We start from the raw sequence: 144,179 nt of genomic DNA, 5'->3' as shown, positions 1-144,179 counted from the left end.
AAACACTCAGAACCAGATTGAAATGAAACTGAGAAATGTTTAACAAAATAATAAAAATACAACAGAACATAGATAATGTTAATATGTGGTTTTCTAAGCGAATACGCATCAACAGGGATCCTTGTGCAAAGTTTAGTGGCTGTCCTTTCTATTTGAGTTGGACAACAGTGGGGTAGGGAGTAAAAGGTGGACCTCAGAGTCAGGGAGTCCTGGGTTCTAATTTTACTTTTGACATCTACTAACTGAGAGACCCTGGACAAGGCCCTTAACCTCACAGTATCCTCAGATAACTCTCTAAGACTATAAAGTGTGCATAGGTATATACTTTTGGAAATCTCCTATTTGAATATTAATTCCATGGGGACACAGAATCTTTTTTGTAGAACATTCTTTATATCCCTAGCACTTAACCTAGTGCTTTGACACATAGTAGGCAACACTTAATAAATGTTTGTTGACTGATAAGGATTGACTAATATTCATTGGTAAAAAGAAGTTGCATCACTAGAAGCTCTCTATGCCAATTAAATCACAAGTCCACTCTAAACAGTAGTAGTAGTAGTAGTAGTAGTAGTAGTAGTAGTAGTAGTAGTAGTAGTAGTAGTAGTAGTAGTAGTAGTGGTGGTGGTGGTGGTGGTGGTGGTGGTAATAGTAGTACCCATACTCTGTGGTAACCATAGAGGTGGTCATGAATCTTGGATGGACATCAAGTTGGGCCTAGCATTAGAACAAGAAGAGAAGAGCAAGTTAGAATAGATTTGGGTAATTTCTGAGTGCTTTTAGGGGGGCCCTTCTCTCTCAAATAAAATCACACCTTTTTTTTCAATCCAATTCAATGAATATTTATTGAGCATCTACTATGTACCAGCATTGAGCTAAGCCCTGGGAATACAAATAAGAAAAAGAAAGAAAGACAGTCCCAGCCCTCAAGTTTACAATCTAATTAGGAAAGACAACACACAGAAGGAAGCTGAAAAGTGAGGGGTCACGAAGGGGTATCCAATGTGGGGGCATTATGTTCTGTGAAATTTAAATCAAGGATTGCTGCTATTTGAAAATGGAGAGTTCCTTGGAAAGTTCAAGTGCCAGACCTTTATCAAGGAAGGCTTTGAGAGGAGTTGAGTGTTCTACCCTCCAGATCTCCAATCAGAGGGGAGAGGTGACAGAGGGAGTTGAGAAGGTATTGAATATTGGCAGGTAGGTAGATAGTGTGGGCATGGAGTACTGGACCTAGAGTCAGAAAGACATCATCCTGAGCTCAAATCTGGCCTCAGACACTAGGCTGTGTGACCTCAGGCAAGTCACTTAACACTATTTGCCTCAGCTTCTTCATCTATAAAATAACTTGGAGAAGGAAATGGCAAACCACTGCCGTTTCTTTGCCAAGAAAGCCTCAAAATGAAGCCCTTAATAGTCAGACTGAAAGGATTGAAAGGTTGAACAAGAAGAGTATAAAAAACTGAGTTAATCAGCATGATGAGGAGGGTTCACGTGATCAGATAATCCTGGATGGAACATGATGTTTTATGGAGAGATCATTTTTAATGCATTCTTCTAGTGATGCTAGATGGCTCTGAATGATGGAATGAAGTAGTTCATAGAGTGCCAAGGATTTATAGACTACCCATCACAGAATGCCACAATTCATTGAGTACCAAGCAGAGAATACTATGGAGTCATAAAATCCCACAGATTCGAAGGGCGCTGATCGCAGACTAATTCAATACAGCTTTAACTCTCCAAAGAGTTAAAATCATGAGTCACCCCAATGTGGGTGAGCTGTAACATCATCACTGAAGAAATGCATAGGAGATGTAGGAAAAGGAGGGATGAGGGACCGAAAAAAGAAAAGCTGGCCTGGCCCTGGGACAAGTGTGAGGGATTACTGATGGACAGTCCACATGCTCCCCAGATTTCCTCAAAATGGCAAGAGACGTAGAGGAAGGTCCCCAGCCTGTTGGTTAAGGGTGGATGGCAGGCTCAACCTCTCTAGTCCCCTGGTCCTGACCCAACCCCTGGAAATTTTACAGAAGATATCCAAAAAACAAGATTTTAACTTAGGAAGTTGAGTCTTCCTGGTTCCAAGCCTAGTGTTCTATCCACTCTGCCACCTAGCTGCTACTAAAGGGTGCTTAATAAACATTTATTGACTATTGATTTGATTACTGGGTCAAGAGTCAAAGCTAAGTGGTAGGTGGGGGTGGATGGAGAGGGAGGCTGCAGGGCATGTGGCAAAATGGCCAAGGTGGATGGATGAGTGAACAGTCAGATGGGACATTGAGTGAAGCATAAGCTGGATGACAGCTAGGTATAAAAAGCTAAGTGAGTCTGTATTCACTAGAACACCCTGATCTTTACAACATATACCCTGAGGAGTCCAAGATCCTGGTACAAAGCATTTTCCCTTGGTTACCACTAAGGGAATGAGCTGCTTGGAACATCATTACTTTATAAAATGGCTGGCCTCACCTTTGGCCATAAAGAAAACTTCTACAAAGTGTTTTCCCACAGACCAGCATAAATTCAGAACCAGCTTGTATTTACTAAGAACAAGAACCTTTCTAGGTCATAGACCCCTTTGACTATCTGGTGAAAACTTTGGGCCCTTTTTCAGCATGTTTTTAACTGTATAACATAAAATGGGGACTGCTAGGTGACACAGTGGTTAGAGCACCAGTTCTGGAATCAGGAAGACCTGAGTTCAAATCTAGCCTCAGACACTTCCTAGCTGTGTGACCCTGGTGAAGTCACTTAGCCCTGTTTACCTTGGTTTCCTCATCTGTAAAATAAGCAATAATAAAATGAATGTCAAAGCACTCCACTATCTCTGTCAAGGAAATCCCAAATGAAATCATGAAGAGTCAGACATGATTGAAACAATTGAACAACACAAAATACACAAGATTAACAAGAAAGCTTTTAAAACTATGGCTATCAAATAGATGGTGTGGTTTTGTTTTTTTTTTAATTTCACAGATTCCAAGCTAAGAGCCCCTACTCTAAAAGGACTCAAGCAAGGGGCAGCATCATTTATAGGAAAGAATTGTGGATTTGGAGTCAGGGGACCTGGGTTCAAATCCTGACGTATTTCCTTCAACTGAATTCTACAAATAAGGGGAAAGAATGTAAATGGGGATGAGACAAGAAGAAGAGATTGGGTCCAAAGAAGGGGAGACTTTGAGTGCCAAGCTAAAGATAACATAGCCTGTGAAAGAACATTCATTTTCCTCATTTTTAGACCAATATTTGAAATGTGTTGACTTGTCTAAAAGAGACATTCATGCCTTGCCCTCCATCTTTATGATTCATATTCCCTAAAATTAGGAATCCTATAAACCAACAGGCACTAATTAAGTGCCTACTATGTTCCAGACACTGTGTTGACTACTAGAGATACAAGTCCAAAGAATAAAACAATCCCAACTCTCCAGGAGTTCCTATTCTAGAGAGGGAGATGGCGAATTTGTTCCTTAGATACCAAGCAGGAATTCAGAGAAAGTTTAGGTTCTTTTAAAAGAATTATTTAAAATCCTACAATAAATGAGAGATTGGTTTCTCTTAAAATGTCTAGATTACACAGGATAGTTGCCTGTTTTAGCTAACGTTCAATAACAATGGTACAAATGAACTTGGGTGTTAATTACCTTTCTTATTCAATGGAATAGAAATGCTCTATTACTTTGTTTTGCTTGAACCATTAAAATGTTGATAGCCATCAACAAGCAGAAGGGGAGAGAGATTCAATATGATAAAGCTTCAGTTTGATGAGAGAGAGGGAAGGAGAGACAGAAAGACAGACAAAAGACTAATAGTCTTACCAACTTATTAGCAATTAATGTGTCTCTGAGAAAGAATATTATATAAGGGAGGGGGACTGGGAATCAGTATGATTAAGTTTAAATTGATGTTCTGCTACCTAGGACCAACATGGCCTTGAATAAGTCACTTCTTTGGGTCTCAGTTTCCACATCGATAAAATGAGATAGCTGGTACTGGGTGCCCTTCAAGATTCCTTCTAGATCTGTGAGCCTGTGACACTGGAGAATGTAGATCCTAGACTGATAGGAAGTGGATTTTTGCCTTTATGTTCTTTATTTTTCTCTTTTGTTTCCCTCCCTCCCTCCTTTCTTCCTTCTTCCCTTTCTTCTTTCCTTATTTCCCTTTCTTCCTTAGATACCTCTTTCCTTCCTTTCCTCCTTCCTTCCTCCCTCCCTTCCTTCCTATTTTCATCCTTTCCTTCCCTCCTTTGCTTCCTCATTCCTTTCTTCCTACCTTCTTTCCCTCCTTTCCTTCTTCCCTCCCTCCTTTCCTTCATTCCTTCCTTTCCCCCTTCCTTCTTTCCTTCCTTCCCTCTCTCCTTCTTTCTGTCCTTCCTCCTTCCTTCTTTCTGTCCTTCCCTCTTTCCTTCCTCCCTCCCTCCCTTCCCTCCTTCCTTCTTTACTATCTCCTTTCCTTCCTTCCTTTATTCTAAAAAATGGACTGGCCAATGAAGCCCTAGTCCTTATAAACAGTCATAGTGGACTCTGTAATGAAATCCTACACATGGACTTTGGAGTTTTCAACAATATTCAATGATAACTTTTTCCTGTTCTCTTTACTGCAAAGTAAAGAAAAAGCCTTTTGGTTGGCTGCTGAGCCAAAACTGAGTGCCCATTAAAGAGTTTTCTTTCTTTTGCCAGTCATGAACAAAGAGGGACTGCTGAAGGCCTCTTGGATGTGGAAGATGCCTTAAGTCCTCTTTCGCCCAATGGTGACAGGAAACCAGGATAGTATGGCCCTGTTGTTGTGTCTGTCTCTGATGTGTATTTCCTATTCTTAGGTGGAGTATTAGCAATCACTTTTTGGGTCAGAAGAGAGACCCACTGTGGTACAGGACCTGAGGCCATACCAGAGATCGTTGGCAGCCTAGTGTAACGATTGGAATAACGCCACCTGCTGGAGACTTACTGTAGAAGAGTTCTGCCCATGAAGTGAAGGTCTTTGAGGGCAAGACCAGGAGTCTTTTCTTTGGCATCAGGAAGTGACGCGGGCTAGTGGGAGGAGGAAGGAAGAGACTGGCGCTCGCTCTCACTCTCTTCCCTTTGGACTCTGGTGGAGAGCGGAGCTAGAAATGTGCTCTCCCTTTAATAGATAGGAATTTAGGCCTTTTTCTCTCTCTTTACCAAATTCTTATTCTCCTTAATAAATGCTTAAAAGTCTAACTCTTGCTAAAGCTTATAATTTATTGGCGACCACTCATTAGATATTTTAGACAGTTTAGCTAGAATTTTAGCTCTTAACACTAGCCTAGCAAGATGTGAGATCCCAAACAATCCCTGTGAGCCAATGTTACAGATTAGAGGCATCCGAGATAGTACATCTTACAGTACATCTCGTAACTATGCTACATTTGGGAGTGAACTTGGTGTATCAAATGCTTTGTAACCTAAGTGTGAACCCACTTTCCCCCAGTACTGCAGTGGTATGAAGTAGAGTGTCCCTAGTTTAAGGGAGATATGTTTGCTATGTCTCCTCAGTTAGCATACCTTTGTAAAAGCTCATTGATGTTAATTGGTTAAGTGATATTGGGGCACCAATCATTGGGTTAAACAGTGATATAAGGGAGGTATTCCCTATAACTTGTGATATTGGGGAGAACACACCAGAATGGGGACTCAAGCCAGTGGCATAGAAAGACAATCTAATCCTTCAGAGACATCCCAAGAATTCTGAAGGGGAGACATAACTAACCAGACTTCCGGGGACCTGATTTGACAGTAAAAGTGGGAGTTATTACAGAAAGCTCCAGAGTCTGTACCCAACTGCCCCCTGCGGAGCCAGCTTGCCAAGGAACATGGAGTTTGGGCTAAGGATGCCCAGCGCTTATATGGGCTACATGTTCTTCCTTTTCTTGCATCCTGCCTTTTCTCTTTCCTTGTTTTCCTTTCCTTTCCTTCTTCCTATGCACGTACTTTTCTCATTTGCTGACCATTTCCATCCAGATTCTCAGCTGGAACTTTGTGAGTTATATTCACAATTCCAAAGGTATCTGGTTTCAGGTGTAGCTCTGTCCCAATTCCTGAAATCAGACGAGGGCCCAGAGAGACCCTACATCTCTGCTCCTAGTGAATGATTGCTAAGGGGTAAACATCTGGAATTTATAGGAAAGAAGAAGGCTTCTTTAAATGATTCCTGCTACATCAAGGCCCCATTGCATTCTTCTAGGACTATAAAACACAGGAGCATGGTTATATCACATCTTACGCCTGGTTTGTATAATAGGTGATTTTTGTCCCATGTGATTGCTTTAGGTAATAAAAGTAGGTAATTGGCCCTTTTCTGAGGGGTGTTCCCGAGCACAATGCACCGGGGGCAGACCACCCTTGGCTTCTGCTGCCCGTTTGCTTGAACTGTTTTCCTGCTGAACTATGTAAATCCTTCCGTCATACAACAGCTTTACACTTTTCAGGAAGAATAAAATACTCCACATGCTTCTTTCTGAGTGCTTGTGGGTGCTCAGAGGTCAGCCTGAGCGGACAAGGCAATGCAAGTATCTCCCACTTCCAAAATGACTTTTCACGTGGAAGAGAATTTCAGTGTGGGACTTTCAGAGTGGAGTAGCTCCAAACCTGGCTTTGGCATGTTGGGGCACAGAAACAGCTAGCTTTGAAATCTGTCAGAAGGTAGAAATGGGGGATTTTGTTGTGTGTATATGTGTATATAAATGTATGTATATGTAGATATATATATATTTTTTGTTTTGTTTTGTTTTGTTTTTTAGTGAGGCAATTGGGGTTAAGTGACTTGCCCAGGGTCACACAGCTAGTAAGTGTTAAGTGTCTGAGGCTGGATTTGAACTCAGGTACTCCCAACTCCAAGGCCAGTGCTCTATCCACTGTGCCACCTAGCTGCCCCGAGATATATATATTTTTAAACTACTAAAATTCTACCAAAGTCATCAGTACCAGGCTTAAAACTGTAGAGGTTGGGGACAGCTAGGTGGTACAGTGACTAAAGCACCAGCCCTGGATTCAGGAGGACCTGAGTTCAAATCCAACCTCAGATACTTGACACTTAACTAGCTGTGTGACCCTGGGCAAGTCACTTAACCCTCATTGCCCAGCCAAAAAAAGAAGAAAGAAAACCATAGAGGATGGCCACTGGAAATATCCCACCAGATATTCAATCAGTTCCCTATGCCCTTCAATAATCTATTTCTCTCATCCGCTAAGAATAGTCCCTGTGTTTAGGGCAAGAGTTCTAGAATCGAGTCCTGGTTATATGTTACCTATGTGACCTTGGACAACTCACTTAACTTTTTTGCATCTCAGTTTCTTAATTTGGAAAAGAAAAAGTGGTGAAGGAAGGAGAGGATTATGTCAGCTGATCCCAAGTCTGATGATTATGGCATCTCCTTTAGGAGAGAAACAGTTCTCACCTTTTATACCCCTAGCACTTAGCACAATGTGCCTGGCACATTGACACTTGTTGACTGACAAATTTAACCTCCTTGAGCCTCAGTTTCCCCATTTGTAAATGTGAGAACTAAATACTAGAGTTACCAATTTTTTTTTCATTATGATATTACATGTAAAAGAAACTGCCTCCTCCCTTCAAATGATAAGACAGCACAGAAACTAAAAGTTTTCAGGTGATGAGGCAGAAGAATTTAAGAAATCTGTTGTATTTTCTAGGGGGGAAAAGATGCCAGGACTCAGTTACCTTTGAGGCTTCTTCTAACTCTAGATGTATGATCCCATGATCCTCTCTGAGCCTCAGTTTCCTCATAGGAGGTTCTTCCTAACTCAAAAGATTGTGACTCTGAGCCCTCACTCCCTGTGACCTTTGGAAGTTGATTTGTTAGGGCCTAATATTGAGTTGAAGCTTCCTTTGCCTTATTTGAGTCTCTCTTTTGGAACAGCACCTGGCCGAGCGTCTGTGTTTTGTAAACATTTTATCAAGTCAAATTCCAAGGAGTGAAGAGCTTAGGAAAAGCCCAGATGTTAGATGAGTTGACCCAGATAGCCTCTCAGGAGAAAGCAGTCTTCCCCAGTCCCTGGCCCCTAGGTTATTTCATATAGGATAATACGACTGCCTCCCAAGGCTCTTCCCCCTCAAGAGCCATGGAATATGTTTAACAAGCCTGGCGCCTTGATGCAGAGGTTGCCAATCCAGGATGTGGTCTTTCTACCTGGATGGGAACCCAAGCTAGGGAGAAGCATGCCAGGGGGGTTGGCAGCTATCTACCATGAATGAGGTCCAAATCTGAAGTCACCATTTTCCTTGCAAAGAATACAGGGAGAAGCCAGGGAACAATTGATGAAAGGACCTAGGAAGCCAGTTCAGCTAATCATCACTAGCCAAGAAAAGAAAGGGGAATAAAAAAAATCAAGGAGCAGCCAACAGAATGAGGCCAAAGAAATAGCCAGCAAGGGGAGAACTTGGTCATACTACCTTGAAACTAATCCATCAAGTATCTATTAAGCACCTACTATATACAAAGCACCTTGCTGAGTGTTGGAAATAGAAAGACAAGAGTGAAACAGCAACTGCTGTCCAAAAAAGACTTACACACCTTGAGCTCATTGGAAGGTCAGTGAAAACCAAGGTGTATGTCACAAGTTCTCCGTCCTAGTCCATTAACAATTAAAAGACTATAAGTGGGGCAGCTAGGTAGCACAGTGGATAGAGCACTGGCCCTGGATTCAGGAGGACCTGAGTTCAAATCCAGTCTCAGACACTTAACATTTACTAGCTGTGTGACCCTGGGCAAGTCACTTAACCCCAATTGCCTCACCAAAAAACAAAACAAAACAAAACAAAACAAAAGACTATAAGTGATTATTGAAGCATCCAAAGCAATAGTATCCCAGAACTCCAAGGTTTGCCTTGAAGTCAGGAAAACCTGGGTTTGAGACATACCAAACTATGTTATCTTGGAGAAGGCATCTTAAGTCTCACTGCCCAAGGCAATTTTCTAAGGCAGAAAGCCACCTTATTCACAACAGAACTGGAAACAAAGGCATGCCCATCAAACTGAGAAGAGATAAACACATCATTGTGCATTAATGGAAAATTATTTCACTGTAAGAAATGACAAATATGAGGAATTCAGAGAAACCCGAGAATTCCTTGAACTGATGCACAATGAAGTAAGCAAAAGCAGTGAAACAATATACATGGTTACAACAATGTAAATGAAGAAAAAAAAACCAGTAAAATCAAGCTGATTGATCTGTAAATATAATAATCCACCTTGACCCTGTAGAAGAGATGATGAAAGGTACCCTCTTTCATTAGAGAAGTAGGTGTGGAATGTTGCAGATACCATCAGATTTGGTCAATGATCTCATCTGTATTGCTTAACTGATTGGGAGGGCTAGGGGGAGTTGGTTTGTTTCTTCTGAAGACTCATTGAGGGTAGAGTGGTGGACACCAAATTATATAAAAATGAAACGTGTGATTTTTTGTGCTAGAACTTGAATCAAAGTTGATGCTGACCAAGTGGGGAATGGCTAAACATATTGGAGTACCTAAAGGTAATAGAATAATATTATCATACTGTATGAAATGCCAAATCTGAGAAAATACAAAGAAGCCTGGAAAAACCGATATGCCCTAATGCAAAGTAAGGTAAAGACAGGAAAATAATATCTATAATAAGTGCAATAATGGAAATAGAAAGAATAGTGACCACAAAACAATCTAAAAATGAATGTTGCAAAATTCTAAAGATTTGGGGCTAGTCTTGGCCTCAAAAATGAAATTTAAGAAAATACTTCTCCCCACTCCTTTCCAGACATCAGATATTGCAAATGACATCAGATTTTTCAATCTATTATTGATTTTGCAGAATTATATTTTACTGCCTTCCTCCTCCCTTTCTTGCCTTCTTTTCTTTAAAAAAAAAAGTTTTTTGTTATAAGGGCTGGTTCTCTGGGACAGGAAATGCTACAAGAGAAACTTAGGTGACACCAAAAAAATATTAATTAAAATAATTCTAGAAACCAGAGAAAGGCATGAATACATTTTTGTTGTTGTTGTTTTGTTTTGTTTTTGCAGGGCAATGGGGGTTAAGTGACTTGCCCAGGGTCACACAGCTAGTAAGTATCAAGTGTCTGAGCCCAGATTTGAACCCAGGTACTCCTGACACCACCTAGCCGCCCCTGGCATGAATACATTTTAAAAATGTATTATCTCCTTATCCCTTAGTGCTCTGTCCTTAATGAAATGAAATCTCCTCAGGGGCAGCTAGGTGGCACAGTGGATAAAGCAGCAGCCCTGGATTCAGGAGGACCTGAGTTCAAATCCAGCCTCAGACACTTGACACTTACTAGCTGTGTGACCCTGGGCAAGTCACTTAACCCTCATTGCCCCACACAAAAAAAAAAAAGGAGGAAAAAAAAAGAAATGAGATCTCTTGTCTTTTGTATTTCCTTATCTATATACAGATTGTATCTGCCTAAAGAATTTTTTTCCTCTTTGTCATGGATTTGTGAACAGAGTCAAGAAGGAAACTAAAAGAAAGAGAAACAATTCAGACTGTGAACAGTTTCCAGTGACTGGTGGGCAATCCTTTGAAAACCTGAAGGCCCTAGGGAAAAGGTAGCTCTTATTACTAACCATATAGTAATGCTCTCCCCATTTATGGGCAAATTCCTTGCAGAGAGATAACAAGCAGCACTTCTGAACAGGCCTCAAGGTCAGGGAGACCTGGAGTCTGAAGTCCTGCCTCTGATACACATTAGCTGTGTTTATCCAAATCCCTTAAGTGCTCAGGTTCTTCCACACCCCCATTCCCCAACTCTTTAAACCGAGAGGTTTGCAAAGACATATCAATCTGCACTGGTTGATTGAGTTTCTCCATTAGGAGCTCTCTACCTTCCAAGAAAACTTAGGTCCAAGTGAGTCTCTGAACCCTAAGTTACAGAGCCATTATAGAATCATTGAAGTAGAGCTGTAAGAATACTTAGAGGTCATCCAGTCCAGTAACCTCATTTACAGAAAGGAAACTGAGGCACAGAGAAGTTAACCAGATGCCCTAGGATCACAGAGGTAGTTAGCAGGTATGTTGGTGCCAGTGAGTATACTTTTATTGTTGGTTTTCTAGAACCCAGAGTGGTCACTGAATTTAACCTATGAAATCTGCTAAGGAGGTTAAATGACATCATGGATATGGAAAGTTCTTTGAAAAGCATAAAGCCACTAGAGAGGCAGCCAGTAAATGTAATGGAGGAGAAGGCAAGGAGAGTTCACGGAGCAGGGAGGGGAGGCATGGGCAGTACGGTGAGTCAGCTCCAAGGCAGGTCCAGGCAGATGTCAGGGGCACCAGCCACCTGGACAGGGACACTGGATGACAGAATTCACTAATAGGCATACCTCAAATACCCCTTCTCTTCAGCTTTCAAAGTTGCCACTTGTCAAAGGGATTTTCCTTAGGATCAAATCAGATTACATTTTGCTTTCCTCTACTCAATTCACTACAGTAGCTTCCTATCACCTCTGGACTAAAATATAAACACTTCTGCTTAGTTTTTAAAGCGTTCAACTAATATACATTTGTATATGTGTATATACATGTATGGATTCGTACACACATACATACCTACATGTATATGCACATGCATATATATACACACATATACAGGACTGTACATATACCCACATATACATATACACAGCGATGTACACAGATAGACATATACAGACATTTATACATATACACATGTACACAGAAATAAATTTATACATATACACATGACCACATGTGTATGCATATATACATGTACACATATGCAGGTATAAGACTGTGTATACATATATCCACATGTGTGTGTGTGTGTGTGTGTGTGTGTGTGAGAGAGAGAGAGAGAGATTCAGCATATAAATACAGTAGGATTATGGCATAGCATGGCTGAATTCAGTTAGGAAGACTTAAGTTCCAATCCTGCCCTTAGACACTTATTAGCTGTGTGACTCTGGGCAAGTCACTTACCTCTGTCTACCTCAGTTTCCTCACTTATAAAATGAGGGCAATAATAGTACCTTCCTCCCAAGGTGGCTGGGAGGATCAAGTGAAACAACATATATAAAGCGATTTGCAAACTTTCAGATCTGTATAAAGGACAGTTCAGAATTAGGGTTTTATGATTAGAAGCCATTGACCTATCAATCAGTAAATGTTTCTCTCTATTTCTATTATCTGATTCTGTGATTTCACATGTAGAGAGAGCTCCTGGTGAGAAAACACCATCTGTCCAATACAAATTTGTACCTTAGCACCTTAGAAAGTCACATAGGTAACTGAGAGGGTAAGGGATTTACCCAGGGAAACAGCCAATATGTGTTCAATCAGTACATCAGTAAACATTTATCAAGCATCTACTATGTTTAAGGCACTGTTTAAGCTCTGCAGATAGAAACACAAATAAAAACAAAGACAGTCCCTGCCCTTAAAAAGCTTACAGTCTAATGGGGGAAGACAAGCACTCCCCAACATGATACTAAAATGAGATATGGGGCAGAATAAAGGGAAGGAAATGGCAGGATTTGAACCCAAGTATCACTGAGGCCATACAGCCTCTTGCTTACTAGTATCGTCATAAATATTCATTTATACATTATGATTAGTTACTATATTTTTTTCTAGTTACATGTCTGATTTCCTCTAAAAGAGTCTAAAGGGCAGCTAGGAGGTACAGTGAATAGAGCACTGGCTCTGAAGTTGAGAGGACCTGAGTTCAAATCTCACCTCAGACACTTACTAGCTGTGTGACCCTGGGCAAGTCACTTAGCCCCAATTGCCTTAAATATCCAAGGCCATCTGCAGTCATCCTAATGCATATCTTGTCACTAGACCCAGATGGCTCTGGAGAAAAGAGTGAAGTTGGTGACTTTGCACAGCCCTGCCTCACTTAAATCCAACTCAGTGTAAGTCATGATATCACCTTCTGATATCATGGTCCTCTTTGAGAAGGAAGGACAAAAACAACACAATACCACCTAATCAGACTTCATTTTTAAAAGGGGGAAACTGAGGTTCAGGGAGGAGATAATGACTTGTCAAGGTCAAAGAGGCAATAAGTGGCAGAGGATTTGAACCCCCTATACACACACACACACACACACACACACACACACACACACACACACACACACACACATGTACCCCTGGGAATTTTATACAGACAACTCTAATACTTTGGAGTAAGAATAAATGAGCCTTAAAGGAAATACATTTGTCTATACTTTATTTCAATCATCCAAAGATCCAGGGAGTTTCTTCTCTATTAAGCTTTTCTTGATCTCTTCTTCCCCCAACTCTCCGGTTAGCATTTACTCCTACCCCAAATTACTTCACATTGTGTATACTGAACCAGAAAAAGCACTAGTCCTGGGGTCAGAAGAGGTGAGTTCAAATCCCACCTATGACAGTACTTGTGTGACCTGGGACAACTCAATTATCCTCCCTGAGCTTTCATTTCCTCACTCGTAAAATTAGATTATGGAATCATAAACTTTAGAGCTGAAAGGGACCTTACAGACTGTCTAGTTGAACCCCTTCGTTTTACAGATGAGGAAACTGAAGGAGGTTAAATAATTTGCCCAGGATCCCAACAAGTGCCTAAAGCAGTCTTCAAACTCAGACTTTGCTAACTCTGGGCCCATCACTTGATCCCCTAAACTACCCAATTGCCTGGTGGTTAGATTAGATGGCCCCAGAGGTCCCTTCAAACTCCTGACTTACAATCCTATTAAAGATTCATATGATCAAGCACTCAATTAGCATTTATTCAGGGCCCACTATGTGCCTGGAACAACTGTTATTGTTCAGTCATTTTTCACTCATATCTGACTCGTTGTGACCCCATTTGGGGTTTTCTGGGCAAAGATACTGGAGTGGTTTGTCATTTCCTTCTCCAGCTCATTTTAGAAATGAGGAAACTAAGGCAAACAGGATTAAGTGACTTGGGCAAGGTCACACAACTAGTAAGTGTCTGAGGTCAACTCAGGTCTTCCTGATTCCACACCTAACATTGTCCAATTCGCCACCTAGCTGTCCTGCCAAGAACTACAAAGAAAGGAGAAGAAAAAAAAGTTCCCGCTCCAAAGAACCTCACAGTCTTATATTGTTTTCCTCAATACAATGTAAGCGTTCTGAGGGTAGGGATGATTCCATTTATATTTTTGTATCCTCATCACCTAGGAAGTACCTTTTCTACGGTATGTTCCCAGTAGATGCTTGTTGACTGAATGATTTCTTCAGTGTGAGAAACTTCTCCACTGATACAGGTTGCTACCCCTCTGTGATTTACATGAACTTTGAGAGTTGCTGTGATTGGACATTTCATTTACACAACCTAGTGCCACGTCTCCCCCAAACGAGCAAAAGAGTCTTTGGACAATAGACTTAACCATTCATTTCTAGGTCTATTCTCAAAGCCTTTTCAGCTCAAATGAATCTTCCAGAGCTAAAATTCCCCTGTCCCCTTTGAGATCCCTGGGCAATCTTCACAGAACAATGAGACATTAGAGGAAAATTTCATGTGCGAAATTTTTCCATGGTTTAAAAAGAGGAATAGATCCATACAATGGCATTTCTTACATGCAATATCTCAAGCCGATACTTTCCTTTGCTCTTAGAAAGGAACCATATGGGGGCAGCTAGGTGGCGGAGAGGAGGGGAGGAAGCTAGCTAGTGGGGAGGGGGGGGGAGGAAGCTAGGTGGTACAGTGGGTAAAGCACCAGCCCTGGATTCAGGAGGACCTGAGTTCAAATCCAGCCTCAGACACTTGACATTTACTAGCTGTGTGACCCTGGGCAAGTCACTTAACCCCCATTGCCTGGCAAAAAAAAAAAAAGAAAGAAAGAAAGAAAAGAAAGAAGGAAGGAAGGAAGGAAGGAAGGAAGGAAGGAAGGAAGGAAGGAAGGAAGGAAGGAAGGAAGGAAGGAAGGAAGGAAGGAAGGAAGGAAGGAAAGAAAGAAGGAAAGAAAGAAAGAAAGAAAGGAGGAAAGAAAGAAGGAAGGAAAGAAAGAAAGAAAAGAAAAGAAAGGATCCATATGATATTAGAAAGGACTCTCCAGGTCCAAAGGAGGAGATTTGAATTTTAAAGCTTCTAATTAGGTGAGCAAATCTTTTCTTTTTCAAGTTGGGGTAAGGAATCTCTAAGGTCTTTCCCAACTCCAAGATTCCACAAACTTCTCATTCAAGATTTTTGTTGTCATCCAGTTGTATCCGTCTCTTTGTGACCCCGTGGACCATAGCGTGCCAATACTGTCCATGGGTTTTCCTGGCAAAGATACTGAAGTGGTTTGCCATTGCCTTCTCCAAGTAGATTAAAGAAACAGGGTGCTGATTTCCCCAGGGTCACACAGATAGTAAGTATCTGAGGCTGGATTTGAACTCAGGTCTTCCTTACTCCAGTGCCAGCACTCTATCCACTGAGCCACCTAAGCTGCCCTAAAGTTTACTTAATAAGCATGTTCATTTTCACTCCTTTGGCATAATAGAATAGAATCCATAGATGGGGCAATTAAACTCTTTGAACCTCAGATGTCTGATCTATACAATGAGGGGGATGGACTGACTAGATGACTCCTGACAGCACTTCTAGCCAGTTATCTAAGCCATTCCTACTCCTTGCTGGAAAAATATGATTAGAAAGAGCAAAAGGAAAAACATAACATAGATTTGCACGGTGAACTCCTGAAAATAATGGTTTAATCTGAATAGGGGAATGACATTTAGCAAATACACAAATTATATGTCTGTCTATATATTTATTTTATATATTACACACACAATATAGATATATAGGGGCAGCTAGGTGGCGCAGTGGATAGAGCACCGGCCCTGGATTCAGGAGGACTTGAGTTCAAATCCAGCCTCAGACACTTAACACTTACTAGCTGTCACTTAACCTCAATTGCCTCACCAAAAAAATATAGAAAGAGAGATATAATACATTATAAATATACATAATATATTTATTCATTGATTTTGTTGCACATACAATAATATATATAATATACAATATACTATACAGATATTTATTTATATTTATATTTATATTTATTTTTATTTTATGTATATATGATACACAATAGATTATGCAAATATTTTACTTTTTCTATTTACAAATTCATTATTTATTATGTAATAAATTATACATATATTATTTCTATATTTCTGTTGTGCCACATATACTATATTATACATATAATATATAATATGTTATTTTTATTTATACATTTATTTTATCTATTATACAATATAACATGTTATACATATTACACATACATATATTTTAATTTATATTTCTATTTATACATTTATCTCCAAAGTTAAATTTGAGGTTAGGAACTTTCTATCTCCTCCCCTGGAGTCTTAAATTCCCATTCATACAAGAGCCCTGGACTTTGAATCCAGGAATTAGAATCCTGCTTTGTTGTCAGCTGGCCAGATTGGCAATGGGAAGATTAACTGGCCTCTCTGTGCCTCAGTCTCTTCATCTGCAAACTGGGAATCATGGAAAGAAAGTGGAAGTGGGGATGGAGAATTGGACTTGGAGTCAGAAAGACCTCATCTCAAATCCCACTTCGCCTATTTGCTAGCTTTATGATCCAGGACAAGTCATTTATTCCTCTTTATGGAGTTTTCCTCATTTGTAAAATAACAATAACGGTAATAAGGGGGTTAGACTCGATGGCCTCTGTGCTTTGTCTCTTCCACTTCTAAGTTTATGATCCTATAATTTTAAAGCAGGGATGCTTAACCTTTTTTATGCTAAAAAAAAATCGGGCTGTCAGCTTGATGGTGCCTATGAATCCCTTCTCAGAATAACATTTTTAATGGATACAATAAAATGCATAGGACTACAAAGGAAACCAATTACACAGAAATAAGTGTGTATATTTCCCCATCGAAGTTAACAGACCCTTTGAAATCTATTCACAGGGCAATATATCAGTGTAAGGCAGTATTGTTGTTACCACTTTTTTCACAATGGCCAGTGATTAACATTACTAAGTTAAACTCAGATCCTGTTTTATTTTGTTTTTTTTTTTTTTAATGACACCCTATTATCAGAGACTATGTATAATCCCTTGGAAAGCTAGGGGAATGGAGAGGTATTTTTAGAGCCACACACTAGAGGGCGCCCATAAATAGGAACAGCTGTGAATTTCAGAGGTGCCTTCATTCCATCTTGTCCATTCAAATTGGGCCAGTGGAAAGGAACCATTAGATCCTGCCATTGGCTTCTTTCCTTTGCCCAACCAGCAGCCCCTTCCTTCCCCACAGCTTCTCCTGCCTTCTTCTATCAACATTCCTTCTGCTCTCAGCACAGCATACTGGGTCACAAACTCAGGAAGGCTTTCATCTCTACATGCATTTAGAAAGCATCTTTTTTTTTTCCTTTTGGCATTTCAGGAGCCATCAATATCCAAGTTGAAGGATGGAAGAAAAACTCTGATTGCTTTAAGTGAAGGAACTTGTCATCTCTATTCCTGTCTTTTCTAGCTGTGGGGAGAAATAACTTTTTGACTTCGATCAACAATCCTATTACCCCAGCCTCCTTATTAGTTTCTTCATCACCCTCCTGTGCTTCTTCATCCCAGTTCATCCTCAGTGCTACCAGATTCAACTTGGTAATTGGAGGCCTGGTTGTGTCACTCCCTTGTTCAAATAATTTCTGTAGTTGCCTCTGTCCTGTCGAAAGAAACTCCAAACGACTCCTCAGATTGGAAAGTATTCAAAGCCCTCTATAATCTGATGCCAACCTCCCCAACTTCTCCACCTAGGGAAGGGCATTGAATTCATGAAGCATAAAAATCAGTTGGAGACCAGGATGTTAAGCCTGAAGAAAAGAAATGATGAGGGAGACAGAGAGAGAGAGAGAGAGAGACAGAGAGAGAGAGAGAGAGAGAGAGAGACAGAGAGAGAGAGACAGAGAGAGAGACAGAGAGAGAGAGAGAGAGAGACAGAGAGAGAGAGACAGAGAGAGAGAGAGAGAGAGAGAGAGAGAGAGAGAGAGACAGAGAGAGAGAGAGAGAGACAGAGAGAGAGAGAGAGAGACAGAGAGAGAGAGAGAGAGAGAGAGACAGAGAGAGAGAGAGAGAGAGAGAGAGAGAGAGAGAGAGAGAGAGAGAGAGAGAGAGAGAGAGAGAGAGGAAAGGGAGAGGGGTCAGTGCAAATGTCAGCTTTGTCCAAATACTCTAAGGGTTGCCATGTGGAAGAGAGTAATTAGTCTTGTTTCTCTTGGACCCAGAAAACAGAACTGGGACCAATGAGTAGAAGGTATAGAAAGACAGACCCTCTTATATGAGGGTGGGGGTGGAAGGAATCTTTCAAACAATTAGGGCTACCTGAAAGCAGAAGAGGCTTCCTTAGGTGGCAATGTTTAGAGTTTGTAGTAGAAGGGGTTACTCTTCAGGTATGGGTTGGACTTAATGATCCCAGACATCTTTTCCAAATCTAAGATTATGAGATTTGGAGATCTTTCTAATCCTAGCAACTGAATATAATCTGCCTCTCTACTAAGCTCTGATTGCATTTCCTTATTGAGATTAATTTTTGGCTACTGACACACTTAGTTATTTTTGTAGCTGTCTTATCCCCCTTCCCCAATAGACAGTAAGCTCTCTGAGGGCAGAGACCATCCCTTATTCATCAATGTATTCCATTTGATCTCTAGCACAGTGCTTGGCACATCTGATGGTCAAGGCTAAAGCTTGGCACAGTGGAAACGACAGAATTAGAGTCAGAGGATCTTGGTTTAAATCACAGACCATAGAATTAGAACAGGAGGGGACTTTAAAGATCATCTGGTCTAGCCCCATTTTACAGATTAGGGAATTGAGGCCTGAATTTGGCTGAGATTGCATGCAAAAGTAGCAGAGTCAGAATTCGAAGCCGGGTCAAACTCAGATGCAAAATCTAATGTTTTCCCCACCCTGCACCATGCTGCTTTGACTCCTACTCACTTCCTATATGATCATGACTTCCCTTTCTTGCTCTGTGCCTCAATTTCTCCATCTGGAAAATGAAACTACGGCTGTGGTTGTTTGCAACAATATTTCTCGTTAAGGTCTCGAGCCTACAAATATCTCCAGAAGTGTAGAATTAGTGTTAGAAGAGACCATCAGGGGCATCTGGTACAGCTCATTTGTTTCACAGATGAGTAAAGGGGGCCCTTCAAAAGGTTAAATGACTTGCCCAAGGCTCCTCGTGCTGAGAAGATCCTAGGATTATAGATTGGGAGCTGCAGGGGACCATAAAGGTTATTGAACCCAACCTCCTTATTTTATAGGTGAGGAAGCTGAGGTCAGAAAAGTGAAGTGAGTTACCTGAAGTCCTATATACTGAGAAGATGCTTTGGAACTTACCATATTGGCCCCTTCTTCCTCTTTGCATCAATCTGTATCTGCCTGCATTTTTTTTTTGGTTTTTGTTTGTTTGTTTGTTTTTGGCAGGGGCAATGGGGGTTAAGTGACTTGCCCAGGGTCACACAGCTAGTAAGTGTCAAGTGTCTGAGGCCAGATTTGAACTCAGGTCCTCCTGAATCCAGGGCCGGTGCTTTATCCACTGTGCCACCTAGCTGCCCTCGAATCAGCCTGCATTTTAAGGAGCAAACAAGCCTCTTCTTTTTAGAATGGTGTCAGAAGTCTTCTGAGGTTGCAGCCTTATGCCAATATACCAGGCAAGAAAAAAGTCTTTGGGGAAGAGTTATTTATATCCCACAGGCATTACAAATTCAAAAGGTGAAAACAGGAGTTGGATGATCTCACCATGAGCGCATCCTTACAGCTATCTATTTTGGTGGTGCACAATTCCCCAATCTTACTGGGGGACTTTGCCAGGCACCAAGCCTTGTAATCATTTGGAAATCTGAGAATGACCTCTTAGGTTTGGATTAAATGGGACTTGGTGACCTGAAGTGAGAGTTGTATCCACCTTGGAATCTCCAGTTTCTAAAGGTGGTGGTGGTGGTGCTGTTGTTGTTGTTGTTGGCAGTGCTGGTGGTGGTGGTGGCAGTGGTGGTGGGGTTGGAGTCAGGGTTGGGGTTGAACAGGAGTGTTATTTTCCATGGGGGCACATCCCTGTGTAAGTATCCAAATGTTGCTTAGTAATCATATGACACATTTATTGCTTATGGTTTTTTTTTTTCATTTTTGTTCTTAGAATTCGCCAGGAAAAAAAATGGACCTTTTTTCCAGTAGTTATTACACTGTGACATATTCATATCTCCCTGTGCAGAAATGTGGACCATTTTCCAAATTGAAATATACAATAATCACTACAGGAAATTGCTTTCCCTATTGGAAACTGATCTCCAGCATCCGAATGTTTCCACCGGCAAAGCTGATGACAATTAGGGCTTGCTGTAATTTGGGTTTTATTTGATTTGAGGGGGCATAAATTAAAAGCCAATTATCCCTTGAGGTAATTGGGTCTATGGAATGGAGGCGGGCCTTGCGTTGTTGTGTCAGGACCCAAGGAGGCCAGGACTTTGATCAAGTAAGTGGGGCCTTCTGTCTTCCCGAGCAACATTTCTTATTAAATCGGTGGGGTAAGGTGATATGCGCGCTGTGAATTCTAAGAGATCACAGCAGACTTGGTTACAGGCCTTCAAATAAGCTTGTGAGCTCTTTCAAACATCTTGGAAAGATTAAAATATGTGGAAATCACAATAGGGAACAGAGAGCAGGCTGTGTACTCTGCATGTAAGGGAGCTGAGCTCACCAATACCAAGGATGGAAACTCCAGTTTGCCCCTGACAGAGACATGGAACATGAGATCCTGCTTTTAGCAATGGAAGGGCCTTCCCTCGGGTATCATCTGATCCAAGGTGCCCATTTTGCAGATCAGGAAACTGAGGCCCTGGTTGATTAAGAAATTTGTCTGAGAGTGCCATATAGCAGAGCCAAGATTAGAACCCATCCTATTTTTAATAGTTGAGTGACTTTCCCAAGGTCATACAGCTAGTGTCTGAGGGCAGATTTGAACCCACAAAGATGACTCTTTCTGACTCCAGTTGAAGTGCACTATGGAGCCACCTAGCTGTCCCAAATTTAAGATTAGGCATGTCCAAAAAATCATGGGTCTAGAGCTGGAAGGGACCTCAGAGACCATTAGACTAGTCTTCTCATTTTACCATTGAAGAAACTGAGGCAGAGAGAGATGAACTGACTTCCTCAAGGTGACTCAGGGGCAATGGGTAACAGAGATGGCATTTGAACCCAAGTCCCCTCTATGATGTTAGTGATACTTGTTTCATACATACAACAAGATAGATACATTTACTCTCTGACTTTGAAAACTCCCCTCTCTTTTCTAGGCTTTCATGTACTTTAGTATCAACTAGACCTAGAGTTAAGACAAACTTGGGGTTTGAATCCTACCTCTGACTCTTACAAGCAACTTACTTAACCTTTCTGAGCTTCAATCTCACCATCTCTATTGTTGTTGTTGTTGTTGTTGTTGCTGCTGTCATTCAGTCCTGTTCAAGTCTATGTGACCCCATGGTTTGTTATTTCCTTCTCTAGTGTGTTCCCATTTTACAGATGAGGAACTAAGGCAAGAAGGGGTTAAGTGACTTGTCCATGGTCACAAGCCAGTATGTGTCAGAGCAGGAATTGAACTCAGATCTTCTTGGCTCCAAGGTCAGCCTTCTATCCAGTAAACAACACTGCTAATGTCTTATAAAATGGAGAACACAAGCCTGCATGGACCACAAGAAAGGCCTCCTCTTTCTACAGTCTTAAAGCTTGTGAAGAAGGAAATGGAATAATCCACATCCCCATTGGACAGATGCTTAAGCTGAGGCTCAGAGATATAAAATGGTTTGCCCTTAGTCACATAGCCAGGGTATGTCAGAGGTGACACCTCTTAACTCCAGTCCAGTGTGTTCCTCTACAATGCACACAGGTAAAGTCCCCTAATGTTAAACCCTCAACTTTTGTAACAGTAAACTTTATGGAAATTTGCACACAGAATTGTTTTTCTAAATAAAAATTGCATACTAAATGCATTATTGGGGAACCTAGATGGCACAGTAGATAGAGTGCCAGGTGTGGGGTTGGAAGACTTGAGGTCTAATCTGGCCTCAGATACTAGCCATGTGACCCTGGGCAAGTCATTTCACCCTGTTTGTCTCAGTTTCCTCATTTATAAAATGAGCTGGAGCAGAGATACTGGAGTTGTCATTTTCTTCTCCAGCTCCTTTTTACAGATGAAGAAACTGAGGCAGACAGGGTTACGTGACTTGCCCAAGGCCACACAGCTGGTAAGTGTCTGAGGTCATATTTGAACTCAGGGAGATGAGGCTTTCAGGTTCAAAGCTCAATGCACTATGGCGCCACCTGGCTGTCCTTGACATCACAAAGCTCTGTATTGAAATACCAATTTAGACACTTAGTTGAGTGGCCCAGGAGTTTCTCATGTTTTTTGTGTCATAGATCCCTTTGGAAGGTCAGTGAAGCCTGTGGATCCCTTCTCTGAATAATGTCTTTAAAAGCAAAAAAGAAAAGAAAATACAGAGGATTATGAAGGAAGCCAATTCTATTGAATAGTTATCTTTTATTTTTTTTAATTCACAGACCTCAGGTCTGTGAATAATCCCTATTCCATCACCATAGTTCACAAACCAAATGCCAATCTGTGTCCACTGAGGGAGTTTTCATAGCAGGAGTTCCCCCTCATCAATGACATCACAGTTCATGGGATCTTAGATTTAGAGCTAAGCAAGGATCTTTATTAAAGGCCACCACCACCCCTCCATGAACCTCCCCGCCAATTACAACTGAGAAAGCTGAATCCCAAGGACTTAAGTGATTTTCCTCAGGTGTGTCAGGTAGCAAGTGACAAAGGTAGGATTTGAACCCAGGTCCTCTGACTCCAGATGGGGCAGTGGATAAATTGTTGAGTCTGGAGTCAAGAAGATTCATCTTCCTGAATTCAAATCTGGCCTCAGAGACTTCCTAGCTGTGTGACCCTGGACAAGTCACAACCCTCTTTGCCTTGGTTTCCTCAACTGTAAAATGAGCCAGAAAAGGAAATGGCAAACCACTTCAGTATCTTTGCCAAGAAAACCCCAAAATGGGTTCACAAACAGTCAGACACATCTGAAACAACTCAACAACAACAACATCTGACTCCAGAGCCAGGGTGCTTTCCACTAGACCACACTGTCTCCTGTTAGGAAAATCTGTTATGACATGATTGCCTTATTCAGTAGGAGCCAGTCCTTTCCCCAAAACCCAACATAAGAGAGTTGTCACTCCTCTTCATCCATCCAGAGTCAGGTTGTCACATAAGATTACAGATTTCAATCTGCAAAGAACCTTAAAAGCTATCTACACGTAGTTTTCACACACACTCACACACACACACACACACACACACTTTACAGAACAGGAAACTGAGGCCCACAACTGCAAAAAGACTTCACCAACCTCACACACATAACAAATAGCAGAGCTGGGATTTGAACTCAGATTCCCTGGCTCCCCAGCCAGGGCTCTTTTACTATACTAGATGTGAACCCATCACTAAATTTGGAGAGGTCCAGTTTTTAGGGCTGCTGGAAGAATAATCCACAGCTTTAAAAGCCTTAGATTTCAAAAGGTGATAATTGCTATGGGGTCCATAACCACTCAGAAAGCATGAATCAACTCATTTTTCAAAACCTGCTGAGCTGCCCTTGGATGAAAGGTCTATAAGCCAAAAATAAAGCCCACCTCTGGAACGGAAGACCATTTCATAAGAGAGCCCCAAAGGCCAAACTAGCCCCCCAAGTCAGTGCAAGGTTATAACTTCAAAGGGCAGGCCATTCAAGGGTCCCTAGAAATTAATCAGACCCTACTCCGACCAATTCCTAAGGAAGGGTTCAAGTTCTTCTCTCGGTTTTTCCCACCTTGTTCCATAATCCCCTTCCTTTTATCTCCCCTGTCTCTAAGGAGCAGGACAAATCGGGTCTATAAAATATCACAACCCGATTCTCAGTGGCCAAGAGCTGAGATGCAAAGTATATATTATAAATAGAAAAACAGCTGGCTTTAGAGCACACCGCAAAAACCACTAGCACACTGGAGGGATTTGCATGACATCATAACCCTGGAGTGGGTATTACTGGCCAGCTGGTGTTATTTCAGAATATACACAAATTGGAGGGGGCAAAAATAAAAAAATTAAAATCCCTAAAGAGGGTCAAGGTAGGCAAGGGGGAAGAAGGAGGGGAAAATAATGAGCTCTCAGGTGCCCTCTCTGGGAGTTGTCAGGCAGTCTACTAATTAGAGGAAGGAAGGAAAGAAAGGGAAATTTTCTCCTTTTTTTTTTCTTTCTTTCATTTTTCTTTGTGGCTGGTTGTCCAGCCCAGCACCAGGATACCGGGCAGGCAAAGAGCATGAGACTGACCTAAAGTAGGCCGATTGCATCGCTGCATTCCCCTTATGTAGGTTCTAGGAAATGAGATCATTCCCCCTCACGTGGCTGCTAGGAGCTCACCGTGGTATTTGCTCCCGTGTGTTACAAGTGAGGGTTCACCGGGGGGCAGCAGCTGCTGGGGAGCCAGCTTCTTCTCCCCCTCTCTGGTCATTTCATGGTTAAACCTGGAAGGCTGGCTGTCTAAAGAGAGTCTTTTCTCCGCTCCAGGAGACAAAGCCCCCCCCCCCCCCCCTTGAGAAGCTACTAAGGTGTACGGGCAAATATGCTCCTTAGCCCAGGGAAGGGTTAATTATCATACAACTCCTTGTTTTCTGTGGCGATCCGAGGATTTTAATGTCTGCTAACCCTACCACTAACACACATTCTTTTCGGGGGGGGGGGGGGGAGGCGGAGCGGGGGTGAAGAAATGCTTCTGTGCTCTAGTTTAAAATGCAAAGGTATGATGTTATTTGTCACCATGCCCAAAAAAGTCCTTACTTGATAACTTTGCCAGAAGAGGGAGAGAGAGAGAAGGCAAATGTTCTCCCAGCTGTTTCCTGTCTACAGTGTCTGTGTTTTGTAGATAAATGTGAGGATTTTCTCTAAATCCCTCTTCTGTTTGCTAAATCTCACTGTCACTGCTAAATTCAGAGCAGCTAGAGCCTGCGCAATGGAATAAAGTCCTCAAAATTGAAATGTGACATAGCTCTCGACATATTCCCCCATCTCTCTGGATTCCTCTTCTCCCATTATTACTGCTCACCAATTCATTTTCAGACTTTGCACTTCAGGAGCAATGGACAAATTCAACAGTCTTTCAACACAATTCTCTAAGTGCTGCCTTTGTGATTTCTTGAAGGTAAATCTTTCTTACTCTTTGCAAGCATGTGGGCATTTTATTTCATTTGATTATATTTTTCAAAATTTTTTTTTTGATGTGTTGCTTGCTCTCTGCCAGGGAGTGGTATTCACTTGTAAATGACATTGTTTCCGAGGGGGGGGGGGAGATGGTGATTTGCAAACTGCTGACTGTGCAATTTTGTTGGGGTGGGGGGTCTAGAAAATAGCTCTGGGGAATAAGTTGCATTTGCACGAAAGGCAATCGGGGATGGGGAAAACTGCTGCAGGTACTTGGACTGACTACCACTTTTGCAAGCTTTCATGTATATCATTGTTGGAGATGCCTTTGCATCTTATCTATAGTCAGAGGCTGTGGAACACCCCCCCCCCCAAGGGGGGAATAGAAACTCCCAGATGTTTTCTGCAGGTGCAGATGTTATCCTATAAACCCTAGGGGCTTGTCTCGGTAACTTTGTCAGGACTGGGACTGTGATCCAAGGCATATGTGCCCCGAGTTATAACTTTTGCTTATTATCTTGGTGTTGGCTGTGTATGCACTTACCTCCGACTTCAGCCATTCAAAGTTAGAAGGAAATTGAGTTGGCTCTTTGGGAAAGCAACCTTTGCGACTCTTGCTGACCTTGCATATTCCTATAGCCGAGAGCAAATGTATACTGTATAAGGAAAGCGGAAATTACTCCAGCAGCTGCCTGTCCAACTTCTCCCTTCTGGGGAGGGCTTCTGGAGGCAAAAGTTTAGATGTGGGGCTTCATGTCAGAGCTCTCTCTCCTTTGGGCTCGCTAGTGGCAGGTCTCTCAGTAGGTAAACCTGGCTTGCTGGGGATGCACTGACCTCTCTTTCGGCTTCTCTCCCCTGGCCCCAGTTCAAGTTTCCATTCCTGACACAAGCATAGCCTTGGAGACGGGTGTTTTTTCAATTTGCTAACACTTTTGTGCCGGGGACAGACACCACCACCGCCAGGACAGTAATTGCCTCGCAGCTCAATTCATAAATGGTAACTGCTGCTTAAAGGCAACCTTCATTCACTGTTCTTTCAATCATCCAATGGATGGGGGGGGGGGCGGAGAGGAAGGGGGGACTTCGTTAGACAAGTCAGGGACTTAGGAATTTCTGGGACCCACATGTCAGGAGGCACCCGGTCCTGATTCTCCTGAGGGGACACATCGATTTTGATCCTGAGAATAGCAGTGTTATAAAAGGCATGAAAAGCAACCAATTGTCTTTGTCTGGGTTCCTGTCCAACACACAGGCATGTGGCATGTGGCATGTGGCAGAGTCCACGTCATTACATCGTACCTACATGTTGGCACAACTTTTGTCCTTTTGCAACCAACTTGTCGAGTCCTTCTGTCCCGTGTGCCGGCACTTTTCAGAGCTGGAAAAACCCATGGGGAGTGACTTTCTCTCCCCCGCCCCCCCCATACCTTAATTGGGTAAATGATTTGGTTCTAACTTTAAAATGCACTTGAGTGAGCCACCAGGGTCCTGCTCACGGGCTGAGTTCTCCCCTCCCCCCCCCCTCGTTGCCCACCCCCCCGCCCCTCACCTCCCACTCCACATGACTCCAAACTGTTCCAAGTAGTGGAGTCAGGAGGAAAGAGGTGAAAAAGGTAAGCCAGGCGCTCAGGTCATTTGACTGACCTGCCCCAATCCTGTGCTGCTGTAATCGGAATGCAGTGGGAATTGGTCCTTTACTGGGGGGGGGGGGGCGGGAAGGACCCACTGGGATTCCAGCTGTGTAGTGAGCCCAGTGTTTGAATGGACAAAAGGCCGTTTACCCAGTCCCCTGGTATACCTGCCCTGGGTGTCCAAATGTAACTAGATGCTTTCATAAACCCCACCCACAGAGCAGCACATGTTTCTTAAAGTCTTCAGCTTTCAATTCACATCAGCCACATAATACCCACCCTGACCTGCTGTAAAAGACCTGCAACCCAATTGTCACACCTCCGTGAGTATTTTCTTATGAATATTACCCTGCAATTTCCTTGGCCCCCTTGACTGGAGCCCAGACATCTTGAATCAATTGAGGAGCCATTTAATTAAAATTCAGATCAAAGAAGTTTTCTCTGTAGATTGGGTTCCTGAAGGACTTTTGAGGGAACAGTGTTTTTAGTTTAGATTTCTTTTTCTTCCTTCTCCCTTTCTTTTTTTCCCCTGAGTTTCTTTCTCTTTTCCTTTCTTATTTCTTTCATTTTTCTTTCTTCCTTTTGGTAAAATAAAGGAGCCACAGTAAATGATGAACATATGGGTCGACTTCTTTCAAACTTTTCACTCACAGGCAAGCTCTTTATTGTTTTCTTTTTTGGAACACTGTGTGGATAAATTTTCGGGTTCTCTCTGTGGGTGTACTGGACTGTTCCCTTGGCCTTCATTAAGGGAAAAACCACTAGAGGATCTATCTTGTCCTAGGACTAAAGTGCTGATGTTTATCTTACAATGTAACCCAGCTGAAAACTCTGAAAAGCCCAAGTTGTTCAGTACTGGAGATTTATGCTTATAACTGGCCTTAATGTTTTCTATCTGAATGAGCTGTTAAAGACATAAAGTTCAGACATATATACATATATGTACATATATATGCATGTGTATGTATGTGGTATAGATGTATATGGGGTGTATATGGATGTGTGTATATGTGTAATACATTGTACGTGATATATGTAATATACACACCTATCCAAGTGTTTAGTCCACTAAGGCTCTATGGTGAACAATTTTTCTAATGCATTTTTTCCTAAGAAGTGAGGAATTAAAAGCCACTTGTGATTACAGGTGCCTGACCTACCAACTCAAGATCTGGGGAGAATAGAGTTGCATAAAGTAAAGGAGGAGAGAGGATGAAAAAAGAGGGAAGTGGGGAGAAGAGATGAGTTAGAAATGGTACATTCTAGAAATGGCCATACCTAGAGAGTGGTATGTCTTTTAAGATTTTTCAAGGGTGCATGCTCCTTTTTAAAGAAAGTGTTGAAGTCATATTAGGGGACATTGGGGTGCATTTGGTGGGGTTTTCTATTGGCAATGTGGAAGAAGAAGAAGAAGAAAAAACATTTCCAAGTAAGCAAATGGAAATTGGATGCTTGCTTATTTCTTATAGCCTCATTGGATTTGGATATGTGGGTGGTTTCCATTCAGAGGTGTCATTGAGAAAATGGAAGAAATGTTCAACCTTCTCTTCACCGCCTCTTCCATTTCATGTTGGTTATTTATAATGCTTTGCTGTCTATTTTACAAGCATTTGCTAAATATTTATGCTGTGTTAACGAGAGTCAAGGGTTTGGGTTCTTTGCCAAGTGCAGGAATAAAAAGTCTGGCCACAAATATGGAAATCTTAATTAAAATGACCCAGCAAACTTTGCAACTGATGTAAAGCTATTAATTTGAGGGTTCACAGAGTGCAAAGGCAGTGGTCAGGAAATAAACGATCGTGTCCAGGTCTTCAAAGGGGAAGAGGTTGGATGGGAATGCCATTGTGATGAGGTTAAGAGAAGCTTACTTCAGAATGATGGCTTCCAATTGCTGTTTCTTATCCTACCTGCCCAGGAGGCATAATTCATTTTACCTACTGTCCCGGCAGTTTCCCTCTGATTTCACTGATGTTGAATTAGACCAAGAGGGAAGTTATGCTTCTTAAATTTTAAGACTTTTTGGACAGAGCCAAAGCTTTGAGACATGGGTTGATACCATGGAAAACCAAATGATCATTTTCAAATTGGTTTTATTCTTTTTGAGAATAGATCTGGGACTCAAGCCTCAGGAATCCATCTCCTGGCTCCATTACTATTTTGTCTCTCTCTCTATGAGTGGCCAAGTCCCATCACTGGGGGGTCCTTCTGTTTATTTAGCTATAAAATGGATATGATGACATAAGGGCCTCTATGAGGTGAAGGGAAAACTGTTGGGGGGGGGAGGAACCACAGAAACAAAAAAGGCTTTGAAATGCTTTGGCAAGTTCCACATATGCTGTAGGCATTCACTAAATATTTGTCCATTCAATTCTGATTGGATGAAATGGACTTTAGAAATCAGAAGTAGAAATCCATGGTGTAGAGAGCTGACTTATGAGTCAGGAAGCCTTGGATTCAAGTCCTTCCTCTGACATGCTAACTGAGTGACTTTGAGCCAGTCACTACACTGCTGAGCTCAGGGCTTCTTATGAGGAGCTCCCCACATCAATAAAACCAGAGGTCCACACCCTAAAGAAGTCTGCATGTAATGATCCAATCTAATTTCTGATTTCTTGTATTTTATAGTTTCTGGCCCCTCTCCTCACCCACCCACCCCCAGTGCCATCTTCCCCCAACTGTAATAACTGCCACTATTTTGCAGAGAAGAAATCTGATTTTTTTAAACAGGAAAAATATGGAGATTTGTAACACCACTGCAAGACCCTTATTGATAGAGTAGACTCTCTTATAATTAAATGGAATTGGGGGCAGCTAGGTGGTGCAGTGGATAAAGCACCAGCCCTGGATTCAGGAGGACCTGAGTTCAATGATGATGATGATGAAGAAGAAATGGAATGAAATGTTTTAGTTAAACACACATTCTGGTAGATAGAGTTGTCATATATAGTAAACATATACAACCAATTTTCAAAGCATTCCAAGATAATTAAATGAATTTAAGACCAAAAAGAACACAATGTGATCTTAGAAGACACATTGAATTGATCATTAAGAACTTCTTCGGGTCCTACTTTTTGTGACCTTTGGCAAGTCATTTAACCTCTATGGTCCTTAGTTTCTTCATCTATCATATGTGGGGGGTTGGTTTAGATGATCTTTCATCTGTTGTCCAGCTCTAAAATGATCAGTTATCATCACATAATCTTAGAGTTGGAAGCTGGGGTGTCTTGGTAAATATTTAATGATTGGCTCTCCAGGGGGGAAAATTGTACACAGAACGCAATTTTAAGTATAATTTACATTATTAATATTTTCTCCATTCCTTTCTTAACTGTAGATGAGTAACAAACAATCAACCAAGCCCTAATTCATAGTGTTTCTGATTTCTGAGGTATAGACACTTGCAATGAAAATTTAACAATCAGCTCTCATAAGTCATTTTGAGCTGGCTCCTGCACACAACTGGTGGGAAGCGTTCTCAGAGACCTGTAGTTCAGCTCATGCTGGAACCTTAATCCCTTTTGAGACATCACTGGCAAGTGGACATCCATCTTCTCCTTGAAGACCTCCCATGAAAAATATTCTTGCTTCCTCCGAAAGAAGTTCATTCCTTATACAGATAGCTCAACTGGTGTAAAAGTGGAAATTAAAAGTAGCACAAGAATGCAAGTTTACTGAGATGACCAAAAACATGAGTAGAGTACAATGGAAAGAATGTTGGCTCTGAAGTCAAAGGCTATACAGTCAAGTCCTACCTGAGGTATTTGCTGGACAAGTCACCCAAGTCATTGGGCACCCCTAGCTGGAGCTGAGTCTCTTAACTACAGGGAGTCTCGATTTTTCCCCAACTACAACATAATAAGGAAGGTAGGGGTGGATGGCTTCTGAAGTCTTTCCTGGCTTTAGGTCTATCCTCTCATGTTCCTACCTTATCAAGTCAACTACCATACTTCTGTGATTGCCCCTCATGGAATGCTAGGGTTTTGATCCCCTCATCCCATGTGGGGAAATATGACATTCCTTCTGCTTATTTGGCAGGTGAAGATGCATACTGTGTCCTCCATCCATCTCTTCTACCTGGCCTTGTGTTTGCTCACCTTGACCAGCTCAGCCACAGCGGGGCCGGAGACTCTCTGCGGAGCTGAGCTGGTGGATGCCCTTCAGTTTGTTTGCGGAGAAAGAGGTTTCTACTTCAGTAAGTTGCCCTCTCCCTGGTCCCTAAATTTTAATTCCTAAAGCCTGAAGTGTTGTTAGCTTCTGTGGATTTCCAACTGCAGAGTGTGCTTGCAATTTATTGAACTATAGGGCTTGCCACTGACTGGCTTGCTCTCCTACGGCTCTGAGATTCCTTACCTTAAAGTAAGCATAATGTTTCAGTGGAGAGTTGGCAAAGGAAGCTATCTGGGGATGGAATTTTCCTTCTTAATATTCTGCCTTTTTACTGCTCCTGGTTCATCCTTCGCTCTACCTTTGAAGTAGCATGGCACAGTAGAGAGAGCACTAGCTTTGGAGTTAGAGGACCTGGGTTCAAATCCTGCCTCCTCTATGACCTTTGGTGAGTCACTTACTTCGGAGTGCCTCAGTTTCCTCATGCATAAAATGAAGGGGTTGGCCCAGATGACCTCTAAGATCCCTTCCAGCTCTCAATCTGTGATCCTTAGAGTCACTTAACTTTCGTGGCTCTCAGTTGACTCCCCTTTAAATTGAGAGAGATAGAAGGTCCCTTCTAGCTTGGAATCTATGATCCCATGAGCTATGAAATGAGGGGGCTGGACAAAGTGGCCCTTAAGGTGTGTGCATGTCTGAATGTGTGAGAAGCATATTTACTTTTTTCAAAGTATGCAGAACTCTGGGTTAAATATAGCTTACTGCTGATTTGGGAGCCTCAAGACTTGGGTTCTAACATTGGCTCCACTACTTATTACCTTCACCTGTGTGATTGTTGGAGAGGTCACTTTCCACCATTCTGGTCCTCAAGTTTCCTCATCTGTAAAATGAGGGCATTAATCTAGATGACCATTTCCAAGGTTTATTCCAGTTCCAAATGGTTTATCCTTTTGGAGGAAGATGGAAAAAGTCCACTGGCAGAAACTTACTACCAGGTTAAGTGGATGATCAATGGTATGGCCAATTGGGATGACAGGTCATGGTGACTAATGCAAGATGGAGGCATAACAAATGCAAACTGAAATCGCAATTTGTTCTCTGAGAAAGCCAATTTGTGATTTTAATAGAGGCTTAGCATTGACTTGGGAATGCTGATGAACTATAGACTCTTATTCTCTGGTTGCTATCTCCACATGAAAGGGAATCTTTGTGAAAAGAACCAGAGCATAGTAGGGCTATTATTTTTAAGTGAGAGCTGGCTAAAAGCATGATATTTTAATGCTTCAGAGATATTCAAGTCTTCCTTGACTTCCAGGGCATTCAAACTAATTAACCCCTTGGATTCACTTTATCCCATACTATAAGGTAGGGAAAGATCTCAGAACCAGGTACTTCTCCTAAGCAGCTCTGTGGAATTTCAGACTTCCACTGGCCATTAACTGGGTCTTGTGATTCAAGCAATGAGAATGTGGCCCACATCACATGTGAGTCATCCTGGAGGGTTTGTATCACCAGAAGGCAGATGAGTTTTCTCAGTTCTCCTTTCAGCTCTAAAGAAAAGATTCTCATCTCTTATTCTCTTCCCAGATTGTCTCTCTCCAGGAATGGAGAAACTAGATGATCTGGCCTCTCTACTGATTTGGGAGAGAGCCTTCTTTAAGGGAAAGGGGAGGAGAAGGAGAGTTCTATGTACTCTTTGGTGCCTTCAACCATCTTGTGGATGAATGGGTGTCTATTTCCAGCCAATGATTGAATCAAGTAGAGATCATTTATTTTCTCAGAATAGATAATTTAACTTTAATTCTTTGAATTTCATATTAATAAATCTATAATGTAAATGAATTTTAAAGAAATTACTGTTTTTAACATTAAAATTAATGTGGAGGGGATGACCTTTTGACATAAACATGATATTGTAAAAATGTCTAATCCTGCTGTGAATCATTGTTCTTCATTAAGTTTTCTGAATTTCGATGTCTCCCACAGCCCCAAATGGATTTTTTTAAAATGTCAGTCATCTGCTCTCACTGTCTCCATTCACTTAAATGTATGAATAATAGGTTTCCGCATTGTTTGGGCCTGTCAAAAAATATGACCAATGATAAAATATACCTCCTTCTTCTAAGCAGACTTTAGGTATGGAATGAGGCATGCTTTGTCAGAGATGTCCGATGTGCTCATTCATCTTGCTTAAATGTTCTTTATTAGAAAGGAGAGTGCTGAGCTGTCAGGGGAGGGGAAAACATTGGCAAATGTCACTGATTTTAGAAAAATGAAAATATCCATAAAGCATTCTTTTAAAAACAAATGCTAGAAAAAAAAAAACAAATGCTAGAATCCTAGATCTTGAAAGCACCTTGGAAGTCATTTAGACCAACCCTCTCACTGTACAGATGAGGGGGGCCCAGAGATGTTAAGTCATATTGTTGGTAAGTAACAGAGCTGGGATTCAAACTCGGGTCCTGTGACTTCAAATTCAACAGGAGATGCACTTCACCATGCTGCCTTGATAACCATGATGATTTCCAAAACATCATCTACTGGTTGGTTATTTGAACTGTAGAATGTTATGGCATTCTCTAAAGTTCCAAAGCATAGACCATGGAAAAAGAGCCTTTTGGTACCCATGACAATACATATGTATGTTTTTTTCAAAAATAAATAGGATGGAAAGCAGAGATCAGGTCTTAAGCCAGTTTATAATTGTGTTACACATGCTCATCACCCCCTCCAGATAATCAACATTCTTTAGCAATGATGATGGAAACAAACGATGGATTTCCACAAGTTTCCTTGGGTTGTGTTTGGAATACAAGGATCTACCCATTCCCTCCTTGGGGGAAAAGGGAGTGGATAAAGGATGTATCTGAAGTTCTAATTCAGTAAATCCAAAGAATAAGAGCTGTGTGTGAAAAATCTTGTCATTTTGCATATGACTTCTTGGGAGGAAAGTATTCTAAGAACTCAAGGGATCCTCTATTCATGTTATCCTTGTTGCTTCATTTATCTGTGAATGGTATGTCTCTGCTGATTTATAAAGTGGATTCATTTCATTTGAATTACTGATATGATACAAGATCCATATGGGAGGACCTTTCTGATCATCACCCTCAGAGTCTGAAAATACTCTGCTTACTCCAAGTAGAACAAACTGTTACAGTCATCTCTCAGCCTCATTCTTTTCCATCAGATTCCTTCTCTACCCAAGTTCCATTAAACTTAGTATAATTTTCTTTTTCCCAGAATCCAAATTCAAATCAGAGTAGGCTCCCATTCAGATGTCTCCTGGTGAATTCCCTCCAAGATAAGCAAGTGAGATAGATGCTCTCATAACCAGAGGAATCCCAATTTAAGAGAGATGTCGATATAAATTTGCAAGACTCCAGCTCTCCTCTTTCTCACTGGGTTTCACTAGTGATATTTAAGGCTGCCAAAATGTTTGGAAGTTAGTGGTGGTTATTGTTTTATGACTAAGATGTCAACTGATTCTAAATTAATTGGTTGCATTAGAAGAAGAGATTGATAATGTGCCTTGCATCTCAGCCAGTTACTCTTATGGGTATTAACTGTCATCAATAAATTTTTATTGAGTTAACTTTTTGCGCCTTTGAAATTTATAGTGAAAGGAGATGTCTGCCCTCAGGGTTTAAAGTCTTCAGAATGGCTTTTGGTATAGAAGATGAGTTAGAGAATGACAGTCCTAGATTTCATTAGAAATCCTGAATTTTAAAGGACCTTGGTAACTTGGTAACAAAATGCTATGAAAATACGAGCCATTATTATTACAAATCAGTTGTGTTCTTCTTTACTTTTCTCCTTCAGGAACATAGAAATTTCCCAACCTCCTATACATGTTAGATCATTAATCTAGTCAATTAATTAAGTATTATCTTGCATCAAAGGATCATAGGTTTAAAGGTGGAAGAGGCCATCTAGATTAAACCTCTCCTTTTAAATATGAGGAAATGGACATCCAGAGAGGCTAATTTAATTTGCCCAAGCTTACACAGATGCTAAGTAGGAGTCAGGATCTGAAGCCAGGTCCCTTGACTTCTGACCCAAAGGTCCTTTGACCTTTGACTTCAGTAGTCTCTCCACTATACTATGCTACCTCTCAAGATTGCCCATGAGATCTCAGAGTTTGGTTCAGTGTCAAGAAAAATCTTCCTAAGCAATAGAGTTGTCCCAAAGTGGAATGGCATACCTGGAGAGTAGTGAGTTCCCCATCTCTAGAAGACTTTCAGCAGAAGCCTGGTGATCACTCACTGGGAATAAGGTTGAGGGGCCTCTTGGTCAGTTACAGGTCAATCCAAATCACCTCTGAGTTCCCATACAACTCAGAGATTCTATGATTTTCTTTTTCACATAAGCCACATTTCCATGACTTCATAGTGTAAGTATTTAATGGACCTCCCTTGCTTTATAAACATATTTTTAGTGAAAGTGGAAGACCTCATTCATAATTAACCTGAGTTTCATGGATGTTTCATGAGATTGAATTCCAAATGAAGAGCTAATAGCCAATTGTTACTTATGTGTCATAGTAATAGTAACTTCAAGAATCAAACACTCTACATGCTATGGGAATATTGGTGGAATAATGGATACCATAGTATTCTTTAACTAGGGAAAAGATGAAATATGAAACATAACCAGACCAGATTGTCAGGGTGCTTCAAGAAGGATGGGTTATCCTACATCATACAAAAATGGAGACAACCAGCTGCTGATTTAGGTGAAGACCAGTCAAGAGACAGAGGGGTTGGATATATCTATCTCTAGAGGTACCTTCCTGACCTAGGTTTTGTCAAGAGTTTATACAACTTAATTCATTTCAGGAAATAATTTTTGAGGAGCTATTATGGCCTAGGCACCATAAACCAATTGCCTTAGTGTATTGTGTTATAGTTGCATATATAGTCTTTTACCTGACTCTTTATAATTATTTTGATAGTTGTGTCTTGAGACCACCAAGCCTGCTAAGTGGTTATTATGAGTAGAACTGGTTCCCAAAACGTTAGCTACGCTATAAATGATCCTCTAATTAGAGGGTACTAATGAGAGCTTACAACCTACCAAAACTTGGCCCCAACAGCACCCTAAACATTCCTGAAATCTACTACCCTATTATTATATAAACAAGTGTGCTGGGCTACTCTCTATACTCAAATATGGTGCTTTCTCCACAATTAAGGTGCTGGGTTTGAACTGATCCATCCAGCCTCCCCTTCCCAGCCCCACAGATTCTCCTCTTGTGACCAGAGACAGGTATTTGGGACACAATCAGTTGAAATTAAGGTGAAGTCAATGACTACAGACTGATGTTTCTTTATGTGAGGCAAATAAGCCTATGTAAGAGTTGACCTTCACAATGTTGATGTTATTAGCATCCTAACCCAATACAGTCTCATCTTCTTATAGAACTTTTAGGATTCCAAGATGCTTTTCTCACAATAGTTAAAGGGAGTAGTATGGTACAATGGGAAGATCACTGGCTCTGGAGGCAAATGACTAGGGTTCAAATCATGCTTTCTGTGTGACCCTGAAAAAATCATTTAACCTCCCTGAGCCTCTTTCCTTATCTGCAAAATGATGGCATTGGACAAGATGATATTTAAATTCCTTGCCAGCTTTAAATCCATGAATTGAAATCACTTCACTCCTCTGGACCTCAGTTTTCTCATCTGTAAAAAAAGATTGGGGGGGGGTAGCTAGGTGGCACAGTGGATAAAGCACTGGCCCTGGATTCAGGAGGACCTGAGTTCAAATCCGGCCTCAGACATTTGACACTTACTTGCTGTGTGATCCTGGGCAAATCATTTAACCCTCATTGCCCCTCAGAAAAAAAGATTGGGTTGGACTAGAAGGCCTCTGAGGTCTCTTCCAACTCTACAACCATGATCCTTCTTCTAGCCCCTTAAGTAGGTTCTTTTTACCATGATAGTTGAACATCACAATTTAATTCACCATCCCTCTGCACACTCATCCCGAAACGATTGGCAAAAGTGTCTGATGACTCCTGTGCATTTCTCATTACTGGTATCATTACTTATAATCAACACACAATCATTATATATAGTCACCCCGTGCTAATAAAGCCTGGTGGACTTAACTTTCCAAAGTACTTTCAGCAAGGCATGGAGGCTAGATCACTACACTTGGGATCCAAACACCTGGGTTCAGTTTCTACCTCAGGCATGAATGAGGAACATGACCTTGGATAAATCACTACCCTTTTCTGAGCTTCATTTCCCTGTCTCTAAAATGGGAATGATAGGAGCCCTACCTCACAAGGTTGTTACGAATGTCAAGTGAGACAATATGTGTAAATCAATCTGGCAGATCTTAAGCACTATATAAATATCAACTATTATTATTATCATCATCATCATCATCATCATCAACTCTAGTACCTAGTGAGGACTTACTGTGACAAATTTATGGAGGGATAAAGGCAAAGAGACACACATGAGCTAGACAGGCTTGGAGGGGTTGCCACCAAAATCATTGGAAAGAATTTCCAATGAAGTGAGATCATTGGAGTAGCAGGGTATTACATTTTATATTCCTTTACATTTGAGACAAACTTGTAAAGAGATCAATAATTAATTAATAATAATAGCCCTAATGATCAGATGAGAAAACTAAAGCATGAAAAGTCCTTGATCCCCCATCCAGCATTCTAAACATTACATTATGCTGCCTTCTATCAAGAGAATTCAATTCCATACAATTCCATTCAGCAAGCATTTATTAAATACTTACTGTATCCATCAATAATCATTTATTAAGCATCTACTATGTCAATCGAAAATAATTTATTAAGAGCCTGCTGTATAAATCAGTCAAAGAGCAGTATTAAGTCCTTACTATGTGCTATTCAGTGTTCTAAACCAGGGATACAAATATAAAAAATGGAAAATACTGTCCACCAGGAACTTTCATGCTCATCGAGGTGGGGGACAAGTGGGCATAGGGAGGAAGGGGACAACATGTATACAGATAGATAAATACCCAAAAAGTGCAAAATAAACAAAGAACAGGGATTGAGCAGATGTTCCAATATGACCAGGTTGAGCCTGAATCATCCCATGCAGAGAAGTAGTGAGGAAGTAATTTGTATGTTTCAAAGACGGCATTAGCCTTCCCTTTCAAAGATTTTTCCTACAATTTACAGTCTGGAAAGACTAATTATAGTTATGTAACAGCAGCAGCAATGCCAACAATAACAACAACAGTAATATCAATTATTAGGAGCAACTCCCTAAAATTGTAAATTACAGAATGGCTGTAGATCTGTATTGGTGGAGGGTGTTTCTTCACTGGGAGTTCTCTATACCAATAAAATCAGAGGTCTAGTTCCACCAAAATTTTATGATTAATGATAACAATAATAACAAGGAGAAGAATGGCATTTTACAGTCTGCAAAGTACTCTATAAAGTTTATCAAATTTGATCCTTACAACATCATGGGGGAGGGGTGTTATTAACCATATTTTACAGATAAGGAAACTGAGGCTCAAGAGCATTAAGTGATGTGCCTGTAGTTGCACAGCTGGTGAATGTCAGAGACTTGAGTATTCCTGAGTCCAGGTATTGTACGCCATCTGCTACACCAGTGGTTTTTATTTCCGCAAACCCTTTCAACACCAACAAAAGGTGTTGTCAATCTCCATAGTGATGTAATAATCTACTCATGATATTCCTTTAGATTTATTCATTAAAAATTTATAAATCACCCACTATGTGCCAGGCACTGTGCTAAGTGCTTTACAAACATCTCATTTGATCCTAACAACCCTTCAACGCAGTTGCTGCTATTAGGTTCATTTTCCAGTTAAGGAAACAGAGGGAAACAGAGGTTAAGTGACTTTCCCAGGATCATACAGCTGGGAAGTGTCTGAAGCTGTATTGAACTCAGGTTGCTCTGACTTCAGACCCAGAACTCTCTATCCACTGAGACATGTAGCTGCCTTGGTGCTTGTAATAACTACAGTGATAACTTTGGCCCACCAACTGCTTCAAATCACTTCAGAAATAAACTTATAACGTTTCAAACATGGACATATCTATTGTCACTGAGGATAGATATAGATATAGATATAAATATAGATATAGATATAGATAGATAGATAAATATTTGTAACATAATTGAGCAATTACTGACAACTAAAGGGACTTTGTTTTTTTTGTTTTGGGGGGGTTTTGTGAGGCAATTGGGGTTAAGTGACTTGCCCAGGGTCACACAGCTAGTAAGTGTTAAGTGTCTGAGGCCAGATTCGAACTCAGGTACTCCTGAATCCAGGGCCGGTGCTCTATCCACTGCGTCATCCAGCTGCCCCCTAAAAGGACTTTGAAAAAATTTTTAGTGCAAACTCCTTGGACCATTGAGTTCAAAAACCCTCAGATAGGAACCACTGTGCTATACAATGTAGAAAGTACTTTGGAAAGCCAGCTTTAAATAAAATATAGCAATGTAAGGCATTATTCCTGTGAATATTGCCACTTCACTGGGTCCCTCCTACATTGTTATATGTGATGTAACAAAAAAGACTGGACATCTCAAGTCAAGTCTTGGCCCTATCTTTTAGTAGCTGACTGTGGAAAAGTGCTTTGACTTCATTGGCTTCAGTTTCTTTATCTATAAGAAATGGATAATAACAGTCACAATACCTCCTTCTGGGAGCTATGATGAAGATCTCTGTGGAATAATGAATGTGAAGTGCTTTGTAAACTCTAACACATTTTAGAAATGTTGGTTATTGCTATTGAAAATAACGAGAATGCTCATAATCTCCAAACTGTGGAATGAAAAGCTTTCAAAATATAGAGACCCAGCAGAAGAAATTGAAACCATGTGGGGAAAGGGTGAGGCTCACACTCTTCCCATCATTCAGTCTGCTACTGAAGTTGTCTTGGAGATGATTTCAATCAGGCTACAGAGGGTGTACTGACATTCCACTATTGAATTACCAAAAAGCAGTTATTTTATCTACTGAAGAAATGTTAACTATAAAAGAATATTACTCATTTCAATATGGGTATATTGACTTGTCCCAGGACTGTCTCTATCTGAATTTCATCAAAAAATAAATTCAAGAATTTGATGATAAAACATCTCCAACAAAATCACAGATCTGGACGAAAAGACTAACGGATGTGTATGTAGGTAGAGCTTTAAGATTTGCCAAACATTTTACATACATGACATCATCTGAGTCTCACAACAATCCCATGAAGTAGATGACATCATCATCCCCATTTTACAGATGAGAAAACAGTCCCACAGCGACCGGGGCAGGATTCAAACCCAGGTCCTCCTGACTCCAAGTCCAGTGCTCAATCTTAGCAGCAGTGGACGTTTCCAAGGCTGCTCTCTAAGGATGTTTATAGAGGAGGTCCTGGTTAGACCAGATGACCTCTACAAATCCCTTCCAGCTCAGTTTCTGGAGATTCTGAAACTCCCAGTATTCCCAGCCTTGCATTTAATTTGGCTCGGATCTTGAGGACTTCTTTGGTGGCATTTGGGTATACACTGGAGCTGCAGTCTGGGGCAAGATGCCATAGCAACACCTCTCCAGGAAAATGCCAGCAGCCTGGGAAATTCAAAGGAACAACTTTTCCGTTCTCTAGAAGTTCAAATCCCCAGGCCTTATTAGCTGTTAGGCTGAGGGGGATGACAACACTGCTTTCTGTTTGTCTTTATCTATAGGCTAGATCATGTTTAAAACCCAGAAGGAAAAAAAAAACTGTGACTTGACATCTGATCCCTTAACTGCAGTTAGCTGTATGCCTATTTAATGCATTGTTTAGTCTCATTGGCTAACGCCACTTAACGAAGCACTCAGCTAAAGCCCGGCATTCATTCTTGGCATGGCTGTCCCCTCTTGCTTTTTTCACTGAACCTTAAATACCCAGAAAAACCCTTGACTTACTTTACTCCTGGCATGTTTCTTTATGCAATTGGCCTGAACCTTTGCACGGGGGCCTCTGCATTTGTCCTGAAATAATTAATGGCTTTGCAATATTTGATCAGCAGCAGCCACAGTTGCAGGGAAGAATGATGCAACTGGCAGAGACCACACAGTCGTCTAATGAAAACCTCTTGCATTAAATGCTCAGAGGCAAGCTGTTTTGGGGCAGGAGAATCACATGGTGACCTCCAGAAGCAATGTCCAAAAGACTGGAGTCTCACTTAATGGCCCATCTTGTGGAAGGTGGTAAAAGTACAAGATTGGACTGGATCAGAGGTTCTTAAGCTGGAGACCTCCAAATCTGATACAACCCAGTTGTTTTACAGGTGAGGTAGCTGAGACCCAAGGATCCTTTCTCAAAGTCATATAATTATGGACAGAAATTGGAAATAGAAATCAAGTAGTTTTCCTGACTTCTTATGCTGTTGGGTCTTATTTACCATGCTTGCTTCAGACTTGGATTGGAAGTGTAAAATTAAAGGAGGAATCTATGTTGTGAGAAGTTCTCATATGAAATAGGAGGTGCTTTTGCTTATCATCATTAATGATGCAGCATCAATATACAGAAGCATTTGCAAAACCAGTTTACACAAATGTACGTTATAGCACCAAGTCTCTCTGTTTCTCTGTCTCTCGTCTCCATCTCTCAGTCATTCTGGCTCTATCTCTGGCTCTGTGTCTCTGACTCTCGCTCTCCCCTCCCCCGCCTGCCCTATGTAAAGACCGTTCCCAATGGGGTCTCTCTTTCCCAGATTCCATTTAAAAATCGAAGTTCAGACTGTTATTGTATATTCTATCACTCCTACTCTTGGATTGCTCTCTCCAATGTCAACTCAGCTTGAGCTGCTTTGGAATGACTTTATAACACCGGGCTATTGGAAAATCTGAAACACGGTGATGAGTTATTGGGCCAGTCATTATTGCTGGAGTTTTCAGTGAACTCAAAAGTCAACACTGCCCCAGACCAAGAGGGATTTTTGACTCCGTTTTCTGCAGAATCCAAAGACAATGGTGCATGAATCTCTACTGAAAGCCCTCCTCCCTGAAGTCTTCATGAAATGGGGTGGATTCTTTGGGTTTGAAGAATTCTCAAGCTCCAGGCAATGTGCCTAAAAGCACAAGACCACAGATTTAGAGCTAGAAAGGACCTCTGAGATGATTTAGTCTAAGCTTTGATATTACAATGTAAAAAAAAATATATCAAGGACCAAAGAGGTAAAATTACTTGTCCAACGTCACACAGCTTCGAAACAGCAGAGCCAGAATCCAAGGTTAGTTCCTCTGACTCTGAATCCAAAGTTTTTTAAGCTACAGCAGGCTGTATTCATTATCTTCTGGATTCCAATATCCCTTCTTTTAACTTTAAAAATATGTCTATCATGTAGCCAATTCTCATAAGCACCAGCACGATGCGCCATTTTCCCTGATGAAATCGACCTTTCATCATTGACGTATGATTGAGAAAGTCTGCACGAAGCCAACCCACATGCAGTCAAGTCCTAATATGTGCAAAACTGGGGGAGGGAGTGCATCTCTTGGGAATCCTGGGCAATTTCTGGATAATCTGGGGGTTTCAATCTCCTCTCCCAGGAACTGCTTTCCCTCCCCTTCAAATGCATTGTTGAAATTTCACTTGATCTCATTTTCCCCACTCACCTACCAGTGGAAAATGAATGGGTTGGGGGGCGGCTAGGTGGCGCAGTGGATAAAGCACAGGCCCTGGATTCAGGAGTACCTGAGTTCAAATCCAGCCTCAGACACTTGACACTTACTAGCTGTGTGACCCTGGGCAAGTCACTTAACCCCCATTGCCCTGCAAAAAAAAAAAAAAAAAAGAAAAGAAAAAAAAAAAGAAAATGAATGGGTTGGGCCAGACCCAAAGACTTCTTCCAGCTCTGACATCATCTGATTGTGGGATGTTAGGGAGTGTTGAGAGTCAGGGACCAATCACAAGCTAGATCATGGTTGGTCCTGGAATGACCCCAAAACTGATTCTGTCGAATCAAAAGATTCATGAGCAAGTAGTCATTTGGTAACCCTTCCTTCAAAAATAAAAACTGTTCATATGGGTTATCTTAAATGATTTTGAGTGGTCTCCCACTTCCTAATTATCAAACTTGAGTATTATTTGTAGGTTAGCCTTTTAAAAAATAGATTTGCCATCAGATGAAATAGTTCAGGGCAGAGTCTTCTGACTAGAAATTTAAACATCTCTATCCAGAGTTATTTTAGTCCTTCATTCATTTAACAATTGGTTATTTTAGTCAATCATTATCATTTATTAAGGGTTATTTTAGTCACTTGATCAACAATATCCACCATTTGTCAGGCACTGCACTAGCTGCTAGGGACACAAATAATGCAAAAACTCTCCATTTTTAAATGTCTATGTCAGACGGTCTTTTTTGTCTCAAAATCACTCAGTTTATTTCTTTGTAAGTAATATCAAAGTGTTGTCAGTATAAAATAGCACAGTGTGAGGGTCATTAGAGTGGGAATGATGAAGACTTGGGTTTGAATCCTACCTCAGATGCTTACTAGCTTGTTCTTCCTCTGTGACTTAAGCTTATGACTTTGGACATTTCATTTCATTTCTCTGGGGCCCCTGCTATAAGGGGGAATAAGGAATTGAGGAAGGAATTTAGAAAGATAGCATGATGTCAGAACTGCCCAATCTTGATTCCGTGACATACTGGTTGTGGGATCCTCAGCAATTTATCCACCCTTCCAGTGTCTCAGTTAACTCTCTAAGGAGGTAAGTTACAAATGAGTTGACATTTGCATCAGTGGAGGAAATTTTCTCACCAGGACTTCCAGAGAATAATGAAGGAATAGACCTAGACCATCTCTTCCCATTGACATTATCAATAGCAATAATTGTGTGAATTATCAGTAGCAGAAATAGAAGTGATAATAATAATGATGAAACTGTCAATTATTTTGTTAATGTTTTTGTCAATCTCTACCTCCCATCTTGAATATCTTAAACTAATGGGGAAAAAAATGATATTTCTGATGATCACTGATACTCCTACAGTGCTTAAAAGTCTGTGAACTGTTTTATATGCTTTATCTCATTTGAACTTCACAGCAATCCCATGAGGTAGGTAGTACAGACATTGTGCCCATTTTGCTTAGGAGAAAACTGAGTTAAATGACTTGCCTGTGGTCACAATATTAGTAAGAGTCAGAGGCAGGATTTGAACCCAGTTTCTCCTGACTCCAAGTCCAGCATGCCTCATTCATCTAACACTTTAATTTCCAAAGTGTCTACCTCATATCAACCTGAGGAGTATGAGTCTTCCATTTTGCAGAGATGAGGAAATTGAAGCTCAGAGGTTGAAATTCCTTGCCCATAGTCACATGGTAAACATGGACACTCACCTTCAACCCAGTTCTTCTGTTTCTGAGTCAAGTCTTGCCCCAACTATACCAGTTCTTTCTCTCGGGAATCAAATATTTACTCAGCAGTCTGAGGTACAGGTCTGTAATCTTACTGCATCTCTCCTATTCCTACACATTATTGGGTCACTCATCAGATAATTCCATTAACAAGAGCATTTTCTCATTTTCTGTGATATTGATGATGCATAAGTGCTATAAGGAGTTAATCAATCCACAAACATTTCTTAAATTCCCACTATGTGCTGGGCAACATGCCTTCCATGATCCCTCTCAGTTGGGTCAGTTAAATGTGTGTTGTCATTATTGTTGTTTTCAAAAAATAAACGAATGCTTTTGGAAAGCTTTGCACAATTTGAAAATACTGTTGACTAGTTTATTCATTCCAATTGGTCGCCAACGTGAAACCACCAAAGATAAAGGCATCATAACGTCTTGCCCCTGTGTCCCCTGCATTCCTGACATACGAGTCAACAGGTCTTCCATGAAGAAGCTTAACTTTTCCTACGTATTTTGAGTTTTATGTTTCTTTCCATTAAACTTTCCAGCCACTCATAGACATATTTAGTTTGGCAATGAGCAGCAGTGACTCATGGAATGAAGAAATTTGAAAGCAAAGCTACTGAAAATGGATCTAATTTCTGTGTGTGTGTGTGTGTGTGTGTGTGTGTGTGTGTGTGTGTGTGTAATTTGGGAGCCAGCGATTGATAATTTGTCTAATTTTTCTGGGTTTCATCAACTGAAGCCCTGCCAAATATTTGTGCTGTATGGATGCTTTGTTATGCCTGAAACGTATAACGAACTTCAGCTGTGACTCTATCGAATACAGTCAAAATGTAAGACTAGGGTTGGCTCCTTTTCTCATTGTTTTTGGCTGAGCCCCCTCAATCAATGGGTATCGAGCGCAAAAACAAGATCATATTGAAACCATTTTCTGCATGTTCCTTCCTATGGATCCAACCTTTTCACTTTCAAATTTGCCAAGCTTGAACAAATGGCCCCAATTAAAGGGATGACTCTGTCTTGGATGGAGAGGGTGCCCAAAGTGGAGACGGTAGCTTCTCCAGCACTGTAGGTCTTCAAGCAGAGATTGGATGAGCACTGGTTGGAGATGTGATGGAAGGGAACTCCTAGAGGGTTGGGAGGGGGTCTATGACTTGAGGGAACCCTTCCAATGCTGATATGCTCTACAACTGCCAATTAATTGCATTCCCTTTATTATTTCTCTCTGAAATTTGTGTAGGTATATTTTTGGCTAGGTGGTCATCTCTCTCAATGGATTCCAGCATATTCTAGCAATTCTTGCTTCCTCTTATTAAGCATATGCTTAAATATAGAGATGAAATTTATGATGGGGTCATCCAATAAAGATAATTCAGCTTTCCTTTAATACTATCAGACCATAGGTCCTAAATACACACACACATACATACTTGAAAATTAATAAAATTAATAAAATATATTAATACTCCAAGCCAATCAACAAATACTAATCAAGTGCTTATTTTTCTGCTAGGCATTGTGCTAAGCTCTGGGGATCCAAAGAAAGGCAAAAATATTGTCCCGATCCTTAAGGAGCTCACATTCTAATGAGTTACTTAGGAGAACCTTGCATACAATTATGGAAATTTCCATTAAGCAGGAAAGGGAAGATCCAGAGAAATAAGAGACTCCCAAAACACATGGCCAACGGGGAAAAACCTAGGGCTGACCTCTAGAGTCAGAAGCACATCACTTACTGCCTTGAAGTCATCTGGTATGGCTTGGTGTGTGCCATCCTTAACCCAGCTCTTAAAAAAAAAAGCACAGGAGTTCATCTCTTAGAAGAGACCAGGCTCAACTGGCTACAGAAATATTTTTCTGGCCAATAACTTGGCTTTGATTTATGATGGGAAAGTTTGGTTTTATAATCAAAGCAACAGTCTCTTTATGCTCCAAGGAGTGCAGAAAGCAAACACCAGAGAAATGTAGTCATTTGAGGGATACTAGGGGCCAAAAGGTACCCATTGATTGGCTTGGCTTGGGTCTCTCCTCTCTGAATACTGACTAGTCAGGTCTTTGATCAGAACCAAATTATTAAATCTTGCACCCAAGACCAGAAGCAAAAAAAAAAAAAAATTTAAAAAGTGGTCCTGGGTCAAGAGACTGAGGGAATGAGGGAGACTGTAAGGAGAAACTACAGACTTCAGGATATAAGACATTGTGGGGGGAAAGACCCTGTCCTATTGATGAGAGACAGAGACTCAGGACAAGTAATGTCATGTTACTTCTCTGGGCCTCAGTTTCTAGAACTGTAAGGGGAGAAGGCTGACCTAGATAACTTCAAAGATATCTTCCATCCCTACATCTTTGACTTTATCGATGACTATATTCATATGAAGGGCTATGGGCTATTCTAGGGAAGGAACAGGAATGGAGAGGATTTCACCTAAAGGTGGACCTTACCACCACTCTAGAACATGACTGCCAGCAGATGGAAGAATAGAGTTTGAGAAGTTCAGCATCTGGTAGCTTCCTATTTTAATTCCCAATTCTTGTTAACTATCCAGACAGTTAGCTAGGTGGTACTGTGTTTAAGAGCCCTAGACTCTGGATTAAAGAAGACCTGAGTTCAAATCCTGCCTTGCATATTAGCTGTGGTAACCACTCTGAGCAAGTCACTTAACATCAATCTGCCTCAGTTTCCTCCTTTGTAAAATGGGAGTCATCATAACACCTGTTCACAGGGTTGTTATGAGGATCCAATTAGATGATATGTACAGCTTTTACAAACCTTAAAGATGCTACAAAAATGCTAGCTATTATTATTTTTATTATTATTTGTTATTCTTACTAACTAGGTCCTAATCTCACTCAGTTACCTGTTAGAAGAGTATAACAGTTCTACTCACCCCACCCTGGCCACAGATCAGCTTTTTATCCAAGGTTTAAATAAGCAAATTCCACCTAGCCATTAGCAATTCATGTGCTGACTCTACTGGGCAAAAGACTTCTTACTTCCTCCCTTTAGTCCTGATTTTCCTTGGAAGTAACATTGAAGTGCTCCAAGGATAACCCCATTGCCTGACCTTCTGTGAACTGGAAACACTAATTGCTGTGGCTGCAATTTCCACACCAGTGGTTGGGCCAGGAACTCAACTTCAGCTCTTAGGATCTTGCCAGGGCTTTTTCCTTTCCCCTCCCCCCTCCTCCACAAGCCCCCACTAGGGACAGCCAAAGCATAACACTTTTAAAAAAGAGAGAGAGTAAGTTATTTATCTTTGCAATAAGTAGATGAATGTGTGTCCCATTCTTAATCCAGTGACTTCCCTGGTCATTTTAAGCTGGGTTCTAATGATGTTTCTTGTCATCCCAATTTGACAAAAATTATTTGGAGTTTGACTTGGGGAAAAGAACAAAATACGTGGTCCAGAGAAGCTAAAAGAGGGTTTCAGTCAGTAATTTGCAAGCTGTAATAAGCTAGAAGTTCAAGCAGAGACACTTTGGGAAAACTTCCCCTTGAATAAAAGAGACAGATTCTAGCAAATCTCCCCAGCCATTCATGGTCATAGACACAACCCTAGAAACTAGACTATAGGTGCAAGGGATACAATGATCACACAATCATTAATCAATCCATCAACAAGTATCTACAACATACCAAGCAGTACTGCATGGGACTCAAGATACAAAGACTTAAGGGGGATGATCCCTGCCCAAATAGCATGGCTTTAGCTATTCAAGTTATTATTGTAGCCCTCCAGTAGTCTACAAGTTAGAAGGTCTTCTGGGGACCATCTTCTCTTCCCTAAAGATTTGATCTATAGGAGGCTTGGGGAGAAAATAATTGTATCTGGGAATTAAGGGAGTTGAATTCTAGGAAGGAAGGAAGGAAGGAAGGAAGGAAGGAAGGAAGGAAGGAAGGAAGGAAGGAAGGAAGGAAGGAAGGAAGGAAGGAAGGAAGGAAGGAAGGAAGGAAGGAAGGAAGAAGGGAAGGAAACAGGCATTTATTAAGAACCCCAGGCATTATGCTAAGTCCTGGGCATACAAGAAAGGGCAAAAAATAGTCCCTGCCCTCATGGAGCTTACAGTCTTACAGATACATATCAGAATTACTGTTAACAGTAATAGGAAAAAAAAGAAATAATAACAGTAATAGGAAAGATATGGACTTTTAGCTAGTCATTCTCAAGCCAGAGTCCTTTGAAAGAGGTTTCCCTCCTCTATTACCTATTCTCTCCATATGCCAATAGGGTTTTGGCTCATCCAGAACCTTCTCCATTATGCAAAATGAACCTAGGGCTTGGAAGTATTGCATTCAATCAGAAGTCTAAAGTCCTGGGTTCAAATCACAGCTCTGACTTGAGGGGGTCTTATTGCCTCAGTTACCTTGTCAATGAAAGGGTGTATTTTCATTTAGATTATCTCTAAGGTCCCGTCCAGCTTCAAAATTCTATTTTCCTAAGTCTTCCATATATAGTAAAGTGAGAAGGCAACTGGATTTAAGGGTGAGAAGACCAGTTTGAGTCCTGCCTTTGGCCACTCTGCTCTACTCATGGACAGGGGTGCCAGGCTAGAATTATAACTATCTATTCCCTTGATTGTTGTTAGTCTACAGGATCTAGTTTCCTGGTTCAAGCTAAACTTCTGAGCACTGTTCATTAATTAGGAAGAAAGGAGAATCCAAGCTTTATATCCAAGGCTTAACTTCCTTCCCACCAAATACCAGTTCCATAATGAACACATGGAGCACCAAGGCAAGAAACCCATTTATAAGTCAATAACAAAACAGACTCCAGACAAAGTATACATAGGAAAAGATATATCGGACAATACCAAGTGAAGGAGCTTTTCCTTTGGGAGTGAGGTAACTCAGTTAAACCAAAAGAGAAAGACAGAGACAGAGAGACACAGAGGGAGACCTAGATCTCACGCAAGGAGAAATCCCCTGAAGTCTCTAGTTTAGACAGATGACACAGGGACATAATGGAGACTGCTAGCTCCTCTCGCATCAGCTTCTTCCTTGAGTCTTATTCTCCCTTCAGCAACATGAAATGGAGTGAGCATCTCTCAAAGCTAGAAGCCAGAAGTCAAAGTGACTAAAGAGGCTGAAGAGAGGCAAGAAAATGAAGAGACTGCAGCTCTCCTATCTCCTGTTCTTGCCAACTCCCCCCTGCCTCTCATACAACTGCAGGACATTGATGAGAGGGTTCCCCACCAATGGGCTTTCAGACTGAGGTTACAGAAGTTTTAAAGATTTGTCCACGGTAGCAAATGATTAAGTCACTGGCCCAAGATCCCACAGCCAACATGCATTGGAGCTGGGACCTGGACCCTGGTCATCTTTATTCTAAGGCCACTCTTCACCCACTAGACTAAATCTGCAGCAAGTTGTTCAACTTGGTAACACTTTCCTAAGGGAGAAGGGCCCATTCCTATGTCCAGTGCCTAGGAGAAAGTCCCACAATCATCCGACAGTGACAAGACAGTCCAACTAACTGAATATACTGGGAACCAGTAGGTGTGATTTGGTTTTACATAAATGCTCCTACTCAACCACTACAAAGTCAAAGATAATTATAGAACCTCTATAAATGATATAACCTGAGTTGGAGAATGTCTGTAAACAGGTAGAAGATAGTCTGGATGACGTGCAGACAAATCCGGGTTAGAAAGTTATCAACATTCCAAGGAGGTGGAAAATGATGAATGAAGAGCTCTGCAGCCAAATGGAATCCCAAGGGGGAATTGAGGTACATGGAATATGATCTTTTCAGTTGGAAGCTGTCTAGGATCTCAAGGCCAAGCTCCTATGAGTTAGATCATGGGATCCTTGCACTAAAGCTGAAAAGAATCTCAAGAAACCATCTGGTCCAACTCCTTCATTTACAAATGAGGAAATTGAGGCCCCAAGGGATTAAGTGACTAATTGAATCATGAATTTAAAGCTATAAGGGACCCCAAAGGCTATCTAGTCTGGGGGTTCTCAGAGTATGGTCCAAAGACCCCTTATGGTTCCCAAAACCCCATCGGGGGTCTATGAGACCAATTTAATTTTCATAATAATATTAAAGCTTTTAAATTTATGATAGATTAAATATTGATAGGTATAACCCACATAAACAAAAGATCTTTGGCATCCTCAATCTTTTTTTTTCCCGAGGCAATGAAGGTTAACTGACTTGCCCAGGGTCACACAGCGAGTAAGTGTCTTGTGTCTGAGGCCAGATTTGAAATGAGGTCTTCCTGAATCCAGGACCAGTGCTTTATCCACTGTGCTACCTTGCTGCCCTTATCCTCAATCATTTTGAGACCAAAAAGGTTGAGAATCATTGACGTGATCCAAACTTCCTCCTGCCCATGCCCATTTTACAGATGAGGAAACTGAGACCAAGGTCACACAGGTTGTAAGAGTCTTGAATCTGGGTCTTCCTGACACTGAGGCCAGCTCCCTATCCACAAGAAAGCCATATGGCCTTCAGAATGTCCATCCTAAAATACTAAAAGACCTGAACTGGGTCTGCTGGCCTGGATCCTGGCTAGAATAAAGGTCTGGAAAAAAGCTGCTTTCAAGGAAAAAAATCTTGTGAATTCTGTCTCTCACAGCCCTGTCTCCCTTATCAGATTAGATTCCACCAGGACGGGTCAACAGCAAGCATTGTTGCTGTTTCTTCATCTTTTCACATAAGGGGCCTTTTGAAATTGCAGAAGGACAGAAGGGCGCAGGACCAGAGGCATCCAAAAGTGTTTTGGTGTTATCCTCTCCCTCTGAAAATGTTAGGCATCTGGGTTTAAGGTGTCAAGTCCTGTTTCAGGATTCCAGAATGGGCCCAAATGAAGGAATGCTAGAAATGAAGGCACAGGCCAGGCCAGGAGGCATTCTGGGGTGGACAGTGGCAGGTCCGTCAGGAATTCAGACTTCCCTTTTGCCCAGAGCTCAGGTGCCCCATTTTTGAGATGCAAACTTACCTAGAGCTGGGCCACACACATGTATGCTGTTTTCTAGGTCACAGAAGCCTTCTTCACCAGACTGACATCACGTGGCCGAGGACAGTTCAGTCCAAGACATTCCCACATTCTGCCAACCACTGATGAAGGGAAAAGGGTTAAATGGCTTCCTCTCTTTGGTGGCCACGTGACCCCTAGAATCTGTACAGTTGTTTAGAAAGCCATGAACACACGGGGAATTTACTACTGAGAAACATAACAAACCAAAGCATTGGTATGAGTTACAACCCCATTAGTTTCTCTTTGGTTGTCAGATTAACACTTAACAGAAGCCTGAAGCTGAATTTAACAGAGGGGATTAATTACTGACAAAATATTGTTAGAAACTCTTTTCCCCTTCAGAAGTGATCTGTCAGTTTTCCCTCAAACTTTCTCCCCAAAGAATAATTTTTGACACGACTACACACATCACTTATTCTTAGTTGAGCATTGAGTGAGATAAGTAATAACGAGTTTTATCCCCACTTTAGAGATGAGGAGACTGAGGCTCAGGCTTTCCTCTGGTCACATGGCTAGTAAGTGACAGAGGCAGGATTCAAATCTATGTCCTTCCTAACTCTATGTTCTGTGCTTTTCCCTTAATGCCCATCATTCAACCAATTAACAAGTATTTAATAAGTACCTACTATGTGCCAGAGACTTTGCTTGGCAAATGCAAAACAGTCCCTGCCAGAGCAACAACATAAATAGACACAGTTATATACAAGATAGATGCAAGATAAATTCTAGATAAACTAGAGCCTCTCCTTTCCTTTTGAGATTAGAATTTGATGTTGCCTTTAAAACCTTTGCTTAATATCTCCCTGATTTTTAGAATCACTATTAAACCTAACAATGTTGGCACCTTGAACAAGCAGGGGAAAAAAATCACACTCTAATTAATTTTGGAATTCAGAGATGGAAAATAATACAAGAAGTTATTCAGATATAGTCACTTTAATGAGAAAATTTATTACTCTAGTAACTGCTAACTACTGAAGGAGTTCATGTGATTTTTTTTTGCAACCTTTAAATTTCTTTGCCCTAGGTCAAAGGCATGATTGCCCTATCCTAGTTATATCTATCACCTATCACCTTGTGGATTATGTATTCAGTCAATATCTAAAATTTGAGAGGTAATATGGAATACATAATGAATAATGAGGATCATAGGTTCTAGAGCTAGGAGGCCACCTAATCTAGTCTCCTAATTTTACACATGTGGAAACTGAGTAACAGGGAAGTTAAATAATTAGAAAAGTTTGGGGTTGGAGTCAGGAAGACCTGGATTCAAGTCTAGCCTCTGACATAACTTGTCTATGTGACCTAGACAACTCTCTACACCTGTCATTTATAGGAGAGTTGCTGTTCTACAGCAGTGGATAGAGATCTTCCACATGGAGTTCACTATACTGATGAAACTACAGATCTGGTTTAAATAAGAAAGGGGAAAATGAATCATCTAGAGCCCATTCAGAGGAAGGTGGCCAGGGTACTGGGAAGGCTGGGGATCCTTCCATCTTAAAATCATTGGAAAGAGTAGAGGAGGGGCAGCTAGGTGGTGCAGTGGATAGAGCACTGGCTCTGGATTCAGGAAGGATCTAAGTTCAAATCCAGCCTCAGACACTTGACACTTACTAGCTGTGTGACCCTGGGCAAGTCACTTAACCCCAACTGCCTCACCAAAAAAAAAGAAAAAAAAAAGAATGGGGCAGCTAGGTGGCAAAGTGGATAAAGCACTGGCCCTGGGTTCAGGAGTGCCTGAGTTCAAATCCAGCCTCAGACACTTGACACTAGCTGTGTGACCCTGGGCAAGTCACTTAACCCCCATTGCCCTGCAAAAAAAAAATATTTAAAAGAGTAGAGGACAGAAGACTGAGTAAGGCATGGACGGGATGGTGATAATCACACTAGCAAAATTGCAGGTCAGCTACAATTTATACACATTCCCCTAAAACTTTCCCATAAAAGAAAAAAAATCCAAGATGATAATTAATTCAAAATAGTCATGGAGTGCTCCAAGTGGCCCTACATGCTCTATTTCAGGGTAGTCCTAAGGGCAATATAGTTATATAGGTCCTTAATAAACATTTCTTATTAATGAATGTGATAGCTAAACATTATAGAGTAGAAGAGTTTCATAGTATCTAAAATTTCCCCTTTTCCTTCTTTCTTTCTTTCTCTTTCTTCTTTTTGTTCTTTCTTCCTTCTCTTTCTTTCCTTATTTCTTTCTTCCTTTCTTTTTCCTTCTTTTTTCTCTTTCTTTCCTTCTTTCTTTTTTCTTTCCTCTTCCTTCCTTCTTTTCTTCCTTCCTTCCTTCCTTCCTTCCTTCCTTCCTTCCTTCCTTCCTTCCTTCCTTCCTTCCTTCCTTCCTTCCTTCCTTTCTTTCCTTCATTCCTCCCTTCCTTCCTACTAGGTCTTCCCATCTCACCTAAGCTAGAAGTACATCAGTGATTCACATGCCTAATCCCACTATTGATGAGCATGAAAAATTTGATTTGCTACATTTCCCATGTGGGCCATATCATCCCTCTTTAAGCAACCTGGTAGACCTCAGCTCCCTGTTCCTCTTTATTTTTGTGCCAAGTTTAGTGTGGATGCAGAACTAGCATAAGCCCCTGAAGCTCAGAACTCTGGAACACAAGAGATCAGCCAGCCTCCCCTCCCCAGTGGTTGGGATCAGAGGCATGCACCATCATGCCTACCTCTCCTTGCTTTCCAGAAAGCAGTGGTCAGGAAATGGCACTGCTGAGAACTGCTAGCTTGTGACACATTCAAGGCGGGGGCCCTTTTCTTTCCAAGTCTTCACTTGGGAGTTTTGTCCAAGTGAGATCTCAGTCCTCCAGGTCAGGTGAGGTTGACTCTTCCTTGTCCTCTGCTGGTGTCCATGACTCATTTCATCCAGGGCCAGAAAGAAAGATGGCAACAATCTCCCATCTTAAAAGGCTTCCTCAGTTCATCCTGGGACAATGGGTGGTAGGCTGAGTATAAGGACCATGGCCAAACAGCCCACACATGCTGCCTGATAGGGTGAAAGAGAAAGGAGACAAGCAAGCTCAGATTTTACTCCCTTCCTGGATGCTCTATAGTTTCACTGCTAAATATTCTACAAAATCATGGAGCAACTAAGTGGCACAGAACACTGGCCTTGAAGTTGGGAGAACCTGAGTTCAAATCTCACTTCAGACATTTACTCACTGTGTGACACTGGACAAGTCACTTAACCCCAATTGCCTTAAATATCCAGGGCCATCTTTAGTTGTCCTGATGTATATCTTACCACTGGACCCAGATGGCTCTAGAGGAGAGAATGAGGTTGGTGACTTTGCACAGCCCTCCCACACTTAAATCCAATTCACTGCAAGTCACGACCTCACCCTAATGTCATGGTCCTCTTAAAGAATGAAGGATGAACAACAATAACGTTCTGCAAAATCATAGATGGTTTCCCGGTATTTGGCCTTTGCCTCCACACAACAGGGCACAGGACTAATCATGTCATTCCTGAGCTCAAGAAACTGCTGTGGCTCCCTATTGTCTCTAGAAAAAAATCCAAATATCTTTGTTTGGCATTTAAAACCTTTCATTGTTTGACTTTAATCTGTTTTTCTAGGCTAATTATGCATTAGTTCCCATCATAAACTCTAAGTTCCAGACAAATTTTACTACTCCCTATTTCTTGTATATGGAATTCCATCCCCCATCTCTGAGCCTTTACCCAGAATGTGTCACCTCCCTGGAATACTCTGCATCCTTTCTCTGAATCTCAAAACCCCTAAGGCCTTTAAAGGCTCAGGCCAAGGGCTGCTTTATCCAAGGGCTCACACACACAGTAAATGGAAGAGACTGAATTTGAACTCAGATGCTTTGATTCCAAATCATGTTCTTCCCATTGTACCACACTGCCTATTACCATAGACAATCCACTCAACCATTCTCAGACTCAGTTTCCTCATCTGTCAAAAAAGCAAGTTGTTCCACTTTTTCTAGCTCCCCCAGTTATTGATGTACACCCCCAAATCACTTTGTATTTATCATATAAATATTTTGTGCTTATTTATCTGCATACAAGTTGTTCTCCCCGCCCCAGCAAAATATAAGTTCATTGAGAACAGATTCTCTCTCTCTCTCTCTCTCTCTCTCTCTCTCTCTCTCTCTCTCTCTCTCTCTCTCCCTTCCTTCCTTCATTCCTTCCTTTTTTTTTTGTCTTTTTATAACCAGCACTTCTCTTAAACTGTTCTCTGACACATGCTGGCTGTGTGACCCTGGGCAAGTCACTCTCAGCACTCTAGGCAACTCTCCAAGTTCAAAGAAGCTGTTGAACTACATTAGTAGGAGGAGTTTCTTCTTCCAGGAGATCCCCAGACCAAGGAAATCACAGGCCCAATCCTTATTCCTATCTCCAGCTTCCAGCAAAATGTTAGGATACCTAGCAGGTTCTAAAGAAAGGTGCATAGAATTAAAATTGAGCTCATCAAAGCCCAAAGTGGAGGCTTTGGGTGGGAGGAGGAGCAAGGGCACAGAGAGCAGAGGGTCTCCCAGGCAGCCCTTTCTTCCCCCTCCCCTAGGCTCTCTACTGATTCCAATGGAGACTGTAATCAAACTCCCAATGGAGACTGTAATCAAACTCCCAATGGTTCCTTAGCTTGTCAGGGGGAAAGTGATTTTCTGATCCTAAGTTCACAGGAGATTTCTGGAAAAACACTAACAGGGGTTTGGAAAGACCAGGGCCTTAACACATAAAGAAATATATTGAATATTTTTAAAAGATATAAAATTCTTAGAACTGCTGGACAGGTTTCTATGTGTGACCTCTCTCTTCCAAGTGGCAGTTGCTCAACAACCCGACTCCCAACTGAAGGTTGACATCATCTCGTTGTGCAACTCTGATCCATAGCGATGTCACTTTGGAAATTGCCCTCTCTGTGCATTTTACTGGGGGGGGGGGAGGGGGGGAAGAACCAGCCCAGCAGCTTTAGGTTGTGAGTCGAAAAAGCAGCAGAGTCCAGGACCATTCCTGTGAAACCTGAGCACTCCCTCCTCCAAAAAGTCAAAACAAATTTGGGTCTCGGGGAAAACGAGAATGTCAGTACCGGCATTTTGCTCTTTAATCAGAACCCAGGAATGACATTGTGGGTGGCCATGGCCCTTCCTCCCTCCTCCTATTCTCCCTCCCCATGCCACCTCCCATAGTTTCCCTAACAGAGCATTTCGGCAGAAAGAGTGGGAGAGGTGAAAAGGGAGGGCTGCTAAAATGCTCCTTTCACCCTAGTCTTTTCTACTGAGAACTGTGTCTCTGAGGAACCCCAGGGATGGGATACCTGGTAGCAAGGGACCAGACTGAAATATGGAGATCAGTGCCTTACGCCCTTAGACTGTTTAAAAAAAATCAAATCAAAAAGACTTTTTTTTTCTTTTTTTTTTGTCCTTTCTCTTCTTTCTCTCTTTCCTTCCTTCCTTCCTTCCTTCCTTCCTTCCTTCCTTCCTTCCTTCCTTCCTTCCTTCCTTTCTTTTCTTCTTTCTTTCACTCTTTTTTAATATCAGTTTGGTCTGGATCCTACCCAAAGGCCTGAAGATTAAAGACTATACATCCCATTCTAATCTTCTGACTCATTCAATCCCCATCGGATTGCTTGTCTGGTCCAATCTGAAATATGAAACAGGATCTGAAAAGTGTCTCTTAAAAATGAGCCTTCCCCCACTTTTGTTCCTAAACAGCCCGTCCCAAAAGTTCTCTCGGGACTTGGTGAAGGGCGGCCGAGGTCTGGCTTCACCAAGGGCAGAGTGGGATGATGAAAAGAACTCTGGATTTAGAGTAAGAGGGCTTGGATATGGAGTAAAGCTCTGCTAATTACTACTTGTGTGGCCTTCAGTAAGTCACTTGCCTTCTCTGGGTCTCAGTTTCCTCATCCGTAAAATGGGAGAGGCGAGGTTGGACCATCTGGATGGGCAGCTAGGGTACCAGGCCTGAAGTAAGAGACCAAATCCAGTCTCAAACACTCACTAGCTGTGTGATCCTGAGCAAGTCACTTCACCCTGTTTGCCTCAGTTTCCTCATCTGTGGTCTTTGCCAAGAAACCCCCAAATGGGGTCACAAAAACATGACTGAAATGACTGAACAACCGGATGATGTTGAAAGACTCTTCTAGCCCTAAATAAGGCTCAGGAGAAAAGTTCTAGTCTTGGTCCTGCCTATTACCAGAGGCAAGCCACTCAACCCCCCTCAGACTCAGTTTCCTCATTTGTAAAAGAAAAAAAAGTTGGTCTGCAAGATCTATAAGGTTTCTTCTACATCTGGATCCTGTAATCTTAAAGGACCATAAGTCTTTAGTCTCCACTAAGTGACTTATTAGACAGTCCCCCGTGATCATCTGGATGATGGTTGAGTTTATCTTCTCCTTCCTTGTTATTGTTAGTGATCAGCCTTCAATCACACCAAAAGTTAATCTAGGGCATGCCTAGATCTCCTACCATAGTGTGCATCCATCAGACAGGGAGAAGGAAATGAAAATAATTACTCCTTATCTTATCCAATGCCCTTCCTCCCCTCCCCCTTAACATTGGCGGCCACCTTGGCTAACACCAAGAGTCAGAAATGATGTTGCCAGAGAATTCTAAACTGCTGTTTGCACCTTTCTTTTTATTCCCAGAACTTAGCAGAGTTTCTAGCATGCTATGTGCTTAATAAATATGATTGTTGACTTCTTGACTTCCTCATTCTAGTCGGGACCCAGATGTCCTGACGAGCTCACATGGAGCCTGGAATTCTGGATCTGCAGTCTGTGCAGTTTGTATCATGTGACTTTTCTGTCATCCATATAAGGTTAAATCCACTAGGGATGCCCTCTAGAGTGGGGTCACCTTTTCCAAGACAGAATGCCTTCAATTCCCATAGCAAACACTAGGGAATGCCCCTTTGGGTAGCATCCTTCCAGTGATTGAACCATCAATGTCATGGGCCCCATGATAGGCATTTTTTTAGAGTTCAGATAAGGTCATAAAAGAGAAAGGGGTAGGCAGGGGGGGTGTCCATGCAAATGATTGGATTTCTTGGGTTTGCACGTCTCTGGCCTGTCTCCTTCCCAAAGCTGTCAGAAGGTGTTCTAAATCACCCTTGGACTTGGTTTAGGATGGAGTAAAACTTTCCTTAGAATCCATAAGGGAGCCAGAGCAAGTCCCATGCCAAGGACCAGAATCAATCTTTGATTCTCTATACTAGCAATTGCTTCTCATCACTGAGCTAAGTGATTTCATACATGCCAGTCACCCAGGTTGCAAACAACAGTTTCTGGGGAAACATCTAGACAGAGAAGTCGAATACAGTGGAGAAACAATGAGATTATGAGTCAGGCTCCTCGTTTCAGGAACCTGGCCCAGCTGCTGACCTGGTAGGGAATATTGAGCAAGACAATGGGCTTTTCTGTGGTCATCTGTCAAATGGATCTGTTATAGTAGTTTCACAAAGATGGTGTAAGAGTGGGGTGAGATAACGTGATGCGAGACAGTTTCAGTCACTTGAAAGAAAGGAACTCTGTTCATCCAGGGTATTTTTTTCTATTATTTTTTTTCTTATTGTCATAGTAAAACCTCACTAATTGAAGGAGATCCATTTTGAACTAGGGAAATGTCTGGAGATTTAAAAAAAAAGAAATGTTGATGTATAGTTTTCATATAATACGATAATAATTACTGACATTTTGTAATGCTTTAAAGTTAGCTTTACATGTGCTAACAGAAGGGAAAAGATGGCTCTAGGGTAAAAAGTCCTGGGTTTACAGGTCTCTTTTCTTCCGTGGGACTCAGTTTCCTTACCTGCTAAAATTGAGGAGGTTGGACTAGATGGTGTCTCAGGGTGCTCCCAGGTCTAGATCTATGATCTCTTTTGAGACTTACAGCCTCCTGGCTAGATAGAAACTAACAATCTTACTATGCCCATTTTAAAGATGAAGAAACTGAGACCCATAATGGTTAAGTGACTTGTTTATGACCACATAGGTTTTTGTTTGTTTGTTTTCTTTTTTTGCAGGGCAATGAGGGTTAAGTGACTTGCCCAGGGTCACACAGCTAGTAAGTAAGTGTCAAGTGTCTGAGACCAGATTTGAACTCAGGTACTCCTGAATCCAGGACCAGTGTTTTATCCACTGTGCCACCTAGCTGCCCCCTACATAGTTTTCTAGCATCAGAGGTAGAATTGGAAACCAGGTCTTCCTGACTCCAGGTCAAGGATCCCAAATCTGGAGTTGAAAGTGACCCTAGGGGTCATCTAGTCCAACCCTCTCCTTTTACCCTTAAGGAGACCAGAGGGCCCAGAGATGGGGAATAACTCATCCAAAGTCACAGAGGTAAGTGGCAGAGCTTGATGACTGGGTTAATGAGTGTAACCTAGTAAAAAAAATACCTTGTAGCTCTAACATGACATAGTCTACATTCAAGCAACTCCTTAGGAAGACTAGCTTAAAATACATGAATGTCTGGATAAAAATGTGAACTCCTAAAGGGTTTTCTCTCAGATAGTTTAAACAGTTCCCCTATAGATTCTTTTAAAAAACTCAAACTATTGCTTTTAAGAAAAATGGAAATTCTTTTTGGGTGGAGACCATGTCCCTACTGAATCATTAGCTTCTTGGAGACAAGGACTGAGTCTTTTCTTTGTATTTCACATTGTGGCTAATACAATGACAACCAATTGCATCACCAATCCAGCAGGCATATATTAAGTGCCTACTGTGTGCGAGGTCTGACTTTTGGCTTTTTTGACCTTGACTTACATAGGCCTGGATGCAACATCTGTTAGCACCTCCAGACAACTGTCCTTGATAGATCTGGGTTCAAGGATGATTTCTAAGACATAATGGCCGTGTGAGCCTGGGCAAATCAATCCCTTTACCTCCCATCACTTACGACAGCTCTCCATGACTCTGTTACAGAGCAGATGGTGATCTACATTGGTAGAGAGAATTTCCTCCATGGGAGTTCTCACTACCAATACAATCACAGGTCTGTCCTCTACCTTCCCCTCCAAAAAGATTGGTCAAGGCATAGTACTTGGTGCTAGGGATACAAAGACACTCCAAAAATCTTTGTCCTCATCTTCAAAGGAAGCTCTCAGTTTACCAGGTGACGGAGATGTGAGTTTGTATATGCGATAATTTGTTATCCTTGGTATGAGTACATAATCAGCTCATCATAAATGTTTGATTGGCTGGTTATTTAGAAGAAAAAGGAATGAGCCCTTGCCCTTGGACCTGCAGTCATAATATCTTTTTCAATCTGAGCATAAGTTCACAGGAATATGTATGGGGCTGATCTACAGGAACAAATTTCTAGAAGGGCTGAATTACTGTGGGTATGATTTTAAACACCTAATGAAGCCCCACTGATGGGGACCTGGAGGATGGAAATAACTTTAAACAAAACTAAATTCCTCTCCTTTCTTTCTTTCTTTTTTTTTGGTGAGGCAATTGGGGTTAAGTGGTCACATGGCCAGTAAGTGTCAAGTGTCTGAGGCTGGATTTGAACTCAGGTCCTCCTGACTCCAGAGCCAGTACCCTAACCACTGTGCAACTTAACTGCCCCTTCCTTTCTTCTTTCTATCCTCATATCCTGTTCTTGCTTCCCTCCTTTCCTCCTTCCTTTTCTTCTTTCCCTCCCTCTGCCTCCTCTCTCTCCCATTTCTATCTCCCTCCCTTCTCTCCCTGTCCTTCCTCACCCCATTTCCTTCTTCCCTTCCTTTTCTCCCTTCACTCCTTCCTTCCTCCTTCCTTTCCACATCCCCTCGTTTTCCTCTCCCTCCCTTCTCCCCCCTCCTTCTCTCTCTTCCTTTGCTCCCTTTCCACCCCCCATCACCTCTCTCCTTCCCTCCATTCCCAAATCTCTCCTGCTTCCGAATCTCCTTTTCCTCTCTCCCTTTCTTTCTTCCCCTCTCCTTTCTCTCCCCCCACGAGAGCCTCATTTTATGACTCATGCCTTAGACTATTAAAATGGAAACAGCTTTCATCATTTCCTCAGCATTATCCCTTCAAGTGATTGCTTAAGGAGGATCAGCTTGGAGAAACAGGGCCAAGTTTGCAATTGGGAAAGGTGGCTACGTATCCTTTGAGAGGGGGAAAGGCAGGCTTCAAGGAAAGAAGGGGATTCCTATCAATAGCACTTTCTGGGATTCATGCTTGAAAATCCTGCTTTTGGGGGGGGTTTGATACTGCAAGTGGGGGACAGTATGTCTTCAGAGAATCCTAGAGCTTAGTGCATCTTTAGGGATGATCTAGCCCAATGCCCTCATTCTGAAAAGAAGGAAAATGAAAGCCAGGAAGTGATCTGCTTGCTGTCCCATACCGACCTAATAAGAGACTTAATTACCAGTGTGACCATGCGCAAGTCACTGTGCCTCTCTCTTGAACTCTGCTTCCTCCTCAATGAAACTGAAGAGACTGGAACCAGATCATCTCTAAGATTCTTTTCCAGCTCCAAATTTATTATTCTATGACCTCTCTGGGCCTCAGTTTCCTTGCCTGTTTTAACAGTATCTAGCATTTATATAGCACGTGAAGGTTTGCAAAGTGCTTTACAAATTTTTCTTATTTGCCACTCACAACATCCCTGGGAGGTAGATGCTATTATCAACCCCGTTTTATAGATTTAAAAACTGAGAGTAGTTAAGTGACTTGCCCAGGGTCTCATTGCTAGTAAGTGTCTGAGGCAAGATTTGAACTTGGGTCTTCATGACCCCAAACCTAACACTGCTCCACATGACCAAAGGCTACATCACCTCTCACCTAGATAATTACAATAGTTTCCTAATCCATCTCCTTATTTCCGGTCTCTATAATCTATCCTCCTCATAGTTTATCTGGTTGTATGGTATAGTCAAAAGAGCATTGAAGTTAGAAGACCTGCATTCAATTATTCTACCTGTAATATTTACTACCAATCTGACCTTAGGCCCAAACTGCCAGTTTCCTCATCTATTAAATGGGGTTGCACTAGATGACCCCTGAGGTTCCAGCTAGATCTAGGGTCCGACAACTTTCATGGCCTTCAGTTTTCTCATCTGTAAAATGGGGGGGGGTGGACTAGATGACCTCTGAGATTCTTTCTGGTTCAAAAGCCGCCTTCTTTGTTCAGAAACCTTAGGCCAAATTCTTAGGCCCAAGGGCTAGGGTTGGTCAGAAAACTGAAAAAGAGTCCCCCAAGTCTCTATCTCTAGCCCTCAGTTTCCAGTGAAAGACTGAGAAACAACTTATTTAATTTAAATTGTTTTCTTCACATTGAAGTCAGATTTTCACAGGTTTTCACAGGTGTTCCTAACCCAGCACATTTTTTTTCCAGGCTGGAGTGCTTAGCAAGGTGGGGGCTGCTCTCTCAAAGAGATCTCTGTCCTTAAATTACTTTTCTGCCTTGGTGAGCTTTAAGACCAAATTGCTTTGACAAGTCCCGATGCCCTTACCCCTCTTACATTAGCCCCAGTCAGGCTTTCTCCTTCCAAGCCAGGGAGTTATCTTTGAAGGCTCATTCTAGGCATCATCCTCTCCTCCCAGTCATTACTAACTGGCATTCCTATGTGACTCTAGAATTTGAAAAGTGCTTTGAAAACATTGGAGAGGAGTAGTGGATCTCTACAGACCTGGGTTCAAGTCTGCTTCTGGCACATCCTGGCTGTGTGAGCTTGGGCAAGGCACTCTCAGGGTCCTAAGCAAAGAAGGTGCTGACCTGAATTAATTAGTAGAAGGAATCCTCTATGCCAGTGAAATCACTGGTCTAGTTCTTATTGTCCTTTAATAAACCATTTCATTTAAGCATCAGGACAACCCTGAGAGATAAGTACCCTCAGTAATGAATCAAAGTATCATAAATGTAAAATGCTTCCTCTGGTAGTTCCCAAAATAGCTTCTTGTTTAGATGAGGTTTAAGTATAGACCTCTCAGGAGAACCTAACAGAAGTTATTATTGCCTCTTGGTTAAGTCTTTCTCTCAATGTGGGCTTGTGAGTCTTTGCATTAAGCATTTCTTCCGTGTAGGAAATAAATACCTGCCCCATACCTGATTTGAATTCTACATTATCTTTCTTCTCCCCGGTTTGAGGAGACCTTAGCTATGATCCTAAAAATGAACTTTAAGAAAAAAACGTTACTGGAGTGGCAAGGTAGAGGCATAAAAAGTCAAAGGATGTGAGAAAAGAGACTAGGCTAACATTTATAAGGCATTTTAGGTTTGCAAAGTGCTTTACAAATATCCAATTTTATCTTCACAGCAACCCTGGGAGGCAGGTGCTTATTATTATCCCTATTTAACAGATGAGGAAAGTGAATCAGACAGAGATTAAGTGACTTGTACAAAGTCACACAGATAGTATCTGAAGCTAGATTTGAATTCAGGTATTCCTGACTGGGCCTTAAATAATGTTGAGTATTCCCATAGGTAAAGTAGAATTAGGAGGTCATTCCAGGGAGAGGGAACCTACACAAACAAAGGCTGGGGATAGGATGAGAGAGGAGGGCAGCATCTGTCAGAAGGTTGGTTCGAAAGGGAGAAGGAAATGTGTCAATGAGCAGAGAGTAATGTCTGTCTTCTTTGGATCTCGAATAATTTGGAGATCATGGAGCATCTTTCCCAAGCTCAAATTTCTTTCTCTCCTACAGAGATTCCTTCTCTTCTAAGCCCTGCCTCCTGTTTTCTCTTTTTCCACCTGTTTCTTGAGTGTATAGTTATAGATCTTCCTGGACACCAGAGATGATGTTATGGTGATCCAGCCAGGACTAGAACCCCAGTCTCCTAGACCTTGGTCCATGATTCTACTCTGAGATGCTCCCTCCTATTTACTGTGACTTGTTTGTTCCACATCCTGGTCTCCATTTTTCTTACGCCATCTTCTTAACTCATCTCTCCTTCCATATTATTTCCTTGAATCTCCATTTATTTGGGGTGTTCTTAGGATGATAGGGTTTTGAGCTATCAGGCACCTTAGAAGTCAAACCTCATTTTACAGATGAGGAAAATAAACCCCAGAAGTGTGAAGTCATTTGCCCAATGTCACAAAGATCCCATGACTTGACTGAAGTATATTTAGTTTGGAGTAGAAAATGATTAGGGCAGTTAGATGGTGCAGTGGCTAGAGCACTCAGCCCTGTAGTCAAACCCAGCCTCAGACACTAGCTCTGTGATCTTGGCTGAGTCACTTTAACCCCAATTGCCTCCACCAAAAAAAAAAAAGAGTAGGGAAGGGTCAGGGAGGATATAATAGCTGTCTTCAAGTATTCCAAGGGCTGTTATATGAAGGATTCCATTCAGCCTCAGAAGTAGGGCCATGCAAGCAGTGAGTAGATGTTGAAAAGAGGACTGATATCAGGAAAAACTTGCTGACAACTAGAACTTGTAAAATGGGCGTCCTCAGGGAGTGGTGAGTTCCCCCTTATGAGAGGTATCCAACAGGAGACTGGATGAGCTCTTGTTGGGTTTGTTACAGTTGGGATTCTTTTCTAGGTAGACTGGGTGAGATGACAGCTGAGTTTCCTTCCAACTCTCAAATTCTTTTGAGTCTGTAACTCCAAATAGTGGGCTTTCCATCACACAGGAACTGACCTCTCTTTTCTTGACACCCCACCGCACCCCAATCCTGGCTCCTGAAGAGGTGGCAGGAAGGGGCCAAGCCCTACCTCTGACAATCCCTCCAAGTTTTAGGGGCTTGCTGGAATCCACATCCAAACAGAATTGCTGGAAGGATAGGACATCTAGGCCTGGCTAGCAGCACCCAAATGTGATGGAAGGCAAGTGAAAATGAGGAGGATTGGCTTTGGGTTAAGTCCAGGTGGCTTATTTCACTGAAAGAGATTAAGTTTTAAAGAAAGACTCATTGGTTCCAGCTCTCTTCTGCCTCTTGGTTCTGTCTCTTCTGCCACACAGGAAATAGCTACCATCCTCCTCATACTGAAGGGATAACCATGACCTCCAAGAACAAAAGGAACACAGTGAATAGAGCACTGACACTGGAGTCAGAAGGACCTGAGTTCAAATCCAGCCTCAGACACTGTGACCCTGGGCAAGTCACTTAGGCCCAATTGCCTCAAAAAAAAAAAAAAAAGAGCAGGGGCAGCTAGGTGGTGCAGTGGATAAAGCACTGGCCTTGGATTCAGGAGGACCTGAATTCAAATCCAGCCTCAGACACTTGACACTTAACTAGCTGTATGACCCTGGGCAAGTCACTTAACCCTCATTGCCCTACAAAAACAAAAACAAAAAAGAGCAAAGGTGAACTTTGAAGCTTCTAGAAGATTCTATTACTTCTAATTTAACATCATTCCTGGCAGCATGCTATTACAGATAGTAGAGTTAGGAAGGCCTGGGTTCAAATCCTGCCTCCGATGTATACAGGCTAAGTGACCCTGGGCAACTCACTTGATTTCTCAGTGTCTCGGGCAACTCTAGTCCTATATGCTCATCTGAATTGGAGGAGGAAGTTCCCAACACTGATGAATAACCATCCTCTCCCTCTTATCCCCCCAAAGCAAGCTTAATGTCACTTAAGTGACTTGGAGGTCCATTTGTCTCCAAGGAGAACGTTGTAGAGCTGGTCTTTTCCCATTTCTGGTCCAGAGTTACCAGGAATAGGCCCAGCAAAGAGCTTTCCCCAACAAAGTGGGAAAGTTGGGGCCCGAAGGGAAATGCAGCCGGTTGCTGTAGGAGTTAAAATCATCAACTCAGCTCCTTGTGTGTGATTTCCCTGTTCAGTTAATGGGACACTCTTTGTGATAGCTGTAGAAATGCAGATCGCTTTTGACTCCCAGCTCAGATGGAGCAGGGAAAATGTAGAAGAAAGTGAAGGAAGTGTGGAACTTGGAGAAAGCAGACCTAGCTATGAGGGCAATGAGGGTTAAGTGACTTGCCCAGGGTCACACAGCAGGAGCCAAGGTTTCTCTGGGGCTTTCAAAAGCCCTTTACCTTCATGAGATCATGTGACCCACCCCACCATTGGTGGAGGCAGGACGAAGATTACTAGCCTCTTTCTACAGAGCTGAAATGAGTGGTCCAGGGTCACACACCTAATCAAAGTCACCAGGTAGATTCTAATTTGTGAGTCCACCCTTCTATCCATTTGGCCATCATTCTGGTTTTTTCTTTGTATTTTCTAGTGCCTGACACATAACAGGTGTTTAATAAGTGCTGACTGATTGGCTGATTGATCCTTGCCCTGATACTCATAAGAAAATTCTTCCTCTCCTTACCTATATGTCGAAGAATGCCAGGTTTCTATCGAGATTCACCTTAAACACCCACTTCTGCATGAAGTCTTTTACCGAGCATGCTCACAGCCCACTCAGCCACATGATTACCTGGGTTAGAGTTCTATCTCTGAAATGTATAGTCTATGTGACCCAAGACAATCCGTCAGTGCCATAAGCGACTCTCTAAGACTAGAAATGACATTTGCAGAGGGAATTTTTTTTTTCACCTGGCACTCCCCTATACCAGTAAAATCACAGATCCTATCTTAATCCTTCTATTGTGCGTGTGTCCATTATACACACACAAACATATAACACATAAGAGTATGTGTGTGTGTGTGTGTGTGTGTGTGTGTGTGTATAAATATCTCCTGATAAAATGTAAGCTCTTTTTTTTTTCCAGGGCAATGAGGGTTAAGTGACTTGCCCAGGGTCACACAGCTAGTAAGTGTCAAGTGTCTGTTGTCAAATTTGAACTCAGGTCCTCCTGAATCCAAGACCAGTGCTTTATCTGCTGTGCCACCTAGCTGCCCCCTTAAAATGTAAGCTCTCTAAGGACAAGAATGGTTTCTTTTTAACCTTGATACTTCCTTCTCTTCCTCCCTACTTCCCACCAAGACTTGAGCTCAAATTTGACCCCAGCTACTTACTAACTGGGTGATCCTGAGTAAGTCATTTCCATTCCCTTTAGTTTCCTAAATGAATTTCCTAAATTCATATTAGTTTCTTCATCTGTAAAATGAGGATAATAATAAATAATAGCACTCATCTCCCATAGTTGTTGTAAGGATAAAAATAAGATATTTCCAAAACACTTTTCAAACCTTCAGGCACTATATGAATGGGAATTATTGTTATTATTAGCTTTGAAGGAAACCAGGGATTCTCAGAAACAGGTGTATAGAGAGTATGTCCTTAGTTGTGCATTTCTCCCCAGAGAGAGTGGGAGCATCTTGAGGTCAAGGATTGTTCAGTCCATTTTGTCTTTGCCTCCCCAGCACCTAGAACAGTGCTGGGTTCAGAGCTGATAGTATATCTATACTGTTGACTCATCATTTTGGCTGCTACTGAGACTGACTGACTGAGCTGTTTTAGCACACTCCCCATGCTTCTCGGGATGTTAGCCCATAATTCCCCAATGCCCCCCCACCCCAGGAGGATCAGCCAGGTGTCTGCTGACTCCAAGTCAAACACTGAAGTCATTAGAGCAGTAGTTCTCAAACTCTGTGGTCTTGGGATCCCTTTACAATCTTAAAAATTACCAAAGACTTTCCATTGATGTGGATTGTATCTGTTGATTATTTATCACATTAGAAATTAAAACGGATCATTTTTTAAAATTTCAAAATAATTACTGTTATTTAAATGTGAACATAAATAACACATGTGGGAAATAGAACCCTCTTCCATGCCAAAATCATTTTAACTAGAAGAGTGGCATTGTTTTACATATTTTTTGAAAATCTCGTTAATGTCGAGCTTAATAAAAGACAGCTGGATTCTCATATCTGCTTCTACATTCAATCTGCTTTCGTTTAAGTATAGGAAGAAAACCCAACCTCACACAGACATGTAGCTGAAAAGGGGAGTGGTGTTTAAAAGGCAAATAACATCTTAGTATTATTATGAAAATAGTTTTCACCTAGAGGACCCCCAGATAGGTCTTTGGGACCCCCAGGAGTTTGTGGACCACACTTCAAGAATTGCTATATTAAATTGTACCAGCTCTCAAAGAGTGATGAAGGGAAACATTTAAAGTTTTGAGAAGGCATCTCCGACCCAGACAGAATTAAGGAGCTGGAGGGAGTATAGAAGACTGTCCAGTCCAACCACCTCATTTTGTGGCCAGGGGTTGGAGGGGGTGGGGAGCTCAGAAAGGTCACTTTCTTTAGGTAGAGTCACATGATACCTGGCTGAATTGAGGCTAGAAAGTGGGTCTTCTCACCCCTACCTTGGTTCATCATCTTGCTGTGTCTCAGCAGAAAACTCAGCATGTGAAAAGTAGCTATGTGACCCTAGCCAATCTCTAGTGCTGTTAAGCACATTTACAAAGACCAGTGCAGAAGAATTCTCTAGCTGAAATATCCAGGTCCTTGAGCATGTTTTAAACCTAAACACAGTTTGATTGACACCCAACTTTTCAGGAAAACATCTATTATGAGATCATAGGATTAGATTGTATTTGCCTTGGCCCTAAAGGGGACCAGTGGGTAGAAGACAGAGGGAGGTAGATTGGAGCTAAACATAAGGAAGAGTATCACAGATTGCACAGTTCTCTGGCACACTGAAAAGGCTGAGGTTTCATGGAAGGGCAAGGGGAAGAAAATCACACAGAATTAAAGAGGATGTGTTGCAATCTGCACCAGTGGAGGGAGTGCCCACATTCAGGAAATCATCAAAGCATTTAAGGATCAGATTTGGAATCAATAATCAGTCAATCAATGAGCATCTCTTAAACATCTACTAGGTATTAGGCACTGTGCTAGGCAATGGAGATAGAAAAACAAATTAATGGTCCTGTTTCTCAAGGTATTTCCATTATCTGGGGTAGGGATATGCATAAATGAATGTATACAAAATTAACACAGTCAATTATGATGGGGAAGCCACCTTGGAAAAGCAAAAAAATGGCTCATGTAGAAGGTAGCACTTAAGCTGAGTTTTGAAGGAAACTAGGGATTGTCAGAGGTAGCCGTGAGGAGGGAGAGCATGCCCAAACATGGGGCACAGCTTGTGCAAAGTCATGGAGGCAAGAAATGTTCATATGTGAGGAACAGCAAGAAGACCAGTTACTCTGGATCAAAAAGTATGTGAAGGGGAGTAACATATGTAATAGGGCTAAGAAAGAAGACTCGAGCTAAGCCATGAAGGGTTTCAAATATTAACCAGAGGAATTTGCATTTGTAGTGCTTTGTCCACTGTGTGGAGGCTGGAATGGAGAGGGGAAGGGAATGGAGACAGGGAGCTGGGGGGAAAATGGCTTCTGGGATCCTTTCTACCTGGAAATCTAGGATTGTCTACGTCATTTCCCCTCCAAAGACCTTAGTTTCCCCCATCTGTGAAATGGAGGTAATAACAGCACCTACCTCCCAGGGTTATGGTAAGGATCCAATGAGATATGTGAAGCTCTTGGAAAGCCTTCAAGTTAAATGTTAGCTATTGATCTCATTGTCCTGGCTCTATATTGATGAGGCAGATTGCTACAGGAATAGAGAGCTCTGGGTTTGGAGTCAGAGGATGTGTGTTGAAGTGTCAACTATGTCACTTAACTACCTGTGAGCTGCCAGGCTGTTGCTTAGCATCTGTGGCCTTAGTTTCTTCATCTGCTAAAGGGGAGGAGTATAAACCAGGTGATCTCAGAAGTGCCTTCGAGCTCTCAATCTGTGATCCTGTGAATTTTACCTAACTGGTTCTATTGCAACCTTCAGGAGTCATCGAGATGGAGTCCCATCCCAGTACCCTTCACCACCCACCCCATCCCAGTACCCCTCGCCACCCACCCTATCCCACATACCTTCCCCCCCACTACATCACCTCCTCTTGTTTACTAGGCAGAAAGAAGTGGTAAAGAACAGGATGGCTTTCTTGAGGGCTAGGTGCCCTTAGCTGACTCACAGTGAGGTGAAATCACATTCCTCCCTCCTTGGGCACTTTGTCACAAGAAGACAACCTGAGCCAAGGATAGTCTGGTGCCAAAAGATTTGTGTTTTATTGGCATTTTCCCCAGGAAGATCCTGGAAGAGAGAGGCATCCTCTTCTCCCTCCTTCAGAAAGCAGAATGTGTTTGTTCTCCCTACTATCATTGGTGGAGTGCTCCTGATTCCCCTTCTTCCAGTGGCAGAGTGCTCTTTCTCTTTCCTTCTGGAGGCAGAATGCTCTCTTTTCCCCCTCCCTGTGACAGAGTGCTCCCTCTTCCTCTTCCTCCTAGCAAAAGCAAAGTCCTTTTTCTCCCTCCTGCACAATGACCCAAACTTTGAAGGTGAAGCCATTGTGGGAGGGGATCTGGGGGTTAGGAGAGAAGTGTTCAATTCCACTCACACTAGCTAAGCTATCTCAGTGTCTGGCTACCTGAACAAAGGTCTCAAAGGTGGCACAGCTATTACTCATCCCACTCATGCATCATGAACTTATGGTGACCTTGAAATCAGGAAGACCTGGGCATGAGCTTTGGGATGGCAGGAAAAGGACCTCATCCCTCACTCAGTGTCCCCAGAAATTCAGAAAGACACCAGGCACGTTTCAGGGGCTTAATAAATGCTTCTCTCTCTCTCTCTCTCTCTCTCTCTCTCTCTCTCTCTCTCTCTCTCTCTCTCTCTCTCCCTCTCTCTCTCTCTCTCTCACTCACTCACCATCTCATCAAAATAAAGCCTGATTTAGTTCCCTGTGAGTTTTTCATTCATCTCTCACTGCCCCAGATTATATTTCCTCTTGCCCTTTGTTGGTCTCTTTCTCCCACAGGCACCTGTATGATAACTGGGTAAAGAGTTGAGAGGGGGAAAGAGAAGGCCTGAAGCGGGGATTGAAGGAGAGAGAAGAAGACCTGAAGGTCCAGACATGACCCACTACCATATATACAAAAAGAGAGATCAAGCCCTTGAATCTCCTCTGGTGGGATCCAGGCCTAATTATGAAGTAGGCCAAGTTTGTCTTGGGCTCCTTCACTCCTCCCTCTCTCACCCCCTAGCACCGGTCTCCCTCAGGCTCCCATGTTCTCATTGGACCTCAGAGCTACCTGGGAAAGGCCACTCTAGTTCCCCATCCAAGTCTGCTTTTTTGCCTCTTTTTCTCTCCCCCACTCCACTCTAGAACTAACCTACTGTATAATTAACTGGTTCTTGAGGACAGAGCACAGACTTTAAGGTCCAAATCTCTGGGTTCAGCTCCCAATTCTGCTGGATCCTACCTGGGTAACTTTGCACAATTTATTAATATCTTTGGGTCTCAGTTTCCTCGAGTGGAAAATTGGGTTCAGGCTTGGCTTGTCCCCTCTGGAGTCCACCCTCTGAGCCACTGGGTTGGGCCAACTGGAAAGAATCAGTTCAGTGCTTTCCCGGGAGCACACGAAAGCATTAATAGGTGAGAAGGGTTAAGGGGCAGGACATTTGCATTTTAACTAGGGGAAATGCCTTCACTACCCAAAATTATAAACCTCTAACAGTGGCATTTCAGGCATCAATGACCAAGCTCAAGAGACCATGGGGAAAGGGAAAGTGCAGGGAGAGATTTCTTGTACCCTTCAAATAACCCCTGCTCAAGGATCACTCTTCCTACCCATACGACGAGTTCAGCTCCAAGCATCAAAGCAACTTAGGCACAAAACCATTTCAACAAATGACTGTTTCTGAGCAATTATACACTTGATACATTAGCCAGATGTGTTAGAGAATTTCTGCATCTTCAATTGCCCTGTTTTCCTTTCTGCAAATTCTAGGAGCCATTACAAAACATCCAAATTACTTCCAATGAGTCAACTAAGATTAATGAGCACCTATTCAACCCTTACTGTATGCAAGGCACTATGTTAAGTGGGGGGCAAAACAGACACTCCCCCCCACCATGACAACATCCTGTCCTCAATAAATCTCTTTTCCACTAGGGGAATACAACAGTTAATTCAATTCAATAATCACTTATTAAGTAGAACTTGACCACTTGACCACACACTCTATCCACTCTCAAGCTATTTGAGGAGAGAAGTTATTTGATAATTACCTGGGAGTTTGGAAGCATCTTGGTCCTGGAGAAAGAATAGTAACTAGACTCAAGGGACTTACACTCAGATTCCATTTCTGTTACTATTTGTGTGACCTTGTATGGGTCACACCCCTGTAAGCCTCAGTTTCCTCATATGGAAAATGAGGGTGGTTAAACTAGAGGGTGGCCTCTGAGAGTCCTTCCAGCTCTAGATGATTCCTCCTATGGTCTCTGATCAAATGGAATATGAATATCAGATCTAGGGGAAAGGATAACAGGTGGGGTACTATTGGGTGCCAAAGATACAAAGGGGAAAAAAGGGAAATAGTGCCTGCCTTCAAGGAGCTTATATTCTATTGGGTGGGACTGGAGGAATAAAATATTTGTAAATAAGTAAATACACAGTGATTTAGGGGGTGGGGGCTCAGGAAAAGCTTTATGGAGGAGGTACAAGGAGGGGGTGGGGATTCTAAGAGGTAGAGGGGAGGGGGAAGGACTGGAGGAAGTGGGGAGGGGGCAGAAGATGAAATGCTGGGTGCAAAAATAGCAAGGAGGCCACTTTGACTAGAACACCCAGTATTTGACAGTGCATGATATAAGATCTTGCCCGTAGAGGCTAGGTGGGAGAGAAGCAAGGAGAGAAGCCACCTTCCACTTTACAGAATGGGATTTGTATTTTAGAATTCAAAGGACACAACTTTTTATGGAGTTCTGCTGTGTGACTTCATAGAACAAAGTCACCCCAAGGAGGAAGAATGATAATCTTCCTCATCCAGGCTGGACTGTGCAATATCAAACAATGGGGATAAGGAGTGTGTGTAATGCTCCCTACACTTCTGAGCAGAACTGCACAAATGCTCATTGGGTAGACTGAGGCATGGATTTTAACAAGACCACCCCCAGGTCATCATTTACATCCAGGGCCAAAACAGATCATAAAACAAAGCAAAACATGGTGAGCTCCAGTACTTTCCAGCTCCCTGGTATTCCTGGGCCAGCTCCTGTCTGCCATATCACCACCCCCCACACTAGCTGTCACCTAGGTGCTCCTTAGAGAAGGAAACTGACACCCAGTGTTGGGAAATAAGGCCCAGGGTTATGAGTAAGAAAGCAAAAATTCATTCACCTGGAAACAAATTAATCTTTATTTGAGATAGATTAGATAGATAAATGGATGGATGGATGGATGGATGGATGGATGGATGGATGGATGGATGGATGGATGGATGGATGGATGGACAGACGGATGGATGGACGGACGGACGGACGGACGGATGGATGGACGGACGGACGGACGGATGGATGGACGGACGGACGGACGGATGGATGGACGGACGGACGGACGGATGGATGGACGGACGGATGGATGGATGGATGGATAGGTGGACAGACAGATGGAAGGATGGATGGAATTTATTAAGCTGTTACAATATGCCAAGTATTGTGCTAAGTTCCATGAATACAAATACAAGCAATACACCCTCTGTCCTTAAGGAGTTTACAATCTAATTAGGAAAACAACACAGAAAGAGTTGCTGAAAGGGTATGAAGGGAATGGTACCTCTTGCCCAGACATTGCTCAACAACTGTCCCTGCTGCCAGTGGGCTTATAATCTAGGTTGGATGGTAAGATATAAATGCCTTTAAAATGGAGTTAAAATACTAAATTCTGAATTGTACAAATAAGACATCTCTAGGAGAAATCTGTAGGGAGGTCAGGAAAGGTTGTTTACTGTGAGCTGGAGTTGTCAGAGAAGATAGAGAAGGTAGGACCTGAAAGAATTGGGAGTATGACGTACTGTAAAGAGAACTGGATTTGGAGTTTGATGTTAGTCAGGAAGATTCATCTTCCTGAGTTCAAATATGGCCTCAGACACTTACTAGCTGTGTGACCCTGGGCAAGTCATTCAAACCTGTTTGCCTCAGTTTCCTCATCTGTCAAATGAGCTGGAGAAAGAAATGTCAAATCATCCAGTATCTTTGTCAAGAAAATCCTAAATGGGGTCACAAAGAGTCAGACTCGGCTGAAACAACTGAACAAAAGCCCTTGCTGCCTTTCATAAGTCATGTGACCTTGGTCAAGTTACTTAACCTCCAAGGAAGTTAAATGACTTGTTCATGATCCCAATAGATTTGGGGAGAAGACTTAAAGAGAAATATCAAACCGAGATATGTTGAGTTCGACATGATGACAAGACATTCAGGTTGAGTTGTTACAGTCGAGGCCAACCGGCAGGGCTTGGTGGTAAATGTTTAACAACTGTCTCTCTGCTGGGGTTGGGGAGGCATGTTTACCAAACTGATTTAAATTTCATCTTCATTTTTAACATTTTCCCCATCACTTTCTTAAATCTAAAAATCAACAAAACACTAGAACAAGTCCTGATTTGTAGCATTCACTGATTTCCAAAATGTAAAATACTCACACCGGCTCTGGCTCTCAGAAGAAAGATCAAGCTGGCTCCAATACCCTCCCTGCCTGGAGGTCAGGAGCCCAGTCAGGGCTAGAGATGGAAGTGGAGCACCTCTAAGCTTGCAGGCAGAAGACTGATTTGAATCCCCTTACTACTGGTGTGACCTTGGGCAAGTCACTGTCTCTGTGTGACCTTAGACAAGTCATTGTCCTTCTCTGGGTCTCAGTTCCCTCATCTGTAGAATAATAGAGTTGGATGTGATGTCATCTAAGGTCTCTTCTACCTCAAAACCTATGGTCCTGTGGAGAAGTGGATATTTGAGTTACACCGTCAGTGTGTTTCTATTGTTTTTGCTATTCTGTTCTGTTCCTAAAGGGGAAAGGATTATTGCAGTGAGCCTTTCACCCAGAATTTCATTTGTACTTGAAAACAACAGTCCTTTTCCACACAACCTAAATACCAACCACCTCTTCCTCATCACTGAAATCCCCTCTCTATTCCCATTTGTTTTCCCACCCACATCCCAAATCCCCAAAGTGTACTTTCACTCATACATCTGTGTTTTCAAAATGTGTCTTCCCCCATCTCTGGTGAAAAAAAGCACATTACTTAGTGAGGGGGCAGCATGGTGTAATAGAACCCCGGATGAGGGGTCAAGAGGGGCTCTATGGTCTGCCCCTGGATCTGCTCCTAATTAACTGTGTGACCTTGGGCTAGTCACCATTAACCTCTCTGGGCCTGAACTTCCATGTTGATAAAATGAAGAGGTCATACTAGATGGCCTCTCGGGTCCTTTTTGTTACTGGCAGGCTCTGGTCCTCTGATTTATATGGGAATCTACAATATTGCTGGCTTTGGTCCTAGGACCCCCACATAAGAGAGATGTGCCCTGCAGCTCTGAAAACTCCTACGGGACAAAAGCTCATGTCTTCTCTCTGGGGCTGAGCTGAGGAGCAGCTGGAGCAACAGACCAGTTTGCTCTTCATTCATAAGAAAAAAATTTAGATCTTTCCCAATGAGATATTCTGTCTTATTACTGTGGGATTAAGGCAGCCTAGGATCCTGGATGATGAGCACACAATAAAAATGACCCCCAAGAGGTCATGGGCTCATAGATTTTGAGCTGAAAGAGCCTGTCAGAAAAGTCCAACCTCTTTATTTATTGATGAGGAAACAGGCCCAGAGAGTTAAAGTGACTTGTACAGAGTCCTACCGCTCAGAACTGGGATTTGAGCCAAGTAATTGAGTGGGAGTCCTCCTGGCTCCAAATCTCTCATTCAGTCTTCCACACTAAACCTCTCCCTCTATCCTTAAGCTAAGGTCATTTAACCTAGATAGATAGATGGATGGACAGACTGATGGACAGATGGATAGGTTGATATATAGATAGATACATAGATACACAGAACATATAGATGTCTTTATTTCAATATAATTTCTTTCCTTTGTAATATTTAGTTTATACATTTAAAAATGATTATGAGGTAGATCCCTAGACTTCACCAGACTGCTAAAGGTACAAAAGAAGTTAAGAACACCTGCCCAAAATCCAAGAGAAAAGACTGAGTTCTTATTTTTAAAGATTCCCTAGGGATAGAGATTTTACATCTTCCTTGAGTCGAGAAATTCTTCCTTATGCCTAACTGGCTGCTGTCCTGATACAGCCTGAGCCTTTCCCCTTGGCCAGCCTTCTGTGGACATGGAGAAAATTGGTCAGTGTTGAAGGGGTCTTTTGTCCACGTGAAGCCAGTCATTAACTTCCCTGAGCCTTCTTATTTCCTAGGATGAATCCCAATGTTCTGTAACCTTTCTTCAAAATCCCATTTTCTAGCCTGTTGTTCATTCTAGCTCTTTTCTGGATCCTTTCCCTTTCCTTCACACCACTTTTTAAACTAACAGCTGAAGCACACATTTTTCCTTTAGTATCTTTGACAATGCCAAGTATAATGAAAGGTTTGCTTTCTGGCTTACAATTCATAGTGATGATAACACATCATAATATCTGGTCATAATAGTTCTACCTTATTCCCTCATGTTGAGTTTTGGGGCAGGCATTGGTCCATGAGTGGCACAATGAAAGGAGAACCAGGCTTAGAATTAAAAGGAATTGATTCATTAATTAGAAGCAGCCTTGTTGGTTCAAAACCTGCCTCTGGTGAGTACTGTCTGTGTAAATTTTAGTAATTTACTTAATCTCCTTGGGTCTCAGTTTCCTCAACTATAAAAATGAAAGAGTTGGGGGGCAGCTAGATGGCACAGTGGATAAAGCACCAGCCCTGGATTCAGGAGGACCTGAGTTCAAATCTGGCCTCAGACACTTGACACTTACTAGCTGTGTGACCCTGGGCAAGTCACTTAACCCCAATTGCCTCACAAAAAAAAAAAAGGAAAGAGTTCGATGAGATGATTTCCATCCCTTCAAACTCTAATTCAATAATACTAAGTAGGTTTCTTTTTCCCCCTGGGTAGGACTCATGCCATGCCAATCTTTGCCTGTCCCAGTTCTTTTTGCCCCAAATGTCAGTTTCTTGAAATGGACAAAGTGACTTTTCCTACTCAATTCTCTCCACTTTGGTATCAACTGAAAAGCCATGAGCACCCTCTCCATTCCATCCTGTCAGTAATAGGTAAGACCCCCAAGTGCCAGCAAACCTAGGAATAACCTTCGGGAACATCATTCCTCATGTGATCCTGGCCTGAGATGAGGAGCCCAGCAAAACTCAAGGAAGAATTCTTGAGGAAACTTTTTTTTTTTTTAGTGAGGCAATTGGGGTTAAGTGACTTGCCCAGGGTCACACAGCTAGTAAGTGTTAAGTGTCTGAGGCCGGATTTGAACTCAGATACTCCTGACTCCAGGGTCGGTGCTCTATCCCCTGCGCCACCTAGCTGCCCCGAGGAAACTTTTAAAATAGATTTTTATTGCAGCTTAATGATAAAGTGAATAAGAGGGCCAGACCTGACATCTGGAAGACCTAAGCTCGAATTCCCTCCTCAGGAAGTTATTGGCTGAGTGGCCCTAGGCAAGTTACTTAGTTTCTTTGCGTCTCAGTTTCCTCATCTGCAAAATGAGCATAAAAATAGCACCTACATGCCAAGGTTGGTATAAGGCTCAAATGAAATACTATTTGTAAAACATTTTGTGAACCTTAAAGTTCTATATCAATACTAGCTATTATCTTTTGGTTTGGTATTGCCTAGATGTCTCCTCTATGTCTCTTCTTATCATTCCCAGAGACACTTGCTAGTTTGTGTGGCAATAGGCAAATTTCTGCCCCTCTTTGCCTTTGTCTGTAAAATAGAGATGATGAAAATAGCTTTGCCACCTTACCTTACAAGGCTATTGTTAGGGTAAAAAGAGATAGCATAAGCAAGTACTATGTAAAAACCAAGTGCATTATTATGGAGTAATTTGTGTTAGTGTTAATGGTTGATACAATCCAGTTGAGTAAATATTTATTAGTCAACTACTGTATGCCAGGCACTGTGCATTTATGATACAAAGACAAGAGGGGAAAGTTTCTGTACTCAAGGATCTTACAACCTACACGGTGGGGTGGGATGGAACTTTCAATGCCTTAACTCATAGGAGTGGTAGGAATCTCAAGCACTAAAGCAATTGGGGAGTTAATTCAAGGGGTATCTCTTGGTCTCCCTTCAAGCACACTGTGGGCAGATGTCTACTGTGCCAATGTGGAGGGCCAGTCTGATGGAGATTGCTGCTGTGGATGTTCATGTTGGGCCCGATGAGCCTGTTCTTTGAGGTCACATCTCATGCCATCTGCTCCCATTGTCCTCTGCTACAATGCTTCAGTGAATACTCAGCCCACTGTGGGTGCTCATTCAGTCCTACAGAGTGAGCAATTGACTGGCTACTAGGACATTCCTGTGGTGAGATTTAGAAAGGACTCCATCCAGAGTGGTGGCAGTTGGGAGCAAAAAAAGTCCTGGCAGGGTGGGTGTGGATGCTCCAGCTCAGAGATACCAGCTTAGTAAGACTCCTTTGAGCCTTGGGGACTTAGCCAATTAGCTTTCCAATTAGTGAATGAGATCATTCTGTTTCTGATCATTCCCAGAAATAGTCTCTCCAAGAAGACAAGCTCCGAAATAACTAGCTTAGCAAGGCAGCAGAGAGGAAATAATTGAAGAAGGGATTGTTAACAACTAACTACGTTCCTTAAAGGAGAATGTAAACACAGGCTGACAAGAGTTATTGAAAAAACAAACAGGGGCCACCTTCCCATGGTTTGTGACCTGCATTTCCTTCCCCATAGGACAATCTTTGATTTAAAGCTGTTAATATCACACACACACACACACACACCGACTTGAGTAAGGCTTAGGAATAAAAAGACCCTTTTAATTTGCTACCTTTTTAGTGCTTACATATTGAAACAGTTGGATTTGTACATTTGTATAATTGTACATTTTTGCATTACGCTCCATTTGGCTAATCATAACTTTAGCCATGACCATTTGGGTGATTAAGAGTCTCATGATTCACAAATAATGTCATCTCTTAAAAATTGAACAGCTTCCAGATTACATAGACCCTCCCTTCTCTCCCCATCTCAGTTCAAGATGCCAGACATCATTTAGTCTTTTCAAGACCCTGCCACATGAGAATTAGATAAAGGATGATTCTCTTTTATCCTTTTGTGACTTGCTCTGAAATAGTCTGGGGAAGTTGGGGATTGGGATTACATTAGCCTGTATTAAAGAAATGTTAAAAGAGAATGATAGGTGTCTTCGAGTATTTGAAGGCCTAACAAATGAAAGGGAGTTGGACTTTTCCTGCTTAGCCCCAGTGGGCTGAACAAGGAATCATGGGTAAAAATTGCAAAGGCAAATATAGCCTGAATATAAGGAAATGAGTTTTTTGTTTGTTTGTTTGGTTGGTTGGTTTTTTTTTTGTTTTTTAGTGAGGCAATTGGGGTTAAGTGACTTGCCCAGGGTCACACAGCTAGTAAGTGTTAAGTGTCTGAGGCCGGATTTGAACTCAGGTACTCCTGACTCCAGGGCTGCTGCTCTATCCACTGCGCCACCTAGCTGCCCCAGGAAACGGTTTTAACAATTTGAAGTATGGGATGGGCTACTTTGGAAGTAGTGGCTTCCCCTCTCATTGGCAGTCTTAAAAGCAAAGACTTCTCAGGTATAATAGAGAGAGCATTGGTCTAAATAGCCTCTGAGATCCTTTCCAATTGTGAGATTCTAACTTCTGGGAGCCAAGATGCCTTACACAGCAGGAAATCATCTAGACTCTCCCCAGTTCACTTCTAAACAACTATAAAATTGTGCCTCAAAACAAATTCTCAACCAGCAGAACCAACTGTGAGATTCTGTGATTCTGAGGTTGAGACACAAATTGACTTATTTTGCATGAACAATTTAAACCCAGGTACTCTAACTCTAAAATGAGGGTTCTTTTCATTTTGCCACATTGTCTTTCAACAAAACACTTCAGTATATATCCTTTTCAGATTCTGCCATCCCTAAGCCAAGTAAAAATAAGGGAAAGACCCCTAATGCCAGGTGTTGAGTTCTCATTATTAAAAATTGCTCTACTGGGGCAGCTAGGTGGCACAGTGGATAAAAAGCACCAGCTCTGGATTCAGGAGGACCTGAGTTCAAATCTGGCCTCAGACACTTGACACTTACTGGTTGTGTGACCCTGGACAAGTCACTTAACCCTCACTGCCCTGCAAAACAAACAAACAAACAAAAAAAACAAAACAAAACAAAAATTACTCTACTTCTACATCTCTTAGATGTATCTAAACCCCTCTTATCTTGGGGCTCTTTTCAATCAACCGATTCATGGGCCATTTGTGCCCCTGGCCAACACAATACTAGGCACCATCAGAATCACAACAAAAGCATGTGCTGTGACCACAGCCATGCACTTATGATCCCTATGGAGACACTCAATTTAACTGAATTCAGTTCAGTTCCATAATCACTTTGGGACTGGTTCCTATGTACATATGTACAAGGCCTTAAGACTACCCTGAACAAAACCATAGAAATAGTCTGTGTGTGTGTGTGTGTGTGTGTGTGTGTGTGTGTGTGTAGTCTAATGAATTAGTATCTGAGGAGCACAGAGAAAAGGCAATGGGTTAGGACACTTAGCTTGCCACTATCCCAATATGACAAATAATTCTGCCTCTGACAAGTTTCATTCCATTGAATGATAATAAAAAAGCCAATTTCTCTTAAGGATTTTCAATGAAGATTCTTGCTTTTTTAACCAATTAGAGAAATAAAAAATTACAGGGTCATGGATTTAGAGCTAAAAGGTTCTTGGGAACCACCTGGTCCAACCACTCACTTTACATATGGGGAAAAGTAAAGATTTGCCCTAAGATCATAGGATTATAGAGTTAGAGCTAGGAGGGGCTCTAAAGGTCATCTAGTCCAATTCTTTCACCCTACAGATCAATCAGAGGCTCCTAGAGGGAAAGTGACTTGCCCAAGGCAATACAAATAGTGCCAGAGGTGAGATTTGAACCCAGGTCCTCTGACTCTGAGGCCAATGCTCTTCCATTCTACCACTTCCATGAAGCAATAGACTGGTCAGAAATGATAAAAATCCAGTTTTGTGCTGCTTGCTCACCACCATCTTTACAGAATCCTAATTTTCCTTCAAGTCTTCCCTGACTCTCTCCAGTTGTTCATGGTTCTTCCTTCCTTGGATTACCTTGCATTTAACCCCTGTGGCCAGGCCATGATGCTTTATTAGAAGATAAGTTCCTTGAGGGAAGACCCAGTTTTGCCTTTGTTCCCCTCCTCCCATCAAGTAGTGGGCATTTGATAAATGTTTGAGGAATTAAATTTCTCATTCAGGGTTTTTCTTCTCAAGGAGAAGGGGAAGGGAATAAACACTTTGAAATGCTTACTATGTGCCAGGCACTGTGCTAAGTGCTTCACAGACATTGTCATTTGATTATTATCTCCAAAACCAACATGGGTAGGTTGATTACTTTCACTTTCTTAATGTCTTTTATGGCCCAGGATAAAAGCTTATAGATACATTACTAGCTGTGTGACCCAGGGCAAGTCACTTAACCTCAATGGCTCACCAATAGACACAGCAGCTACATACTTCTGTGTTAATATGTCTGTTCTGGATAGTTGGAAACATGGAGCATGAACTCTGAGCCACATTTGGGCTTGAGGAAAGAGATCTTGTTAACTTCATAAAAAAAAAAAGAAAGAGCCCATGGGAACCCTAAATTCAATTCAACTCAATAAACAAATTAAGTATCTAGACAGCTGGGTGGTATAGTGAATAGAAGATCAGACCAGGAGTCGGGAAGACCTGAGTTAAAGACCTGCCTCAGATTTGTCCTAGCTGTATGATGAGCCTGGGCAACTCACTTAGCGCCTCATACGAGTCTTTAAATTAGACAACGAGATGCAGCTACTGATCCAATCTGGTAGAGGGAATTTATTCATCAGGAATTCTCTATGGTGATCGATTCATAATTCTGTGGAAAGATAGTGAGAGAGACGAAGACAGAAAAGAGAAAGAGAGACATGAATAAAGAGGAAAGGCAGAAAAAGAGACACAGTCAGACAGGAGAAAGAGAGACAGAGATAGACTGAGAGGATGGGAGGGGGGCGGGAAGGGGGGTAGAGAAAGAGAGGACAGAAAGAGAGAGGGGAAAAGGCTTTGAAGAGGAGTTTTTACCTAAGCTATGCTTCAAAGGAAGCCAGGGGTTCCAAGAGGTAGAGGTTAAGAGAGAGGGCATTCTAGGCATGAGGGAAAGTTTTATGAAGGCACAATAGAAGAGAAAGAGTTCATTCGGGGCAAGGTGGGGGCGGTGCAGCTAGGTGGCATAGGGGATAAAGCACCAGCCCTGGATTTAGGAGGACCTGAGTTCAAATCCGGCCTCAGACATTTGACACTAGCTATGTGACCCTGGACAACTCACTTAACCCTCATTGCCCAGATTTAAAAATAAAAGAGTGCATGAAGGGGAGTATAATGAAATAAAACAGGTGGAATAGACTATAATGTCAAGTATTTTATATGCCAGGCTGAGGATTTTAGAGAGAAATAGGGAGCCACAGAAGATGTTTGAGTAAAAGAGTGACATGGCTAGATCTGTGTTTATGGAATATCTATGTGGTAGCTGCATAGAGGATAGTTTGGAGAAGGGAGATAGGGAGACCACTCTGGAAGCTACTGCAATACTGCAAGTGTCTGAAGTGGGGTTGGTGCTGTTGTAGCATCAAAATGACTCAGTGGTCCTGGCACTGTGCTGGCTTTTAGCATTTAACTATAAGGCTGTCTGCCATCCCCACTCTTCCTAGTGTTGTAGAAGTAGATAGTAGGTAGAGTAATAGGTGAGTATGGATGGGCTTCCTATCCACCCATGCCCTTGGGTCACTCATAACATGTGGGCTTCCACACCATAGGATGTGATTCCCCATCAGTTCACCAAGAAATGTTAAGTGCAGCAAGAATGCATGATCTTTACATCAGGAAGTAGTGTTGTGCTAACTCTGGAGTCAGAGAAACTGAGTTTCAATCTTGCCTCTGATGCATTTCACTGTGTGACGTCAGGCATATCATCTCATCTCCCTGTTTCCTCACTTGGAAAATGAGATCAGTGGGCCTTTGAGGTCTTTTTCAGATCTATTCTCCTGTGTCAAGATGGTTGGAACTTTCAATTATCCTCTTTGCTAAAATTCCCCTTTGCTAAAATAAAGATAGAGTTTATGGTTTGTTTGGATTTTATAGAGAGCTTATGCTCACCAGCAAAGTATATGACTGTGTAAGCATATGTGTCTCTTTATATGTGACAGATAATATCCAAGATTTGGGTTAACATCCAATGTTAGCCAAAAGGGTGTCTAATGCTCAGATAAAATGTAATAGACCTGGATCCTATGCTTCAATTTCATGACTATCTTTCCCTATTAACTCAGAAAATTGAAGCTGTTCATATGTTAAGGAAGGGAAATTCTCTTGTTTTTGTTACATTGGAGTCAATTGCATGGGCTAATGTTGGCTATTAGCCAACTAGAACAGGAACAGGCACATGTGTTTGGGATGGAGAACTCTCAGTATCCCTCTACCTCCCACTACTGTCATGGATTCAGGCAAAGTCATAGGTGTGTTACCTGCTAAAAAAAAAACATATCTAACCAAAGTAAGAGCTATTTTCTCTATCAGGGACCTGTGTTAGAAGACCACTAAATGGCCTGAGACAGGAACATGGTAACTTGGAAGTAGAGGAAAAGTCACTGTTTTCACTAATTTCATTTTCTTTGGTTTTCTCTTCTTCTTAGTCAACCCCAGAAAAATCATACCTGGTTCTTGGTTGCACTCCCTACATCCTATGTAATAATAATTTTCAACAACAACAAAGTTCTGTTTAGAATGTAATGTAGTATGGGGGCAGCTAGGTGGTGCACTGGCCCTGGATTCAGGAGGACCTGAGTTCAAATCCAGCCTCAGACACTTGACACTTACTAGCTGTGTGACCTTGGGAAAGTCACTTAACCCTCATTGCCCCACAAAAAAATATATAATGTAGTAAAAAGAATACTGTATGTGAGGCTCTGGATTCAAGACTTTATAATTCACTGTCTGTGTGACCTTCAAAAAATGACCTAGGTTCTCTGAGTCTCCATTTTCTCATCTGTAAAATTAGACTAGCTGCAATCTAAGATCCTTCCTGTCTCTTAGCCCTATGCTCCTATGAATAAACATTATAACTATGACTCCTGCTTATAATCTGCCTTGACTGGATCCCACTATCATCCTCTGCTTTGTCACTTAAATTCCTGGGAGTACATATATGAAAGAGAGACCTTTAATCCAAACAGGATGCTCTGGCTATGGTCCAAAGTTGGCTGTCCAATCATAGTCTGGGAAGATCCATGGTGTACTTGGCTGGGCAAGAGGACACCATCCCAAATCCAGACTTGATTGATGGTGTAACATGTGTACAATGTGTTCCTTCTAAGGGCAGTGGCCAGCTCTTCTATTTCCTTTGGCTCTAGCTTCCCAGAACTCCAAGTAGAGGGCTCTGTACACAGTGTATACTGCTTGAAGATGTGATGCTGAAGGGCTGACACATCAATGGCACTCATTTAGTTTTTATGGAAGAAGATCATCTAGAGTAGCATTATTCCCTTACTTTGTAGCTCTTAAGCCATCCTTCAAAATGGTTTCTCTTTCAATGTCAAATGATTGATCCCCTACACTCACAGATGCTTCTACGATATACTGAATTTCAAAGGTATAGATACAAGATATTTTGAAGAGAGAAAATTAGCCATCTTTAGTGTCATCCCCAACTTCTGATCTCCCTCAGCTGCCATATTCAGTCAATTTCAAGATCTTGTCATTTCTACCTCTACTACATTTCTCCTATACATTCCTTCTCTCCACTCATATAGCAACCTGCCTAGTTCAGGTCCTCAATTAAAGGAGACTTCTAATTGGTCTTTCTACTTCAAGTCTATCCCTACACCAATCCATCTTCCATTCAGCTGCCAAAGCAATTTTCTAAGAGCTTAAATCTGACCATGTCACCTTCACCCTCACCCTCACCCTCACCCTCATCCAATAAACTCCTATAGCTCCCTAGTGCCTCAGTCCCACCCCTATTTTCTCATTTATTATGGGAAGCTTCTTGGAAGAAGTTACACTTTAGATAACTCGAGTGATAGAGGCAAGGATGGTGTGCATTCCACTCAGTCCAGGGGAATGACTTGTCATATCAAAGTCATGTAATATAGTGATTCCTTTGACTAGAATACTGAGTACATGAAGAAAAGTAAGGCTGTAAGGGGGAGGGGGCAGTAGGGAAGAGGGAGGGCTTTTCAATTCCAGGCTCTGAGGTATCTCTCACTTCCAAAGGCAACATTCTCAACTTCCTCTGGTTATCTCCTGAGACCTTATTATAGCTCCTTCCCTCTCACCAGCTAATCAGCATCCTCTCTGCTTTGGTTTTCTCAAGTGCTCTTGTTTTCACTGAGGTGTTGTCTGCATGACTATTTCTGCGCTATGTTTAAAGTCCTTAACTGAGCTTCCAACCAGGTAGCATGATTTGCACAAAACCTCCTAACTCTCAGAGAAAGCCTATTGGATGGCTCCAAGCCCAGGGCAAAGCTAAGCAAGGCCCTGTGGGTGACACCACAAATGGGGAACACAGATGGGAGATGCAGGAGAAGCCAAGAAAGATAGAGGAATGTAGTGCATTAACAAGGGAGCATTAAGACATCAATGGTCTGGAAAGAGAAATTCTGAATAATTTGTGGCCTGTCGAGTGTCAGAAAAAAAGAAAGAAAAAGAAAAAGATGCAACAAAAGAAGGCCCAGATATTCTGGAAAATGCTGGGGATTTGTGGCAGAGCATAGTACAAATGTGGAAAATGGGCTGGTGAGGGCAAAGCTCATTCTAACTGCAGAAAATTTTAGGTAATAGAGAATTAAAGAAGAGTGGATCTTCCCAGAACACCTTCCATTTCTGCCACACCAGTTGAAAAGAAAAAGGAAACCAGAATTTGAATGAAAACAAATGAATGAATGAATGAATGAATGAATGAATGAATGAATGAATGAAAAGTTATTTATTAAACACTTAGGGCGTGTTAAGCTCTGTACTGGCTGCTAGAGATATAAATATGAAAGGGTGGTATGATCAAAGCATTGGAGGTAAACTCAAAGACCTCTAGACACATCCCAGGATCTTAGAGTGAGAGTTATCAGTTACTCCTTTTTTTTCCCCTGAGGAGAAAATATCCTGCCATCAAGGTTAAATGATTTAGCCAAAGTCAAGGCAGGGTTTAAATCCAGAACCCCTGACTCTAAAGCCAGTGTTCTTTCCACTTCACCACCCCCATCATCCTTCTTTTTCAAAGTCAACAGTAATTGACTTCTACTCACCAACATAACTGACTCTGGGGAGAGGAATGACCTGGGTTGAGTCATTCATTTTCTTTCATCAAAGTTCTTATTGTCTAGGGCCATTTTCCTTCTCTGCTTCCCAGTCCAGTCTTCATATTGTGGAACTTGATGGCATCAAACATTGCAAAGCAAAAGTGTTCAGTGCCGATTTTAATCACTGACCTAAATCATGCATGCGTGTGTGTTTGTGTGTGTGCGCACACGCGTGTGTGTATGCCTAGAGAAATATCTATCCTTGGACAAAGTTGAAAAGATTTTTCATTAACAACCCAATAGGCTTGAATCCTTCTAGCATATGCATCAGAAGGTTAGTTTGAATATGTTTATTGTGTGCCCTGCTTGGCCTTACAAGGGCAGAAATGAAAGATTCCTTGCCCTCAAGGAGCTTAAATTCTATCAAGGGAGTTAACATGTACACATGTAGTTATATACAACATAGGTACAAGGTGGCCATTGGGGAGAGGCAAATAATTGTCCCATGATAAGACTGTGGGTGAGCCATGAGAACTTAGCATGAGAGGCAGCTGTGATGTATGTGGAAGAGTTGTCATTGAATTTGAACCACAGGACCGGGACTGGAATCTCACATCTGCTACTTTCTTTTTTGTGACTTTGGGTCAATCACTTCACTTTCCTGCAACTTGGTTTCCTCATCTGTACAAATAAAGGGCTTAAACTAGTTTATATGGGAGGAAGAAAGGTACATACAAGGGAAAGAGCATTGATTCTAATCCTGTCTCTGATGGCCACTGCCTATGTGACCCTGGGCAAAACATTTAACCTCTCTGGCTATCAAATTCCTCTGCTATAAATAAATAAACAAACAAATAAATAAATAAATAAATAATTAGATAATCAGATAAATAAAAGAGATTGGACTAGAAGGCTTTTGATGTCTCTGTCAGTTCTAAATCTATGCTCCTGTGGTCTGTAAGATCTCTTCCAGCTCTAAATTTATGATCTCTAGTTGCTTTCAAAATTCAGCTCAGGCACCATTTTTCTAAACAAAGTCTTTCCTGATCCCCCCTAAAATAATTAACTGGTAGACATTCTGTGCGATATAATAATATATAATATTATGTGTGTAGATGCACATAAAGGTACATATGTAAGTTTGTACATGTAACTACAAATATAAAAGACCTGGGGGTCAGAGACTATTTCTCTTTTATCTGGTTATCCTCCACACCTGGCATGATGCTTGGCATATCATAGGCACATAGTAAATTACAGATCCTAGACTTAAAGACTAGAAGAGATCTTTGAGGTTATCTGGTTCAACCCCTTCATTTTACAGATGAGGAAACTGAGATCCGGCAAGGTTGTGTAATTTACATAGGGTCATAATAGTCTCTGAAGTAAGATTTGATGATTGATAATTAATAATAACAGCATTTGTGTATCACTTTAACGTTTGCGAAGTATTTGACATATCTCAACTAAGTCTTCCTGACTCCAACGTAAACACCATCCACTGCACCATACTGCCTTACTGATGCTTGTTAATTGATTGGTTATTGAATCTCCAACCTCTCCAGACCTCAGTTTTCTCAACTGGAAAATGAGGGAGTTGAATTCAATGATCTGTTCTCCTTAAGGCCCACAGATGCTTTTCTTGCTAGCCAAAACCAAGAAATAGCTAGATACATTCATATTACCCCTACTTATCCCCTCCAAATTCTCCACCCTAAGCTGAGCCAAAGGAATAATAACAAAAGACAAGTGTGGTGGGCACGGAATCGGTTAGGCCAACACTTTCTCTAACTCCATATCACTAAATCACCAGAATAGCCTTGTCCACGGGTCACATTAGGGACCATGTGGCAGGCTCCCAAATAGACTGACAGATTCACAAAACTTGGCTGGCTTCTGTGCTGAAGGGAAAGGGGCCTCCAAGGACAGCCTTCTGGAGTTCTCAGAAAGTCAGGAAATTCACAGAAGTGATTGACTAGAATAAGGCAAGAAGCTATTGCCTCAGATGGGATTTCAGAGCAGATAGATGTGGTCATTCATAACACATTGGAGTGTGTGAGAAGGAAAAAAAAATAAGTCAATCCATAAGCCAACATCACAAGCTAAGCTTTGTGGGGTGGGGGGGATAAACAGATTTTTTTGTCTTATTAAACTTAGTTATTTTTTAAAAGGAGGGGAAAGAAGGAAGTCATAGACTTTCTGGATAGCTCCTAATGGTGATTGAAAAAGAGCTGACGGATATAGGCACACTATCTGTCCCAGATGAAATAAGGATGAAAACTAGATTCAACTTAGGGACTAGTTTCAACTGACCACACCTCTCTTTCAAATCCTTATTCAATTCAAAGAATGAGCCCACTGGAAAAAAACAACCAGCTTTAAAAAAAAAAAAAAAAGCCCAGACAACTGCCAAAGAGATTGGTGACAAGCATCGCCAACTAACCCTGGGGTTTCTACTGTGATCCAAAAGTGGATGGAAATTCCAGGTATACTAGTTCAAGGGAAGCTAATCACAGTCTCTCAGTCACCTAAGCAATCTAGCCTTAGGGAAAATGATGAAAAATCTTAACTCCAAAACTCCACAGATCCCAGTGTTTGAGAAAATAAAGAAAAATGAGAGGATGGATAGCCTGAAACATCACAGCTTATTTCACAAAGTGAAATAAGACAGTCATCAATAAGTCATCAACAGTCAATCAGTAGGCATCAAATATTTCCTATGTGCCAATAATGCTAAGCATTAGGGATTCACTCTTTCCTTCCATTCAGCAAGCATTTATTAAGCACCTACCATCATTCAGTCACTTGGTAGGCACTAGAGAGTTTTCTATCCAGTCATTCACTAAGCATTTGTTAAAAACCTACTGTGTGCTAACTAGGCTCTTGCTAGTGATTGGTTAAGCACCTACATGCCAGGCATGATGCAAGGTACCACAAAGGCAAAACTATAGTTTTCAACAAGCTTACATTTTCTACACCTTCAAAACGTTTACTGATTGCCACTGTAAGCAGATGATTGTCTGACTGGCCAACCAGGGATGCTCGTTGTCCATGGTAGAAAAGATGTGGGTGGGGAGGCTGGCAACATAAGCAAGAGATCATTAGATGAAAAACCATAGTTGGAGTCATTGTATTTCTGCAGGAAAATAATGGGCCCTCCTTCTTTTTGGTCAATTGAACAGTGGAAGAAGAATCCAGAGATCTGGACCCATTCGTACTCTGTGATTATAAGGAAGTCACTGGACTAAATTTTGGCCTATGAAGGGCTAGAAAAATCAACTATTTTAATCTGGGGAGGGGTGGATTCTAGTAGTAAGAACTGAAACTTTCCCATATTTTGGAGACACTTCTTAAATCTTGAGTGGCATAATTAAGGACACTGATTAGCCAAATAGTTAGCACGGTAAAGGGACTTGAGGCCATGTGATATGAGGAAGGCTGAAGGAATCTTATGAGGAGAAGAGTCAGGGAGGAATATTGCAGCTGTCTTCAAATATATAAAGGGCAATGATGTGGAAAATGAATTGACCTTGCTCTGCTTGGCCCCAGGATGAAGAACCAAGAGCACCAAGCAGTTACAAAGAGGCAAATCTGGGGTCAGTGTTAGGGAAAATATATATCCTACAATGTGAGATGTGCAAAGAGGGAATGGGTTCCCTCAGGAAGTTGTGAGTCTCCTCTCAATGGAGATCTCCAGTCAAAGGCCGGACTAAGGCTTTTAGCTCTGCTGCAGGGAGGACTCCTTTCCAGATATGTGAACTTTGGCACCAGAAGAGTAATGTTTGATTAAGATAGACATAGAAAAGATTTTTCTACTTACCTTCTACATTGCCTAAAAAACCTTCTAGAGCCAAGTTTTCAAGCCTCCCATCACCATCTCTTCTTTTTTTGTGAGGCAACTGGGGTTAAGTGACTTGCCCAGGGTCACACAGCTAGTAAGTGTTAAGTGTCTGAACTCAGGTGCTCCTGAATTCAGGGCCAGTGCTCTATCCACGGCACCACCTGGCTGCCTCCATCACCATCTCTTCTTAAGGAATTTCTTTTCCTTCATCTCATTAAATAAAAGCAGGTACCTAAACTTCACCTTGGGTGTTGGGCCCACCTTTCTTCTCTCTATACCTGCTCTGTTCCTTAATTGTCTCGTCTGTGTGCCTGATATAGAACATTCACTGATTGTCATTGTAAGCAAAGGACTGTCTGAATGGCCAACCAGGCACACGCGTTTTTCATGATGGAAGAGATGTGGTTGGGGAGACTAGAAACATAAGCAAGAGACCATTTGATGAAAGACAGACGATGTTGGACTCTTTGTGTCCCTGAAGGAAAATGATGGGTCCTACTCTGATCTTGAGTATATTACCTCATCTTCATTTTCCCCTCCATCATCCAGTTTCCACAATGAATAAATTATCAAAGTCTATAGTATGATGAGAAATGTCTATATGGCATGATGTAGAAAGTAATGGAATCAAATCTAATTAGGAACAGGAGCTACTAAGAACATAAGTTTCCCTTCAGGATGCATATTGATTTAGAAAATGGTATTTTTAAATTGTTTTTATTTTGTTTTTCTTTGTTTTTTAAATGTATTGTGTTAAATATTTCCCAATTTATATATATATATATGTATATGTATTGTTTTGCTAAATATTTCCCAATTATATTTTGTTTGTTGTTTTTGTTTTTTGAGGGGTGGGGCAATGAGGGTTAAGTGACTTGCCCAGGGTCACACAGCTAGTAAGTGTCAAGTGTCCGAGGCCAGATTTGAACTCAGGTTCTCCTGAATCCAGGGACAGTGATTTATCTACTGCACCACCTAGCTCCCCCCCACCAATTATATTTTAACCTGGTTCTTCCACAGTAAGAAATGTTGCCATGCTCCCCTCCCCCATACATACACACATACATACATACACACACCAGACCATGATATGATACCTCTGATATTAAGAACCCAGAACCTAGAGTCACAGTTCCTGATCTATACCCTGGCTCTGTCACTTCCTATCCATGAGACTTTGGACAAACCTTTAAACTCTCTAGGCCTCAGTTTCCCCAATATAAAATGAGAGGACTTGGAATAGGTATCCCCTAAAGCTATCATCCTAGAATCCTTCTGGAATCTTTTATCTTGTTCCTATTTCAACAGTGTCATCCTGGGCAAGTCTCTTAACCATCTTCAGTGTTCTCATCTGCAAACAAGTGGGATTAGTCAAGGTGACCTCTGAGGTCCCTCCTGTCTCTGAATTTATGATCTGTGAAAAAGAGGGACTCCTTGCCTTCATCAGATTTTCTTATTGTCCAATTCCCCCATTGCTTAGGGTTACCCTTTTGTTCCCTAGACATAGGTTAGGTCATCTTTCTCATCCCTAGGAACATACTTTTAATTGTAGTCTCACTACAGACAGATGGAAAAAGAACAGCCAAACTAGAAAACCAAAACACAATAACAAGTGCACAAAATGCAGTATCAACATTATGTAAAACCATAATTATCTCTGATTCCTCCCTTCCTTTTTCTCCCCATGTTCAATCTGTCAATAAATCCAGCTACTTCCTCTTCCCTGGTTGTGCCAAGATCTGCCTTCTCTTCAACTTCCCGGCAAATGAGCTTGTTGGTGCGGGATCTGGATACCTCGCCCACTGGGTTCCCTACTTCCAAACACTCTCCCTCTCCAATGAGAAAAAAAAATCCCTGGCAACCACCACTCCCTCACCTGCCTTCTTGACCATGTCCTACCCCACCCCTGGGAAAGCCTCCAGGTATACAACAGAGTGGAGGATAAGGAGGCTGAGATGGAGAGGGGGCCCCAAGAGGCAGTGCTGGAGCCAAGTCACAAAGAACAGGCAAACGATAGACTTTTGAGAGCAACTGCAAATAAAGAAAATGTGTTTTAATACACACTTGGCGAATTCTTTGCTTTGTGGCACCAGAAGACGGGCGTTCCCTCCTATTCACTACTGCCTTATGTTCAGGCTCTGGTGCTTTTCTTCCCAGATGCAGAAAGGGTAAACTAATAATAACAAGTGTAATTATAGACGATGATATTGGTGTCGTGGCTCTAATCTTGAGTCTGGAGCCAGAATCAGCTTACCAATTCTCGTCACAGTCTGTCTTTTGCCAAACTGAGATAAGATACAAGCTTCCCCAACATCTCCTTCATTCTCATTTCTCTCCCTCTCTCTCTCTGTCTCTGTCTGTCTCTCTGTCTCTCTCTCTCTCTCTCTCCATCGTAAGTTCTCAGCTCATGTTTGATTCTTGCTACAGAGATGGGGTCATGAGTTAAGGTGAGAAAATGGTATGGTCAATCTCACTCCAGAAATTTTTTCTCTCATGAAGGTCTATATGTCTACTGAGATCAATTCCTAAGCTAACATTCAGGAGCTCTAGAAGAGAACATTCATTACAGTGATGACCAATGACCTCTTTAGTTCTAAGCTTCAGCAGTAGGGAAAAGGATGATGGAGGTCATTGACAAATGCCTTGAATTGGTCTGCCTACCTCAACAAACATTGCAAAGCAAAAGACATAATATATGATTTGCTTCCTACTTATAAAAGCATGTGGTATGCATGTTTAGCTGTCTTGATATGGTTAGATCTCTTGTTTTCAGTAAAACCTTCACTTTTTTGTTTTGTTTTGTTTTGTTTTGGTGAGTGTTAAGTGACTTGCCCAGGGTCACACAGCTAATAAGTGTCAAGTGTCTGAGGTCAAATGTGAACTTAGGTCCTCCTGAATCCAGGGTCGGTACTCTATCCACTGTGCCACCTAGGTGCCCCAAAAGCATGTAGCATGAATGTACCTTCATGTCTGGAAGGCCTGGATTCAAATCCTATATCTGCTGTTCATTAGCTGGGTGACCCTGGGAAAATCAATTAAACTCTCAGTGCCCCCAGGGTAACACTCAAATTTCTAAATTACAAGTGGGGGGGGTCAAGAGAGGGGGAGAAGGCACATACTATATAAGTCTGTATGTGTTATGTATGTATATACACATACATACTATTGTGTATGTACCTATAAGGTACCATGCTACACCTTGGAGACACAAAGATTAAAAACAAATGAACCAATCCTTGCCCACAAAGGGCTTATATTCCAGTGGGGAGAGATGAGGTTTACACAGAAAACTAGAATTCAAGATAAGGTATGACTGGGTCAAAGGAGAATCCAGGCAAAGGGCATCAGAGATCTCAAGCTAGAAAAGAACCGAAGAGTCACTGAGTCTACTCCCTCCACTACCACATTTTATACATGAGGAAACCAGTGCCTAAAGAGGTTAAATAACTTGCCCAAGGCAGTACAGGTAGTGATGAGGAAAGCAGGATTTGAACTCATATCTTTGCTTTTTCCACTTTGCTGTTCTTCCTCCTTGTAGTGGAAAATTTGTGGCGAGGCAGAACACTTTCATCTGGGGAGATCAGGAGAGGTATCACAACAGAAGTTGTAACAGCAGAATTAAAGGAAGAAAATCCTGAAAGCATTCAAAAGAGGAAGAGAAAAGAAACCACACTGGGTGGAAGGAAAGAACAAGAGAAGAATAAAGACAATAAAACTTAGAGACAGATGGCACTGTGGCAATGATCTGAGCCAACTTCCTCATTTTGTAGTTGAAGAAACTGAGGCCCAGGGAAAAGTGATTTGCCCAAGGTCACAAAGTAGCAAAGTCTAAATTCTAACTTTCTTCCTTTAGTTGCAAAATGAGAGATCTTTCTACCACACCAAAGTTGCCTCCAGGTATATTTAGTGGAGAGTAGGCGATGAACAGATGTCTCAGGTGTTGTGTCATTCAAATAGGGTCTACTGACATTGTACCAAAAGAGAGAAGTGAGATCTAATGTCTTGAGGAGTGTAGAATGAATCATTTTAACCAATGCATAATTTGAGAAGAAGCAAAAGCAAAAAGGAGCAGAGGCAATCCAATGAATCAACAAATATTTATTAAATGCCTATTATTTGCCAAGCCCTGGGGATATAAAAAAAGACAAAAGTCAGTTCCTAACCTCAATGGGTTTACAATCTAAAGCAAGTTATATACAGAATGGAAAAAGAAATAATTAGCAAAGGGAAGGTACTGGAATTCATGGAATACAATTGGAGAAGGGGGTGTGTGGTTTAACTAGGATTGAGAACTCCCAGGGTGGAAACTCCCTTCACTCGTGATGTCAACAATATATCTATAATTTTTTGAGGTCATCTTTGTCCTACTCAGTAAATGCCTACTCATTTTCATGCTGTTTTCTCCATCAGAATATAAGTTCCTTGAGGGCAAGAACCATTTTCGCTTTTTCTCTGGATCTCCAGTACTTAACAAAGGTGTCTGGCACAAAATAAGCAGAAAAGTTGAAGTAATTTGTCTGCAGTCACCCACCTAATATCTGTCAGAACTTGAACCCAGGTCTTATTGATTCTGAGTCTGGTTTTCTACCCACTACACCACACTGCCTCTAATTCAAATTTAGTCTGGCATAATTAGAAAATCCAGTGCCATCCAATTGACATCTCTAACAACCATACAGATTTTTCTGTTTAACCAAGTAAATCTTCAGAGTATATTCCATAGAGTACAGAGTGTGGGGGTTTTTTTATGATTATTTCTTAGTAGCTACTTTATATTCCAGGCCGTATTGGAAGAATTAAAATGTAACAATGATCTCTTGGCATCTAATTATCTTATCTCAGACCTTGATAAACCAAGCCATCCTCTTGTAACTGAATTTCTGTCCAGCGAAGCATTTCTGTTGCCAAAGTATAATTTTGTTGGCAGTATCTATCACTTTCAAGCCCTGGAATCTGACCTAGGCTTGTAAACTGTGCTGTCCTGGCAAGGTTCTCACCCTCCAGGCCATTGTATTGGTCTAAAGCAATACATCACGTTGCCTCCCACTTATTTCTCCAAAGGATCCTAAAATGATAATATTTCCGCTCCCGAAGCCCCAGTTAATCTGGCCCAAGGCCTTGCTCTCTGCACCATTGCCACAGGCTTTGGAAACATAGTCTTCTTCCACACTTGACTAGGCAGGCCCTCCCAAAAGAAGTGAGGTGTTAAGTCAATGGCAATCCAGTGAGGGTAAATGAGGCAAGGTCTGATTCTGCAGAGTCATGTTGTGACAACATGCCTAGCACACAGTCGCGGTGGAATGAATGCTTATAGATTTTAATTGAGTCCATCCAGTCTTGATTTATCCATTCTTTGAGGGTCTCCCCAATCTGGTTGCAGAATCCCTTCATGTCTAAGAGAATGAGGCAGGATTTAGGGAGTAGTATCCCAGTTTCTGACGGAAGAATCCCTTGTCCCATAACAAAGACATACCCAAGAGATTGAGAAAGGGTTTAGGGAGTGGTCACCCAACCTCTGCTTTCAGAATTCCTTGACCTCTAACAAAGACATATCCAAGGGGAAAAGGGAAGGTTTGGGGAGTGTGCCCAAGATCTCAGGCAGTTTACAGTATGGTTTGGCACACAATATTTCCCAAGGGACAGAGAGGAAGACAAACATGTATGTGCAGGCAAAGACACCCAGTGGATGTTCTTGCCTGGCTCTCATTTTTCCTCATTCATGGACAACCAGTGATGGAAGCAACATGACTAAAAGTGAGCTCCCGACTTCTTTCATCTCCAGTCTGAAGACAGAGAATGAGCCCCCAGGCTGCTGGCCCCAGCTTCCTTGTGCCAGCCCCACAGTTCAGCTGCTCTGGCTTCCTCATTTTGATAACATATACCTTAGAGCCAGTCATCATTCTCTTATATAGATCCTCTGTGCCCTGTCTAAGGCAAGGGACTTTAGTCAGTGGCACAAGACTAGAACAGTTGATGAGCAAGTTGAAAACCACACTATACAAGAACTGGTTGAAAGAAATAAGTAGTGTTTGGACTGGCAAAGGGAAGCCTTAGAGAAGGTGGTTCTCATTATTTTCAAGTATTTGAAGGACTATTTAATAGAAGAGGGAATAAATTTGTTCTGCTTGACCATAGGAGGCAAAAACTAGAAGGAATGGGTGAAAGATGAGGAAGAAACAGGACCTGTGAAAGGGAAAATAGCCTAATAATGGGAGCCATCCAAAAATGGAATTGGTTGTTTCAGAAGGTGGTGTGCTCTCCTTCACTGAAAGTTTTTGGCAGAGACTACGTAAGTGCTACTGGCAATAGCTTAGAGAGGATTCTTAGTCAGGTAGGGATTAGACCCTCTGAGGTCCCTTCCAACTCTATAATTCTCGGATCCAGTCATTTAAAATTCTGCAAGACAGAAACTCTGCCTTGACCTGAGTTCAGCAGCTGGGTGAGAGAACGTTGGTTCCTAGAGGAGAATATATCCTACTCCAATTAAGAGACAGCTGCCTTGGCAAATATTCTTTCCAATTAAAAATTAACATGGGCCAAGGGTTAAATCAATATCTAAAGTTGATAGATTTTCAAGAATCAAATCACAGTGCCCTTAACTGAGTTCAGGACTCTCGGTTCTTAGAAAATAGTGAGGACTTTCCCTTTTCAGTTTAGAAAATGGGAGGGTGGGGCTAGTGGGGGAGAGAGAGAAACAGAAATAGAAGAGAGAAAGAGAAGGGGAGGGGCAGCTAGGTGGCACAGTGGATAATTTAGCATGGGCCCTGGAGTCAGGAGGACCTAAGCTCAAATCCGGCCTCAGACACTTGACACTTACTAGCTGTGTGACCCTGGGTAAGTCACTTAACCCCAATTGCCTCACCAAAAGAGAGAGAGAGAGAGAGAGAGAGAGAGAGAGAGAGAGAGAATGGAAAGAGAGAATGAGAGAGGAAAGGAGGTAAGGAAAGAGGAAGAAGAGGGAAAAAGAAGGAGGGGGAGAGAAGAGAGAGGAGGGAGGAAGGGGTGGAGAGACAGACAGAGACATAAGGAGAGAAGAGAGATAGACAGGGATCAAGAGAAAGAAAGAGAGGAGAGAGAGAGAGAGAGAGAGAGAGAGAGAGAGAGAGAGAGAGAGAGAGAGAGATCAGTGTTGATCATTTCAACTCAGACTCAAATTAGGGGCAGCTAGGTGGCACAGTGGATAAAGCACCAGCCCTGGATTCAGGAGGACCTGAGTTCAAATGTGACCTCAGATGCTTGGCACTTACTGTGTGACCCTGGGCAAGTCACTTAACCCTCATTGCCCCATAAAAACAACAATGAAAAGAAATTTTAATTCAAAGCATAGGGTCAATGAATCCTATTAAAATCATCTTTTTTACACTAAATGTTATATTTTTTATATCACCTAAAATTTCCCTTGTATCATTTCCTTTCCCCTCCTCAAGCCCAGAGAGCCATCCTTTATTAAAGTTCATCTTCATAGATATGACATCTATTGCACTTGTTATTTTTCCCAGCTTTGCTTTATCTACAAATAAAATATATGCCTTCATCCAAGACACTGATGAAAAGGTTGACTAGCATAGGGCCAAGGACATAGCCCAGGGCTACACAAGGAGAGTACCACTGATGACCTCCATTGGTATTAGTCACATTAAGAATTGCTTAGTGATTTCTAGCATCTGACTTTTTTTGTCTTGTTTTTGAAGATGGCTAGTTTTAAAGCATGGAGGTTCAGGCAGAATTTATTCCCATTTGGAAACTATTAATGGGCATGGATTTTTAAAATTATCACTTAGAAGTTTATAAATTTAAGCCAATTCTTCATCTTTCCAAAACTCCAGATGTTAAAGGCATTTTAATCATTGTAACAGGTCACATTTACAAAACACTTTCTCACAACAGTGCTTAAAGCTCAGTAGCATAAGTCTGATGCATCCTCTTACATAGATAAAGTGAGAATTCAGAGACAAGTGACTAGTCTCCATTCCCACAGCCAGTAAGTGACAGAGCCATCACTCCATCCCAGGGCATCTTATTCCAAACCCATTGCTTTCCAAGTCTGAGTCCATGCCATGGAATCACAGGATCATAAATTTTGGACTTGAGGGGGCCTTCAAAGTGATCTAGTACAATATCCTTATTTTTCAGATGAAAAAACTAATCAGAGGTTAAGTGACTTGCCAAGGTGTTACTTTTCACTGCTAAGATTTTTTTAAGGAAAAGCCATCCAGTTGAGTAGAGAGGGGATTTCAAAGGAATTTTAACTTAAGGTCCTATGTCCCAACTATACTTCCATCAATATAGCTGAAACCTAAATCTATCCATAGCTTACACAGCATCTTAGTAAAGGTGCCCTTGCTTAATCAAGATTGCTTTGTTAGCTATTGCCACAGGTGAGATTCCCATGTTCTTCTTTGCTCCAGACCAGAAGAGCAGAGTTTCCTAATGACAGACCTGGATAGAATGAGGAAAGTCAGCTAATTATTGTGGCTTTGATGATGCCACAATTCTGCCTCCCATCCTTGTAACTAGTGAGTTGGCTCTGAAGAGTATTGAATTTCTTCACTGGCCATGAATTATTTAAAGGGAAGTGCTGTTATTATAGAAGCCAGCTGTTTAACCATTGGAATTCTGTACGTTGGCCAACACTCAGGAAAAGAGCTGTGCACTGTGACTAAACACCATGTCTGCTCATGGTGTGTTCGAAGGATGAGTTAAAGTGATGTCCAGATATGCTACTAAATAATCTTTTATTTATATGTTAGGAGATCCCTGGAGAGCAAAACAAATGGAAGGAAGGAAGGAGGGAAGGAGGGATGGAGGAAGGGAGAGAGGGAGAGAAGGAAGGAGGAAGAAGGAAAGAAAAGAAGGAAGGAGGGAAGGAAAAGAAAGAATCACAAGGATTCCAATAAACCTAAGGATGCCAAGAAACACCAGTATGAGGGATTTTACAGATAGTTAATGTACTTGTCTCCACAAGCTTCATTCTAAAGTGTGAGTAATTACAGGGACTTTGTTCATAGGCTACTGAATTTAAAGTTGGAGGGGATCCTTGAAATCATCTAGTCCAATGTTCTCATATTTCAGATGAGGAAACAGGTTCAGAAAAAGGATAATAAGATCAAAGAATAAGAGAATTAGATCTCAGAGGTCAGAGTTTATTCCCTCACATTTTTCAGATAAGGAAACTGAGGTGCAGAGAAGCTAAGTGTTTTGCTCAGCTCACAAAGGCAACAAGGGACAAAGCTGGGTTTTGAATCCAGATCCCTCAACTGCAGATCTAGACACCCCCACAACACTGTGCTTCATCCCAGCATGGCAAGGGAATGGGACTTTGGGGATGATATCGCCGTGACTGAAGGGGATAATCTCAGGCATTCTCTATCCAATGAACAGCCCCCAACAAGCAGAGGTGATCAATATTTATAGGACACATGAGGTCATTAAAATGCTAAGGTCAAACTAGTAGAGGATAATGTGCTTCCATGTGAAGAAATGTTTGGCTCTTTGGTTCTTGGTTCTTGGTTCCAAAAGAGTGTGTCTTAATATTTACTCACACAAGGATCACACGAGGAACTCTCTGAAAGAAGATAAACTACAGGCTCCTCAGGCTGACATTTCAAGTTTTCTATCATTTGTCTCTCATCTATCTTTCTGGCCCCTTTTCATTTTACTTCTCTTTACATAGTCTCAGCCTTGTCTAGGGCACCTGCTAACTCCCCCATCCCAAATCTCCCACCTCTGAGACTTTGCACAGGTTCTCCACCAGGTCTAGAAGGGGCTCCCTTCTCCACCTCCACTTTGAAGAATCCCATGCTTCCCTCAAAGCACAAATCTAGTAGCATAAACATAAGGCCTCTGTAGATTCACCCCAGCTGCTGGTGATCTCTCTCCCCAGAAAGAAGTTTGTATTATTCCAAAATCTTTTATCCATTCCCTCTCTAACACCTAGCATAGTGCCTTACATGTTCATGTTGTTCAGTCATTTCAGTGCTGTCTAATGCTTCATGAACCCATGGACAGATGCTGGAGTGGTTTGCCATTCCCTTCTCCAATGGCAAACAGAGGTTAAGTGACTTACACAAGGTCACACAGCTAGGAAGTTTCTGAGACCGGATTTGAACTCACGTCTTTCTGACTCCAAACCCAGTGTTCTATCCTCTGTCCCACTTGGCTACCTTGCCTTACACATAGTAAGACCTTAATAAATATATCACAGATGGATATATATATATATATACACATACATATATATACATATATATATATAGCTATCATCCTATTACGCTGCATAGTGTTTTACATATAGTAGGTACTCACATGTTTGATGAATTTAATTTTGTTAAAAGAAACTTGGAAATCCTCTCCCCCAAATTCCTTATTTTACCAATGAGAAAACAAAGGGGAAGGGGCAGGAGGAGGGAGTAATTTAGCAACTCTGAGACCAAACATACATAAATGCAAGTGTGTGCAACCATTCTATAATGCTTCACTCCAAATACTTTTGTTGTTTTTATTCATTAACTTGCCTGTCTAGTGTTCTATAAGATCAAATGAAAACAGTAAAGGAAGGTGGACTTCTGCAACTGCCCAAGTGATTCATAGATGCGTACCTTTCCTATTATTTTATATACCTTTCCTATTATTTTGTATATGCAGTATTGCTCTATTTACTTGGCAAATATATTTCAGGGTCGCCTAGAGTCACTGTAGTTTGGCAATAATATAAACGAAAACAACTCCAAAGGCAGTCAGACTCAGACTAACTACAATAACTCATTGTGCTCTCAAAGAACACAGGATGAACCATACCTTCCTCCTATTAGGAAAGAGGTGGGGGAACTCTAGGTGTGGAATGAAGCTTACAACATCAGATGTGATCACTGTGTTGGGTGGTTTTGCATGATTGCTTTTGACCATGGTGGATTGGGGTAAATATATTCAGAAATGACAGTATGTAAGAATAAAAGGTACCCATAAAAGTCTGAAAATAAGAGTACAGGCCTCGCTGTGTCTGGGCTGTGCCCTGGGACCACATACACTTAAACTTGAGGCCAATGATCAAGAAGAACCTAAGTAGGTTTTTGTTGTGATCCTTACCTAAAAGCCCATGATTTTTTTCCCTTTTTTCCTAAAAATGTTTGCTGGTACTACAATAATAGAGAAGAGAGTAGCAGAGAAATTTCAAAAGTTTTACAATTATTTATCAAGTTATCTAAATAGATGAGGAAAATAGAGGGGGAAGATTGTTGTACGGGCCCAAAAGTCAAGACTATACTACAGAACTCTGACTATACTACATAATATGGCACTGCAGGAAATAAGGAACACACATTCACACAACCAATCATTACCTTGTGAACTCAATGGTATTGGCGTTTGCTCACTGGTAAGAGACATTTTGTAACATGACTGAGGAAGGGGTTGTATGTTTGAATGTGGTGGGATGCAGTCTTCTTAGCTTCCTTTGATTTTAGCTTAAAGATAAAAACATTTAGCACTGAGGCAGGAGGGCAACTTTTGACAAGTTTGCCACTTTGTAGCAACTACTTGCCATTTTGTGTATGTATACCAGAAGTCTGGGAAGGAGCTTTGGTTTTGTCAGTGTGGGGAAATCCTCATGTGGAAACTCTCCATCAAAGGAGATTTTCACGTGTCTTATGCTTCCCAGAATTGTTGCTTTTAGAGCTGGAAGAGACCCCATGGGTCATCTGATCCAACTTCCTCATTTCGCAGATGGGGACGTGCAGGTCTACAGAAGTTAAGTTGACTTGCCCAAGGTTATGCAGACAAGGAGCAGAGTCAGAATTTTAACCCACGTCTTCCTGATGACAAGCCCAGCACTCTATCCACTATACCATGCTCCCTTTTTGCCAGTATGTCTATATTAAAACAAAAATGCTGTTAACACCAATACCTGTAAGCTAAGAACCCAATGATGTAATTAATTTCATCTTTTAGACTGACAACCAAAGGAGCAGTAAAATGGACATGCATTATTAGTATTCAAGTTTTAGCTTTTGGGATAACATTGGTATGGTTGGTTTTCTGGAGGAAATTATCCATACAGAGAAAGAATAGTGTTTTATCTGAAGAGAATAGAACAAGACAAAGGAAGAGAGGGGAGGGCAGGGAGGGGAGAAGAGGGGAGGAGAATTATTTGAGATCATTTCATTTTCTGCCCAGATGTAGTACATTATATTCAAGACCCACAGTATGATATTTGCTAAACTACTAGCCACTAGGAAGGGAGCAGAAACCAGAGGTGCTATAAATTAAGAGACGATCAGCATGGCATCAGGGAAAGACTTCTCTCCAGGAAAGAGGGCATGGTCCAATTTGAGATCTGAGAGAATAACATTGTTCCAAAACTAGTCAGAAGTCATGGGACAACTAAATCCTTTTGGGGGGGCGGTGTCTATAAAATGTACAAATAGGGGTTCTTGTGGAACAACCCTTTGGGGGTTTCAATAGCCTCAAATAGCTTAAAACTGCATGAAGACTTTTGCAACAACATGTATAAATATACACAAAATAAATGCCAAGTAATTTGTAGGGGTCTGGGTAGGAGGGAAGAACCAGTAACTGGGGAATCAGGAAAGGCTTTTTTTTTTTCAATCAACACGCATTTAGTAATCAGTTACTGCTTGCTAAGCACCGAGGCTACAAATAAAAAGCAAAAACAATCCCTGTCTTCAAGAAGTTTACATTCTTTTTTCTTTCTTTCTTTCTTTCTTTCTTTCTTTCTTTCTTTCTTTCTTTCTTTCTTTCTTTTTTTTTTTTTTTTGGCAAGGCAATGAGGGTTAAGTGACTTGCCCAGGGTCACACAGCTAATAAGTGTCAAGTGTCTGAGGTCGGATTTGAACTCCAGTCCTCTTGAATCCAGGGCCGGCACTTTATCCACAAGAAGCTTACTTTCTAATGAGAGAGACAACATACACACAATTGAGTATTCACAATATATGTTCAGAGTAGATGGAGGGTAACCGGAGCTAGGAAGGCACTAGCAGGTAGGGGCATAGGTATGCTGGGAAGATTTCCATGTGGAAGGCAGCTGAGTTTTGAAGGAGACAAAAGAATTTTAGAGGTGGAGATGAGGAGCGAGTGCATTCCAGGCATGAGGGACAGCCAGTGGGAAGGAACAGAGATGATAGATCAAGTGTTGTGTGAGAGTCAGCAAGAAGGTCAGTCTAGCAGGACCCCAGAGCGTGGGGAAGGGAAATAATGTGTATCAAGTTTCACTACCCAGCCTTTGCTCCAGGACGTCCATTCCAGAGGAATCCCCTACCTCCCAGAGAAGCCCATTTCACTTTTGAACAGCTCTAATCACCATAACTAACCTGATACCCCAATGACAGCCATGGCCTAAGGAAGCTGGCTTGTGTGACTAAGTGAGGGCACCGAGCCTATGATTTCATTGAAAGAAAACTCCTATGGGAGGAAGCTACTTCTCCTCCTGATGTAATTTGGCACCTTCTCGGTCACTGGGGTTAAATAACTTGCCAGGCTAGGGTCAGTATGTGCCAGACTGGGGCTTGAACCCGATTCTTCCTGGTTCTAGCCACTATGACGCACTGCCCCTAGTGACCTAGGCAGCAAGGTGATACAGTGGATAGAGCACCAGACCAGGAGTCAGAAAAACCTGAGTTCAAATCCAGCCTCAGGCACTTATTGACTGTGGGACCCTGGGCAAGTCACCTAACATCTGTTTGCCTCAATTTCCTCATCTGTGAAATGGAAATAATAATATCCCCTACCTCCCAGGGTTGCTGTGAGGAGCCAATGAGATAATAATTGTAAGGTACTTACTCAGCACAGTGCCTGGAACATAGCAAGTGCTATATAAATGTTGACCTGCTATTATAGCTAAGTCTAGAAATGAGAAATTCTCTAATGGCTGGTTTTAAGGGACAGCATTAGAGAAAATGTCCCACAAAGGTATTCTTGTCAATGTTACACCTCATCATAGAGATACAGAAACTTTACCAGCATGAAGGCTAGAAGGGGGTCTTTTAAAAACAGGTACAGCCAGGATTATCTCTTCTGAAAAGCATTAGCTGCAGAGGCTCAGATTTGGGGACCATTCAAGAAACCAGCCTTTTTTTTTCTTTCCTTTTCTCTTGCCTTCATTTATTTATTTATTCATTTTATTTTTTAAGCGAGGCAATTGGGGGTTAAGTGACTTGCCCAGGGTCACACAGCTAGTAAGTGTCAAGTGTCTGAGGCTGGATTTGAACTCAGATCCTCCTGAATCCAGGGCTGGTGCTCTGTCTACTGCACCACTTAGCTGCCCCCGAAACCAATGTCTTTTAAGACAGAAACTCAATTGTTTTGTTCCACAGCCTTTGCATTGGGTTTCCTGTTTTAGCCTACAGCTGCAAGTCTCCTTGTGTTAGCCCTAGAGGGGTGAAAAGAGATGAGGCTGGAAACCCCAATGTGGAATCCAGGACTTCCACCTAAATGTTCCCCACCACCACCATCAACCACTGAGAAGAAGTTTATAGTGATTCTTTAATGCGAATAGTATGGATCAGAACTCGAGGCTAATGCAGTAGGGTCTCCAAACTCATTAAATTAGAAGAGATTCAAAGTCATCATAAACATCCCCTCCTGACCTATGAATGAATGACATATGTATCCAAGGAACCAAGCTTTAGGTTGTCCTGTCACTTAAGCTTACTGGTGCTGTGGGATTGTGAGAAGTTACAACTCTGCTGAGCCTCTGTGTCCTCAGTTATAAAAGGTCGATAATGCCATTAAGAAGAGCTAATAACCACAGATGAGAGTTGGTGACTTCTCTCTTGGCAGGAAGCTCAGGTGTTTGTGTGTGTGTGTGTGTGTGTGTGTGTATGTATATATACACACATACACATATATATACATACACATATATACATCCATCCATATATATACACACACACACACATATATATACATATACATATATACATCCATCCATATATATATATATATATATATATATATATATATGCCAGCTTTGAAAAAAGGACCAAGTCAGTGGCAACTGGACTCCGTATGCTAATGCCAGTTCCACTCCCCCTGAAATGCCCAGCTCTGCCATGTGCTGACCGTTGTGACCTTGGGCAAGTTACTACCACTTTCTGGGCCTCGGTTTCCCCAGATGAAAGATGAAGGGAGTGGGCTAGATGGGTGTTAATTAACATCCTTTCCAGCACTAAATCTATGATCCGAAAGCAAATGCTTCCACTGCAGTGGCCAAGCTAGAAAGCTTCTGGGTCCCACCCTGTATTGCCAAATCTCTCTTGATCAAAACAAACTCCTTGTCACATCTTGTAAAGAGTGTTTATTTCCCTAGCCCTCCAGTCCCCAGCAACTATTGCCCTTTATGCATTCTAGGGCAGTGGGAGAGAAAAACTTCCTGTATTCTCCTCCACATTTTCATCTTTTCTGAAAGGAAACCAGGGTTTAGCATCTATTCTTGGCGGCCTGACTCCTTTGGCCTCCTGAAATGTCCAGTAACTTAGCAAAGAGGAAAAAAAAGCCTATGGATGTCCTCTGTGAATTGCTGAGGACCACGTGAGCTTGTTTTCTCCTCTCCTCCAATTTACGGTCTCTGGAAAAGATTATAAAACAAAACAAAACAAAAAACATTGTTTACAGAGCTCGGGGGGCCAGTTGATTCTCAGCTGAGGGTAAAGCCTCCTGCTAAAGCAAGGAGACAGAATGGATCTAACACCAGCAGAGAAAACCACGGAGACAGAGAGGAGGGCCAAATGCCTTGCCCCTCCCCAACATTAGAGCGGGGCCACCTCCCAGATTTGCTCTCAGAAAGAAGGCAGAATCACTCTCCCAGGGATGCCACAAACACAGCCAGACTAAGTTACAATTTCCCAGCTGTCAAGAGCCCCACAGCCAACCTGTCTTGTCCACCAACTTAACTATAGGGAATATTTTGGTTCTAGTATTGGTGGAACTGATCAGCCATCTGAGCAAAGGGGCAGATGGTGATGGGAAGTGAGAGAATGGGGCTAGTTGAGCTTAAATATGAAGAAAGGCTTAAAAAGTGTCTTAACTTTCCTTGGGTGGGGAAAGTTAAGTATTCCCCACTATCAACCAAATCTAAGTCAGCAGGGAATAATAAATAGGGGGTCATAGATCGAAGCCATCTCATCCATTTTACAGAAGAAAAGACTGAAGTCTGGAGAAATGAAGTAATTTGCCTGAGTTCGTGCCAGTAGTAAGCGACCAAGGTGAAATCGGGTCCTCTGATTCCAAAGACAGTTTTCTTTCTAGTTTAACATGTTGAAGGAAGACCTGTATATACTCCTGCCTCTGATATTTACTAGCTGTATGACTGTGAGCAAGTCACTAGATTTCTCAGTAACCTCAGGCAAATCTCTAAAACTGATGCCGATCGGCGCACTGAAAACTCCTACCTCTATAAAAATCATGTCACCCTTTTTTAAGGATCTCATTATGACTTACTGGTGAGGGTGGTACAGAATGGATTTGGGGGGGGAGCAGCTAGGTGGTGCAGTGGATAAAGCACCGATCCCTGGATTCAGGAGGACCTGAGTTCAAATCCAGTCTCAGACACTTGACACTTAACTAGCTGTGTGACCCTGGGCAAGTCACTTAACCCTCATTGCCCCACAAAAACAAACCAAAAATAATAATAATAACAATAACAATAATAATAATAGCACTGATCTCACAGGGCTGTTGTGAGAATAAAAGGAGATAATGACAGTCAGGTACTTTGTTATAGAAATGTTTGCTGTTATTCTTTTTACCTTAAAAGCCAAAATGTGTTCTGTTCTAAGGCTATCCCATTCTCTTCTCTGTCTTAAACAGGCAAGCCCACTGGGTATGGCTCTAGCAGTCGGCGTTTACACCACACAGGCATCGTGGATGAGTGCTGCTTCCGGAGCTGTGATCTGAGGCGGTTAGAGATGTACTGTGCGCCAATTAAGCCAGCCAAGTCAGCTCGCTCGGTGCGTGCCCAACGCCACACCGATATGCCCAAAGCCCAAAAGGTAGGTTAGGATGAGAGGAAGCTTCTCTCCCTAGCTTAGAACATGAGGCTTTCACGTGCCCACTTCAGCCAAGGTTTCTATGTCATACCTAGTGGAATATTTCAGCCCAGCCCCACTTCCTTAACTCCCCATCTCTTTGTCAGCCCTGTTACTTTTAGCCTTGCTTGGTTCTCTAGCTTGTCCCTGTAATGAACCAAAGAATTTTCAAAGCATCTACTCTGTGCCAGCCATATCTTCTTAATCATGTACCTTTTAAAATAATTGTCATCATTAATTAGGCATTATTAATTATAGAGGATGGTTAAATACCTCCCCTAGGAAAGTAATAAGCATTCACTAATAATGTTAATTAAATAACTGTAATGATTAATTAATCATTCTAGAGAATGTATCCTATTTCTTCTAGGAAAATTATTATTAATTAATAATATTAATTATCTACTGTGTGCCAGGTATTTTAATCATGTGTCTTTTTAAAAAGCATTGCAATCACCAATTAATCCTTATTAAATATGGAAAATGGTTAAACAAGTATTTTAATCCACCCAAAATTATTATTGTTAATTAATAATACTAATTATTAACCATGTACCAGGTATTTTTTAATCATGTATACTGTTAAAAGCTTGTCATCAGTAATTAATCATTATTAATTAAGAGAAATGGTTAAATTTTATCCTCAAGGAAAGCTATTATTAATCAATATCATTAATTAGTTATTAACTGTGTACACGGTACATTTTTAAAATCATCAACCTTTTAAAAATTATCATAAATTAACAAATATTAATTATAGAGAATGGTTATGGGGCAACTAGGTGGCATAGTGGGTAGAGACCCACCAGCTCTGGAATCAGGAGGACCTGAGTTCAAATACAGCCTCATACACTTACTAGCTATGTGACCCTGGGCAAGTCACTTAATCTAGACTGCCTAAAAAAAATGAAAAGAAAATGGTATAACAAGTATCTTACCCTCTTATCAAAATTTATTATGATTAACCTACTATGTGTTAGGCATATCTTTTTAAATTATTTCCACATTTTGATAATTAATTTTTTTCATGTTTTTAACTTCAAACCAGTGCTGACTAACAAAGAAAGATTATTAGAGGTCATGAGTATTATGATCTAGAAAGACAAACCATTCTGGATGAGACATTTTCTGAGTTTATACTGAAACACCTCATAGGAATAGGGATTGGACCTGAGGTTTCATTTGCACAGGGAACTCCCAAGTGAGGAAGTTTGTTTACCAATACAAGTCAGCACCTCCTCTGCAAGTTATGGTGGCAGAGAGTTGCCTAAATCAGAGCTGTGAAATCTACAACTTGCTTACCACAGCACTCCCGAGTGGCAGGAACCAGGTTAAAATGCAATTGGGAAATATGTAAATAGACAAAAATACAATAGAACATAGGTAATGTTACTATGTGGTTTTCTAAGTCAATATGCCACCCACAGACATCCTTATGTATGATTTCATGACTTTGTTTGTATATGAGTTTGACACCAGTGGCCCAGAGCATTGAGGCAAAGTGACTTCACCAAGGTCACATAGCCTTTATATATTAGAGGGAGGACTTGAACCCAGGTCCTCCTGGCTCCAAGATCAGCTCTCTACTCATTCTGCCACTCTGCCTCTCATACAGAGATGCCAAATCAAAATTTCTACTTTGCTTAAAGAAGATGCCTACCATGATAGAAGCATGGAAGGATTTTCTTTCTGGGATGTGGGCTGTGAGCAAGTCTTAAAGGACTTGTCTCTGGGGTGAAAACAATGTGATATCATTTGAATCATCCTTTATCCTTTGAAAGGATAGGAGGGAGAGAGAGTTTTTGGCAGGGAAAGAGCTGAGAATAAGGAAGAGAAGAGAATGACCAGGAGAAATGGAAACAAAGGGATCTCTTATGGATCTCCTCAAGATTTCTCGTGGGTTGTTTTTGTTTTGTTTTTAAATAGTCAACATGTGTTTTAGCGAATAGCATCATTCTGCAAAAGCCTAAGATGAGCACAAGTATAGATCACCATGACATATATGACTGGCCCTCAACCACCATAAGTAGTTAAAGCTCCCAGCATTCAAAGCCCAAAGAGACAGTTAGGAATTCTAGGGTACCCACGTACGTTCTAAATAGAATTCCCTCCCCTCTCCTCTTGTATAAGTGTCTTGTCCAGCTGGATGGAGGGAAGGTCTCATACTGAAAGTATGCAGTGAGGGGGTACCTTCTAGTGGTTTCTGAATGAATCTGGGATCAAGTTATTGAGAGGTGGTCACTACATGAACATGATTGTGATTTTTTTCAGAAGTGGGGGAGGATAAGAGAGTATCTATTTCCTTCCCTTTCTTATCTCAGCTGACCCAATGCTTTACAACATAAATAGGAGAATCAAACTGAACACAATCTGATGGGGGTCACAGTTGTTGGGATAGATAGGAAAAATGTCTTTTGCTTTTGCTTACCTGTGTTGGGACTACAGGCAATTACAAAGCATAGTCCCTACACTCAGTCTTTCCCAACCTATGAAGCTCAGTGACCATATAGGCTGGCCCAGAAGCACTATCATCGAGAACACCACAGGAACCATCTGTTCTGAATGAAATTATTTTTGTGATATTTGCAGTATCAGCCCCCATCCACCAACAAGAGAACGAAGGCTGAGAGGAGGAGGAAAGGTGGGCCAGAGAAACACCCAGCAGGGGAGCAGAATAAGGGAAGAGAAGAGAGACAGCAGAGCAGAGGAAAGAAGAAAAAGCAGAGGAGGGAGACTGGAGATAGAAATACTGAACGCAGAGGAAAAAACAGGAAAATGGAGAGAAGGAATAAACAGACAGAGGCAAGGACTATGAGAAAGAAACAAAAATCAGGAAACATTATAGAAAAAAGAAGAAAAGTATTGTGGCAATAGATGGCACAGATAATGAAATGAGAAAAAAAGGAAACCTTGGGTAGGACAAGACATGGAAAAAACCAAGTATCTGGAGAGAAGGGGATTATGTCAGAGCAAATCCAAAGGCAGATACGAGAAGGAAAAAATACTAAAAATAGAAAAACTAGGCAGGTGAAACACAGCCATAATAATAAGAATGAAATAATATAATATAATAATATTATATAATAATATAATAAGAATAAGAATGAAAGAAACTAAAAGGAAGGTGTTTGGGGTGGGGGGGAGTTTAAAGTCTTTTTTTAGGAACACTTTCAAAGTTTTACATGGGAAGCAAGGTTACTTCCATTGTTGCATATGCACTCAAAGGCTGAGTTAAAAATTAGCAAGCATTTGAACAGAACTGTCTATGAACACTCACAGGTACCTTTCCCCACATGGTTCATTTCCCAATCCTCTTCAGGGTCAAACTCCCCCAGAGGTCAATGGGAACATTTTAGAGAATTACGGGATCTCAGGATTGGAAAAGTTTCAAGAGATCATCTTGTCCAACCCCTTGTCTGAGGCATAACTTGATCCAATGACCAATGAGGTAGCCTGCCTCTTTTTTACTTTAAACTGGGGTACAGAAGGGTGAAATTAGGGGAGAAGCAGTGTCCTGGGACCTCCTGATCTCATATCCTTGAATTACACAGCACATACATACTTGTATATGCACACATATACACATACATACATGCATGCATGTATACACACACACAAGAAACAGATATTCCAGGTCTTAGATCCTGGAAGATTTTACTCCACAAAAGAGAGTTTAAAGTTGTTTCTGCTCTGGAGAGTATGGCCAAAACCCCTAGCAATTAGAAGTTTATGTTAAGTCTTAATTAAAAGTTCAGAAGTGAAATTGAGCGGCATCATGGCATAGTACATAGAAAGCTGACTTGGAATTAGGAAGATGTGAGTTCAAATTCTGCCTTTGACACATACTGTCTGAGTAACCCTGGATGAGTCACATAACTTCTCAGTGCTCTAGTCAACACTCTAAGACCATAGCTTGCAGAGGAAGTGATAACCTGCATTGATAGAGGGAATTTCCTCACTCCGGAGTTCCCAATACTAATGAAATCTCAGGTCTAGCCCCTACTCCTCTCCCTAGCCTCCAAAATACCAAGACAACAGTGTTTCAGGGAAGTAGTATGGAAAAGTGGGAAGAGAATTTCAAGTAAAAAGACTGAGTTCAAATCTTAATTCTGCCACTATCTCTATGACCTTGGGCAAGCTACTTCAAGAAAAAGCCAAGAGTACTTCTTCTTCTGTGACCTTCTGCTTTGGAAACCCCCTTACCAAGTCCCTGTGGTTCATTGAAGACCCAGAATTCCTTGAATGGGGACACAGAGATGTCCAGGCATGACCAAGGAAAGGAAGTGAATGAAAGAATTGGGTGAAATCAATCAATCTCCGCAGCTGCCATTAGAACAGCCTTTTGGCCTCTCAAAGCAGAATCAAGGGATGACCTTATAATCAGAAGAAACTCAAGTTCCCTCTTCATTTGCCCAGGCAATTACAAAGTACAGTCCTTACACTCAGTTCTAATCATTTTAATACCACAGGATGGAGCTGTTGCCTCGACGTGTTCCTGCAATTAAGAATGCCATTAAGGATCTCCCTTGGATAGATCCAAAGAGTCCCTAAAATGTCGGGCTTCTGCCCTCCATTCTCTTCCCTGGCTCTTGATATAGTGCCAAAGTCAACTCAAAGCTTGGACTTCGATGGTGAAGGCATTGGGTGAATGGCAACAAGGCAATCCTCTTAGCCATCACCTGAAACTTGGGTGAAAAGAACACTGGATTTGGATTCAGGATATAGGTTGGAACCCATACTCTGCTACTTCCTAGCTACATGACCTTCAAGTTACTGCCCATTTCTGAGTGTCAGTTTGATCACCTGTAAAATAAAGAGATTGGGATAGATGACTTTGAGGACCCTTCCAGCTCCAAGTCCATGATCCTAAATCATTTCACCTCTCTCTCTGTCTCCTTATCTATATGATGAGAGGGTTGGTCCCTTCCAACTTTAAAGCTAGGATTCTATGTCCTTGTAAACTTTCAAGGAGGCACTCTGGTACAATGCTTTGGAGTCAAAGGACTTGGGTTCCAATCCTGTCTTTGACACTTCTTGTGTGACTTTGGGCAAGTCACTTGACTCCCCTTGGCCTGCATTTCTTCATCTGTAAAAAGAAGAGATAAGCCTCCATATTGACTTCCAGCTCTAGATTTTCGATCATCTCCTCCCTAACACAAACTTCCATTCAATAGGAATGTAACAATAGCCTGTTCCCCACCCTTAAGGTAGCATGGTACAGTGCGGAGAGTGTTGGCTTTAGAGTCAGAAGACCTGGGTTCAAATCCTGGCTCTGCCATGGACTACTTTTGTGACCTTGGGCAAGTCACTTAACTTCTCTTGGTCTCACTTTCCTTTGGACTAGATGGTTCTTAGCTTATATATCATGGACCCCTTTGGTGGTCTGGTGAAACCTATGGACATGTTCTCAGAATAGTGTTTTCAATTTGTTGTTGTTAAGTCGATTTTTAATGACCCCATTTGGGGTTTTCTTAGCAAAGATACTGCAGTGTTTTGCCGTTTCCTCCTCACACTCATTTCACAGATGAGGAAACGGAGACAAACAGGGCTAAGTGACTTTCCCAGGGCCACACAGCTAGGAAGTATCTGACACAAGACTGGAACTTAGGAAGATGAGTCTTTCTAATTCCAAGCCTGGCACTCTATCCATTGCACAACCTAGCTGCTATGTTTTCAATACATGAAATTAAGTCCATAGGATTTCAAAGGAAAATCATTTTATTGAAATTTAGTTATTAAAATATTCAAAAATAAAACAAGTCCATGGGCCCCCAGGTTAAGAATTCCTGGACTAGGTGGTCTCTAATTTCCCTTCAAGAACTAAATCTTTAATCTATTATACCATGTTTCACTGACAACCAAACAAGGGCACTAATAGAATATTGGTACTGAAGGCAAAAAGAACACCAGGTCTGGAGTCAGAGGCCCTGAGTTCTAATCCCACCTCTCACATTTCCTTATGCCCTTGGGAAAGTCATTTATCCTCAATTCTCTCATCTGTAAAATTAGGAAAAGTATACAAGATAGCATCTGAAGTCCCTTGTAATTCTACATCTATCATCCTAGAAATCAGAAAGGAATGAGAGCAAACACCTTTTTAGCAAAAGACCTTTCTAGTTCAAAAAAACCTTGTCAGGTTTAATTACTCATTGGTTAGAAAAAAAAAATACAGAAACCTATCATTCCATGGTGAGCTTCAGCAATCCCAGAATGAATATCCCAATTGCCCAGCACTTTGACAATAGATAATATGAACTAAAACAAAGCACCTGTTCTGTGTAGGGTACCAAACCAGGTATTAGGAAGTATACAAAAATAAACAAGACATTCTCTGTCCTCATGAAGTTTTGGAGTAGTTCCTTCTATTTACTTCTCTCTAATATAAAGACTTGTGGTGGAAAATCTAATGTTAACCATCCACCCCCATATAGAGGAAGAGCCGGAGAACCATGGACAAAAAAAATTATATGAGCAAAACATCTCTTTCCCTCTCTATTAAGATGATAACACGAGGGGCAGCTAGGTGGCGCAGTGGATAGAGCACCGGCCCTGGAGTCAGGAGGACCTGAGTTCAAATCCAGCCTCAGACACCTAACACTTGCTAGCTGTGACCCTGGGCAAGTCACTTAACCCCAATTGCTTCACTTAAAATTAAAAAAAAAAAAAAAGATGATAACACAGTCAAGGAGAGGAGTTAAAGGACTTTGGTTAAACTAAATTCAGCCCTATTCTCATAATCCCTGACTTGTTGATTTCTCACCCATTTTCAGAGAAAATGTGGCAGTCTGACCAGTATCCACTGCCCCCAAGTGAGTATTAGACAGCAGATGTTGTCAACTAGCATACCTTCACACAGAGAACTGTTGAAAACAGAAATGAAAGTGATCCACAGAATACTGTGACTCACCATGGACTTTAAAAAGAAATTGTGAGTCTAAAATTTTAAAGTCATTGAAAATTCAATTTATATGTCTCCAAAAATAGTAGTTGGGTACCAATTGTGTTTCAGATGTTGTACTAGACACCAGGATTGGGATGGGGATGGAGATACAAAGATGGACTGATGGGTAGAGGGCTATCTTTGAAGAAAGAAAAGTCCTGAATTTAAAGTCTTGCCCCTAATTCAATTTGAGTGTGTGACCTTAGGCAAATCATTTCCCCACTCTGAGACTCCCTGAGGAGGGGTTGGAGTAGATGACCTTTAGGTCCCTTCTAACCTATGATTTATGATTCAATGATCCCATGATCTCTCTAGGACTCAGTTTCCTCCTCTGTAAAGTTAGGGGATGAGACTAATCTCTAAATTCCCTAGTAATTCTTTTTTAAATAATCCTCTGATCCTCTAAACCTGTGACCTTGTAGCTCTCAGTTTTCTTACTTCTAAAGGGACAGACAGGTTTAATTCAAGCAGACTTTCTTAACCTGAGGCATCTGAACTTACTTTTTTTTTGTTGTTTTTTGTTTGTTTGTTTGTTTTGGTTTGGGGGTTTTTTTGCAGGCAATGGGGGTTAAGTGACTTGCCCAGAGTCACACAGCTAGTAAGTGTTAAGTGTCTGAGGCCAGATTTGAACTCAGGTCCTCCTGAATCCAGGGCCGGTGCTTTAACCACTGCACCATCTAGCTGCCCCCCTGAACTTACTTTTTAATATTTCAATAACTGTTTCCAAATCCTATATATTTGATTTAATTTTGTGCCTGTAAAAACATAATTCTTAGAAGGGACACACAAAAGGTGAAGAAGGTGCTTCAGCCTCTTCTAACTCCAAGTCTGATTCAATGATGCTTTCATCCTATCATCTCTCAGGTCCTCAATTTCCTTATCTGTAAAGGGATTAGACTAGATGACCTTGGAGGTCCCTGACAGTCCTGAATCCAGGATCAGTAAGACACAATTCATTATTATTTCAGTCAAAGCTACACAATCTCGTGATGAATTTAATCACTTGGATTCCAAAGTTTTTAGACTGAGCTCTCAGAGAAATGACGGTTTCTCTGTATCACTTAAAAATCACACGTGATCTGTGTTTTCATTATTCTCAGGATGGGACAGCGGATCCAAACTTGTGGTGCCTGGGGAAGATTTTGGTTGGAGCACAGTCTCCAGCTTTTACAAGTTTTATGTAGAAAAGACCAAAATAAATAGACATGTGGGATATTTCCGGGCTCCCCACTGCTTCTGGGACTTCAGTCTCCTTGGGCTACCAATCAGTGCCTTTCCCAACTGTTCAACCTCCTTTCCAACATGTCTTGAAAATAAACAAAGCCACCTCCTTCCTTCAATGAGTGCACCATTAGGATGTAAGAGGAGAGAGAGAGAGAGAGAGAGAGAGAGAGAGAGAGAGAGAGAGAGAGAGAGAGAGAGAGAGAGAGAGAATGAGAATATGAATAGGGACAGGATCTGTCATTTCATTACAAGTATACGGAACTCCCAAGTGAGAAAACTCTCTACCAATGCAGATTAGCAACTCAGGGTATCTGAGAATTGTGTAGAACACTAAGAGATTAAGTCATTTGCTCGGGTTCAAAAAGCCAATCTGTATCAAAAGAATACATGGATTCAAGAGATACCCTTCCCCTTAAGTAACTTGCCATCTCCCCCCCTCCCTTCCTTACTAACTTCAACAACAACAGCAATAATCAACATATAGCACCTATGTGCCAGGGTCTTTACTAAGCACTTTTATAATTAGTGTCTCATTTTATCCTTACAACAGCCCCGGCAAAGAGGAACTATTATTATCCCCCCATTTTACATATGAGGGAACCAAGGCAAACAGAAGTGAAGTGACATCACACAGCTAGTAAGTGTTAGAGACCAGATTTGAACTCAGGTCTTCTTGACTCCAGGCCCAGCACTGGATCCACAAAACCACCTACTTGCCTTAAATAATAGTTCATGTTTTATAGTGCTCAGACACTGTGTTAAACACCTTACAATTATTATCTCACTTGATCCTCACAACAACCCTGCAAGGTAGGTACTATTATTATCCTCATTTTGTAGATGAGGAAACTGAGGCACACTGAGGTAAAGCAAGTCACCCCAAGTCACATGGCTAAGCTAAGTGTCTGAGGCCATATTTTACTTCAGGCACAGCACTCTAACCACTGCACCACCTAGCTGCCCCGAGGACCACTTTTACAACACAAGTTTGGCAGGTTTCCTATCTACTCAATAAGCACCCACTGGGGGATGAAAGAGTAGTAGACTTTGTGGAGAGGGGGAAGTTCCCTTAGGTTAGATTGATGAGATACAGCTTATTGATGCCCAATGTTAGAATAGAGATCCCTCAATCAACAAGCATTTATTAAGCACTCACTATTTGCTAGATAGCGAAGGATACAAAGAAAAATCAGAAATAATCTGAGATGGCCTCCTGAATCTAACATAGACACCTGTGCTAATTGGGGGAAGATTTCTTGGTTTTGGATGCTGTGGAAATTCCCCTTTACAAGGCTTGGAATCTCTTCTTTAGAATTCCTCACCTCTGTGTAGCTGGGGGAGGGGGGAGCCCTATTACTGATTCCTTTTAAAGTCAGTCACAACATCTATTGACGAGAGAGAGAGAGAGAGAGAGAGAGAGAGAGAGAGAGAGAGAGAGAGAGAGAGAGAGAGAGAGAGAGAGAGAGAGAGGGGATGTTCTATGAAATAAGGAGTAGCTGAGGTGAGTAATGATTCCCCTAGGACTAATAAATATCTTAACTTCACTGGAAAAAGGATCCAGGATAAGCAGTGGGAGGGGAGGGGGAAGGGCAGGGAACTGACTTCCCTTGGAAGGCTGGGATCGGCCTCTCTGTCCTCAAGTGTCTGCCTGAGGTCTGGGAATCTTCCTCTGCTTCCTACATTTTCAGGCTTCCTTTAGCCCAGAGAATGAGTCGCTAGAAGTAGGTCAACATTGGGGAGGTAGGTCTGAGCCAATGAAAAGACACAACTCTTTCCACTGCCAATTCAATCAGGTGTTTCAGAAACTCGTGGTATCCAAGATGTCAGCCCCTGCTGATAAGATCATCAGGCCAGTCTTTCTTGAGATTGTAGGAGCAGAGGTAGAGGGCTGGAGCGACCTTTCCATGTCCCCTCGGCCAAATCATTCATTTCACAGATGAGGAGTTTAGGGCCCGAAGGGCTGAAGTGACTTTGACCAAAGTCACCCAGGGATTAAGTGACAGTGGTAAGGCAGCCATTGTGCCTTAGGCTGAAGGAATGGATATAGGGACAGGGGAAAGAGAGTGGACCTGTGATTTTATTGGTATAGGGAACTCCTGCTCATGTAGGTAGGCCCCTCCTCTGCAATGGATTGCCTTACACAGTTGAGATATTAGGTGACTTGTCCAGGATCACACAACCTGTATGTGTCAGAAGCAGGATTTGAAGCCAGGATTCAAATGCAGATCCTTTGACTCCAAATTCAACACTCTTTGCACTGGACCAAAATACTATAGAAGGGTTTGCATTTATGATCCTAGGATCAGAGATTTAGGGCTGGCAGGAGCCTTAGAGATCACCTGCTTCACTTCTCAACAAAGGCACACATCCCTTCAAGGATGTTTTGGGTATCTTTCTACTCACTCTCACCCCTCAGCGATTCAGGATTCACAATCAACTTATAAACTAGAAAAATGGGATAGAGATTGAGTGGCGGGTAAAGGATGCAGTCTATTTTCAAATGGTACATAGGAAAAAAATGGAAAGGCAATGAACAGCTGAATTAGTAAGGTTAGTAAAGTCGTTTCAGAAAGCAGAATGGAAAGCTGTCCTCCATTAGAGCCAAATTTTGTGCTTTGAATTTGTTGTTTCCAATTGATCAAAGCAATCCATAAAACATTTGGCAAAATCAAAAATTTTTTCTTCAACTCTCTCATATGTACATAGGGTGTGGGGAACCGTCACTGCTCTTGGACAAACATCTCTTGTGATGAATCACAGATCTTACTTCTTTGTAATCCTCTAAGAACAAACCCAACCTGTGCCTCAAGCTGAAGGGATAAGCATAGGAACTGGATCTGTGATTTTCATTGGTACAGAAAATACCCAGTTGAGAAAACTCCATCTACCAATGAAGAAAGGTACCTTCTCTGCCATTTCTGGTCAACGATTATTGCCTCGGGACAGCTAGGTGGTGCAGTGGATAAAGCACTGGCCCTGGATTCAGGAGGACCTGATTTCAAATCCAGTCTCAGACATGTAACACTTACTAGCTCTGTGACCCTGGACAAGTCACTTAACCCTCATTGCCCCACTCAGTGATGAAATGACTTATCTGAGGTCACACAACCAAGACGTCAGAGACATGACATAAACCCAGGTCTCCCAGACTTTTGAGGCCAGCTTGCCAAGCACTATTCCAAGATGCCTCTCAAGATGAAGACACTTCTTCATTTTTGGGTGTCATTCAATATCTAAGACTCCACAAGTGTTTTTCTAGAACTGGTAATTAGCCATTCAGTCTCAGAATTTGTTTTCCTAAAGAGAGGAGTACACTGAGTTTTAATTCATTACTCACCCCTAGGTCACCATTCTATAATTCTATAAGATTTCCTTACTTCTCTCCTTACAACAGCCCTGTGAGGTAGCAATTATCCCTCACTTACAGCTAAACAATCAGAATCTCAAAATCATTTTGCCTATAGTCCCAGGCTACTATTCCTGGTTGCTCAAGGCTACCATATACCTACAATTCCTTGATCTGCAAAATGTTGGTGATAATATTTATCCTAATAAATATCAGATTCTGAGCTTTTACCACCAGTTCCCAGGTATTCTGAGTTCAAAGTTCTTTCTATGACAATGTCATTTCTCTGTCTGCCATCTGCTGCAGCTCTGTGTAGATGGTGATTTAATGAAGGAAACTCATGCATAGACAATATTCAAAATCCCCCTTGGCCCGAAGGTATTGACTGGTTCCTGAATTTTCTCAAAAGGTCTGGGGTCCATTGTGAGTGAAATATCAAGCAACATCGAAATGTGTAGCCTATCACCATGGACAGAGCATCAGACTTGGATTCAGGAAGACCTGAGTTCAAATCTCACCTCTGACACTTAGTAGCTGACTACCTAAAGCAAGTCACTTCATTTCTCTCCTCCTCACTTCCCTCATATGAAAAGGGGGCTTGTAAACTGTATTAATGACCTCACAGAGTCCTTGTTAGTCTAAAATGAAATTATATTTGCAAAGATAGGGATAGTGACTTGACTTGGGATACCATTAGTAATGGCAAACTAATAGATGAGGAAGATCCTATTTATGCAAGTTGACACATTCTCTGTAACTTTGTAACTGGCCTTAGCTAGAGCTGCAAGGGGACACTGACGTGTTGGGGCCCTCTAGGTCTCTTAATTGTTTGTGAACGGCAATGAAATGCTTACACCAACTATTCAATACTCCTCTTCCATGTTACATGACTGACTCATCTCCTTTTCCAGTCTTTTTCTTTTTAACTGGTGGTGAGGAAAAAAACTTGTGATTTCATTGGAGCAGGGAAGTCCCACTATGGAAATTCCATCCACTGATAACATTTCACAAGCTACCTGTACCTTAAAATCTCAGCAAGTTGCCTAGCATGCTAGCTTACCAGTGGCCCCATATTGAGTCTATGTCAGAAGTGTGACTTGAACCCAGGTATTCCTAACTCTGAGGCCAGCTCTCTAACCACCATGCCAGGCTGAATGACCATAAAGCATTTGGCAAACCTTAAAGCACTATAGAAATTATTATTATTATTATTGGCTGAGTGATATGGCCTTTCTTTCTATACTTTTTTTTAGTGAGGCAATTGGGGTTAAGTGACTTGCCCAGGGTCACACAGCTAGTAAGTGTTAAGTGTCTGAGGCTGGATTTGAACTCAGGTACTCCTGACTCCAGGGACGGTGCTCTATCCACTGCACCACCTAGCTGTCCCCTATACTTCTTTAATTATCTCAAGCATGTCAACTGCTTGCTCCCCAGGAAAGAGATTATGCTTTAAAACCAAGCATTCCTATTGAGGTCTTGGAAGATCCTGGGGACAAGTCTTGACCAGGGTCCAACAGGAGTCAGTTAACCTGGCCTTCTGAGGATTCAAATGCAAGGCCTGCCTCTGAGGCATGGGGTCATGTTGTTGGCATGGGCTCTGGGGCCATCCACACCTCACAGAAAAGAGGATGGAAAAGTCTAATATTCAGCAGGATGAGCAAACTTCTGACCGCAAAAGCAGCTTTTCTTGCTGGTAAAATGACTCTAAAGGTTCCAACAGGAAACCAGGAAATGTGACCCCCTGACCCCCAGCTGGCCAAAAGTCAAAAGCCATTGCTGGCTGGATTTTCAGATGCCAGAAGAGTTCTTTTCAAACTGCACTGATGTTAGTTAGCATGGAGCCTCAGACTCAGCCCACACCAAGAGGTTAAACAGCTAAAGACCAGGCAGCCCCGCAGTCTATCAAAATAGGATGTCCTATTTTCACAGCTGGAGATAACAATTGTGGCTAGACCTGAATTCCACAGGGTTATGGACAGAGGAAGCCAACAGGTTTAGGGATAGGCAAAAGTGCCTAATCAGTTTACTGTTGTTGGCTTAATGGCTCCTGTTTGCTCTATGGTGGGTGAGTGGTCACAGAATAGACCACAGAATCCAACATGGCACCTGGGGATAATTCACTCACTCATTCATTCATTCATTCATTCATTCATTCATTCATTCATTCAAGAAATATTTATGTAGTATCTTCCATATATAGATCTAATATGTGAAAGATCGATGTTAGTCAGTTTGGGGAACTCCGAATGGGGCAACTTCACCCACCAATAAGGATCACAACTCCTATGTGACTTTGTAAATAAAGTTGTAAGGAGTTTCTGGGTATGTAGAGGTTAAGTGACATGTCCAGGGTCACAAAACTAGTATCAGAGGCAGGATTTGAATGGAGACTAAAAGCAATGACTCTGGAGTTAGAGGGCCTGGGTTCAAATTCTACCTTGGGGAAAACACTTAACCCCTATTGGCCTCTGTTTCTCAATCTGAAAAATGAAGTACTCGGGGCAGCTAGGGGGTGCTATAGTGGATAAAGCACTGGTCCTGGATTCAGGAGGACCTGAGTTCAAATCCAGCCTCAGACACTTGACACTTACTAGCTGTGTGACCCTGGGCAGGTCACTTAACCCTCATTGCCCCACAAAAAAAAAAGAAAAGAAAAGAAAAAAGGGAGGCCTCTATATCCTCTAAGGTTCTCCATTTATAAATATCCTATAAAGGTGACCCCAGGCAAGTCACATCCATTCTGAGCCTAAGTTTTCTTCCTCTGGAAAGTGGTACTTATCTCACAGGGCTGTTGTGAGGATCCAAGGAGACAATATACACTTAACCAATCATCTAACCAACAAGCATTTATTAAGCACCTATTCCAGGCACTGAGCTAGGAGCTGAGGGTGCAAAGACATAAAGTAAACAATGCCTGTCCTGGAGGAGTTTCCATTCTAATGGAAGAGATAGTCTGTACATAAATGTATGTATGAAAATAAATACAAGATAAATGTAAGCTACCACAAGCCATAGGGAATATGGCCTCATGCAGAAGTAGAGATTAAAGGGAATTTTGAAAGAAATCATAAAGTGCTAGATTTTGTTGTTGTTCAGTGGTTTCAGTCGTGTCTGACTCTTCATGACCCCATTTGGGGTTTCCTGGGCAGAAATACTGGTGTGATTTGCCATTTCCTTCTCCAGCTCATTTTCTAGATGAGGAAACTGAGGCAAGAGAGATGAGTGACTTGCTTAGAGCCACACAGCTATTAAGTGTCTGAGGCTAGATTTAAACTCAGATCTTCCTGACTCCTGACCCAGCATGCTATCCATTATGCCACCTAGCTGCCCAAAAGGTAGATATGAAGAATTCTAAGAGACAGACATAGGGTAGAGAATACTAGGCATTTATATATAATGTATATCAATTTTTATACCAATGTCCGCTAAAAGTAGTCATGGGAAAAGGAAGAAGAAAAGCTTGTCAAAAGTTGTGGTGAAAAATGTATTCTTCTGCAGCCAAGCTGGTGCGGAAGCTGTCTGAGATGAGCTCAGCTAGTCACTGAACAGGACTTGAAGCCATTCCATCTTGGGAGTGTCTGACAGAGCTTGTACTCCCTTGGCATTGCTTTTGGGAACCCAGGGCCACTTCCAAACGGTGATGAGGTAGCACAGAAGGTTTATTGGTAAAGGGCAAAGTCAAACAGTTGCCAATTCTACCATCTTCATAAATACTATCTCGTGATCTCATGTGAGAACCAGTATGACATAATAGAAAAGGAGATGGACTAAGACCTGGGTTCAAGTCCTCCCCCTAACATTTAGAGAGAAAGGAATCTTTTAACCTCCCCATGCCTCAGTTTACTTAGCTGTCAAATGAGGGCAATAATGCCTCATTTGTAGTATTACTTCTTGAGGTAGTTGTGAGTCCCAAAAAATCTAATGTATATAAACTGCTTTGCCAACATTAAAGTTCAACAAAGGCAATGGATAGAGAGCCAACCTCAAAGCCAGAAAGACCTGGGTTCGGATGCTCTGCTATATTGGGTAATATGGAATGGTGGGCAGTTTCTCAATATGCCCAGCAGCTTTCTAAATTCCAGGGTAGTTGCTGATCTGCAGCAGTGGAGGGAATTTCCTCAAACTGAAGTTCCTTACACAAGTTAAATTACAAATAGGTTTCTTAAAAAGAGTAAGGAGAGAGGCAGCTAGGTGGCACAGTGGATAAAGCACCAGCCCCGGATTCAGGAGGACCTGAGTTCAAATCCAGCCTCAGATACTTGACACTTACTAGCAGTGTGACCCTGGGCAAGTCACTTAACCATCATTGCCCTGCCCCCCAAAAAAGAGTAAGGAGAATGGGTAAGCTCAGGGAAGCATTAACAATTATAAACTCATTTGACCCTTACTGCAATTTGGTGAGGCAAATCATACAAGCATAATTTAGAGCTAGAAACAACATCTCATCCATTCCCCCTCATTTTACAGGTAAGGAAATGAGGCCCAGAGATGTTTACAGAATCACAAACATAGAGTTGAAAGAGACCTTCGAGGTCATTCAGTCTACCCCAGGTATTATTATAGATGAGAATCCTGAGGCTCAGTGACATGGGATATTAAAAAGAAAGCAAGTGATAAAAGATGGAATTTACCTGCTCTTTTGGAATGCTACTGTAATCTTAGTAATCTGTATTCCTGGCATCGAAAGTAACTTCACGTGATAGGAGCTAAAAGAAAAAAAATCAAGTTTTTAGGTATGAATGCGCTGAACACCATCTGATGGGGTATATTTAACATTTCTCAGAGAAGCTGCCAAAACCTGGCATTTTCCTTCTAGAAATGCCATGACCAAGAACTCCAACCCTTTCTGTATTTCCAAAAATAACTCAGCCAAGGCAAGACAGCGTCTTTCGACTTTTTATGTCAAAAATCTAACACACGGACAAACAGCTAAATAAACAAGTAGTTCATAAAATCAACCGTCTACACAAGGCTTCATGGCATCCCACAAGAACATGAAACTGGGGAGCATGGTAAACTCAGCACTTGCTCCCTCCCGCTCCACCCCATCCTAAATCAGTGGTGGTGAGCTCTTACAATGGAGACCCTGAGATATAAGGACCCATTCCTGAAGTCAGGGATCTGACAGCATAGCATAGGACTGGAGATTTACAGCTGGGAGGGATGTTGAATGTCATGGCTGAGAGAGTTCTTAGGCGAAGGTAAGAGCTGGGGAGGGTCTTACAATAGAGAATGACAGATCAGGAAAGACTCTTGGAACACAGAACAGCAGAGCTGCAAAAATCTTAGCTAGTCCATACACTTTCATTTTTCCAGATAAGGAAACTGGAACCCAGAAAAAAAAGAAAGACAGTGAATACGGTTACACAGATCACAACCAGCAACAGAACTGAGCTATGGATCCCAGTTTTCTAATTCGACATGTATTGTTCTTTCCATAATACTCCACTGTCTCCCAGTTAGGGATGGAGCAAGGCCACTTATGCCTAACCTCTTCTGGGACTAAACCAACCAGTTTTGGGACTCAAAATTTCACAAAGCAGTAATTCAATTTATGGATGGCTCGGATATCTTGGGAAGTCTTTTGCAATGAGCCTAAATATGCCTCGGTGAGACAGAGAAAACCCTTCATGAGAGAAGTTGCTAAGGGCCTCTTTAGAAGAGTCCAACCATTTCAAAATTCTATTTTACAATTGAGGAAACTGAGGTCCAGAAAGTTGACTTGCCCAAGGTTTGGAAGCAGTGATTGGCAGGGGTACAAGTCAAACCCACATCCTCTGTTGTCCAATCCAACTCTCTTTGGACTAGTTTGAAATTAGTTTGTGGTGGGTTTTTTTTTTTTAATTTTTAAACAGCTAGCCCATTTATCAGCCAAGAGATTCTGGATACATTTTTCAGGTGGTTTACACATTGATCCACCCATAAATTGTTAAGAATTTTGTTCTCTACCTCTTTGTCCCCCACTTCCTTTTACCACTGACACTCTTGAAAGGGGACAACCTATGCTGACCAGAAAGAATTTGAGGCTGCTAGCCCCTATACCTTCTCAATGGGTGCAATGCCATTTTATCACTTAACAACAGATTCATTAGGCTTGGTTTGGGGGTTGTTACCATTGGCATAGAGTAATACCAGCTTCTGCTTACAGCTGAACCCCATATAAGCACCTTTTGACAACAACAATTCTTTATCTTTGCCAAACAACCCAGATATTTACTGGCATTTTGTAGAGCCTCTAGTAAAGTGGACAGGAACTTGATCTTAAAGGTCATTCCCCAAACAGATGCATAATTTGCCTGACATTCAATACGCCTGATTCCCAGAGATGAAAAGCTGACTTAACCCTCCTGGAATTTGGGCTTGTGATTCTCAGGGGACAGGGATATCAGAGCTGATACCAAGCACACACACACACACACACACACACACACACACACACATAACTGACACTGCTCCCACAAATTGCTCTCAACAGGTAACAAGCTAGGGCAACTCCTGACCCCTCAAGAATTCAGTGGCTCCCTTTTTCTTTTGGTCTTTCTGGGGAAGAGGTCAAAGCTGAGGTGGCACTTGCTGTTAGACAAGACCGTGCTATTGCTTAACATGGCTGAACAGTATTTCCCCAGTGCTCGTGGGTTCTATCTATTGCCAAGATAACTGTGTCCTACAATACTTGACTTGTTCTGAATGGGCAGCCCTGGAAACATTTGCCCAGTGGAAACATCACTGCTTCCCCCTCAGAATAGTAGCGGGCCTGTTGTCATGTTGCCTGCCCTATGTCCTTACACCAGACAAGTGGGGTGTGTCTCTGGGGCAAAAGCTAATGGTAGGGGCAGCTAGGTAGCACAGTGGATAGAGCACTGACCCTGGAGTCAGGAGTATGTGAGTTCAAATCCAGCCTCAGACTCTCGACACTTACTAGCTATGTGACCCTGGGCAAGTCACTTAACCCCAATTGCCTCACTAAAAAAAAAAAAAAAAAAAAAAAAAAAAGCTAATGGTAGTAGACAAGGGGAACAAATGAAGTCTGTTGGATTTCTAGGTTTGGCAACCATTGCTTATTGTATCAGGATGCCTGTTCTACTCCATGAAGCCTCCCATCGATAGCAATGATGGTAGCTGAATGAGGTGACAGATCAGTTTTTGAAAAATAAAGTTGGTAGGTAAGGGGAAGGATGCTGGGTCCTCCTGATCCTGCTTCTGGGGAGGAGAGGAGAGGGAGGAGGAGGCGGTGGGATGAGGAGAATGTATGTCATGTGGTTGCTTCTTGCTTTGATTCATCATTCTTGCTAAATAGGGTCAGTTCTGTTCAGTTGCTTCTACACTGCAGAAGGAACTTAAGTGCTGTGAACACCCTCTAAATTGGAGTGGCCTGGGACAAATCCCCAGTTGATACAGCCTAGTTATGAAACACCCTGTCCTATAATTGCATTTGTATTCCCATCACCTAGTATAAGGCTCAGTAGGAGCCCAACAAATACTTGTGGATTGATTGATTGATTGAATGATTGCCTGACAGACTTGAAGTCCAGGAAAGTTAAGTGATTTAGGATTATAAGGTCATTAGATCTTAGAACTAAAGCTGAGACCTCAACTGAGGCCTAGGGTTATAAAGTGATTCCTCTTTGGGATTTTCTTGGCAAAGATACTGGAAGTGGTTTGCTATTTCTTTCTCCAGCTCATTTTACAGATGAGAAAACTGAGGCAAACAGGGTTAAATGACTTGCCCAGGGTCACAAAGTAAGTGTCAGAGGCCAGATTTGAACTCAGGAAGATGAATCTTCCTGACACCAGGTCCAGCACTCTGTGCACTATGGTGCCACCTAGCTGCCCAAAAAGAGACCTCAGAGGCCATCTATTTCAACTCCTTCATTTTGCAAATGAGGAAACTGAGGCCCAGGTTGGTTAAGTGACTTGTCTAAGGTCACATAGGTGGCAGGCTTTTGAACCAGGCCTTCTGGCTCCAGAGCCAGTATCATAGACAGGATTCTTGGTCACATTTTTGAACTGGATGGCTTTTCTATGATACCTCCCAATTTGACCTATATGAATATCCATCCCCTTGAGTCATTAAGAGACAGAGTTCTTTTTTTTAACTCATTGATGTTTTCCTTTTTAAATACCTATCTAGTCACATACTACAAATCATATTGACAAGTTTGCAGAAATTTGGGACACATTGCCAAGTTGGAAACCATTTCAGTAACCAGCAAAATGGGATTAAAAAGTGGGTACCATCATAGTTGCCCACATGGCCAACGCTTGCCACTCCTTGTCAAGACTACCCTGGGTAATTAAGACAACCAACCAAGCAAAAGATGCATCTGAGGCCACAGTCCCTCAGTGCTTTTGTTTTATTGTTCCCATTGTCTGCAACAAAGAAAGCATGTGTGAGACTTTGGGAACTGATCCAAATGCAAAGCAGACATTCCAGCTGGTTTTGAACAGTCACAGCCATGTATGTTTGTGGGGTGGGGGTGGAGAGAATGTGCAACTTGGGAAGAAGTTCACTTTGCTCAGATGAGTTGTTGTCTATGCCTCTGCTTGGCTATGGAAACACACCTAGAAGTAGCAGCTAAATTAATCTCTATAAATTTGCACCCACTCAGACTTAAACCTAACACCCTCTTTGAGAGTAGAAAGGAAAATCAGTTTCTGATTCCTAGCTAAAGGCCTGCTAGGTGGCACAGTGGTGAGACCACTTGGAGACTGGAAGACTTGTGGTCTTTCTGCCTCAGATACTTATGAGCTGTGTGACCCTAGACAGTTAACATTCTTTTTCTCTGTCTCTCTCTCTGTCTGTTTGTTTGTCTCTGTCTCTGTCTGTCTGTATGTCTCTCTCTCTCTTTCTGTTTCTGTCTCTCCCTCCCTCTCTCTCTCTCCCTTTCCCTCTCTCCCTCTCCCCCATCTCCGTCCGTCCGTCTGTCTGTCTGTCTGTCTCTCTCCCCCCCTCCCGTCTCTGTCTCAATCTGTCTCAATGTGTGTGTGTGTGTGTGTGTGTGTGTGTGTGTGTGTGTGTTACCTAATCTCTGCAATGCAATCCTTCCTTACCGCCATGTTTTAGGACCTCTACTTACCTTTAAAGCTCAGCTCAAGGACCACCTTCTCCATGAAGCCTTCCTCAATATCTCCAGCTACTAGAGTCTCCTCCTTCTACCCAGCCAAAATGACCATTAATTTAGATATGTACATACTGCTACTCCTTAGAATGAAAGCCTCCTGAAGGCAGAAACTCTTTCATGTTTGTATTTATATCTTAAGCACTTAGCACAGTGCCTGGTGTGCAGTAAGTACTTAATTAATACCTAGTTACTGATTGATACTATGCCTAATATTAATTAAGCTGTTATAGGGATCAGTCATTGAGCTGGTCACAAGATTCAAATCTGGAAAGGAATTTAGGGGTTACCACATATAACCTCTTCCTTTTTCAGAAAAGGAAACTAAGGCATAGCAAGACTGGCCATACAGATAGTAAATAGCAGAGCTGTTATCTGAACCCAGCTTACCTTGCCTCTTCCACTACACCAAGGGGTCTTGGTTTGGGTTTTGGTTTTTTGGTTTTTTTGTTTGTTTTTGGTTTTGATTTTGATTTGTTTATTTGTTTGTTTTTACCACATTGAAAATTTTCTGGAAGGTATAGTAGAGGGAGGTATAGGGGGAAAAGGATATTAGTACCTTGTCAGTTACCATTATACAGTAATACCTCTCTCTCTCTCTCTCTCTCTCTCTCTCTCTCTCTCTCTCCCCACCATTTCCCTCCCTTCTCAATCTGTCTCTCCCTCCTTCCCCTCATCCTTTTCTCTCAATATGCTATTATATTGATGCTCTTACAGCATTTTGTGGGGGAAAAATCCTTACATCTTTACACTACCTTTCAACTGACAATATCAAAGGAAAAGCTCTTGCTTTTGCATGTTTTCAATCAATGTTTGGGAGCCTGAGGCTAATTATAAATATTATGACCAAATGATTTCTTCTCGTTTTTCTCCATTCTCTACAAATTCTTCACCACTGTACTAACAACTCCCTGATCATTTTTCAGGGGGTATTCAAAGGAACTAAGTAGTAGGGCAGGATAAGCTCATAAAGGTAGACTGCTCAGATTCTTTTGTTGCTGAACCACTAGTCAGAATTTCCCAGACATGTCAAGTCACTTTCCCAATTTCCTGTATCTAAAGGTCTTTGGGGATCAGTTTCTTCAACCATAAAATGAAAGGGTTGGAAAAGGTTGTTATCTCTAAGGGCTTTCTGATCTTTGACGTTCCATGAGGTTTTCAGTTTTCACTGAAAATAATAATTCAGGGGCATTAAGAAAAAGTCATCACTATGTTCAAATATATCAAGAGCTGTACTAGGGAAAAATAATTTATCATATTCTTCTTGGTCCCAGAGCAAGGAACAATAGGTAAAATTTAAAGGGACACAAATTTAGGATCAATATAAAGAACTTCTTAGTCATTAAAAATGAACATAAAAGGCTCAAGAAATTATGAGTACCCAGCCACTGAAGGCCTTTAGATAGAAGCTAGATGTCCATTTGTATAAAACACAATGGAGTGGAACAGAGTGAAATGAAATAGAAAACATTTATTAAGTGCTTACTGTGTACAAGATGATAAGCATATGGTAGAAAGTGCTCATGCTTCAAGTAGGGGTTTGAACTAACTGACCTTGAAGGATCTTTCCTATGCCCAAATTTTGTGATTATACTGTTCAAATTGGGGAAAGAATGTTGGACTGGGCCTATGATTTTGTTGGAACTTCCAGTAAAGACATTCCCTTTACCAGCCCTGCAATGTATATTCTTAGTGATTTGCCAGCAACACTGAGAGGTTAAAGGTTAAAGAACCTGCCCAGGTCATACAGTCAGGATGTGTCTTGAAGCAATGGACTCGACTCCAGGTTTTTCTTACTTCATGGCTAACTCTATATCCACTTGGCCGCACTACTTCTCTTTATTATGTACAAAGGAGATAGGGACCAAATCCATAATTTCATCAGTGTATTCTATGGTCGGAGATCAGGGGTTCTTAACCTTTTCTTGTCTCTAGGACTCCTTTCACAGTCTGGTGAATCTATGAACCCTTTCTCAGAATCATGTTTTTAAATGCATATGGTAAATACACTCAATTACAAAGAAAATAGATTATATTAAAATATAATTATCAATTTAAAAAAAAACACCTAAATTCATGGATTCCAGGTTAAGAACCCCTATAACTTCTCTGATTCCTAGCACCTTTGTCTCTTAAATAAAAATATCTCTTCTCTGTAAAAGCCTAAAGCCATTGGGATGTGGCATGGGATTATCCCAGGGGCTTATTTAGCAGTGGGAAGTGGTCCCCACTTTCTCCTCACCTTAGCCCTGCAGATTACAGACCTTCCTTGAAAACTTAACTAAAGTATCACCTAGCCTTTTCTTTCCTTATAATTACTTTATAAATTCTTTGTGTCTGTTTATGGCAGTAGTAAATCAGTTAACAAACATTTATTAAGTGCTTAGAATGTATCAGGCACTTGCTAAATACTGGCACAAATACAGTCCCTGCGCTCAAGAAACTCACTTTCTAATGACACTTTCAAATAACAATGTACGTGTATAATATAGATGGGTAGATGGGTGGATGGGTGGATGGGTGGATGGGTGTGTAATGATTGGAATGATGCCACCTACTGGAGACTTGCTGTGGGAAAGCTCCGCCATGAGGAAAATGCCTCAGAGGGCAAGGCCATGTGGCTTTTCCTTGGCATCAGGAAATGACGTTTGCTCATGGGTGCTGCCTATCAAGGCTACCAGCCAATCAACTTGAGGAGCCTCCTATTTTCTGGGAGGAGACAGGAAGGAGGAAAGAAAGCCTGCGCAGAGAGCTCTCGCTCTTTTTGGGTTCCTGACTTGATGGTGGTGGTGGCGGCAGAAGACTTCACAGGAAATTTGAGGAAAGATAGGAATGCCAGGCTGTTGGAATTCTGTTCTCAATCTTTTTCTTTCTATTTTTCAATAAACCCTTAAAAACCTAAACTCGTTTTATCAGTGATTTTAGTCAGTTTCCCCCAAAACTGGGGGAACAGATTAGAATCCACATTTAGAATCTTAAATTACACAGGTGGATGGGTAGATGGGTGGATGGGTGGATAGGTGGATAGATGATTGATAGATAGATAGAAAGAAGGAAAGAAAGAAAGAAAGAAAGAAAGAAAGAAAGAAAGAAAGAAAGAAAGAAAGAAAGAAAGAAAGAAAGAAAGAAAGAAAGAAAGAAAGAAAGAAAGAAAGAAAGAAAGAAAGAAAGAAGGAAAGAAAGAAGGAAGGAAAGAAAGAAAGAAAGAAAGAAAGAAAGAAAGAAAGAAAGAAAGAAAGAAAGAAAGAAAGAAAGAAAGAAAGAAAGAAAGAAAGAAAGAAAGAAAGAAAGAAAGAAAGAAAGAAAGAAAGAAAGAAAATGTCTTGTTTGGGATTTTATATCCCTGATTCCTCATACATAATGAGCAATAAATAAATATTTGTTGAGTTGAATTTGTGGAGGTTCAAACTATTTTATGATAAGTTTAACTTCTAATATAGGAATTAGCAATAGATATAATCCCCATAAACAAAAACTCTTTGGGGTCCTCAATAATCTTTAAGAGTGTCAAGGGATCCGAAGACCAAAAATGTTAGAATACAATTTCTGTAGGCAACTTTCTAAGACAGAGTTGCAGAGAAGGTGCTGAGCCTCATTGGTAGAGGGAATTTCCTCACCTGGAAGGTCCCTATATCAGTGAAATCACAGGGGTACACCCTCGCTATCCCCATACCAGTCCAGAAGGCCAAACACTTGGCTCTCAGCCTCTTCTATATAGATCCATCACAGCAGTGAAAGAAGCATCTGAATAGCAAGACAACATAATTGGTTTCCACAAACAGTGATATCAGATGCACTCATGAAGTCCCATCTGCTAGTTAAGACTGATTATTTTTCTTCATTTTCAGGAAATACATTTGAAGAACGCAAGCAGAGGGAGCTCAGGAAGCAGGAACTACAGAATGTAAGAACCACCATCCAGGGGCGAAGAACGAACATGTCACCTCTGCGGGATCCTTCTCTGTAAATAAGTTATTTGGTCAACATTGGAAGACTTTAAAAACAAAACCAAAACACACCAGTTGTTTTAATAAGCTTGATGAAATGGCAAAACAATGGGCATTCTCCCAGGGGGTGGGGGTGGGGGTGGGGGGGTGGGCTGGACTGAGCAAACATTCCAATGTTAAACCTCTTTGAAAGACTAGTGTCAACTCCTTGCTAGACATCTTCCCAGAGCTGCTATGTCGCTCTCTGATTCTGTAACTCCTCTATTACTACCCTGTACAAAAGCAAAACAAAATATATTCCCTTCCTTCTCAAAAGCCCACAGGTCCATGGGCCTCCATAGATACAATTGCTCTGAATCGATCTATGAACCCTTGGCTGGGAGAGCAACGCAGTCACCAGCCTTGTCTAAGAGTGCGAGTGTGTGTGTGTGTGTGTGTGTGTGTGTGTGTGTGTGTTTGTGTGTGTGTATGTGTTTTATTTTTATTTGCACTTCTTTAACAAACAACAGGGCTGTTTGTTTTAACAGTGTCAGATAACAGTTGTTTGTCTTCCCCTTCCCTTTCCATTTGCACAATGCAAACACTCTCAGTAGCCGACCCCCAGCAGGAAAGTACCACACGAAATTTTCAAACACACACAGTTTCCCATCTGTGGCACTTGGACCAAATATGGGTTGGATCAATTTAGTTTAAAGACAAAGCTTTCTTTCCTCATACCTCCCCCCCTTTCCTCCCCACCTCTTCCTCCACAAGCAAGTAGACACAATTTGCAAAACAAATTTTGTCGTAGACCCCACTCCCAAAGGATAGTAGTCTCTTAAGTGCTCAGTGTCTCCTTCTTCAATCTAAGTCATTTCTTCCTTTTGTTTTTTTTCCCATGTAAAAGTAGTATGTAAAATTTAGCATATCATTAATACAGAATATTATCAAAATGTATGTACAACTCTGTTTTCTAGTACAATGGTGCTATTTTGTAGTTTGTTATATGAAGGAGTCTGGCCAAAACCGTAACTGGTGAAAGCAAAATGAAGGAGTGATGAACAAAGGGAAAAGGAATTGAAAAATCCATCTGGTTTTGATGGAAGGCAAAGAACATACTTCCTCCCCTCCCCCCCCCAAAAAAAAACCAACCCAAATTTCTTTTTAAAATAGAGCTAAAGATACCAAGCATGATTACCTCTCTCTCAGTGAGAGAGTACTGAGATTAAGCAACCCAGGAAATTGCATCAAGGGCTAGGAGTTAGAAATCCTCCCTTTCCTTTTTTTAATTTTGAGGGGAAAAAATTAACCCTTTCTCACCCCACCCTCAGACTCTGCTGTGGACTCACCACTGTGTGACCTTGGGCAAGTCACTTCACCGCTCTGTGCCTCAGTTTCCCCATCTGCAAAATGGGGATAGTACTTGTCATCTACCTACCTCACAGGAGTGGTGTGAGGACTGATAAGAAAAGGGTCTAGATTCTACCACACACAAAATGAGTCACTGGAATGAAAGGAATCCTCTGAATGGGTGACAATATCATAACTATAGGATGCATTCACAAATCACTCATAACATCAATGTGCTAATAGCTCACCAGGCTTCTCAGAATTATTTCAAAGCACATGGGATGTGTTCTATTTGAGGACTGGATAGAATTATGCATTTTGATTCCCACACACAAATAGAGAAAGAGAAGAGGAGAAAACAGAGAAAAAGACAGATTCGGCCTGATTTCTGCCAGTAAAGAGGAAGCCATGGCTTAAATTTTCAGGATACAAATGATTCTTTCAGGCAAACAGTCTCCATTTAGTAAATACCTCTTCTGGTGCATGAAAATGATCATCTAGATATCTGGAAATTTTTAATTTGCTCCTTCCTTATAGGTCCATGTATCCCATGGTTCAAAATATTTAAACAGTATCTAATAAAATAATCACAGAAATGCTGCCTTGAATAAATTTTAATCTAACCTCTGACTAATGCATCACTATATATGTATTTTTTTAATATTGACTACTTTTCACTAAATTTGCTAGCTAGTGAGTTCTAAAGCATTTTGACCAGCCAGAAAAATTTGGTCCATGAAAAAAAATTCTGTCCAGGAATCTCTCTTATAACATATTCTACAAACACTTTCTGGGTTGTCACAGAACTTCTTTCTTAGGAAAGTGGGCACTTAGAATGGGCCCACAGAAGCTCATTTCAATCAGAAGTTTCCCCATTTCAAGCTCTAGGGGTCCTGGTTTCCTAAGATCCTTACGAATGTGGCTATGACATTCAAGGCTGCTCTGAAGCACATTGATTTGGTGGTGTTAGGCCCTGGTCCCACAGTCAGCTGTTTGTTTCCCTAAGGTACACTCTAGCATCCCTCCACCAGTCCCTTTCCCCAGTATTCTAAAGGTCATTGCTTGTATCTAACAGAGACATTAAACAGAGGGCTAAGAAACCAGAGGTTAATTTAGTGGAATCCAATCTTTATTCCCAAGAACCTAGATCAGCAAACATTATAAAGCTCCTACTGTGGGCCAGGCACCATGCTCTTTAAAAAATTAATTTCTGTTTGGGGTGGGGGAGGAAGAGAAAAAATGTCATAATGTGAAAAGTCTTGTCATGCTGCCTATCATTAATGGGGCTTTGTAAATATTCCGAGACTCTTCAAATCTCAGAGTTAGAAGGGACCTTCAAGGTCATCTGAGTCTACTCCACTCCCCACTGTAAGAATGTCCTCAATGATTAAGCACATGGACTAGTTGACCTTCACATCTTTTTTTCTTCCACTTCCATGAAAAGCACTGAGCTCTTGGGCCTTTCTTACAAATCTTATTCTTTTTCATTTGAGGGGCCCATCTCTCCTTTATGCACTTAGTATGTTCACATAATACTGTAAGAAAGAGAACACTTTGGCTCCTCAGCCCACTGGGTCACTTCATTGGAAAACAAGGGAAGAGAGTTTTTCAATCTTTGAGTCCCTCAGTGTCAATGTACCCTCCCTATTGGAGGTGGGGGAAGATATTTTAAATCAAAGGAGGTCATGTATAGTAAAGCACTTTGCAAATACTTTGTAAAGGTCAGTTAGATATCAGGTGTTGTTAAAGAAGAGAAAAACACTGCCCTCCTCACTTAGAGTTAGATACCTAGAAGCAAAAATAGTCACCTCTTGAGCTGAGATTAGGATAAGAATCAATACTTTGCTCAATCTGTTCATTTAGAAAGATTTCCTTTTTTTAAAATAGTCTACAATATGTGCTTTTAGGAATGGGAAGATGTAAAGAGAACAAAGGGAAAAAGGAGGAATGACATTTTTTTTTAAATTCCTTGGCAATAGATTCAAAATACTTTCTTAAATCAATCAATTAATCAACAAAAATATATTAAGCTCCTACTATATGCCAGGCACTGTGCCTGTCAAAGACAATGGACAACAACAAAACAGAAACAATCTCTGCTTTCATGGAGGGTGCATTCTTTAAAGGGAGACACCATGTACATATCAATCAGTCAATAAGCATTTATTATGCACCTACTTATATGCCAGGGACTGGAGATACAAAGACATGCATGCTCAAAACAAAATTAACCATATTACATGTCTGATACAATATCATTTTGTATTGAGAACAGTGTAAGTCTATCTCCAGTCAAGAAGCTGTTATTGAGCATTGTCCTAGGCACCATGGGAGTCTGTATAAGAGATTAATCTTGGCCATTGAAAGAGTAGTGCTTGATACTGTAGATGGCCAACACTCCCTTCCTAAAGAGGCTACTGTAGTAGCTGTTTTACTAGTGGCATTAGTTTAAATTCCTCAGCCTCCAGCATAATTTCCAATGGGTCATTCAAGGGCATCCTGATCCAGGATGGCACAGGATACTCTGGGTATTAGCTAGACCCCAGCTACTGGTTTGTTTCATCTACCAATTTTATACTGAAAAAAAAAAGAAAAAAGAAAAACCACCATAAGAAGAAATTGCCCAAAGCAAAAAAAGCCCAGTTGGCATCAGCTTTGATCAGTGTGATGCAATGTAAAGAGCTTTGGGTTCAAACCCCAACTCTGTCAATTACTACTTGTGTGTTTTGGATCTCAATTTCTGCATTTATACAATAAGGAGATTGAAGTCGATGACCACCATGGTCAAGCGATCAACAAGTTTTTATTAAGGACCTGTGATGTGCAAGGCACTCTCCTAGGTGCTGATAACACAGCTGAAAAATAAGACTGCTCCTGTCCAGAAGGAGCTCACATTTTACTACAATCCCATTCTTTAACCATCATCCAAAGAAGGGATTCCAATGAACAGTCAAGCTCAATAGTAAACAGACTAGGTGTGGTCCTCTTTCCCATCAGAATCTCCCTCTCCTATGGATACAGAAAAAGTACTTACACTTACCAATCTAGAATATGCGCTGGAAGGTTCATGGTGGCATGTGGCATTCTGAGCAGATATCAAATCCCTGATCAGTTTCTGAAAATTAAAAAATAAAATAAAATCCTATGCAGGAGCCATTTCCAAACTGCCCCTGCCTTTGAGGGGTTAGTTTGTTAGTATGTAGGAAGTCCCCTGTGCCTGATGACTAGAGGGTCTTCATCAGGAACAAGTACACTTCCTAGGAGGCTTCCAGAGGAGTATATAGCAGTCCATCTTGCTTTCCTGTTTACGGATTTGGCCAGCAATGCCAAAGTGGTGCTATTGTTTGTTTAAGAAAGTACTTGACTAAAACACAAAAGAAAGCATAGAAATATTTTTTTAAAGTATTGAAAAAACCAATGATTCTATAGATGTAAGGCTTATTGAAATAGAATTAGGTCTAGCCATCACCTTTCACCTTTTTTTTAATCACTCACAAGTAGCAAAGCCTCCAAATGGTTAACTTGGGGGCAGGGGTAGAAGTTGGACATTAAGGTCAGCATAGGCCCTCCATGATTTTGTAGGCTCTTGAACTTGGAAAACTTATCAGGATATTAATGGAACTAAATACCTTGGCTCAAGGCACAAACATAAAGTGAAGAACAGCACTTCTAGGTGGATGGCAGAGCTCAAATAGAGGTGCAATCAAGGGCCGATTGCCCCGTTGTCTGCTCCCAGGGCAGAAAGTCAAAAGAGAGGAGCAAATGATGGGTGTGGTTGGGGATGTGCAGTCACTGCTAAGAATACCTTCTCCCCTTCCCCCCTATGACATTCTTTAGCACTTCCTCTTTTATGGAAGATGTTCACCCTTCATTTAAACATCTCAATGAGCATTTAGCTCTTACTCATATAGAAAGCAAAGTCTCTGATCTTTGCAAGGAGCCATGCCACATAGCATTCCCAATGTGAGACATAGGTTATCTACTGATAAAGGTTAAAAAAAGAGGACAACTTATGAGAAAGAGTTGAAAGATATGGCTAACAATCTGTGAAGTTTTTTTAAACTTTATATTGTCTTTATGATTATCTTAATGTGCAAAAAATGACAGTTCTTTCTTTCATCTTTTTTTCCTTTTTTTTAATAAGGAGTAGTAAGTTAAACCCAAATAGTCTTTGAAACTATAGGCTAGTTAGGAAAAAAATGTATGTTTGACTTATAGTTATAATCAGTCTATTTAAGATAGTTTGCATTTATTTTTTAGTATTAAAGGAATTGTACTAATTTATTTGAGAGGTACTTGCTATGGTTGGCTCTCTATGAGAACACTGCTTCCCATCCAAAGCAAGCTCAAAAAGTGCCATGCCTTCTTCCCAGTCTTCCCACTGGCAAATCTGTTCAGTGCCATTGATTTGAAAATTCAGCAACTGCAATTCTTCCATCCTCCTCACCCAACCAACCGCACACACCCATGGTCACAAAGGCCAGATCATATCTCCGTGAAACTGACCACAAATGATGCATTTTCATTGAGGAAAAACCTACAAGGAAAGCTGTTAAGGTCTGTCTGGTTGTTTGTTTGTTTGTTTTTACCGATGCTAATATTTAACCCTGTGCTTGACATTATTGTGTTATTCTTTTAAAAAAAAAAAAGCTTTCCTTTCAAAGGTTAGAAACTGACACATATCAGTCTTTTCTCTGTGATTCCTACTCCCCCCTCCCAAAAAAAATGGTGGGAAGAATGGCTGGAGTTCTAGTACATCATGCAGAGTAGAAAGATTTCCCTCTTACAGTGAACAAGATAACCAAGGAACCCTCATGCTGAAAGCATAGAGGATTGGATTTGGTTTCCTTCTGTTTTGTTTTCCACTGTCCTTTTACCCCTTTCCAGTTAACATGTTGGTGGTCTTCTTAGTGGTGTTTGGAAAGGTAGGGACAGACTACTCTACAAGTGTTGAGCTGGAAGGGACCATTTAGAATGACCAGGTGAACCTTTTCTTTGTATCTGCTCCTTTTTCATAAATTATCATAAAGGAGTTACAAGTGTGAGCAGATGCTCTCCTCCCATTCTTCATTGGTCCTTATTATCTTCTTTCTGCAAAGGGAAAGAGTATCTTCTTTTTTAAAAAAAAAAAAGACTCTCCTTGTGTTATGACAAGAAGACATAAGAGCAAATATCACTATTCCCTGATAATCAAACAAACTAGAAATACTAATTCCTTGTTAGAGAATGTCAACTAAATCCCATCTGCTACTCTGTATGTGGCAGACCACCATTCTTTGACCTTGCATGTCTTTCAGTTGTGTAGGCCCCCAATCATATATGAAAATAATTCTTTGTCTTTTGCCCAAGATGCACTAATCTATAACAGCTTGAAGCTAGGAACATCTCTTCTCAAGACCCACCTGAGAGCTTGATTCCATTAGTCTTTTCATCTTATTTTGCTCTGCCATCTCTGGTCACTCTGACAATAAATACATCTGCTGCTAATCACCCAGCAGGAGTGCCTCTCAAACCCAACCTATTTACCAGACATTTTTTTTTTGCAATCTCTCATTATAACTCCTATTCAGAGTAAGATTAGCAAAAGTTTTTCAATATCACTTACCATGTATCCAGTTTACACAAGGGCTCCAAGCACTATACAAGATCCTCTTTGGATAAGGAGAATTAATGAAGTATGAGGACTATGGTTCTATCTTGCATTTTGCTTCATTATATTTTTATCACTTTTTATAAGGCCAAGTGTGCTAAACAGACCCCCTGGCACTGAACCCATACCTTCCCTGCTACTTTGTAACCTGACAATGGCAATCGGTAGTTCATTATGATATCTGTCTTAGCTTAAAAAAGCATATTTTTCAAGAAATTAATCCTGATTGTATTTGAAATTATTATTCAATTCATTTATGGTGAAGAAATATTGATCCTGATGACTTCTAAAAATGTAACTAACTGAATCATTATCTTTCATTTACTGTTGTAATAAGCATATTTGGAAAATGTACGGCTAGAGCGTCATAATAAAGTGATATTATCTTCCTTTTCTTTAGTAATTACATTAAAATTAATCATGTTTGATTAATCGGTCTGTTTTTGATAACACTGGTGTAATGTGTCATTGCTTAAAAATTCAGCTATAACATCGGTCAGTCAACAAACTTTCTATTAAGTGCTTGCCTATGTGTTCTCAACAATCGAGGATGACAATTAGGCAAAATGAGAACTCTATACATAAACCCAAATCAGCCACCTGTTAAAATGAAAGTGTGCCGACAGCAGTGGGACAATGAAATCTATATGAACAATACCACATATACATGAATAATAAAGCCTCAAGAGCTATCAGACCACAATCCAATGTGATCCAACAATGAATAATACTTAGTCCATACAGTGGAGTATTAGCAATTCTTGACACAAGACCCCAGGAGGGTATTACATCATATATAACAAATTACACATCCACAGAGACACACATATATACATGTGGTGAATGAGAATGGGGTTCTTTTTCAAGTGTTAAAATCCCTTGTTTCAATAAAACACACTATTTCCCTTTTGAAAAGACATTAAGAGGCCAGCTAGGTGGCACAGTGGATAAAGCACCGGCCCTGGATTCAGGAGGACCTGAGTTCAAATCTGGCCTCAGACACTTAACACTTACTAGCTGTGTGACCCTGGGCAAGTCACTTAACCCTCATTGCCTCTCAAAAAAAAAAAGACATTAAGACCACATGCCAAGTGTGGTGGCACAGGCATGTGATCCCTACTACTAGGAAAATCTGATGCTGTTGGGTTGCTTGAGTTTGGGAGCTCTGAGTTATAGCAGAGCTAAAGCTGATCAAGGGTCCACATTGAGCACTGAGTTGGGGACCAATATGATGAGCCCCAGGAAGCAGGGGACCACCAGGATGCCTAAAGAGGGATAAACTGGCCCAATATAAAAATGGAACAGATCAAAGCCTCTGTGCCAATCAACAATGGGTCTGAGGGGGCGGCTAGGTGGCGCAGTGGATAGAGCACCTGTGTTCAAATCCGGCCTCAGACACTTAATACTTCCTAGCTGTGTGACCCTGGGCAAGTCACTTAACCCCAACTGCCTCACTAAAAAAAAAAACAAAAACAAAAAAAAACCCCACAATCGGTCTGAGACCGTGAGAGTCCACTGCATTTCCCGGCTGGGCAAGATAGGGAAAAGGAAGGAAGGAAAGGAGGGAAGGAGGGAGGGAGGGAAAAACATTGGGAACAAGGTAAAATGAGGTAAAGCACCCCTAGCCTTCCTCTGGTTTCAAAATCTACTGTCAGAGGTTTAGAAAACCATCTATCCAAATAGAGTAAAGTCAAGTGCCCTGCTCTATTTGCTACATCCTCATTCAAAGTCTAAAGTGACATATTCTAGGTATGAATTTAGGTCTATAAAGTCCTCTTGGTTACCTCCTGGAAAGCACTCAAACCAGCAAGGTAAATATAACCAATGGGATCTCCATGTCTGTCAGAAGCATTGAGAATCATTCAGCACATGTTCTCATTCTTGTCATCATTCCCACCCATGTTACAATGCTAGCACTTGATAATTAGCACTATTTCCTATCACGGCTGTCACTGTTGTTATGCAGGAGAAGGCTGGGACATCACAGAAGTGTCATTGGTTAAACTCTGATCTTCCCTGAGCCGCCTTTATGACCCTGAAAAAAGTCCATAAGGATTTCTTATTCAGGTCTGCATGAGGAGTTGTTCTTGCTAAAATAGAAAACTCTGGAAGGTGATCACAAGGAATCTTCTTGGAAAATGATATAAGACCAACCAGTCACTATTTTCTTGATCTGTTGAAGTTTAGGTCCATTAATAGTAATAGATCAACACTTTTAAAGACATAGATTCAGGTCTAGAGGTTGGTTCTTCCCAGTGCCCAATGCTCATATAAATCTACCATCCCCAAAGGGCTTTTGTTATTCAGTGACACAAAGGTTAACATACCCCCAAATTTTAGATTATACAGAAATACATCTCCAACTTCATGGCCTGAAAACCCTGGGAAGGATGGCAGTTTGAGAATATCTGTCTAATGTATTTGTATGGGGAGTTTATAACTCTATGAGGTCTAATAAAGCATGATGGTTGGTAACATCTGGCTTTTAAACGTTCTTTGATTCAGCCTATGAATGAAATTCTGAAAAAGCTGGAGCAATCACTGGAAATAAAAGTGTATACAAATCTGCTCTAAGGCAACATATCCAGAGAAAGATTTGACCCTGATAAGGTCCAAAATGTTGTCTAAGAAATTTCATGGGATCACAGATTTACAACTGGAAAGACTTTCAGATGTCTTTGAGTCTAATCCCGTCATAGTCATAGACTCAGAACTAGATGTGCCATCAAAAGTCATCTGGTTTGGCCCCTTCATTTTACAGATAAAGAAACTAAGGCCCAGAAAGATCACAGTCACTACTTTAGAGCTGAAAGAGACATCAAAGACTATCTGGTCCAATACTCATTTATGGAAGAAGCCAAGACCCAGGGAGGTCAAGTATCTTGCCAAAGGTCACATAGACAGTAAGCCTTAGAGGTAGAATTCAACCTCCCATCATTTCTCCTAATTCCGGTGTCAGTATTTGTTCAACCTCATGATGATTGCTTCCGAGTAATCTGGGGATATTGGAGAAATCTGTGAGGAAAAGATGACATTGATGCATGTAGTAAGTGCAGTAGTCAGTCACCCAGGCAGATGCTGCCCTCTCTGAAAAAATTTACTTTGGACTATGAGGTACCTGCCCTCATTTACTGGTTGTTATGTAATTCCACATACAAGTAAATGAGGGAATTGCTTTTATATATGATGACAATGCAACTGACCCAATCTGGCTTTTTTTTTTCCAGTAGCCATGATCAATTGAGCTCAACTATTTACACTTTCTCACTCAGTCCCCTTAGGATTAATGGTACATATTTTCAAGACAAGTGGATGGGATTCAGGGCAAAGTCAATGACCTGAAGAGCAGAATTTCTCTGTGCATGAAACTCATCAGGCCCATATGGTGATCAAACCATGACCTGGGATTCATTAGCGCTATGCTCTAAGTAGCCCAAAACAAAGAGATTGGGAGGGGGGAGAATATATATATGTATGTATGTATGTGTGTATGTGTGTATGTATGTATGTGTATGTGTGTATTGTATGTGTATTGTATGTATGTGTGTGTATGTGTGCGTATGTGTATGTGTATGTGTATGTGTATGTGTATGTGTATGTGTATGTGTATGTGTATGTGTATGTGTGTACACAAGTAGATTGGGTCCTAAACTTGGAATCAGAAAGATTTAGACTTGAATCCTATCTCAGATATTTATTAGCTGTATGACCCTGGTCGAGTCACTCTTAATTTTCCTGAGCCTCAGTTTCCATATCTATAAAGTAGAAATAATCAAAGAACCAAAAAAGGCAGCATGGAATAACACATAGAGCATGGCTCTGCAATCAGAATGGCCTGGGTTCCAGTTACTTTAAAAAATAAAAAGTAAATGAGGGGGCAGCTAGTTGGCGCAGTGGATAAAGCACGGGCCCTGGATTCAGGAGGAGCTGAGTTCAAAGTGGGTCTCAGACACTTGATACTTACTAGCTGTGTGACCCTGGAAAAGACATTTAACCCTCATTGCCCCACACAAAAAAAAAATTTAAATGACTGTGCAAGTCACTTTATCTCTCAATGCCCCAGGCCACTCTCTAAGGCTATAAATTGCAGAAGCAAGAGTTGATCTTGTTTCTATAAAGGGCATTTCCTCACTGGGAATTCCTCACACAAGTGAAATTACAGATCTTGTCGGAAATATAGCATAAGTGCAAGGATCAGATGAAATCTAGTCTATAAAGCAATTTATAAACTCTAAAGCATGAAATAAATGTCAGCTATTATTAAGAGATTCGCAAAAATGCCATCCTGTCTCCATGAACTCTAGTTATACTAACACCACCTGGGCATTTCAATCTGGATAAGCTGTTATCACCTTAAATTAATCATGTCGAAAACCAAATTAACCCTGTTCCCCTCAACCCCCACCCCTAAAAAGCAACCTGCTTCCCTTCTTTATTTCTCTTTTTTTTTGTTAATGTCACTCTTCTCCCAGTCATCACAACTAAAATGCTGGAGTGACCTTTGCCTCATTCTTCTCCATCGTCAGTAAATCTGTGGATTCTTCCTTTATGGTGTCTCTTACATCAGTACCTTCCTTTCTTTTTTAAAAAATTCAATGTTGTTTCATTTGCAGTTTCAAACTCTCTCCCTTTCCTCCTCTCTCTGTTCATACAAGCCTTCCCAGGTTTCTATGAAACTATGCCATGCATCATCATATTCATACACCATAACTCGTTTAGTCCTTTCCCTCCTCCATCCGTTGAGAGAGCAAGGTAGGAAAAAAAACACATTACAAATAAAACAGATATGCAAAACAAATTTCTGCATTAACCATATTCCAAAGGGAAAAAATAAAGAAAAAGAAAAAAATATGTTTCAGTCTGTACTCTGGGTCTATCAGCTCACTCTCTCTCTAGAGGTGGACAGCATGTTTCATCATGAGTCCCTTAGTACTGTAGTGGGTCATTGTGTTAATCAGAGTTCCTAAGTCTTTCCAAGTTTATTATCATTATAATATTGCTGTTACTGTCTAAATTGTTCTCCTGATTCTGCTCATTTCCCTTTGTATCTGTTCATATAAGTCTTCTTAGGTTTCTCAGAAACCTTCCCTTTCATCATTTTTTAGGGGAGTGGGGCAATGAGGGTTAAGTGACTTGCCCAGGGTCATACAGCTAGTGTGTCAAGTGTCTGAGGCTGGATTTGAA

General features: G+C 41.4%; 1 protein-coding gene across 7 annotated transcripts; it reads left to right on the top strand.

Moving 5' to 3' along the window:
• Positions 1–24,661: 24,661 nt before the first annotated feature.
• IGF1 (insulin like growth factor 1) lies at positions 24,662–132,083 on the top strand. Of its 7 annotated transcripts, none has more exons than XM_043968450.1 (5): positions 24,662–24,674; positions 25,181–25,262; positions 30,931–31,087; positions 107,223–107,404; positions 110,030–112,773. In XM_043968450.1, exons 2-5 carry the CDS (start codon positions 25,200–25,202, stop codon positions 110,312–110,314), a joined length of 687 nt encoding a protein of 228 aa, XP_043824385.1. In that variant the 5' UTR covers positions 24,662–24,674; positions 25,181–25,199; the 3' UTR covers positions 110,315–112,773. The 7 variants fall into 7 exon arrangements, with proteins under 7 accessions (XP_043824385.1, XP_043824386.1, XP_043824384.1 ...); XM_043968451.1 differs by lacking the exon at positions 24,662–24,674 and adding an exon at positions 131,918–132,083 and having other exon boundaries at positions 24,853–25,262; positions 110,030–110,242; XM_043968449.1 differs by lacking the exon at positions 24,662–24,674 and adding an exon at positions 24,853–24,992.
• The last annotated feature ends 12,096 nt before the right edge of the window (positions 132,084–144,179 follow it).

This window comes from Dromiciops gliroides, chromosome 5 (genome assembly GCF_019393635.1).
Source record: "Dromiciops gliroides isolate mDroGli1 chromosome 5, mDroGli1.pri, whole genome shotgun sequence".
NCBI classification, from domain to species: domain Eukaryota; kingdom Metazoa; phylum Chordata; class Mammalia; order Microbiotheria; family Microbiotheriidae; genus Dromiciops; species Dromiciops gliroides.
The sequence above is the reverse complement of the archived record's forward strand: the minus strand, read 5'-3'. Positions and strand labels throughout refer to the sequence as shown.

Bases quoted from the DNA above. Each gene is read 5' to 3' on its own strand.
- IGF1 (XM_043968450.1), top strand. From the start codon at position 25,200: ATGGACAAATTCAACAGTCTTTCAACACAATTCTCTAAGTGCTGCCTT. The intron at 25,263-30,930 runs GTAAATCTTTCT...CTTATTTGGCAG, and splicing joins GCCTTTGTGATTTCTTGAAG to GTGAAGATGCATACTGTGTC. The intron at 31,088-107,222 runs GTAAGTTGCCCT...TGTCTTAAACAG, and splicing joins AGAAAGAGGTTTCTACTTCA to GCAAGCCCACTGGGTATGGC.